Raw genomic sequence first — 143,365 nt, forward strand, 5'->3', positions numbered from 1 at the left:
ACCTTGTTCATTCACTTAACACTGCAAGAAATGTTCCCCCAACGTTCAAAACACTTCAAGGCTTTAATGTGAAAGTGGCCTCTTGTGGTATAAAACTGCAAACTGTATATAAAAAGATGGAGGAGAGGTGACTCTTACCCTAGGCATTATCACTGTTGTCCCAATGTGATTCTCTCTCTCTCTCTCTCTCTCTCTCTCTCTCTCCCCCTCTGTGTGTCTTTTAGATACAGACTGATCAGATTAGTTATCAGATAAGGCCAGCAATCCTAAATATCAAGGAGTATCCAAAAGGTGTATGAGCTAATTAATGCTGAGTGATAAACTAATGCTACAACTGTACTGATCAGAAACAAAAGAATATTTTTTTTCCACTTAATTTAATCAAAACTTGCTCCAAAATGCACCAACAGCACAAATAGAGGTAGAGAGGTCAAATTCAGTGGATATTTTTATTTAATTAATTAATTAATATATATTTTTTTGCAGTGGCCACTCCTGTCTCCCCCCGTCTCCGTGATACGCATGCACGCAGATGAACAGACAGATGGACAAACTTCTGCTGGAGCTCAAGGGCTGAAGGACACCGTAAAGCGCAGGTGATAAGCGGCTTTAATCGGTTAATTTGGCCTCGGTGGCCTTTGTGCTAGCGGGCTGCAGGCAAACACTCGGGAGCTGGAAACATCCACGGCACGACACTTTCTCTGCTGTCTGACCCCAGAGTCCTTCGGCTATCTTCCCAGCGTTAAAGAAAGAAGCAGTTTTCTATTGATATGAAGATTTTAATGAAAGATTTTAAAGAACTGCATCTGTATTCTTCTGGATTTTTTTTCATCACTAAATATTCTTTGTGACAAAAATCTGACTTCATCACCATATTTTTAATATTTAAATAAAAGTTTAACTTTGTAAATACCAACTTGTGTTTTTGTCCATCTGCTTTTACGCAGAGGATTTTTGCGTAAAAGGCGCAACGGTGCGCACTGGAGCTCGTCACTGCAGTCTGCTACAGTCTAAGTGGAGTCTGTGTGACAGCATGATAAGGCTACAGTGTGGCAGTCGGACTCCAACCCGGCCTTCATGAGCCCGTTGGCCGCGCTGCTGTGGCTCGGACGGGATCAGACCGACGCGGCGCAGATGGTGGCAAACCTGAGCGCAGCGCAGGAGGCGGGGACAGCGACCGCGGCACTGCACAACCTGCCTGCCCTGGTTTTCGGGGTGCTGCTGATCGTCGTCATCATCTGCGGCAACTTGATGGTGTGTCTGAGTGTGTTCGTCGAAAAGGCACTGAAAACCACCACCAACTACTTCATCGTGAGTCTGGCAGTGGCGGATCTGATGTTGGCGGTGCTCGTGCTGCCGCTCTTCGTCTATTCGGAGGTGAGATGCGACGGAACATACCGTCTTTGGAGATGTTAATTAACTGAGAAGGACCCATAACTGAGAGACACAGCTTCCAGTTATGTCTTAGGCTGCTAATCTCACAGGAGTATTTAGATTCAGGGACCCTAAAAACTGTTGGATCTCTTTCTGAGTCTTTGGGCACCAGATGGCAGGTCATTGCAGTAGCAGTTCTGGATGGCGTTCAACCAACAAATTATTTGAAAAGGCATTAAAAAGTTCATTAAATGTGCAGAATAAACCCTAATAATAGCAGAATCCATTACCTCTTTAAAACCCATGTCAAACAGAAATTCACAGGAGCTGGTTGACTTGAGATATTTAATTCCAAAGTAAACCAAAAACATTTTGCTGCTACATAAAAGGTCAATTTTCACAAAAGAAATTCCGTGTTTACATTTTCTGATCTTTGAGTTTTATTTCTGTAAAAGATTATATAGATTTTGCATAAAATATTAAACAGCAACAAACCAAAAAAACTAACAAACTAGGCAGTCGATGTTATTAAAATTGGTGAAAAACAGTAAGACCCATGCAGAAACCAGGAGACAGTTTGTGTAATCCACAAATTGATCTTCAGCTATGAAAATCACGATCACCCCAAATCTGCTTTTGTCAGCAAAGATATTCTCTAATGACTACATATCACCACCTTTCATTGTTCCTTATTGATCTTCAGAGTTCAGAGTGATGTTTTTCAATGCTCTGCAGGTTTGAAGCAAAGGTCAGTGGTGGTTTGACAGGGTCATGACCTGGTAAAGAAGCTGGACAGGACAGTTCAGTCCAGGTCAAACTTCCTGTTTACTCAGTAAACTCAGCACGTTACTCTGCACGAACATACAGTGACTTGAAGGTAATAAAACAAAATAAAGAAAAAAGCATTTTTTGAAATATCAAAGGCTGCCAGCAACCTTTAGCTGGTGGAGTGCAGTTCCTTTATAAAAAAATCTCAAATCACCAAAGTTTCAGACCTTTTTATGCTCAACCATCTCTGATTTGCATACAAATTTTATGGTCCAAAGTTTGGACAGGCAGAATAATTGCTGTGAAATTTTAGCTTCATATGTCAAATACTTATTACAGAACAATTACAGCTCCGGATTCATTTTTATGATAAGAAGGGGAAGTGAAATGTTCAGGTTTTTATCTTTAATAGCTTTCAACTTCCTGTTCAACAATTGACTCTGATTTCAATGTGTGGAAAAAATGGTCTGAAAATACAGCCTGAAAAGTATTTGATATATGAAGCTAAAATATCATAGGAATCATTGCATACATTCAAACTTTGTATCATAAAGAAACTGTAGAGTAGAAGGCCCGTTTTGATTTCAGATTGTGTGTCAAGGTAATTTTTGGTACGAGTAAACATTAAACGACAAGCATTTGTCTGCCTCTCAGTTCCAGGATGGTGTATGGACCCTCAACACTACCATCTGTGATGGTCTCATGACGATGGATGTTATGTTGTGTACTGCCTCCATCTTCAATCTCTGTGCTATCAGCATTGACAGGTCAGTACTCACCTGTACAGGTACACACAGCAGGATCTTGTGTTGTTCCCTTACATTGAAGCCGCACGGCAAGAGAACAGCAGACAATCAGCAGTTCGCTTGATGGACGGTATTTAACAAAAATCTCATCCTGGTGGTGATGATACAGGAAGTGCCAGTAGGTCAGTGATCTTGACAATAGGAATATTAGCTGAATTTCTTGGAACAAAATTTTAAGAACAATTACAAATTGTTCTTGAACAGTTGGGTCTCATTGAAAGTTATATTGCTTTCAAGAAGACCATACATCTGCAGCCTCTTCCCTTGAAGTTCACATATTGCTGTTTTGAACAGCAGTTAACACCAGCCTGTTTAAATGCTCTGGACCAGTAGCTGTGTAAAAGATTTTGTTTTGCTATGTTTATGGCTTTCAGCATATACTGAACATAAATAGGTGTCACGTCAGTCATTGGTTAGCACGGGAATTTGAAACCTGCCACAGCTTTCCACTTGGAGCCAGGTCCTTCCAAAAGAGGAAGGTTAGGCTTTTTACACTCTAAAAACTCTTCACTCTTGTTACACTCCCATGACAACACAAAAAAGAATTCAGAAACCACAGGGGTCCTAAAGCCTTTTAAAGTATTACTGATGTCAAAATAATGCAAAAAGTACCTAAGAATACCTGCAGCATTTACTACAATGTAGTAATGTATACTTTTTAGTGGAGTGAATACTGTAATATGTTTTACAGCAGTAGGTTCTGTGAAAGATGCAAGAATGCCGCTCAGATTAGGATTGAACTTTCCACAGAGCACTGTGGCTGTTCTGTGTCTGTTGTCCTATTACAGCTGATGTTCCACACCTTACAAACCATAGACGTCTGACACTTTAAACCCTTTGTATTTCGTTCATTTAGTAACAGTATGGATCTGAATTATTCCCCCTCTTTAAGCTGTTAAAATGCCTAACAGCTTTTCTTCAACATTCTAACTAAAAAGTAGACCTTAGAATAAATGGAGACAGCTGGAACCAGAGATCTTTTTAGTCTGATCTGCATGATTGAACTTTAAGATGGGTTTCAGGGAGCTGCCATGTTGCTCATAACGATGGTGCTGTCAGGCTATTAGAAGATGCTCTCCATATTAGCTTACAGACATTTCGTCTGTTAAAGAAGTGCTAAGTTCAGTTCATTAACTTCGCAGTTATTCAGTTATTAAACGTGACATTAGTAAATGTACAAACCACCAAGGTAAGTGGAAGGTCATCCTGTGGGAAACAAGATGTTAGTTTTTGTAAAGCTTTTCATTTAAATCCACACATTCTAACCTTGTGGTGAAATTAAAAGTTAAAAGATCATCAGATATATTTTAGTACTCTCCATTCTCTCGGAACTCAGGAATGTATCTATACAAACATACATCTTGAGATACATCACAGGAAACACTTTGAAATGCTACTGGCCAGTTTAAATGACTTTCATGTCAAGTTGATCCATCCTCTGTACAAAAAAATTAAAAGATCATGACTGAGAAAATGAGTGAGTATGACTCATCATCTGGGTGTTATGAATGTCCCGACTAGATTTTGTGCAAAACTATAAAGTAGATGTTGAGATAAATATCAAGAAAACAACTAGAAAATTCAAACAGACGTCACAAGACTCCGTATCCCATCAAAATATTTTTGTGTAGATAGTACATCGATAGATACTAATGAATGATACGTGATCTTATATTTATCTTATATATTCTACTCTACTGAAGGGCTCAAAGCATTTTATACAACATTCCTCATTCACACAAACACTATTCTATGTTTAAGTGCTTAAGCGTTAACTGAGAGTCACACACATTCATATAATGAACGCATCAGAGACCAACTTGGGGTTCAGTATCTTGCTGAAGTATGCTTTGGCATGCAGACTGGAATAGCCATCAAACCACCAACCTTCCGATTAGTAGATGATCTGCTTTGTCTCCTGAACTACAGCCACTCCGTTGTAGCTTGGACCACAATACTGGAAAAACAGATACAGGCTTAAACTCCACGTGTTCATTCCCGGAGTGGACTCCTAGAGAAAATATGAGGAAAAACTGTACAGTTGATGAAAAGAATGAGGTAAAGATTCACAACTAATGTAGAGACTCAAGACTCAAGAGTTTTAACTGGCCTCTCATGATTCAGGAACATTCAGGGACACCATCAGATCCAAAGCTTGTCAGGGTCCGATGGTTCTGATATGTCGGCGACCTTTTGTCTGACTCCTGTAAAAGCGCCAAAAGAAAACCCCCCAGAAAAGGCAAAAGAATTTAAATCCCCAAATGAGGGATGAGCCAACTGCTGATGAACTGCCAGGTTCGCTCGGCGCTTGTTAGTATGTCTCATGAGATTATCCGAACTCTCAGCCGATGTTGAGGGAGACAAAAATTCAGGATGCTCTTCAAATCTGATGTCCTGACTCCAGAAAATATGATTACATCAAAGACTGATGGGGAGCAGTGAAGTTAACGTGGACTGATGATGATGATCTGAAGCTTTTTGAAGTAGCCAGCAGCGTTTAGAGGTTTAACTGGATGACAGTCTGAATAATTCAAGAGGCAGGTCAGGAGGCAGAATCTGAAGGTCTGCACAGAGTCCACCTGCTGTTAATGTTCAGGTCTGAAGAAGGAACTCTTCTAGTTTTTAAAAAGCTGCCTGATAAGCAGCCGGTTTGACAGAGTCACTTTAGAGGGCTAGGGGCTTCTTTCAGAGTTTTATTTATTTACACAGTAAAAACAAAACAGAAAAAAAGATTAAGATGAAACTGGAAACATCCTACAGCTACAGCATCTTTCAGTCCCAACTGTAACTAATCACATAGTTACTGGCTGCAGTGTTTGAAGAGTACTTAAATTCTGCACTAGTGTGAAGATTCAGGTTAGTTTGATTTTATTTCCATAAAAAGATAAAATTGCCTTCAGTCTTAAAGAATTGTTAAGATGGCAGTGGAATTGGTACATGCCAATTTTAGGTGTTCTCAGCAGCAGACAGCCTTCCTGTGGTGAGCACTCTGAGTGTGGAGAACTACAATGTACAGTGCATTCTGATACCAGAGGATAAATCCTTCAAGCACACCTTGAGACATTTTAAAAATCGTTTTAGTTCTTCTGCTATAGGGTTTGCAAAACAAATAAATCCTCTGGATGGGTTTTGTTCTTTTGTGGCTGTAAGACCACTGCATGCTTTTGGACATACTGGGACAAGAAATAAGGATAATAACACAAAACACCATCAGTACCAACTTAGAACCATATATCATAAACAAAACCTAAACCTAGTGTAGCAGCTCTAAGCTGGCTGTGATGCCATATTTCTGGCCCCTCTTGCAGGTTCATCGCTGTGTCAATCCCGCTCAACTACAACAGGAAGCATGTGGACCTGCGGCAAGTTGTTTTGCTGTCGGCCACCTGGATCCTGGCCTTGGCTGTAGCCTCGCCAATCATCTTTGGCATCAACAATGTCCCAGGCCGCGATCCGAGGGAATGTAAACTAGAGAATGATGACTATGTTCTGTATTCTTCCGTCTGCTCCTTCTTCATCCCCTGCCCCATCATGCTGCTGCTGTACTGTGGCATGTTCCGCGGCCTGCGACGATGGGAGGAGGCACGTAAAGCCAAGCTGAAGGACAGCATCCAGGCGTGCCGCAAGCTGCAGGAGGCCACAGCCACGTTGCCTCCTCTGGCTTCGCTGCCACCTCTGCTGCCTCCCATTATAGAGCGAGACCCAGCAGATACTCTCGATGAAGCATCCACCTTGCAGTCCCCAGACCTGCCCCCGAACTCAACAGAGAACAAAGACGGCCCTGTGCCAGCGGTCAGTTTTGCAGAGATTAAGTTCAACCACGACCCGCGCAGAAGAAAAAGGGCCAAGATCAACAGCCGCGAGAGGAAGGCTATGAAGGTGCTTCCTGTCGTTGTGGGTGAGTTCACTTCCTTCAGTAGCATTGAGGAGACATTTTAACTGAAAACGTTATAATCTAAAACCAAGCTGCCTTTGTAGTGGAAATTGGTTCGCTGTTGTTATTGGCCCTGTCGCTGCTGTGGCATTGGTTGGACTCTGAATGCTGAGGAGGCAGGCCAACGGAAAACAAGGAATTGAACACTTTAACTTTTCCTTGATGTTCTGCAGATATATATATATTTTTAGAGCAATATTTGATAGAAGTCCTGTTATAGAAATCCACATCATTGGGCTTGTTTTCAGTAACATCCTAACCACATAAGGCTGAATTAGGAACGTGCCCTGGGCTTACAAAAGCCCAAAGTGCAGCAAATCTTGTTGTACTAAGAACAACACTGATGTAACACAAACAAATGGCACAATTTAAGTGTCACACATTAAAGGTGGGCCCTGCGGCTGGTGTAGAGTCTGGATTTCAGGGATAATTTTACCCACTTTGAAGATATAAATGGTGTTGAAAGGTCAAAACACCATAACATAAAATAAATACAATAAAAGAAAACATGAAATCAAACAAATACAATATCATGTGACAAAAACAAACTAAAACACAGGCACCACAACATAAAAAACACGATGGGACTCAAACTGAGCTTGAATTAACAGCAATGGTATAAAAGTGAATTTTAAGACGGGATGTAAAAGACTGGAGGGACCCTGCAGTATGAATATCAAGTGGCAGGATATTCCAGAGTCTAGGAGCCTGATCCTGACATGAAAGCCTGATCCCCTCTAAATGAGGTCATTGAAGAAGGTATGCATACTTACTGATATTCAAAATATATATTGTCATTTGAAAAACAATCAACCATCATTATTTTTCTTCTTGTCCTTCTTGCTAAAACTGTTGCTGTTGATTTGATTGTCGGCGAACCTTTAAAGTGAATGTTGTTATGTCAGACATCTCTGCTCTGCGGCTACCTGAACTCTTCACCGCCACCTCTGATGCCTATCCCGAGGCACTAACAGATCAATTAGAAAGGGGTCAGTCTATTAATAGCAGCCAGCTTTGCTCCCTAATGCGAACAAGTGCTTTCCTTTAGCACACAGCAGCCAATCCTTACAGCTCCTTAAGCTCAAATCCAATTATTGGTTAAGGCCATGTCAGGTGCATGTTTAAGTGTGCAGGTAAGGCTCATGTTTAAGTGACAGTCTGAGCAATATAATCCAAATATATTAGGTGGTTTATACAGTACTAGTCAAGGAAAAAATACTTTTAGAAAGCTCGTTGCGAGCACTGTTTTATCAATAGGTATAAATTGTGTTTGGGTCAGGTGCTCTCCATTATCAATGGGATCAATGAGAGAAAATATGAGAGAAAGAAACTCTAAGTTACAATGTCCTAAGTGGATTTTTACCAAATTAAAAAAATGAATTTTTGGTACAGGTAGCCTGAGAAAGATGTATACTGAGTTAGTTAATCAGAGAGGCTCAGTGGACAAAAGCGAGTGTTGGTATAGTCTTTTTGTGACCAGAGGTTATAGTGATGCACAGTAATTAGTTTTTTCTACTTTGATGCAATGGTTCCATAATGTGGTGGTTTAAACATTTATTTAACAAGACAAAGATCCAAAACATGCAGAACAACACAAATACTGGGAATAAATCCAAAAATCATAACATGAGACTTAGTGTTCAATCCCAGTTGGTAGATATGAAGGGCACTTAGTGGGTTAAAGTAACCAGGTGTCCCACTTTAAACCAGACTGTACAGCATTTTCAGTCTTCAGTATCTCCATCTTCATCTGCTGCTGTGGTGACTCGTCATCAACATTTAGATTCCAGGAGATTCTGTCCTAAATCCTGTCACGACTGAGATCTGTTCTGCTTTGATGGTTAATTGCCATATAGCGGGGGAGATACTCCTCTACTTGAACAAGCTTGATTATCTACATTTTTGTTCAGAAATTGACATACAGACATCATGGGCATGCATGCCATGGTCATTTTGGTCCATCATTTGAGCTATTCTTTTTCCAGGGTGGGATGATTGTACAGCATATATCTTTCATGACTTAAAAACAGATTTGGGTGCACAAATTTGAATGTATTCAGGATTTTCTTTAATTGACACATGGTCAAAATAATATATACAGGCTCAAATATATACACAGATTCTCTTAAATATAATACAAGTGGTCATGAAGATTCTATAATTTGCTAACTTGACAAAATCATGGCCTAATTTCTTGTTAGTGATTGTGATTGAATAAAACCAGTAGTTTCTCTTTGCCAGCATAAAAAGGATTTATTTGAAAGCACTCATTGGACTAACTAATACTCAGAACAGTGTGAAAGTCCATAAAACTTAGTGTAGATCAAACAAGGAGAACTGTAGATTTACATAATTTGGGAAGGTCTCTTGAATGAATCAATTTCCAAACAACTGCAAATTCCAAAATCATCAGTTTAAAAAATTGTATGCAAGTACAAGTTATTCAGATGTGTCACCACTTTGCCAAAGTCTCGAAGGAGACCCAATCTTTCACCCTCAAAAGATAGGGAAAGGATGTTCAGGAACAATCCAGGAATCACCAACACCCAATCCTGTCATGAATTGGAAACTGCTGGAACACTACCATCAGTGTCCACAAGGAAGTGAGTTTTGCTTTGCGATGAATTGAGACCGTGCTGACCAAGAAAGAAGCTGTGCTCCAAAATTGGGACTTTCAAGCTTGACTGAAATTTGCAACTGCCCACATAGACAAGCCAAATGCCTCCTGGAGAAATGTTTTATGGTTAGACAAGACAAATATTGAGCTATTAGCCAGTGAAAGAGGGAGTAATGGTGAGACTTTAAAACCTAAGAACACTATAACGATTGTCAAGAGTGGTAGTGGTAACATCATGCCCCAAGGCTGTTTTGCTGCTAGTGGCACTGGTACATACACAAAGTGGATAGAGTAATGAAGAAGAACTGCCTCCAAATTCTTCAACTTCACCTCAAGTTGGAAACTTGTAGATGGTTAAAACTTGGACACAACTGAGTATTCCAACAGGACAGTGGTCCACATTAAGTCCAAACATTAAGTTTCACTCATCTTCTTGCTTTCTTGAGTGTGCAAAGAATCTATTCTTATCATTACTTCGACTTTCCCATACCACCAAACTCAATGCTGACACCATTGCTGTAATCCAGTCGTCGCCTTTGAATCCTATCACCAGTGAGATCTGTTCTGCTATCATGGGTCAGTGTGGTCAAATAACTGAAGTGAATTCTGTATCTCAAAAAATCCTGTTTAATTCTTCCAAACAATCTCTCTTATTGAAATATCAGTGGGGACGAATGCATATATTTTTATCCCTGGATGTATACTCTTGACTCTGTGTGGATTCAAATTTCTGGACCCTGAATTCTTGTTTTTCCACCCTGGAAGAAGACCAGTCCAATCAAATCACTAGTCCAATTTTACCATGACATTCATGTGCATGACAAATGTATGTAAACCTCTGTCCACAACTAAATATATTAATACTATGTTAATATGCATAATATGTGAATGATATCTGTTTTGCTTAACTTTAAAATGAAATGTATTTTCTCTGTAAACGCTGACTTTTTGCTCTTTAGGATCAGAAGTATTGATTTCACAGAGACGAAGCATTCATCTCCTGATTCCTGTTTCTCTCCCAAAGGTGCCTTCCTATTCTGCTGGACTCCTTTCTTTGTCCTCCACACAATGCGAGCACGCTGTCAAGAGTGCCACATCCCGCCAGCCCTAATGAGCGTGGTGACGTGGCTGGGCTATGTCAACAGCGCCCTGAACCCCGTCATATACACTGTCTTCAACACTGAGTTCAGGAACTTCTTCAAAAAAGTCCTCCAGCGCTGTTGCTCATAGAACTACCGGAGTGGACGCTGCTCCGTGGACCATTCTTAAACGCACAACAGCTGCAAGAGATGCTGCTGACTGTTTATATACTGTCTTTAGTCTGTTTATGTTGCCATGGTTTCCTTCCTCTGTGAGGTTTTTATTTTTCTACATTTGATGACAGCAAAGTGTGTTTGAGCTTCATGTTTCATGTGAAGAAGCTATTCTCTTAGTCTATAAGGTGGATCAATAGCATTTTTGCCATACACAACTTATTTTATATGTTGAAACTCATCTTTTCAGAATAAATGTTTTTGCTGAAAATACACATTAATAAGAATAGTCTCTTTCAGAGTTTGAGGCCCGCTTGAGAAAATGTTGACGAGTGCACAGATGAATCCAAGATGTAGGTGGAAGCAGACGGGTGTTGTGGAAGTTTTCCATTTAAATAAAGCCTGCAGACGAGCGGTGAGCGGTAGCTAACGTTCTTTAATCCAAACACACAAAGAACAGAACACCAAGCTTGTGGAGAGCCCACATGACCGCGGGGCAGGGTCAGCAGAGTCTCACTGAGTCTAACGTGGCTCTCAGTTAAATACCTTCTCCAGGAACAAAAGGCAGTACACACTTGTTTCACACCTTAAGGTTCACACTCCCTTGCTACCTCCCAGAGTCCTCGAAGAGACAAAAGACTCTTCCTGTGGAGCTGTCTGCTTCCCCCCAACTTCCTTACTACACCCCCACCATTTGTCTTACTGTATGAGTGTCAGACATGTTAAAATCCAGCGGCACCAAGGCATTATACAATAAAATAATGTGATTAATACATAAGTAAAAGAAATTCCTATACACGGGCAATCATTACGTCGTCATAAAATCATTTGTAAGCCCTTTTGCCAGGAAAGTAGTTGAAAATGTAGTCATCAAATGCCACTGAAAGGTTTTAATCTGCCATGGTGGAGTGTGATGTAGGACCCAAATGCAGATAGAGTGAGCTGGAGTACGAACAAAAAGCCAGCTGTTTATTTAGGCTGGTAACCCAATAGCAAAACCAAACAGAAATCAGCATGATCAAAACTGGAGCACTAGGGATTCTAGGGAATACATGGGATTTAGGGATTTTTACACACAAAAATAATCTCATTAATAACTGAAAACACCATAAATACAAGAATCTAAAAATAAATCCAAAACTTGAGCAGAAACCCAGGGTCCATGGCAATAATCCTCTTAACCTCCCAAGGCTAAGTTGTTTTTGTTTTTGTGTTGTTCTTGAGTGTTAAACTGTTCACACCACACATTACACATCTATTCCATTAAAGTCATAACAACAGACTTTATGATTCAAGTCATCAGGTAGCAGGTAATTCCCACTAGGCTGAATGAGCTAATCCAGTCAATGCCTTTACATTCAAATGAGTTCCCTCTGCTCGAGACTTGTTCTATTACTGACTAACTTTTTTAAGACTGAAAGCTGGGGGCGTGGCCACTTCGATCAATATGTGGACACTGTGTGTTGCACTTCACTTCTTGTTGGATTCACTTAATTGGACTTCTGCTGTGTTTGTGTTGCTGATGCCTTTTGGAGTTTTTTGTTTGTTTCTTTGTTTTTTTTATGGAATTATCTGATATATAACATGATGATATATAACATTATTCTTCAGATTTTAAGAATGAAATTCATGTTGCAAACACATGTGGTGTTTGTAGATGAAGATCAGATCCCCAGCAGCTAGAACACTAACCCCACGGCTTTAAAATGAGTGCACAATCCAAATGGTGATGCCAGGGTGGCTATGTCTATCTCATATATACAGTCTATGGTTATTGTGAGTGGAAATGGCCACATGTAGGTTAATATTACTGTCATGACCCAAGAAAACAATTTCTAAGCAACCATATTCAGACATGGTAAAAAGTAACAAGTACACTTTCAATTCTTAAGTTTTACACAGTAGGACATGAAAAACAAACAAACAATCATAACCTGAACATGACATATTACTCCACAATGTCATTATGTATTTAAGAATTAATTGAGGTTTGTGGTTTTATGTACAACTCTCACTTTGGGCCAAGCTTTCGCTGTCAGAGAGATGGTCACACATTTGACTCTGTAATACTTTAGGAGTTTATGACTGGATCAAATCATTGCCCTTCCACAACCCTGCTTGACAGTTGGTGTGAGATGTATGTGGTACTGGGCATTATGAGAAAAAATCATTACTTTTGGTCTCATCGCCCAAAAGGACGTTGTTCCAGAAGTCTTGTAGTCTGTTTAGATGCAGCTTTGCAAAAATAAACTGTGCTGCCATGTTCTTTTCTTTTTTTCCTGGCAAACCTTCCAACCTTCCACAAGCCATACTTGTTCAGTCTTTTTCAAACTGTACTGCCATGAACTTGTCTGCTTTTATAGAGGTGGACACACATGTTGGTGATTCGTTAGTCAAGTGCATTTGATTATTAGCAGCACCTGGCTGCTATATAACCTCTTAATTCCTATGGAAGCAGTATGGCTGTACTTAGGTTTTCTCATTGTTTTTGCATTTTTCTTAAATAAATAATGATACTGAGTGTTTCTTTTCCAGCCACCTTTTTCACTCACTATGTGTTTATACACCAAACTGCATTTAATTATTAGTTATTATTAACCTCTGGCTCTCTTCTACAGCACGTCTTTGTCCTGTCCTCCTCCCCCCTGCCCCCAACCGGTCGCAGCAGATGGGCGCCCCTCATTGAGCATGGTTTTGCTGGAGGTTTCTTCCTGTTAAGTGCTTGCTCATAGGGGGTCATATGATTGTCTTGATTTTCTCTGTTTTCTCTGAATTATTGTAGGGTCTTTACCTTACAATATAAAGCGCCTTGAGGCAACTGTTGTTGTGATTTGGTGCTATATAAATTAAACTGAATTGATATGAAATACAGTCTCATGTGTTGTTCATCTGAGATTGCATTTCCTAATGTTAATATCTGATAAGGACCAGATTATCTTTATTATGTGTTATACACTCCTTAGGGTTGAAATAGGGCATTCTTACTTTTTGCTATCGCTCTATCTTGATTTCGCAATTTAGGTGTTTTCAAATCATATTTTTTCATTATGGATAATTAGATCATCCATAATGATTACCAAAAAGAATTTCACTGCGGCACCACCATGTAATTTATAACACTGCTACATCACTGCAGCAAAGGGAGATTGTAAGCCATAATGTCAGCAGAAGTAAGCTTTATAACTAGTGTTTAAGTTGCTCCTAACATCAGTCCTGACTGAATGGGGTCCCTACAGAACCTTGAACACACAAAAGAACATTATCATTATTTGATAGTGAAAAGTCAAGAAGGCCAACAGATTACATCAATCAAAACAGGCCAGGCCAACAGGGAAGGCGATTTTTAAAATCCCTCAACTCTACATTTACAGATGTGAATTTTGGCATTAAGTCAATAAAATTGCCTCGCTGTGGTTAGGCTAAGTAGTAAGTGCCAGAAATGGCTCGTTCCGTCACTATCAGTGATCAGCAGCAGACACCTGAGTGCTGCTGGGCCTGAGACCCAGCAGAATCAAATGTCATGTCCAAAATGATTAATAAGGAGTCACTCTAATATAGCAGGTAGGCTACCAACTTGTTATTAAAAAGCAAAACTCTATTTAGCTGCACATCAGGGAAATTAAAAAAGCTAAATGTGCAAAAAGAAGAGAAATGGCCTTAATGTATAAAATAACAACCAAAAAAAACCAAACAAATAACACTAGTAGTTTGCTGAACTCTTTTTATTAATCAGTGAAACACAAAGAAAAACGATCTTTACCTTTATATTTACAATTGCTTATAATACCTGTACATTCTTTCTGGACTTCAAGGGCTCTGTAGCAACAGAATAACACACATATACAAATGTAAGAAAATAATAATTTACATACATAGTTTTTGCCAGAAAAAAATCAAAACATTCAGGACAGCAGTTTTGTTTGTTTCATGTTCAAGTCACTTCATCATCCTGAATTAAAGATAGATCCTCAACTTTAAATTCTCTAAATCCTCATCAGTGATAACCAACTTTGATTCTTTAATATCAAAATATGTCATTTCTGTCTGCTGAAAAATGTTCTGCAAAGTTTTGGCATGAGGGGACTGAAACTGAAAAATTTTCCCCAAAACACATTGTTATTTAACTCTAAAAATAATTGTCTTGCGTTTCATCATCAAAATGTAGACGTCAAAAGATTGACCAACTTTCTTCTGATTGGCTCTCCCTTTCAAACAGAAGGATTCAATAGCAGGTTGCAGCAGCCAAAGCTGATTTCCTGAGATGACCATATTAGCACTTTGAAGTCTGAACTTTTGACTCACAGGGATTACTTGTACATACACTGAACCCAAAATCTGGCCACTGTGCTCATGCATACATAACAAAAAAGAAGATGTCCTCTTTAATCAGGACTGTTTTTAGAGAATAATGAGGTAAACGAGGTAAAATGGCAACAGCGGAGAGGTAACAGTGGCTGATGGAAGATATAGACCATATGACAACTGATGACACAATGTAATAAAGTCGCTAAAATATGATAGAATTAGGGACAAGATAAATTTATGATGAAAATATTAGTTAGAACCACCACTTCATTGGATACTGCTGCAATAAGACTCCTTAATACTTTTCATAAATGCTAAGTCAGTCTAGTCTAACTTCAGCTCTCACTCCATCAGTGACCTTTTTTTACATGTCAGCCTGAGAAAAAACCTTCACACTAAACTCTCTAAATACTGCTATTTTCAAGCAGGTGTGTTCTCCCAGTTTAGGTCATTCAGTCTGCAGCAGCTGTTAACCTCACTGAAACAATGCACACGCTTTTTCCTAAACTGCTACACCTTCACTTCACTTTGTCCATGTCAATGGCTGTGATTGGCTCTTCCTGCTGGACAGCCATGCCCCCTGCTGACTGAGTGCAGGTGTGTTGATGGTCCTTCCAGTCCTGTGGACAAAAGAGACGGACGTGTGAAGTGACTGATTTTGAAAATCAAGTAGCAACCTTTTGGCATGAAAAATGAAAAGAAAAATGTCAAAAACTGCCTGCAAGGCCTCAAACATGTGTTTACATTGTTAGTGCCTTTATGAACATTTTAACTGAATGATCTGACAAATAGTATGGCTTCCTGTGTGGTACAGATCATCTAGAAGTCTGTGCTTCAGTTTTAGTGGGTAAAGTTCTAGTATTGCAGCATAGTCTGACTCCATCCAATCATTTAAATCATGATTAAAAACGCACTTATTTAATCATTCTTTCCCGGTTAGTTAACGCCTGTATTTTATACTTAATTCCAATTTTATCTTTCTTTATATCTTTTTCTACTTAAAACCTGTGTGTTTTTAGCAACTTTGATTTGATATTCATTTTTATTCTTGTGTAATTAGTGCCATTGACCTGTAAACATATTCAGTACTTTGTTAATGGTCTTATATTATTCATGTTTTAACCTGCTGTTTTATTGTGAAGAACTTTGGTATACCGTTGGTTTTTCAATGTGCTATATAAATAAAGTTGTATTGTATTGTATTGTAGTGTAGTCTATAGTCTGTTACTTTATAAAAATTATAGTGTACCTATGAGGGGATTAGTTTATGAATGCAGCTTGCTGACAATATTTGTTAACTTTAGCTGATAATTTAGGATTACCTCCAAATATGGTCACCTCTGGAAAAAAAACATGGCTGCAGCCAACACACGTATATTAAGGCTTTAAAAACCAAACCAGTAAGTTATAATATTAGCTATTTGCAAATATATCAGTAAGAAGAAACAGCAGAAACACTTTACAGGCATGTTATGAGTTTGATTTTGCACAACTCTTCAACACCCCTGTTGGAAACACGTTTGAAACCCAACAAATCCAACTACCAGCTGATTTGAATGTAACAGAGTAATCAACGACTGCTGTAACAATAAATTATTTTTTAAACTGCACTGTCATGAAAAAAAATTAGTAAAGACTCATAACAAATGTCAGGGAAATCTGTCTATTTTTTGTGTGTCTGACAGAAAAAAGACAGTTGAGTCTTACCTTCCTCTGGCAAAATGTGGAGCAGTAGTTGACTTTGTGACAGCCTGTGCACTCACTCATCGCCACCCGGCCACAGTTTACGCACATCTGCTGCAGAAACAAAGCAGGAGCCTGTGAACATGATAGCTACAGCATTCAGCTCTGCAGATGATTCATCAAGAACTTTGTCACTGAGAACTCTTGTCTTGATAACTCGTTATATCTATATGTTTCTTTACAGTATATGGTATAATCCAAAAGCTTGATTAAAAAAAGAAAAGAAGACTAAAATTCTCTGCTTCCATGTGTTTTTTTTTTTATATTTACACTGGAGTTTTAGATACACGAGGTGTTCAATGCAGTATTTGTGCCTCAAACTTTTGGGGTAATTTGCAAATCAGAATTTTTTAACAATAAGATGTAAATAATCTTAAAAAATGTATTCATTCCATGACCCAGGAGCTAGTTGCTATAATTACTACATTGCACCTGACCCTTTTGGCACCTCCTGCAGATGATGGGCCCACAGAATGACTGGGCCATGTGACTCATTCGGGCTCAGCCCCATGGGTTAAAGACTTTGATTACTAGGACCCTCAAAACCCTCCAACATGACAAGGTGGCAGCTGCAGGCATGAGAAGTCCATTCCATGTCAGAATAGAAGCAACAAATTAAAGTATCTCAGGGTCTTATTCATGAATGAGGGGAAAGTCGCGTGGGAGACTATAAAAACAAACAAACAAACACCTAATTGTGAAATGTAGTGTGCTTGGAACTAAAAGTGTGGATGTCTCAGGTCACAATACTTCTTTAAGACTTGTGCTAAATAAGAAATGTAAGGAATTTCAATAATATTTTGGAGCAAGTGAGTGTGTATGTAAGCATGTCATACATTGATGATGATCTCAGTGATTTCAGTGCCCCTCTTAGCTTCAGAGTCATCTGGCTGCTGAAATGAGATCTGGTTCTGAAACGGCTGGGTAAGACCACACTAAACACGCACACACACACACACACACACACACACACACACACACACACACACACACACACACACACACACACAAAACAAAGATTAAAGTCAAATCCATTTGTTGTTACTGCTGATCTAAATCTCACACCTTTTGTGTATGTGTGTGTGTGTGTGCTCACCTCCTTCCTGCCGCCATTACTTCTGACCCCTACAGGGTCCCCTGCAGAGTTTTTGGCCTGTTCGATCAGAGCCTTGAGCTGCTGGACATTGTTCAGCAGTGTGTTGGCCATCTCCTCCAGGTATATCCAAGTGTTCTTCTGCCCCTCGCTCACTATTGGCTCTGCTCCCCCAATAGGCCCCACATCAAGCCCAGCCACAAGCCCTGCCGATGGAGACGCCGCTGCAGCTGCCACTGCGACTTTGGCCTGAACTGGCTGATGAGCAACAGCTAACGCTGGCAATGCCGTTAGCACTGAGCGAGAGAAGAAAAGACAGCTGTGGATCTTTTTCTGCTACACTGTCTGAAATTTGCTGTTACAGTTTCATGAAAATCTGGTGTATCCTATTATTAGAATATTTCCTAAGATCAACTAAAAAAATGGATTTACAATAAAGAAATGTCCAACGTCTGAAAAGTATCTTTATGTACAAACTCAGTATTTGGCTGAATGTCTTTGCCACTAACTGCTGATTCAGCATGGTGTGGCATTGAGGTGATCAGCTTTTGGGCCTGCTGAAGTGTTTTTGAAGCCTAGGTTGCTTTGGTATCTCTCATTTGCATTTCTGGGTTGGCTGTTTCTCATCTTCCTCTTGATAATACCCAACAGGTGAGGTTCAGGTGAGGGGGATTGGCTGGCCAATCAAGCACGGCAATAAAATGATCAGAAACCAATTTGATAGCAGTTTCAAAATAAATGCGCTTTGAAATCATTTATCTAAGGCGTTTTTTATGTCTCACTTTGTGAATGTAAAAACCCAACAAGGTACATGAGTTGGAAATTACCCGTAGCGATAAATGTGCTAAAGCAGGCAAGACTCCAGCACCTTGAACTGCAGTTTACAACAGTAGTCTTCTGCTCTGCAGCCTCAGAGAGCTCAGCTTAGGTTGAACCAGCTCTCAAACAGGTTCTGGTTAGAGTGATTGACCAGCTCGCAGACAATAATCAGAGCAGAAAAAGGACCATTGTCACCAGCTGTGGTCCCAGACAATGGATTATGGATTGTCTACAGAACTGGGCAATGAGTCTCCACAAGTAGTCACACATGTGAGCTGTCTGAACTGCCTCTGTGTCCTTCACCACAAGGTTAACGAAGCAACCCAGGCCTCAGTGCTTCTGCTTGTAAGCTTTGTCATCATTTTAAGTCCACAGAATCAAATTTAATTAGATTTTTTGTACCTTTTTCTGTCAGGGTAGTAAGAAAGTAAGAGTCTACTAAAGTGTTATAGTGTAAAACACACCACCATTTACCTGTGAGAGCACTCACACACCTTTTTTGTTTCTCAAGGATGTGTTAAAACACAGTGTGTGATAGATGTCTGGTTATTTTTAGACTTGGACCTGTCTGTATCTCAGCTGGTGATGGTTTAAAACGGCCACACATTGGAAGTGTTCGAGTGATTCACTGTACTCCTTGCTTTAAGTGCAAACAGACCAAATTGTATTTTGGATGTTGATTAAAATAACTACATTCTTCTTTAATAGCAGCTTTGCACACTTCATAGGCCTGACACCTGGAGGTTTTTCATTAGTCTTGAGGTTCCACATATTCTGAGCATGTTTTGGCTGCTTTTCCTACATTTTGCAGTCAGACTCCTCCCACAGTATCTGAGCTTTTTTGATTATAAGCTTTTAAAATGTCAATGTTTTTGAGTTTTGCTGAGGTCCTTTTTTATTAAGTTAACACACAGACTACTTCAGTAAAAGAGCCACAACGGTGACATTTACTGCCATCAAGACAGTCTCCAGAAAAACAGTCAAAGCAGGCTGAATTCTGAAGGCTATCAAAAGGAAACTTCTTGTTTTTTGGGGTTTTTTTGAAATCCAAAATCAGACTGACTTGATATTGAATAAGTAAAACTGTGAAGGTGTATATTGTCGATCTAGAGTGAAATGACTTTCCATATAATAGGGTTCAAACACAAAAACAAAAATATATACATATCCTGCATGGATGTTGATTAAAACAACTAAATTCAAAACCAAACGGTTTGGTTTTCCATGCAGGATATGTATATATTTTTGTGTTTGTGGAGGTGAATAATTTCAAGGACCAATGGGCTGATTCCCACACTGAGAATTGTGATTGTTTAAGTGCCTACTCAAACAAATGCACTACAATGTACGACTGAATGAATTCTCAGTCACTCAGGGGATGGTACCTGCGGTGCTGGCAAACACCTCGCTCTGTGCCGAGCCCTCTGAGATGATGGCAGCAGCAGCGTCGCCTGTTGGCGTGCGGTCAAAGGTCAAGGTCCCAGAAGTAGTGAACTGCCCAGATGGGGACACTGTGACTGTAAGAAACAAACAGAAGTGTGATTCATGTTTGGACAACAAATAGTTTAAAGGTTGGGCTTACATTTTTTACTTTACAGATCTGATTTTGAGAACTTGAGAATAAACTTTTAATTAATAAAATTTTTCAGGAACACAAATTTAAGTACAGGAAATGATTTGAGAAGGAAGATGAATTCTAGGTCCAAACAGCTATCCCTGGCTGTAAGTGCACAAAGTTACCAAATCATGAGCTGTGAGCACATGTGACCTACATGTGGTTCCCGGAGTCAACGTAATGTTCTTGGTAGCAGGAAGTTCCTTCTTGGCAGGAATGATCACAGGCTCAGTGTCCTTCTTTCGTCTCTTGTACGGGACAAAGAGGCGTACGGGGCCGGTCTGAGTCAAGCAGAAAGGGAACAGAGATAAAATCAACGCAACATCTAAGAAATCAAATGAAAGCAGAGACAACAAAATGACTGCTGATACCGATAAACCATTACTGTTTTAAAATCATGTCTGTTTTAAGATAGTCATCACTAAGTATTTACAGTTATATTTAGTTACATTTCTATTAATTTAAGTAACAATGTAAAAAAACAAATAAAAAAATATATATATTGTGCAGTAACTAAAATTATTAACTAATAATAATTGCATAAGAAGGTTTTGGTGCAAATGTTGTTGTTACTGGGATGTCTAGTGAAACTAACCTGAACAGAAAACAAAAATTCAAAATGAAGTTATTATTATTATCATACATTACTGTAAAGGGCTAAATGTTAGCGCTCTAATGTGCAGCTGTCATTTCACAAGTAACAGCAGCACAGAGAGTGCACTTGTGCTCCTGCGATGACCAAATCACCAGATTCTGGTGCAGCCTTATTTGATGTCATAGAGCTGTATCAGCTGTTCCTTTGAGTAGCTGGTGCTCAACTGATCCATTTGATTTTGTGGTACAAGATTAGAGCAATGTGTCACATGCTGCCATCTATGTGAGCATGGAGGGAACCCGAGTTAACAAAGAAAACCAATAACCATCGCGCGACACATGTTATATATGTTTAGGTTTTGAGTTTTGTTGAGCCAGTAAGGAAAGCCCAGACTGCTTTAATTTGCTTTGTTGTATATTTTTGATTCGTAGAGACTTAATCAAGAAGCCTCAAAGCTTAAATGATGCCTCAAGAAAAATTACATGTGAAGCCCTTGTGTCGCAGAAGAAGTAGCTCCCTTCTGTGTTTAAACTGGGGACTAGAAGAAGGCCTAAAAAAGAAGCCATCTTGTTTATTAATAGGCACACTGCTCTAATATTCACCCTGAGATGTGATCACAGCACAGACTGAGAGAATCATTATTATTTTGTTTAATGATAATGTATCTCCATATAGATCGCAAGATAAAGCATCTGGAAATGAAGTTATAGTGATGGACATTTACAAAAAACAAAAAAACAAAAAGAAAAAATCATTTACCATGCTGATATTTTCTTCTCCCAGAGAGTCTCCCTCCTTTGGACACTAATGATGCAAAAAATAAGACGAACACAAACAGATATTATTCAGATATTATGTGTAACATCTCAGATTATGATAATTTAAATAATTTCTAATTAACAGGCTAATTTAAAAGCTCATCAGGACTTGTCCACTTCACTCACCGCTATCAGGTCATCACAGCAGGCTGCACAGGTACAGGAGGCAGCATGGGGGTTCAAGATACGCTCCTGCAAACACAGGTTTACTGCATGAGGTTTTGCATGGACTTGGCCCACCTCCTTTTATAAACAAAGGACTAACTAGAAAAAAAGTTTTAGAACAGTAATTGTTTTCTGTGTGACTTTATCAGTCTCTCACATTGTTGTTGAGAAATTTTGGCTCACTCTTCTTTACAACGTTGCTTCAGTTCATTGAGGTTTACAGGGGTTCATTTATGCACATCTCTCTTAATGTCAAAGGCCATTGCAACATCTTGATACTTTTCTTTTTCAGCTATTCTGTTTCATATTTGTTGGTGTTCTTAGGATCATTGTCCAGCTGCATGAGCCAATCAGTCGATTTTTAGCTATCAGACAGATGGTCTCACATTTGACTCTAGAATACTTTGCTAGTTTCGTGGCTCAAGATTAGCTTAGGAAAATCCAAATTCACAAATTGGAAATGCAAATTTCTTTGCATCACACAATACAGTGCAGCACTGCAGTAGTACGATAGTGAGATAGTAGTGAAGCAGTATATTTAATTACCTGTATGAGGCAGAGCAGAGGTCTGCCAGCATATCTGATGCTCCTCTTCCAGTCTTTGCTGCTTGCTCGCCCTGCGAGACCTTCAAACTCAGTGGGAGTGTACCACTGCTGGTTGTGTTTGATGCAGCGACCTTTGCCCCCTGACAAAACACAACACTGTGAGTGTGGGCAGCAATAAAACAAGTAACTCAAAATATACACAGTATAAAAGAGTCTTGACTATAATATTTCACTCTGGATAGAAGTACCTTTGATTTTATCCCAACTACTTCTCAACACATTTTAGTGTTGGGGGCTACACCCTCTTAATGGCACAAAAATTTATTGCTCGTCCCGTCTAGCTCAACTTCATGTTCCAACCTCCCATCAAAACTCTAGCATAAAAAAAAATTGTCCTTTTTTTTTTTTGGCCACCTGTCCTGTTTGGTTCTTTTGCCATCAGAATTATTGTCTGAAGGCAAAGAGAGAAGCCCAACGGAATTACTTTACCAAGTGGACCATCCCTGCCTTGCCGTATTGGTCCATTTGATTGACTTTTGTTATTATTATTTATTTATTTTATTTTATTTTCAGTTGTTGCAGATGGGACAGACATGACCGGGGGGAGGGAGGTCAAGATTTACAGCGCACAGTGTTCTTTGAGGTAGGAGCCAAAAAGGGTGTAGTTTGTGTCTGTGAGCACCCGTGTGTACACCTGTGAGCATGAGCGCGCTTGTATTTAAAAGGTTCCTTCATGTAATGATCTGCTACGGCATGAAGCAGGTATAGAGGAGATCCAGGCTCCAGACATCCAGAGGCCCCTAGAGCACAAGAGACCAAGGAAGACCAACGGAGGGGCAACCGCGCCACTATCCCAGAAAGTGCTGAGGAGAGCCCCAGATGAGGGGTCACTCAGCAGCCGCAGAGCAGAAGCCAGGGGGGGTTGCAATGACGTGCCCGTGAGCTCCGCCGGCAGCCAGCTGTGCTAGAGTGACCGAGCCCCAGGCCGAGAGGCCTAGGGCACCCCACCCCGAAAGTGGCCCGAGCGAGCCCCAGGCTCCAGGCCCCGATAAGCAGCCACCAAGGAGTGAGCCGGTGTGTACCTGGACGCCCATCCCCGGACACAAAGACCCACCAATGCACCGATGTCTAAGGGCGTCTGCAACTGGCAGGGGGAGTGCTGGGGGGAGATAGGCCTCCAAACCTTGGAGGGCCTGAGATGTCCCCAGAGAGGTGGCGTCTGATACCCGACCTGACATATAGACACAAACAAACAGGCACACACAGATACAAACATCCATTCCCACCCTCATGCTCTCATATGCAAATACTCAGCACTCACCCAACGTGGAGACAGACATACAGAGACACTGTACACACAATCACACTCCCCAAACGTAGTCTATACCCCAGGTCTAGGTACCCTTGCCCCTGGAGGGGAAAACTGCATCCAGACCCAGGTAGTGAATAAAAAATTGTTCTGCACCAGAACTTTAACCCGTCTTGCTACTATAACAACAATATGGTAATAAAGGCAAGCTTCTACATCATTTTGTCTATTGTGCCTCTGTATTAGCAGTGAGACAACAGTGCCATCATGAGGTCAAACAGGCAAAAGGAACACTGTCACTTGTATATAGCAAATTATAAAAAGCAAATATAGCTGAAGGAATATAGAGTGTTGTGAAAATTATTGGTAATTTCTTATTTTTCTTATTTTTAATAACATGTGTCACACATGTTTCAGGTCATCGAAACTAATTTTAATATTAGAAAAGATAAAAACAGTAAATATAAAATGCTGTTTGCAATAATGATCTAATTTATTAAGGGGAGGATATCCAAACCAACCAACATGGCCCTATGTGGAAAAAGTAATTGCCCTTTCTTGTTAAATAATGAATTAACTTTTGTTAACCACTTTTTTGGAGAGCTGAGTAAACTTTCACCAGTCACACCCAAGTATTACCAGGCCAGTTGAATTTAAAAAAAAGTCACTTAAGTAGCACCTGTCTGACAAAAATAGGCTACAAGAAAGAAGAAGTCAGAACATTTATGAATTGCCTCACATGTCTCAATCATGGTCAGTGATGATAATTCAAGAAAAAGAAAGAAACTGGAAAACAATGGTGGAAGAATATTCTGTGAACTGACCTTTAAAAATTGGAATTTTTTTGAATTTCTTTTGGTTTGTGTTCTGCTGTAGAACTAACACAGCATTTCATAAAAATACGTCATAGCAACAGTCAAGCAACGTGGTGGTGGTGTGATCATAGGTTTGCTGCTTAAGGATGGGAACAATTTGGCATAACTGATGGACTCATGAATTCTCCTCTCTACTTGAAAATCCTGAAGGAGAATGTCCAGCCATTAGCTTATGCCCTGAAGCTCAAGTGCACTTGGGTTATGCAGTAGGATAATGATCTGAAACACACCAGCAGGTAGAGCTGGGCCATATCATACCGTTCACGGTAATACCAGTATAATGTTGGGCAATGATAAGAAAATGAAATATCGCGATAGAATATGGGTAAAACCCGCATGCGCAGTGCCTTTGTTTTCATACGCACATGGTGAAAAAAGCATGGCGGTGACGGAGAATGAGAAGGGCGAAAGTGGATCATTGAATGAAACGGATGAACCAGAACTGGTTTGTAAAAATGCTGCAACTTCAGTGGTGTGGAACTGGTTTAGCTTTCGTCCATCAGATACACAACATAGCACTATTTTTGGTAGAGCATGCTAGCGGGCCGTCATTATTACCGCGTTTTTTTAAAAATACGGCACACTTAAAATCAATCCTTTGATTTTTCTGACAATCGACAGTGCCCCTTATAATCCCGTGCGCCTTATTTTTGAATTCTGGTTGTGTTTACTGACCTCGAAACAATTTTATGTGGTACACGGTAGTGATGTGCGGATCGATACTGAAATATCGATTCTTCCGATACCAGCAATTTATGTTCTAGAATCGATTCTCATATTATAATATCGATATTTTAGTACTGTGGGGTAAATTTGTAGTTTTCCATTAAAATGAACGCAGTAGAAAGAAACTATATCATTCGGATTGTCTAATTTGGAAGGAACTACTTCCTCTTACGCCTTTCATAGTCATGTGCGAAATACGGCTGTATAAATGTGTCGCAGCCCCTAGGGTGCACACTCACAACAATGGCTGAGCGCAAACAGAGTCATGTGTGGATGTATTTTACCTCCACAAACAGCCAAGACGCGGTTTGTGATATATGTGGCAAGACAGTGAGGTGTTGTGGCAACACCACTGACCTTGTCAAACACCTCAGAGTAAATCATATCACAGAATATGATGAGCTTATGTTGAGGCGAACTGAAGAGGAGAGGGGCAGGTGCTGCTAGGGGGAGACAGACGTCTCTCGCGGAGTTCATAGTGCTGCAGGCAGGCAACATGCTCAAATAGCTCACAACTTCAGGGTTGTTGTTTTTTTATTTCTATATGATTATTCTGCATTATTAAGCAATAAAAACAAGTTGTCCTCTAATCATTATGAAGCAATATGGTTATGTTATTATTACAATTACATAATACAATTATATATTGCATTATGCAATACAATGAAACATTAAGTTTTTGTACAGCGTATCGGTATCGGATCAGTATCACCGATACCACCCTGAATTTTACTTGGTATCGGATCGGAAAGGAAATCAGTGATATCGCACATCACTAGTACACGGCGCTCGAACATCTGTTGAATGTTTTAGTACGACTTTGCTAAGCTACGAAGCCGCACCGCTTGATGGATTGTCGGAGCATTAGGGCTATCGTAGGCAGGAGCCTGGCGGAGTGATACGTACTGTGCTTCAACATAATATTACTGTATTGTGTGTGTATAACCTCTTTTTAAGTTTTGTGGATATTATACATGGTTATGCTGAGGATATGTTGGCCAATTTCCACTGGAAATGCCTTTTGGTTAAACTGTCAGCAAGGAATTTGCATTTGCAATGTTAAATTTTATATAACTTTAATGCACATAAAAAAAACAGCTGCTTGTTTAAGTGAAAATATGTTGATTTTTTTTTGCACTAATAAAGTTGTGGAGTTGTAAAGTATTTTGTCTAGTGTCGATTATATCGTCAGTTATATCGTTATCACAAATTTTCAAATGTATATTGTGATAAATATTTTTGGTCATATCGCCCTGCTCTACCAGCAAGTCCACCTCTGAACTGCTCATGAGACAAAAGCAGAGTGGCCTACTCAAAGTCTGGTCTTAAATTTGACTGAGATTGTTTGGCATGTCCTTAAATTGGCCCTTCACACTCAACAACGCTATAATGTGGCTGAATTAAAATAATTATACTAAAATAAGATGGGTAAAATTCCACCATAGGGATGTGAAAGACTCGTTGCCAGTTTTTGCAAATGTTTGATCACAGTTCTAACCTACTACAACCAGTTAATCAGGAGTTTTACATCTCCACAGTAACCTGAATAACAAGATCAGCTTGACCATGTGATATAGCATGCATAGGTGTGATAATCACCTGATCCCAGTCTGTTTTTGTACAGAAGTCCGCTGGTATTCCTGCAGCGTACTGGCAGCTCATTGTTGTAAACTGAGGGATCCCAGTTGTACTTGGAGCAGGAGTCTTTGTCCTGGGGTGGAGTCAGAGGAGTGGGTGGAGTCTGTGGACCTGGGAGAAGCACAGGAGAACATAAAAAAATGCACAGATCAGACATTTCAGATTACCAGACACCTGTAGACACCACACACACACACACACACACACACACACACACACACACACACACACACACACACACACACACACACACACACACACACACACACACACACACAGGGGTGTACCTGATGTGATGGTGGCAGCGGACTTGAGGCCAGCTGCTTCCACGATGCTGCCGTCAGTGTGAACCACAATCAGAGTAGCCTTCTGGGTACTGAGACCTTCACCCAGCTGGAGAGTGGTCCTGCCGCTCTGTGACAGATGTGGAAGGAGTACATACACTCATAATCATGGAGCAGCATAAGAGGTATGAGAATATGTTGATGTTTTAAAACTACTCGAGTAGTCAGCAGGGAAGCCCATGTGATTTTGTGAATTAGGTTCTAATAATTAACGCTACAGTGCTAACGTGCACAAATGAATCAGTTCTGTGCTGAGGACATTTAACATTAATTGGTTTTTATTCAACGTCACCTCAATTTTCTGTAAATAATGTCATAAGATACTGTTTATCATCATCAAAATGTGATAAATGGCAAAAATAGAAGGGGAATGGATCTAGTCAAGTGTGTGTTAATCTACCAGCACGTGTTCAGGGAGACTCCCAGATGTGGCGACTGTTGTGGTGAAAACATTGTCCTCTGTCGCATGAACGCCACCCACTGTAACTGCCGTCACATCTGATCAACAACAAGAAATTTCATCGACACATAAACCTCCAGATTAGCAGGAATACAGTATGAATAAAAATATAACTACAAAGGAGGATTACAATAATAATGACCTAAAGCAGGTAACATAGAAAACAATAAACACTGGTATTACCAGAATCGGAAGACTCTTCTATTATGTGCTTATGAGAATGAATGATTTTCATCTATATCAGTCATGGTACTGGATGTCTTGTTTTGTTTTTTAGTCTTTGTTGCTCCGTTTGCTTCTTGTTTTTCTTTTGCTGCTTGAACTTTTTCTTCACAGTAATTTAGCATTTTGTTGTGTTAGTTTTGCTATCTAGTTTCTGTTCATTACTACAGTTTGCTAGTACTCTATTTCTCTTTTTTCATTCACCCCCCTCCCCATGTTCCCTGTGGTCTGGTTTAGCTTCCGTCTCTGTGCCCAGTGTTCCCATGTTCAACTTTTTCTGTTTTATTTTGATAGTCTCTTGCGCATTGTGTTCTGCTCTACTTCCTCCTCTGACCCATTGTGTGATTGTCTACACCTGTGTTAGCTTAGCTGTCTCTAATCCCCCCATTACCTTGTGTATATACATAGTTTTAGTCTGACTGTATTCACGTTGTACTGTTTTCCTGCCTGCCTCAATCCCTATATTTTCTTGCCATTTGGATTCCATTCTGAGAACTCTGTTTTGATTTACTCATTCTAGCCCAGTAAATAGCTTGTTTTGTTTTTGAATCCTGCCTCCAGGTCCTCACTTTTCACACTCCACACCATAACATTACTCTCAGGCTTTAAATAATAAAGTTTAAGCAGAAGGAAATGAACAGATGGATGAGGGGAAATATTATACTTGGGACAAATACATGATGAGTCATGTCTGTGGTATATGTTACTGATATGTTACAATTTTCGGATGGAATGTGGCATCGCACACAACGGTGTGTCCGTAATCGGAAAATTGCCGGTTCGAGCCCCGGCTCGGACAGTCTCAGTCGTTGTGTCCTTGGACAAGACACTTCACCCGCTGCCTACTGGTGGTGGTCATAGGGCCCGGTGGCGCCAGTGTCCGGCAGCCTCGCCTCTGTCAGTGCGCCCCAGGACAGCTGTGGCTACAATGTAGCTTGCCATCACCAGTGTGTGAATGTGTGTGTGAATGGGTGGATGACTGGATGTGTAAAGCGCTTTGGGGTCCTTAGGGACTAGTAAAGCGCTATACAAATACAGGCCATTTACCATTTACCATAATGAGCTGCCTGACCCATACACCCTCACCAATTCCACTGGACTAGAGTACTGTTAATCTCCCAAATCTCTCATCATGACAGGGAACAAAAGACTGCATCTAAAGAAGAGATTTTGAGTGTCCTTGAATAACTATTCCTGAAGACTATTTAAAGAAGTTAAAAGAAAGCTTCCTTAAAGATATTCATACCAAATATTGACTTTTAAAATCATCAGAATTATAAAGACTTTAGTTTTGCCTTATGTACACAGTATTTCCATGTTTGTTTGTACGTTTCAATAAACTACTGCACCCATTTCCCAAACAAAATATAAAGAAGGGTTGGCTCAAGATTTTGCACAATCCTGTAGCTAACTGGAACTATTAAAGAAGTAGAAGGTAAAAGGACAACTCTTTACTTTTAATCATTGATAACATGGTGAAAAGATCATGTTACATGTTTGCTCATGTACACTTGGCTGAAAATCAAGTATTTTATTGTAGTATCCATCTGAAGCTTTCACATTTTTACTTTTTAACGTTCCGTGGGTTTCACCAGATCAGGGTAACACAGTATTTTCATACTAAACACTAAATATGCTTTTACAGTATCTACTGCTGAATTTAAATGGAATTTAAAATGTGAAATGTGATTGAGATACTACGTTTTATTTGTTTGTTTTTTTGTCTTTAGCATTTGTATAAATATATGTGTATAAATTTTGTATTTTGAGTTTGCATTGCTGCTACATTGGCTGAGTCTCCCTTGTGCAGACTCAGTATATAATGTGTATAATTCTAAATAAAGAAACTTTATTAGATCAAGCATGTTTTGATGCTACCACTTAGTTTAGCACTTTGCAATGCAATCTTTCCACAACACAAAGACGTTTAATCTCATTAGCAGGGTTAGTTTCAACAATAACAACATTTGTATGAGGGCAAAAGGATGTACGTGAGATTGAAAATCAGTATTTTCTATACCTGTCTTCCCCACTGCATTTATTATTGGTTTTGCATTGGCCCCTATCCCATGTTTGTGGTTTCCTCGGTGTTTGCCACCTGGGCCACCCGAGTTTTTTTTTTTTTTTTTAAACACATCTTCAAGCGTCTCTCTTATGAATCATTAACTTTTCTGAATAATAAATAATGTATTCGGCAGATAACAATGTTCTCCCCGTTTAAAGCAGTGCCCGTACATAAACAGTGTTTGGTTAAGAGGCAGCTGGGGCTAACGTTATTATCTCAGTTTGTGTTTTAGCGCCACCTCGCACAGCAGCGGCCTGCTGCTAACTGTAGCCCGTGTTACCTGCAAAGGCAGCCTCGGCCTCGTCTGGGTTCGGTAGGGACTCGGCTCCTAAGCCGATGTTTCCCGGTTCCGCCATCACAGCCATCGTGGTAACTTCGGCCTCCGACTCGGTATCCGAGCCCACTCCCTCCACCGGCGGCTCGCCGATGGGCGGTTCATCCAGCCCGAGCGCTTTCGTTGCCGAGTCCGCTTCGTCCATTCCTCCCTCGAACGACAAGAGCCGAAAGTCACCGAGAAAGGACGTCGGGCAGAGTGGGTTCGACCTCACCCGAGCCCTGTACGGAGCAGACAGAAATCTCCGCAAACGGAACTGTTTACGGGTAATCTTTAAAATGTTCTCAAAAAATTCAGGTAACCACAAAGGACTCGACTCAGCTAATACGGAGAGAGGAGGGCTTCCCGTTCTTTGTATTTTCATCAAGTCTGAAGAAGGAGATAACACCGGAAATTGCCGAAAGAACACGAACCAACCCGAAAGGACACAGCAACACAGCACTACAGGCACCCCATACAATGTTTATATTAGATGTGTTCATTTTCTTGTTTTGCTCAGAAATTCTTTTAAAAATGTACATTTTTTGTTCTTGATGTAATTGTATTTGGTGTACTGTTGTTCGTAGTGTTTACCTGCTGTGTTTGTGTGCTGCTGACTATTTTATGGTAACAAAAAAACTACTTAAAATATTGTGAAGTTGTCTAATGAATGTTTTATTTCTTTTCATTTGATCATCAATTTTTTTTTTTTTTTTTTACACACTATGGTTCTGAAAATATGCGTATTTAATTAAAATAGTATTATTAATCTGTAGCAGTGCCCACAACTACCAGAACTTAAATAAATTATCCTCAACATTTTCTACAATTTAAATAATTTATTAGATCTGTATTAATGATTTCTTTCACCCATGCTCAACTATAAGAAAATAATATAACTTTCAACTCTTCAAGAATTACAAATATCTGTTTCAGTGACTGAAAGTGGAAGAAAAAAGAAGCAAAGAAAATGATATGAATATTCTTGTAACCCATCAACAGGATAGGATAGGTCCCAACATTTCTTATAATTATAAAAACAGTCTGGATTGCAAACATACTGAAAGGATGGCTAATAACATATGAACATGTCAAAAGTCTTAAGAGCTATCTTTCAAAATGCAGTGACAAGACCAAGACCAGCCAAAAGCAGATGGTACCACTTTTTGTACTAGTGGGGTGGACTGATTAGTTTTAGTGCCCCAAAATAATGAATATATGCATGTTTGACCTTCATATGTTTGCCCTAGCAGTAACAAACAAAATTAATTTTGGACAAATTAAAAATTGCTATATTTTCCACATATAAAACTTTTTGACCTCTGCCTCGTCAGTCATTTCCTTCCTTGCACTTCATTGTGAGACAGTAGGAAACACTAAACATAGATAGAGAGAAATGTCAACATTGCAGAGCATTACACTGACTAAAATCGCAGATTATTTCCCAGTTGTTGACTTTAGTACAGTCCGACTCTTGATTCAGTTTCCCTCTTGTTGTGACTCATTTATGCAGGTGAATGTGGTAATATAGCATAAATATAGACCACAAATCACAGGACACTGAACACAAGTCTTATGTTAATGTATTATGCATGTAATTTTAATGTGGTGGCTTACTGGTGTTTGGACTAAACACAGCACCACCATTTCTATATTTTCTGTATTTTCTCCCTCCTGCATGACAAATATGTGCCTAATACTTACAGTGTTGTATGTTTGTGATGCATTTTGGCTGTTAGATGTTTTTGTATGTGACAAGAACTGAAACAAGATGGACTCGGAGGAAGATAAACAAGCTCTAGGTGTGAAAACTCAAACTGATTTTTTGGAAATTTTCTCCTGATTGACAGGTTCATCAATCAATTAAACTCGGATATGGTGAATGACATTCCCACCTCCCGAGCGTCCGGGCTCTGTTGTCTTCCAACCAAATCAGGACTTGCTGCTGCAGGATGGGACGTACTCATAGCCAACTCAAAGATCCCAAAGTTCAGGCGTCTCATTGATGTGACCACGTCCACTACAGTTTCCTCCGGTGGGCTGACTGACACCTCCAACTGGTCAATCCAATTTTGCCTACGTCGTGCTTTCTTTCTTTGGTGCAAAATAAAAAAAGTCTTTATTTAAATCAGTTTTGACATTATAGTCTAAAGTCTCAGCTCCATATCAGAGCCTGGCTGATCTTGTTTTCCCAGTTATTGGTGGATCCTGGACACCAGGTAGTACAGAACAAGGAAGACCAGGACCATCCCCATGGAGACGTAACACAGGATACGGCGGTTGTCTCGTCCTGATCGGACCATGGTGGAGAAACGTTTCACACTGCCAGTGAGCAGGCCTGTCGCACTCATGAAGTTTGAGTCCTAAAAGAAAGAGGAGATAATTCTTTAATAATTCACAATAAATTGACCTAAGAGAAAAAATAAAACAGCCTATATTTGAGATAGTATTGATTTGTACTTATATAATGTGCACTCTGTTTACCAAATGAATCAATCCACACAGATTCTGACAATCAACACAGTGCTAATTTTTTATACTGGGACTTTATAAAAATGTTTCCTGAATGTTAGGTCCCAGTGAAACCTGTAGATTGAACAATTCACTAAACAGTTCAGAGGAGCCATCGTGAAAATACAACAGGGTGAAACTCAGTGAATATTTAAAACAATATTCTCATTATAGACAAATGGGAGAAATTAAAATGTCAGTTCTTTTTTACTAAAAGCTTAACTATATTTGTGTTTAAGGCAGGAAACGCTCACCATGCCATCCAGGTACTCATTCTGATCGTCCACTTCTCTGTCGATGTCGTAAGCCAACTGCGAGATACAGAGACAAGAAGATGATCAAGTTATTTGTAGAAGTCTGACTGTGGCAGACCAGCAAACTGTCAAAACGTTTACTTTTATGGAGGCCACTTTCACTTTCACCCGGGTGCTACTTACTCTCTTAATTCCTATGACATATGTTCTTGCTCACCTGAGGTTGAATTTAAACCATTTTGAAACCTGTAAGGACTATTACTTTTTATTTTAGATTATTTTTATCATGTCCTAAAATGTGAAATCTCATGCAAAAATGTACTAATAAGCAATCACTTGTAACAAGTGAAGTTTTAAATCATCTCAGGGTTAGACTACAGGCAGAAGAAAGAACATGAGAGCAGATTCTGAAAAGCGAATGGCACAGCAGAGGAAAATGTAGAACAGGAAAGCAAACATCTTCTTGGTTACCCTTTATCCTTTTAGGCTGTTGCTCTGTCACTGAGTACCTAACCAGCTTAGCGCAGATTGGAAGATGTCCAACTAAACAGGACGTTGTAGGGATTTAAAACACAACTTGCTAAAAACAGACACGACTCATTTGTCAAAGTCTGTGAACATGCATAAAATATTTTCTGGATCCCCAAAGAGGTTTGAATCGGGGACAATTTCTACAAGATGTAAACCAATTATGAGTCATTTATTTAAGCATAACAGAAATTTTGAATCAGTCTAAAAAATAACAGTAATCTTTATAGATGTCTTGTCAGTATAGTAGGCAGACTAATTGTCTTGACTCTATGTAAACAAGTTGTTTTCATTAGTGTACAGTAAATGCCCAGAGGATTGTTCTGAACCAGGAAGAGCCTGAAGCTTGGTGTGAGAAAATCTTAATATCATGTAACTATGTAGAAGTGCCTGATGGTGTCCCATCTTACACTGGAGGCACTGGTTGTACAATTTTCAAATTTTCACAATGCTGTACATTTATTAATAAAAGACAACCATTACACCAGTGATGCATTTGGTTACACATTTGCTGTGTAATGCATTTGCTGCAACAACTTCTACTGTTATAACGGCACATCACTTTTTCTCAGCTAATATATACACTAACTTACTGTAAGTTACATATCTACTTTTTAATGCACAGGTACAATACACAATCTGCACTTTTCTAATTTTTCTAAATATTCTTAACTATTTAAACATCTTTCAGTATCCTGCTCTGTTTGCACACTATCTGTATGCTAATTTTAACAACTGTACTGTACTCTGCTCTGGTAACTATTGTCCATGATGTAAATATGTAAATATTGTGTTTTCTGTTCGGCGTCCTGTTCTTTTTGTATATGTATGTTTTTTGCTGCTGATACAACCAAATTTCCCCTTGTGGGACAATTAAAGGATTATTCTATTCTATTCTACACCTGAAATTCTTACAAGCAATAAGCCATGTATCAGTACATTAAATAACAAAACTGGCTGTGTTTGGCATAATTAATAATTCTGATTCTGGGAACTGACAGCTTTACTTATAATTAAAACTAAGTACATTTGACAGCAGTAACCTAGTAACTACAGACCAGCTGATTTATTAATCAGACTGGTCGCTGAAGGGGACGGTTGTTGGTTGTTACCCACAGATTTCAGTCTGGACACTTTGTTGGCCAGGTTCTCTGCCAGCCGTTTGTTTTCAGCATCGAGCACATCATCCACAGAGCCATGGCCTGGACAAGCACAAACACCGTGGATTAGATATGACACACAAGATCTGAATGTTCCTTGAATTGTTATGTTTCTGTTGAAAACCGCAGATAGACCTCATAAGATTTTGCCAAGCACATAGTTCTGAACACATAACTTCTTAAAGAATAGGTAATGTTTCTAATTTTCGGTTTAAATCAACAGGAAACAACACGTTTTCATCAATGATTTTGATATCAGCATGATCTGAGTGTGGAGAAGAGTCTCTGCTGAAGGGATGTTCTTTATAAATCCAACCCTTTAAGCTAAGCACGGAATAACGACGTGAAGTAAACTTACAACACTGCCGAGGAGTATTACTTATCCCATATTTGGGAAACTAATAAGATACTACTACTACTACTATAATAATAATATCACTTTTTATCACCCTTCAGAGAGGCAGATGCTTCTTTAGAGGGCGATAGCAATTGATATGAAACTTACAAGGTAGCCTTGCTTTTTGCTAATATTTAAGTATGTCAGAGCTAGTTAGCTTAGCTCTTGAGATTTGGGTGTTATACGAGCAAATGATACTTAAAAATAACATTTTAAAATGTACCACCCAGCTGTAACATCATCTCTAAGCTGACACAAATAACACACAACTGAATATTTGGAAGTGAATACGTGTCAAAACATTTACCTCTGTTCCACTCCGCCATGTTGCTTGTTGCTGAATGACGTCACAATCAGCTGTTCACGTGGCGGACACGTGACTGCCTTTCTTCTTCGTCGACTACGTTAAGGTTTTTTGTTTTTTTTTCGACAACGTTAAGGTGTCGTTAGTATTACCGCTTCAATGACAGAAGACTCCAAAATAGTTCTCGCCTTCTTTGTGTTCATGCATTACACTAGCTGAGTACTGATGCCTTAACAAAGACTTTATACCACACAAAAAGGGGAATAAATGAAGAGTGGAAAAACAAACAACAACAATAACATCAACAATAATACCTTTATTTGTGTATCACTTTTTAAAGAATACAGTCCTATCATACAGACTCATTAATAGCCATCCGGTCAGACGTCCATTCTAACATACATACTTAACTTACACACAAATAGATGCAAACTAAGGTCGAATAATGGTAAATGGCCTGTATTTGTATAGCGCTTTACTTAGTCCCTAAGGACCCCAAAGCGCTTTACACTACATTCAGTCATCCACCCATTCACACACTGGTGATGGCAAGCTACATTGTAGCCACAGCTGTCCTGGGGCGCACTGACAGAGGAGAGGCTGCCGGACACTGTTGCCACCGGGGCCACCGGGCCCTCTGACCACCACCAGTAGACAACGGGTGAAGTGTCTTGCCCAAGGACACAACGACCGAGACTGTCGGATGGGGAAATCATTATGAGAACACTAAAATATATATAAAAAATGTTTTCGGCAGTTGTTTAAAACAAATTACGGATTCAGCTGATCAGGTAAAATGTGACCATTATGCTGAAGGTTATTACAAAGTTTGGGCACTATTGCCTCAAAAACGTGATCGTCTCTGATTCTGATTTTAAAGTAAAAGCGTGGGACATTTAGCAGACTTTGATCAGGTGATCTGCAACGATAGGGTCTCAGTAGCTCCGATAATATAAGCAGGGCCCTCCTCATGTGGCTGTTTAAAATCTGCAGAAGTGTCTGTTTTATCCACAAGAGGTCGCTCTTTCTGTCCTGCTTAGGGTAGTTACTTTACTACTTGTGTCTCACAGTACCTGTTTTCAATTTAAAAACAAACAAACAAAAAAAAAACCTGTTTTCAATTTACAAAACGTAGATGTTTGTAATATAAACATGATAAAAACTACATCTAAACAAAGAAAATTATTAATGTATTTTAACAGTTTTATGGTGCAATCCATGCAAAATACCCCAAATTACGTGATTGTAGTTTATCTAAATGTGAAAATTTATAAATATTTAATTTATTATTCACAATTATGAGCTGTATACTGTCAGTTTAACAAAATAAAAGCACTGATGGTGTCACTTTGGGAAACTGTAGAGATAGCCATTCTTCAACACAGCCACTCTCTTAGGCAAGCTTTCTTGTAATTTCTTTAAGTAGTCTTCAGGAATAGCTCTCCAGTTTGCTTGAAGGACAGGCAAAGCTTTAAAAATTGTATTGAAGTGTTAAATAGCTGTCAAGTCTTTACTGTACGGCCTGTACGCCCCGTTTCTGTTCAAACATGAATGCACACTAGTGCACAAAGCAAGGTCCACAAAGGCATGGATGACAGAATCTGATTTGGGAGCACTTGCCTGGCCTGAACAGAGTCCTGACCTCAAAGATAGAACATCTTTGGGATGTTGCTTCCAGGTCAATCATGCTAGGCTCATCAATTGTTTAGGGCAAGGTTTCCTCTTTCAGTAGCCTCTTATGACTCATGTTAAGACTACTGGATGCACTGTCATATTTATTTTCAGTAATCAATTTCGATACGAATAGAAAAAATGTGACCCTGCCCCAAAGTAAGGTTTTAAAAGGCTTTTCCCACTCAAAGTTATTGCTCTGATTCCACAGTGCCCCCTCTCCCCCCTCCCTTTTTCATACTGGTGAGTGTTTCAAGTCACCTTCCTGGTTGGATGGGCTGTGGGAATTTCTGAAATGTTATTTTTAGATCTGCTAAAATGAAATATAGGCATTCTTGAACGCCACCCAAAAAGCTCTAAACCACCCAGTGGTCTACATAAATCTTAGTTATAATTGTTTTAGCAATTAGCTTGACTAGCATAACTTTGAAAATATTATTAAAGGAGATTTAATAAAAAAAAAGTATTCAAATGACATTTTGCTTTATGTTTGTAGCAACAAAAACACAAGTGACAAAACAATATTTGGGCTTTATCTAAATTAACTTTCGTTTCAACAGTCACCAGGGCATAAAAACTTTGTGATAGAATTTCAGTCAAATTTTATTAAACAGTGTCCCCAAATTGTCATGTTGATTGTTACAATGATTTTTTGCTTCTGGTTTTGATTTTTAGTGTTGTTTTAGTACCTTTAACTTTTTGTGGTATCATTGCATTTTTGTTTTTCACATTATTGTTCCAGTCTTTTTAGGGTTTCTACTGTCTCTGTATCATGTAGGATTCTTCTTGCCTCATGTTTTGTTCCTGTCTTATAACAGTTGGTTTTTTTGGTGTTTATTCTCTGGGTTTTGCCTTCTTTCAGTCTGATTGTTGTTTATTTCAGATCTTTCAGATGTTTACATACCTCATCATGGGCATTAGAGTCACAGGCCTTTGTGATTTCTCTGACTGCCTCTTTTTCCAGGATGGATTGATTGTACAGCATACATCTTTAATGACATAGCATACATCACACATCAGAAACTGACGGTACAATTTCACATTTATTTGGGATTTTCTATAGTCCACACATGGTATACATACAGGCTCAAATGTATAAATATACTCAAATATTTCAAAAGACGGAGTTCTAGAGAATAGTTTTATGGTCAGACAAGACAATGGTGAGCTATCTGACTAAGGTACAAGAGGTCAGAGGAGTAAAGGAGTAAATTATGCTCTGACTTTTTTTTCCAAGCTTCCTGTGGTAGTGGTACATTTCACAGTGGATGAAATAATGAAGTGGGAAGACTACCTCCAAATTCTTTAGCTTCACCTCATACTTGTACATTCAGTTCTTCCCTTTTAAATCCCTCAAAGATATATGCTTCCTTCCCCCCAAAAAAACTCAAAAAAAGAAGAAAAAAAAGAAGTTCAAAGAAATAATTAAAACCCCCAAATTACCAAAATTTGGGGGTTTGCTCATGATGGGTAAACTTCTGGCCTGTACCTTCTGCACAGCCCTGGTTTTACCTTTGTCAAAGTAGTCTTTGATTTCTTTTCTGTGTGTTGTGTTCTGTTTGTTTTTCCTTTCATGGCTCGTCATGGTTGTATGCAGAGAATATAGAAACATTTTGATCAACTGTGGTTTTTGTTAAGCAGTGAATCCAGAGCTTTGGTCTTAGTAGTCCATCGCTGATCTGTCGAGCCAATCCTTAAACTACTGCTGTGTAGACCTCTTTAGAGTGTGGGGTCAAAGATCATGTTAGATCAAAACAAAAATACTAGAACGTAAATACGAAAGAGTGATATTATCCTGTGTGTGTGTGTGTGTGTGTGTGTGCACACTCAGTTAATCCTTCTATGTCATTGTGTACTGTAATCCGTGTGTGTGCGCGTGTGTCACATGACGTCATCATGCATCATTGCTGCTCAGGGTGATGAAGTGTGTGTAACAAAGTGAAAAGACCACAGTAGAGCAAACAGTTGGACTGTTTCATGGAATTCTCCATGAGAAGTCGTGCTGATGGTTATGTACTGAACTACTTTCCTTTGGGGCTGCAGTTGGTTGTCAGGCTGTAACGTCCGACCACTTGCATTCACCTTCACAGTTTGGTCTGTTTAGATCTAATTGGTTCATCTCAGCAGGAGGAGTCTCAGTGCTATATGTGGACTCAATGCGCACCCTTTCTGGAGTATGAAGCACAGCAGCAGCAGGTTTAGATGGGGTGTGTGTGTTGACCTGGTGAGTGTACGCCTACTGTGTGCCTTTCAGTCAGAGGATGCAGCAGGTGTAGACGTAGTTCGTGTGTGGACTTGGCATGTCGCTCTCAGCAGGAGGAGCTGCAGCAGCGGTCTCTCTGGCACTCAGTGAAGCCACAGATTGTCTAATTAGATTAAGCGAGGCTTTCCTCAGATAATCATTCAGCCAGCTCCTGTTTTTTCCTCTGATAAAGAGAGCTGTTTGAAACTGCGAGCTTGCTGAAGGTCACGCTGAAAAAGGACCAGTTTGGGTAGTAAACTGGGGTCTTGGTGCTGTTCTGCAGACTGCCCGCTGAGGAGCTGTCTCCGGGTTATGGGCTGTTTCTGGAGCTGTGAGTGTGTCGCTGCTCACAGTAATCGGACCACCACTAATACCTGCTGCTGCTAACAGGAGGTGATGGGGGAAGTTTCTGTAAGTAAAGCTTTTCTTCTTCTCAGTGCTACAGTAATGGATTGTTTTTTTTTTTTTTAATTATTAGAAATGGCTTCAAGTTGTGTTTTTGTCATGAAACCTGGATGTGTTTCTGTTTTTTTGTATTTGTGTGGATGACTTCCCGTGGAATTTATTCATTACTTATGCAGTTTTACTTTGTTTTGCTGTTCTGATGGTTAATTAATTAATAATAGATAATTTGAGATTTCCTCCAATATCCAATTCTAGATCATCCTTTTCAGCTTCTAATGTGAACATTTACAGCTGCACTTAGGTTTATATTTTACAGCATGAAACCATTTGTGGTTCTTAATTGTTGGTTAGAATTCGTAGTAAAGCCATACTAAGGTACAGTGAGCAGCAAAACTTCAATGACTATTTTGACTTCTGTCCATCCTGCTCTTCTCTCAGTAGCTCTTTTCTTCCTCTGCCTCAGCCTTAAACAGATAGGCTGTTTCTCCCTCTCTCAGATTAAGCCCAGGCTGACTGATTGACACAGATTACAGCTAAAGGCACAGAGGTCACAACCTGTGAGGCACAAATATAAAGGGTTTCAGTTCACATAGGAGCAGGGACAAATCTCTACTCCCCTGCACTGGAGGCTGCTCATCTGATTGTTGGAAGTTCCACCCTGATTTTGTAGAGTTTCTATCTTTTAAAATACCTTGAGGTAGCTGAAATGAAGTGAAGTAAAACTTGTATTGCATGATGACAATGATGATATTTTGAAATGAACTGCTTGGGATTGCAAAAAGTACTTTTTTTGACATTATTTATTTATAAAAAAACAAATCTGAAGATGTAGAATCATAAGAAGTATACGAATTAAAATTCATCATATGCAATGTGTAGAATGTGCAAACCTTTACTTTCCAAGAAATCATACCAGAGATGTCACCGTCCTGTCCAATCCCATCTTTTTTGTGGTAATAAGTGTATTATTCTTTCTGCAGTACAGCGTATATCCTGATGTTATCAGGACTTATCTTTCTCTCAACAGTCACAGAGTCCCTGTCAGGCTACATCGGTACCTCAGGCCTACCACTGAGTCTATTTGAGAAGGCCTCTGCTGAGTCCCCAAGAAAGGAAAAATGACCAACAACTCTTTTAGTGGGTCCAAATATGTCCGACGTGGCGAGGCCAACCACGATGCAGAGTTCAGCTGCTCAGTCCAGGAGCTGCGCTCCCTCATGGAACTTAGAGGAGAGGAGGCAGTTGCTAGAATCCAGGAATCTTATAGTGAAGTTAATGGACTGTGCGCCCGGCTGAGGACGTCACCTGTCGATGGTAAATATGTTCAGAAATTGTATTTCCTTTGTGTCCCTACAAAACTGACTCCTAGTTGCAGCGTCACAGTATCACAGATGTGAATCTAAGATTAAACTTCAGATTAAATTAAGAGCTCAAACATTTGCACAGGCTACTCAGTTTGCTTCATTTTTAAAAAATCATTTAAGGAAAGTAACAGTGCATTAAATGTGAAGCAAGCACAGGGTGTGCAAACTTCTGCATACACCTCAAAGTTATGATTTTGAATAAATTTAGAACTCTTCACTACTGACTCACTGACCTCCCCTCCCGGCGTGGGCATCATTAAAACAGCAGAGGACATACTAGGTTCATTAGTCTTCAGGGACTGTTGACTGTGTGATGGTCAAAGTCATCTGTGACCTGCAGCTCCTGTTGCTCTGCTCTCTGTCAGTTTCTGGGCAGAGAAAAGCACATTGTGTTCAAAAATATTCAAGTAGAGGATTCGTTGCAGTGGGGATAAAAGTGTTTTTTTCTTCTATTTTTTCTGTAGCTGTAAAGATCAGAATCAGAATCACGTTTATTGGCCATGTATATGCACGGACACATACAAGGAATTTGGTCCTGGTAGATGGTGACTCTCAAGCACGTGTGGATATATACAGCTACACATGCATACACAAACATACACAAGTTGTGTAAACCAACCATAAATGTATGTTGTTGGAGGTGAGGGCAACTCCAGTGTAGCTCGGACAAATGGGGAGAAATGTCTCTGGAAGGGCATCTGGCAATAAATCTCTGCCAAATCAAACATGTGGCTCATCAAGAAGAAGAAGAGGAAATAACAGTGTGTCTTAAACAGGGATTGGTTTACTTGCTCACAGTGAGGGTAGCTCAAATTATTTATTTGTGGATCGGATGTCAACAATCTATTTTACATGTGTGTTTTTTCTTCTTAATGTAATCGTGAAATTTCTTTCTTCTGTGAACAAGTATATTAGACTGTTCACTGGAAAAATCACACTCCTTGCCAGTCCACTTTTACCAGTTAGTTAGTGTTCAGGTGTGTTTAGTAGTTTTATCTTTCACTTTTATTTTCCTTTTCTTAAAGCACCCACAAGTCAAATCTGCTCATTTACTCAAAATATTTGCTGACTTTGTTCTGAAATGAGAAGCTTGTCTCCTCTGGAGCTTTCTCTCAAGTCAGCGTTTCTTGTTTATAATGCCTCTGCTTCTTTTGCTTTTTTGTGCCTAAGTTGGACTTTAACTTAAGGTTTCCTATTAAACTTTATCTGAATACTGACCCACACAGGGTGTCTTATAGTGACCTACAGACAACGCATTAGGTTTGTCTTTGCTGAGCTTGACTCATACGTCTGCCCTTTGACATTTCCCCCCCATTATTAATTCATTCAGTCTGTCCGTCTTCCACGCGCTCGGTAAACACTTTCAGTGCTTCGACTCCTGCTGAGAGTAAAATGTCAGCAGCAGGTTGAATTGACTGGAAAATCCATTCCGCTGCTTTATTTCTCTTTGTATTGACAGCTGGGGACAGATGACATAAACTCTTAGTGTAATCCCACTTACCTAAACATTCGGAGAATGCACAGCACTCTGCTCACTGTGTTTCATTTTCAGACAACATGAAGAGAAATGTTGGGTTAAAAACCAGTTACAACTGACGGAGCCAGCTGCAGCCACGCAGCAGCTGCAGTGTCTCTTAGGGGATCGGAGTGTGTCCTGACATGTTGTTCTACTCCACAGAGGGGAAACCGCTCTGCTCTTTGCTCCCGCACAACACAATATTACTGAAGAGACACAAACACCAAGTGTGATAACCGATGTGTTACATTTAGAACAAGAGCCATCTGAGACTATAGCTTCTCCAAGGAAGAAAATTTCCTTCCACGACATACATTAGCTGAGGCTCTGGATCCAGAGGGAGATGCAAATCTGTATCAGTTTATGATACTTTCTTAAGACATCAAGGCAATACCATCACTGTATATTTCATCGGTTGTTTTTTTATTTTTATTTGATTTTTGAATGCATTCTCATCGAGCACATCATAGGCCACAGTGTTGCCTTATTACATCTTTGGCTACCTAGATCAAATTCATCTTGAGCGTGCATTTAAAAGATCAATCTGAAAATGTGATATTGATGACACATTTGAACAAGTAATACACTGTGAACTAACAGTTGTGTTTCACCCCTCGTAAAACAGACAGCAAACAGATCAATTAGTTCTAAATACATGTCAGGTTGAAGGTGTGATCCATGTTCAGCTGAACGAATATGGAGTCATTTTATCTTTGTGTCTCCTACTGCAGGCTTAGATGGAAAATCGGAAGATATCGACAGAAGGAAAGAGGTGTTTGGACTTAACATCATCCCTCCAAAGAAGCCAAAAACCTTTTTGCAGTTAGTGTGGGAAGCCCTGCAAGATGTCACACTCATCATCCTGGAGGTGGCAGCCATCATTTCACTAGGCCTTTCTTTCTATCATCCACCAGATGCTGAGAGACAGAGTGAGTAGTTTTCGTTACTTGAAAAGCAAACTAGTCTATGAGTATGCCTCAACATTTTTAGTAGTAGAGCTGTGACGGGTCAATATCTGATCATTAGAAAAGTTAGAGTCCATCATGTGATCAGTGTAATGAGCTTGTATGAAGGTGAACTGGTTTCCACACCAACATTTCAGCAAAGTAGTCTTCCTGGTACTGGTGTTAGGCCAGTTCCCATTTTGGCTGTAATTTGTCATGAAGTAGATTCAACAAGGTCCTGGAAACAATTCTCAAAGATTTCAGTCTATATTGACATGATGGCATCACACATTTTCCCCAGAGTTGTGAAATGCTTCTTTACTCTGCTGGAAGCAGCTATCAGATGTTGGCTACACAATGGGCATAAAGGGATGGAGATTATCAGCAGCGAGTCTCAGGAAGGCTGTGGGCTTTAAATGATACTCTGTTTGTGCCAAAGTGTACCAAGAAAATATCCCCCACACCATTACATACCTTTTCTATTATTTATGCAAAGTCTGACCCTACCGTCAGAACGTCTCACCGGGAACTGAGACTCATTAGATCAGGAAATATTTTTTACAGTCTTTATTTGACCACCTTTGATGAGCGTATGCACATATAGTCCCAGCTGTATTATCTTCTGCAGCTGTAGCACATCTGCTTCAGGGTTCAATGTGTTGTGCATTAACAGATGCTCCTCTGCATACCTTTGGTTGTACCTTGGTAGTTATTTGAGTTACTGTTTCCTTTTTATCAGCTTTAAGGAGTCTGGAAATTTTCTCCATTCTATGTGAGCCCTAGAAATGGTTGTGTGGGAAAATCACAGTAGATCCAGCTAAAGTCATTGAGCTGTTGCCAATCTGCTTGGTTAAATATTTGCGTTAATCAGCAGTTCAGTGGATATACCTAATAAAATGTCCTGTATTGTATATGAAAGCTCAGCTTGACTTTATTGTGCAGAGGGACAAACACACATATGCATTTCAAATGATATACCTGGTTCATCTGTCATTGTCACTGTAATTATAATAATAATAATAATGCTGTAATAATTAACATCAACTTCATCTAACAAGCTGCAGCTTCTCCAAACTAGCTCTGAGCTTCAGTTCTAATAAAACCCTGAAAGCTCCTGACAAGTCCATCCTACGATGCATCTCCAGACAATGTTAAGTGCTGGTCCTTCCTGGCATTTCTGTTATGGCTACTTTCACTGTGCACTCTGCGATTTCACCATGGTGCACCCAACAGTTGAGTAAACGTCAACTTGTGTTTGAAACTGGCATGTGAGGCACTGTTAACAGACAGAAGGTCATGTAAGACTGAAACTGAAAAATGTTCATAAAAGTTCTAGCTGATGTGTCTCTGTTTAGACTGTGGCAGTGCAGCTGGCGGCGTGGATGATGAGAGCGAGGCAGAGGCTGGATGGATCGAAGGCGCTGCCATCCTCTTGTCTGTGGTGTGTGTGGTGCTCGTGACGGCCTTCAATGACTGGAGCAAAGAGAAGCAGTTCCGTGGCCTCCAGAACCGCATCGAGCAGGAGCAGAAGTTCACGGTGGTTCGAGGGGGGCAGGTGATCCAGATCAAAGTGTCCGAGATTGTGGTTGGTGACATTGCACAAGTCAAATATGGTGAGGAAGCAAAATCATGTGTGTAATAATTCACTTTACTAACATTTGGTGACATTTAGTTTGGTATTACTAACAAATAAACAGCTGATACTATTAAATCTTGACTTCTGCAGTCAAATATAAAAATGATTGTATCCTTCTACACAATATCCCCATGTTGTCTTTGTGATGGTCGAAGGTTTAAACCCAACAACAGCGTTATTAGTTTTTTTAAATGGTTATTTTCAAATAATAACTAACCATTGTATGACTGCATGTGGCAAGCAGATGACATAACAGTGATGTAACATAATGACCTGAGTGTTTGTGTTCCAGGTGACCTCCTCCCTGCTGACGGTGTCCTGATTCAGGGCAACGATCTGAAGATTGATGAGAGTTCTCTAACCGGAGAGTCAGATCATGTCAAGAAGAACCTTGACAAAGACCCCATGCTGCTGTCAGGTGCATCACTCTACACTATTTCACATTAAATTACAGCCAAGACCATTGTGACCTGTGCTGTCATTGTTGGAGACGATTACGGCTGATGATTTTCCAGATGATTTTAATTCTGACTACCCTCTCTCGTTTTCTCACCTAAATTGGGAACATCAAATCTGTTCTTACAGCCTCAATCCAATACATATAACAAACTATTATTATTATTATTATTATTATTATTATTATTATTATTATTAATATTATTAATATTATTATTATTATTATTTTAGTCCTTATAGTGAATAAAAACTACAATTTGAAAGCAAACGAACTAGACCAGAATTCTCTGTGGTACATACTGGGCTTCATATGCCCACAGAGGCTGATGGATATAACATTTCAAATGCAGTCTAATTGTTGATTACTAGTCAATTGAGCTATATAATGGAGTACCAGTTGGCTAATAAAATCATCTTCTCTCTCCATCTAGACACGTAGGCCATTAAAAAATGCACTTAATTTTAAAGATGTGAAGAGCATTCCTTTTTTTACAAAATACCATGCTCAACCCTGTTAAGCGAGATACAACGTGACTTGTGTTTTTTTTTTTTTTTGGTGAAATATTTCATTTTCACTTTCTCAGGTACCCATGTGATGGAAGGCTCTGGCAAGATGGTGGTCACTGCTGTGGGTGTGAACTCTCAGAGTGGAATAATCTTCACCCTGCTTGGTGCTGGTGATGAAGGTGACAACGAGGACAAGAAAGACAAGAAAAAAGAGGAACACAAAAGGAAAGATTCAAAGGGGAAGAAAAGTAAGTTCAGTAGAATTGAATCCTATTTGACATGCCAGTGTGGTTCTACTTATATCTAAAACATGTTGTCCACATGTGGAGTGTTATTGCTCAAACCCACAGCAAAAGATTCCTCTCCTGCTCAGGTACTACTCCTTTGTTTATGTGTGCAAAACTGCTAACACCAATCAACACCTAACAATGATAACAGTTGACTTTGGAGGTTTTAATAATTTATTAATCATTCTTTATGTATGAGTATGTGGGTTAGTCATGTATGTGTGTAGGCATGGCTTTAATAAGAGCAGCAGAGACGCAGAACAATGCATGGTCTTCTCACAGAAAAAGTGTTAATTTCCTGCATTCCCATGAATTTATTTGCATCAATTTGTGCTGCTTCCTCATATTTACACAAAAATTTATATATGGCCTGCAGATCGAAATTAGCTAGTAGCTAAACGTGGTACAATGCATATTTTCTCTTAGAAGATTCATTTTTTCTGTTCATACATGGTCCCTGAAAAATAAAGTGGAAATGGAAGATGAAAATGAAATTCATGCCAGTGATAAATGAATTATGTGGTTTTTGATTAATTGATTAATCGATTAAGTAATTTATTTAAGAACACCTTGGTCTTTAATAACTACGTGGGTGTATAAATTGGGGATTATGTAGACTACAGCTCACCTGCTGAAAAGAGAATACCGAGCAACAATTCCTTGGGATTAGCAACAAAACCAGCCAACGAAATTTATACACAACCTGCTCATTTTGGAGACTCAATACCTGCATTTGCCACAGCAGACTTAGTGGTTTATAAACTCAAATTTAAGAATATTTTTTGTGAGGAAGGATAGAAAAGATTTATGAATGTAGTGAAGGAGGAGAAAGAGGAGTGCTGCATGACTAACGGCTATTAAATGTTTCTTCTTTACAGGCAAAAAAGAAGACAAAGGCAAGAAAGGTAGGCAAACAAATATGCCATCACTGTCTGTGTGAATGAGTTGATGTGAAGGTTGTATTAAACAGCAGAGCTTCAATTTGTTTTTAAAGCTATCTCTGGTTTGATCATCGACTTCTTGTGGTAGTGAACTCCAGAGCATCCATACCTCTATCTGTCCATGCCGAATGTGTCAGCAATAATGTTAACAGTTAATATGTTTTGGCAGTATGGGTGCTGCTGTGCGCTTCTGGAGAATGGAAACTGAGGAGCCACGTAGAAACCAGCTCGTTCCTCATCCTCTTTGACTGGACCCAGTTCTCTTGGTCAAATGTGTGACATCAATGACATTTATGAGGGTCAAAGACTTGAGGCCTTTCCCAGTCTGTGCTCCTGTGAATCATCATTAGTCATGGTCTGAGTACTGTCCCATATTTAAATTTCACAGGATGATGTGGATAGAAATATTTTAGGGCATGAGTCTTAAATTATATTACAAAAATACAGATATCTGATATTTTCCAATTATCCCGTATTAACTTATCAGTTAAAGAATCCACTTAGTTTTGGTTGCTTAAGGCTGTTTAGGTAAGGCTGAAAATCATGGTTACCTTTCCTACAGTTCTTTGAATGAAATCACATGCAGTCTTTGAATATTAGACTTTGGAAAATTATCATCTATTGTTGATGTGTAGTTTTATGTACATCATGTCCAATTCACAACAGTTGTCTCGAGGTACTTGGTATTGTAAGGTGAAGACTCTGGGAGAGGTAGCCATCTGCTGCAACCAGTTGGGTGTGAGGTGAAAGAGAGGAGAAAAAGCAGTCTTTAAATAGACAGGACAAAACAGTGGAGAAGAAATGTTCACTGTATCAAGTCCACCAGCATCCTGACCCTACAGCGGTATATTTCAGGGTTGGTTCATGGTGACCACATCTAGCCTTAACTAAGTTTTAAGAGAAAGGAAAATTTGAAGCCTAATTTCAAAAGTAGAAAGGTCTCCTGAACGCAAACTGGCTCCACAGAAGAGACATGATTGGGCCTGACCTTAAAAGACTTCGTGTGGGAGGGAACCAATGGGGAAAAGCTAATGTGAGAGAAATATGATCTCTTTCTCATCCCTGTGAGTACTCTCACTGCACAGGCTTTTCAGGGTTTTTTGGAACAACATACAGAATTGTCCAGCCTAAGAGTATCTGTATCTGATATAATTTCAAGATTTCTATGGACCAATACAATAACCTCAGCCCTGAATTCAGAAGTAGAATTCTGATCTTTATTTTTTGCCTCTAGTTTAATTTATTGATTTATGCCATCTTATTTCATAAATAACTATTATGGGGTATCATCTGCATAACAGCACAACACATTTAATTAGCAACTCAGTGTTCAGTATAACATGAAAAGCTTCTATTTTCTGGGCAGGTTACTTCAATCATCCAACCCCTCAAAAAATACTTTATAATAGGTAGTTCAGTTAGACTCTTGGTTCCTTTGGAGTTTCCCATGGTCCTGACAGATCCTCCTGTCTCCCTGTGGTCCCACATGGTGTAGTGTGTTTGGCCCTGTGGTCTGAGCAGTAGCAGCAGGTGCTCCTGACTCTATGATTAGGCCCAAGAAGATTATTGGGCTTAAGCTTGGCAGCTGCTTTCTTCTTCTGCCTACTGCTGGCTGCCTGCCTGTCCACTAATAACCTTGTTACGAGATGGGATCAGCACCCTCACATATATATATACACCTGCAGATATGCTTTCTGAAAGGGGGTTGTTTGATTGTTGGGGTTTCTCTTTATTATTGTGCATTAAAATACACAGCACCTTGAGGTGACTATTGTTGATATTTCGCACAATGTAAATAAAATAAAATTGAATGGAATTTTAAATTTTTATTTAATAGCGTATTAGTGATAAACACTGTTTTCTGAGGGTAGTTTACGAGAGAAAAACTGTTTTGACATTCAAGTGTTTGGATTTCTTTTGTTTGTTCTTTTGATTTCCTGTAGGGGAGAAGAAGGACGGAGCATCCGTGGAGATGCAGCCACTTAATGGTGAGGGAGAACCAGAGAAGAAGAAAAAACACATTGCAAAGAAAGAGAAATCCGTCCTCCAGGGGAAGCTAACTAAGCTGGCTGTGCAGATCGGCAAAGCAGGTACAAACAGAGTCTGATTATTGAGATTTAATTTAGATTTAGAGACCACACATCACTGTGCTCTGAAACACTTAACGTTGATTTTTGACGTGATGTCCATATTTGGCAGACATGGGTTGCTACAGCACGTCGCTCTGGATGTTTGAAATGGGAGAGTTTTGCACCAGATGTCTTTCTGGATGCAACCCAATCGGATCTGTGTCTCCTTACTGGAGATGATCCAGGGATCTTTTACTTGTTAGGCAAATATGTAAAATGACTAGCTGCAAAGCTGCTTTTTTTGTACAAAAATCCTTCAGTGAACGCTCGCATGCAAGGGAAGCTACTAAGATTACGAAGAACAACCACAAACAATAGGAACAAAACAAAGAGTTCTAACAGAACACTAGAATCCATGGCTTTGATGAGAACAACTTATGTGATGATCATGTTGGATGTGATTTATTAAGCATCTCAAAAAAGGAAGTAATTCCTGAAAAATCTCCTTTAATCCAATATTCAAGATCAGAAGTAACAACAAACCTAGATTGCCAAGAGAGTTTCAGAGCAGATGTAAAGTTTTTCTACGTTGCAGCAGACGTCTGACTAATTTTGTAAAGGATGCAAAAACTGCACCTTTGCAGTAGCCCTGGCTCACATCCAAAGATTCCAGCAGAAATTAGTTAATCTTTCCTCATGCGAATCACTGTTTATACATTTCCAATTTACAAGTCTTTTAACTTGCGAGTGTCATTTCCGAGAAAGACATTTGTATTCCTGAAGTGTATTTTCACAGAATTTGAACGTTTTTGTTTAAATCTTCCACTTAAAAAGGTTCAAAGGAGTTGTGAAGCTAAAACAACTTGTTTTAAACAAGGACTATATTTTGTCCATAGTGAGTGTGACCACAGCCTGTGGAGCCCTTGCATTGTACATAAAGGATGTGATTATATAGGAGTGACTGTAGAGGAAGAAATGTTTTGTAGATGCTTAATATTTGTCTGGGGGCTGATAAAGCCTGAACATATGAACGCTGTTGTATGCATTTTTAAGATGGTTCAGTGGAAATGAACGCAGATATATAGATCCAGAACAAATTTGAACTTAACTCACTGTTCACTTAATCTGTTATGGTCACAATTAACTCTACAGATGAACTAAAGTCTGTGCCTCTGTTCTCTTCGCTGCCTGTCTTTGCCTTCAGGTCTGTTCATGTCAACTCTCACTGTCATCATCCTCATCACTCGCTTCCTGATCGATACATTCTGCATTCAGGGGGTTGTGTGGCTCCCTGAGTGTGTGCCCATCTACATACAATTTCTGGTCAAGTTCTTCATAATTGGTGTGACGGTGCTTGTGGTAGCTGTACCTGAAGGCCTCCCTCTGGCCGTCACCATCTCCCTAGCCTATTCAGTCAAGGTCTGTTTATTTTCTAAGGGAAATTAAAAAATGTTTGCTATAATAAAACTAACATATTTAGCCTGATGAAACATGCCAGATAGATATTTGATCTATTCTTTTTTTGCAGCACACAGTATTTGTGCAACTTTTACAGAATTATTTATTGTCCACCTCTTTCATTGTAGTAATGACCCGGACTTCAAAAGTAATAATGGAATATTTCAACCCTCGTCAGACAAACTTGGATCAAGCCGAGCTCTTTTGATTGATTCAAAATAAAACCCACAGACTGGTAACATGGCTCTTGTCTTTTATCAGAAAATGATGAAGGACAACAACCTGGTCCGCCACCTGGATGCCTGTGAGACAATGGGCAATGCCACTGCCATATGCTCTGATAAAACGGGCACACTGACTATGAATCGCATGACAGTGGTGCAGGCCTACATCGGGGAACGCTACTACAAAAAGGTGCCAGAGCCAGACCTTATCCCTCCCAAAATCCTGGACCTGCTTGTCCTGGGCATCGGGGTCAACTGCGCCTACACCACCAAGATTATGGTGAGCTGCAAAAATAGCAGTTCATTCAGGAAGCTGAATGGAGTGCAGTGCAGGTTGACTAACACAGCAGTTCAGGACTCATTGGATTACTGTCTCCTGGATCCACTGTATAGCACACAGACAGGAAACCGATTCAGCTACACTATCTATCTATCTATCTATCTATCTATCTATAATATATAGTATATATATATATATACATATGCGTGTGTGTGTGTATATATATATATATATATATATATATATATATATATATATATATATATATATATATATATATATATAGAGTTGACATGAACATATATATATATACACACACATGTATATATATATATATATATATATGTGTGTGTGTGTGTGTGTGTGCATGTATAATATTCTGAATTGTGATAGAGACCTAGATGTGGTTAGTTATACTTTCAAATAAGACATTATATGTACATTTCTTTTGCTGACATTTTGTTTTCTTTGCTAAAGGTATCACTATAAATTACATCAATTTGTCTGACAATTATTTCAAGCTTAAAAGATCAGCAGCATAGCCTGGGGTTTGGAATCCCCAAGCAGTCGCCTAATGAATGTGAGAGCCTGTGAACTGACAGATAGGTTTAAGTTATCCTTTATTAATCCCTTGGAGAAATTCTTTGACTTTACATTGGGCAGCCAGCTGGTTCTGCCCAGGAAACCAGATATAGCGCTCAGCCTTTGCCATGTTCAGGGCTGTCTTGACAGAAGAACTAAGTACACTAAAAGGCAACAGAAAGCTACCCTTGTGAAAAATTTATAAAATCTTCTATTTACCCTGGAAAACATTATTGCAGGCTCTTTACCTTACTATATAAAGTGCCTTACATAAATAAAACAGAATTAAACTGAAATGAATTAATTTTAATTGAACCTCAGACAGTGATCATTATTTGACTGTCAAGGATGAAATATCTAGTTTACAGCTGCAGCTACAGTTGTATTGATAGTGACAGGCTGTTTTTCTTGTACGTAGAATAGTAAGTTTATTGATATCTAATTGTGCTTAGTTTTCAGACTGAAAACAGTCTAGCATTAAAAATTCATGTGGTTACGTTATAAACATAAAATTTAATTAGAAAGTCCAATAAATGCCAAATTTAACAACAGATAAATACAACTAAATGTGTTTTCTCATACCAGACACTGTATTAAAGACTAGCATGCCACAAGACAACTCTTGAATTTACAGTTTGGCAGGCATGAACTAGTCATTTTTAACCAAAAGTACTAGTTTCAGCACAGTGTGTCCTTAAAAATTTTCAGGAAACTGGATAAGTGGAGGACAAAAGAAAAAGTGTCAACCCTAAAACACCTACAGCAGATGAACAGCATCTGAAAGCCATTACTGCTGTAAATTACAGCAAAGAACACAACATGGCGGGAAATCAGACACAAGTCATACATAAGCACATATACAAGATAAAAAGGCTATACATGAACTGACTTTTATTTTTAAATTAACTTTAAAACCTTGTTGTTGAAAGTTGTGTATTGAAGCTTTTGATTGTTGCTGTATCATTTCATTATGTGTGCTGTTGTCATATTGTGTACATCAGACTTCTCATTAAAGACTTAACTTCCCGATGTTTCTTCTCACAGCCTCCAGAGAGGGATGGTGGACTCCCTCGCCAGGTGGGAAACAAGACTGAATGTGCCTTACTGGGATTCACCCTCGACCTGCGCCGAGACTATCAGGCCATTCGCAACGAAACCCCCGAGGAGAAACTTTTTAAGGTCTATACCTTCAACTCTGTGAGAAAATCCATGAGCACTGTGCTAAAGAACCATGATGGCAGCTACCGAATGTTCAGCAAGGGTGCCTCTGAGATCCTGCTTAAGAAGTAAGTTTACTGCTTGTACTCACACAGCCGTACACAGTAAGATGATGATCACATGACTATCTCTGTGTTTACAGATGTTGTAAGATCTTGACGGCCAGTGGTGATGTCAAAGTCTTCAAACATCGCGACCGAGATGATCTGGTTAAAAAGGTGGTTGAGCCAATGGCGTCTGAGGGACTGAGGACCATCTGCCTCGCCTACAGAGATTTTCCTGTGTCTGATGGAGAGCCTGACTGGGACAATGAGGCCCACATACTAACAGGTCTCACATGCATCGCTGTAGTTGGCATTGAGGACCCAGTACGACCTGAGGTATGCCAACACAGAGACAGCAGGCAAACCAGTCTTTAGAATATTGGCTATTAGCAAAGATCTGTCTATTTTAACATTATTGTGGCATGTTTAATAAGACAAGGATGCCAAAGTAATTTTACATCGTGGGCCAGCTTTGATCTTAAATGGGCCAAACCAGAGAAACTCCTCTTTCTGTCAGTGTAAACATATTTAACTACACAATTAATCCCATTTAATGTGGAATTTCAACAGAACAACTCAGTTTTTCTACATGATAGAGAAATTCTTTTGTAGTAAATGCAGGAAATCTGTCAGCACAAATAAATATGTAAAATTACACTTTCTATACAATGTCTCTTTCCCCCCCGAGGATCCACTGTAAAAAATAGAAATTTCTAAAGTAGAAAGGGACTTCTCTGTGTTATAAATGATGTTGTTTATCTATTAGTTAATTACTTTGGTGTAATATGAATAGCTGTTGTGGATGTCCTTATCAGAACAAAACACTGTAAAACCAATGAAAATATGGTTAAAAGTCCCAAATCTGCCCTCCCTCAAAATTTCCAAAGCCATCCAGTGGTCTGGTTTGGGGCCTTTGCTGGGTAGATTCTGTCCTATTGTTTGACACCTCTGAGCTAAAGTACAGATGTCTGAAAGACTGGATCATTGGCTACAATAATTCAGAAACTCTGTAGACACCATGGGACCGGTATTTTGTCAGCAACATTTCATTGTTTGTAAAACTATGATTATTGCAAAAACTAGCTGTGAGTCAGTCAGTATTTTTCTTTGTTCGAACCTTTTATTTTTTCAGTGTTCCAATCAAGCTCACGTACTAGATGCATGTTTTTTCTTTTCTTTTGCTCCATAGGTTCCAGAAGCCATCAGAAAGTGCCAGCGGGCTGGAATCACTGTTCGCATGGTGACTGGAGACAATATCAATACTGCCCGTGCAATTGCCATTAAATGTGGCATTTTGCATCCTGGAGATGATTTCCTGTGTTTGGAGGGCAAAGAGTTCAACCGACGCATTCACAATGAAATGGGAGAGGTCAGACAAACATAAAGAAAGAGGATTTGACTGATCAGTAGATGACTGTGAAAATAAGAAAAGTGACACAATAAAAACACAAACATTAGAATGCTGTGTGAGATGTGCATTTATGCATTTACTTACCATTATGGCCTGGCTCACTGTTACAAATGTGATAAGGACTAGTCTATTGGTTTGTTCTCCATTTTTATGCTTCGTGAGCCAACCAGTGCTGCCACTAAGCACCAGTCACACACACTTTTCTTCACTGTCCTTCACTTTAAATCAAAGGTACAGCAGAGTATTTTCATAAAGCCTTTAATAACACAGTTTGTCTGCATTAGTTTGTTTTGCTGCACATTTCACAGTATGAGAAAAACATGATGTCACATGTTAAAAACATGAGGACTTATATGTAAGCTTTAAATTTAACAAATTTCCCACGTGTGAGACTAATAAAGGTTATCTTATCTTATCTTAAATCTCCATTTTATGCCACTGAGCAGTCCTTACCTTATGATCTTCCACTTCTGTCCTGTCTTTCTTTTCTTTCTCCATCTCTGAGTGAAGTTAGCTCTCATTCTCTCCCTGTGAAATACAATCAGCTGGACCTTAAGGCAGCAGAAGCACTGTGTGACAAAATGCACAGACAAACAGTTGATAGAAGCTGCATTTATTTATGCTTGCTACTCTTTTGAAGGGGTAGCAGGACAACTGCAGTTGTTCTGGTGTTGTGCCAAAAACAAAAAAACACTGGCCCACTTTAACCCCTGACCATGGCACAAAGTTTTGCCTCGTTCGTCTCTTTTTATGCAACAAAAAATAACTACTCATGTGAAGTACAGATATATGAAAATTCTATTTAATTACAGTAACAAAGTATTTGTACTTTTTTACTTCCTACCTCTGTAACTTTAATTCAATTTGATTTGATCAACATAGCCTCAGTTAATGATAGTTATCTGAACAACAACAGTTATTCTATGGTATGGTAGAGGCCCTCTCAATGATCTGCTCATCCCCTTGAAAATTGTGAGGAAGCATATGCTGCATCTGGTTGGAAGGTCAGCACAATTAGTCGGACAAACAGTGATTTAAATCAATATTCTGCCGTTAAAACATAGATTTTTTTTTGGTCTTCTCTCTCTTTTTGTTTTGCAGATTGAGCAGGAACGTCTTGATAAGATTTGGCCCAAGCTCCGAGTCCTCGCTCGATCATCTCCAACGGACAAACACACTTTGGTCAAAGGTTAGACACATCTGGATCAAAGAGGGGGGGTGGGGCAGGAGACAGTTAGTGACAAGGGGTAGATTGAACCATTGAGAGAAGGACAATTTATGTTTACAGGAAAATTTGTACACAAGAAGGTTCATTTTGAGTTACATAAATATGAATATTAAAAGCAATAGAAATTAAACCTTACAAAGTAAATATAAGAAAATGTGGAAAGAAATTGAAAGGCAGCTTATGTTAAAGTTGATCCTTTGGCACTGTTAAACATTAGTAAGGTATTAGTAATTATTGAATTCATTATTTGTAAAGCATTTCGTTTTGTAACCATGCCTCTAAAAGTCAAAAGAAAAGAAAAGCAAACACCCATTTTTAACATTTCATTTATCAGTTACATCCAGATCCAAAGAAATATTGATTAAGCATTCTAAAAACGTAATTTTGAAAATGGATTCTATCAGGAGTAATGCTTTACAAATAATGAATAAAGTATTTACTCATACCTTATTAATGCTCAAAAATGTGTAGTCATTATAACCAGTGTTGGTCAAGTTACTTGAAAAAAGTAATCAGTAACTAATTACTGATTACTTATTTTCAAAAGTAATTAATTACTTAGTTACTTTATAAAAACACGATTTACAACCTGAATAGGTAATAAAGCGATAGATCTTTCAGCCCAATTCTACTTTTTCTACATAATCGAGCCCGTTCTCACTCCCGAGGCGTAACATGTTGACGTTTTGTCACGTCCCGCGGCGTTCCTGAGGAACGCGAAAGGAGACCTTCGGCGTTCTTATGGTACGCGGCGGGTTATGCCTGGAATCCAGTGCAATGACGCTCCCGCGGTAATAGACGTTCCAGCCCTGTATTCCAGCCCTAAACCTAACCTTATCCCTAGCCCTAACCATAACCTTATTCCTGATCTTAACCAGGACTATAATGATGTTAAATAGCGTGTTTCTAAGCGATTTGAAGAAAAAGAGCGAACATGTGTAGATGGAGTCCAGACGGTTCTCATATTTCCTCTTTTTTCCGAGGTCGTCATTTAGGAACGTGGTGGGTAGCCGAAAACGTAATATGTTGACGATTTGTCACCTAGCGTAAAATGTTACGCTTTGGGAGTGAGAACGGGTTGAATCGATCATACAAAATGTAATCAAATGGAAAGGTCCCTTTTTAAAACTTGTTTTATTAGTTGTAATCTTTTAACTTTATGCATCAAGCAAAAATTTTATTATATGCAACATTCTCTGACTGGAAGAAATTTGTTTAATATTTAAACCTATTTTCTGCACATTCCAGCACATAAAATATATTTTGGTGTGTGTTTACACTCACTCTTTCAAATAGATGCAAGTAAAACACAGCAGAAAATAAATAAAGTCACAGACTAGCGGTCCTGTTGCTCTATTTTCACCTGTAAAGCAGGAGTGGCGTAGGGAGGTTTACCCTGGTGCAGGTGTGCCGCAGCGGTCAGTGGAAGAATCCGCGAGTTTCTCTGTGAATTTCCCATTACGTCGTAGCACACTCTGTGCTTGCTCGGAAGTTTAGGGGGTTTTTTCGCTGTAAAAAGAAGTTTTCTTCTCACGCACAGCAGACGCTAATGTTTTTGTCACTTTTTATGGAATCAAACTTAAAGTAAGGTCAGTGCTTCCACGCTTTAAACACTGCACGCTCATACTCTCTCCCGCACTCGATATATGATCCACTGTTGATCGGCACACAGCTGTTGCCACGAAGTCGCACTTGCTTACGTCACTGTCATGAGACATTCTCGCAAAAAAAATCACGGTTTTAGTAACGCAGTAACGCAGCGTTCCTACGGGAAAGTAACGGTAATCTAATTACCGTTTTTGCAATAGTAATCCCTTACTTTACTCGTTACTTGATAAAAGTAATTCGATTACAGTAACGCGTTACAAGTAATGCGTTACTGCCCATCTCTGATTATAACACATATCACTTGTCTTTTCAGGAATTATTGACAGCACAGTCTTTGAGCAGAGGCAGGTTGTTGCAGTAACTGGAGATGGAACAAATGATGGTCCTGCCCTAAAAAAAGCAGATGTTGGCTTTGCTATGGTAACTTCAGCAGTCATCAAAAGTCAATGTATTTTAACATTTAGTTACATGTTGTTATAGCATTTTTGCAATGGTGTTTAATATTAAATGCTATTAAATATTGAATATTATTTGCACTGATAATAACGATAGGTTCGTAAACTAGCATACATGCTATGATCTGCAGGGCATCGCAGGGACGGATGTGGCTAAGGAGGCGTCTGACATCATCCTGACAGACGATAATTTCAGCAGCATTGTTAAGGCTGTTATGTGGGGCAGGAATGTCTACGACAGCATATCTAAATTCTTGCAGTTCCAGCTCACCGTCAATGTGGTTGCTGTCACTGTGGCCTTTACCGGAGCCTGCATCACCCAGGTCAGAGCCACCTGAAAACCTCCACTGTCTATCTGTGACTGACTTTAACCATATGTACTGTACATTTATTTAGCTAAATTTTAAAATGCAATTTTCTTGGAATTTCTGTAAATACTTTGGAGTAAAATGGCTAAAACCCAACTGGGTCTGCATAAATATAGAGGGTGAACCCCACTGCAAGAAGTGGGACAGTTCTTGGTGCATGAAATATCATTTCTTTGATGAAGAATGACCCAGAGCTTGAGAGTGAGAGATACTAGCTAAATATAATTGTGTTTACCTCAATGTATGCTCAGCACTCGAGTTCTGGAACCAGTCGCTTGGAGAAGCTTTGTACTTTATTCAGCTCTGGACTGGAGGTGGAGACTATGTATATTTGTATATCCCAGTTTAGTGGGCAGTCACTAAACTGGGACAAGTTGCTGTGTGTGAGATAGAAAGAAAGTGGTTGTGTACCATTGGGTTGTTAAATGGTTGTTAAATCATTTCTGCCAATATAGTTAATGAGAGCTCAGAGTATTTTTGAATCCCTGGGTGGGGTCCTGGAAGGTGCCCCTACTGGGGACTCCATTGTCCTGCGGGTGGACCTTGCTTATTTGGGTAATGACTGTGACTCCTGTAAGGGTGTGACAGGGAGGAATGGCCTGCTGGATCTGAACCCAAGTGGTGCTGTTATTGGACTTCTGTGCCTAGCTAATATCATGTCTAACTATGTGGGTGCTTTTAAGTGCACCTTGCACCAGGAATTGCGATCATAAGCCATAGCTCTCATCTGGGGTAAGGGATGGGTGGGGCTCAGGAGGTAGAGCAGGTTATTTACTAATTGGAAGATTGGTGGATTGATACCTGGCTGTTGCAGTTGGCATACCAAAGTATCCTTGGGCAAGATACTTAACACTGTTTTTTCTGATATGTTCATTAAAATGTGAATGTATATGAACATTAGAAAGCACTCAGACATAGAAAAGGTGCTTGTGTGAATAGATTAACAAGAGTATCCAGAGCCAGAAGTATCCCATACGTCCTGTATAACTGGATATATTATATAGGAGATGTAAGCATAAGAAAGAGCCCTTTGTCACTTGTACTCTTTGTAACCTTTATGGAAAGAATTTCTAAGTGCAGCCAAGTATCAGACATGGCCAGTTCCATTTTGCAGATGGTACAATTCTATTACTCTTACTGAACACTACCTGGGTCAATACCTTGCAGTGAGTATAAAGTGACTGGGGTGACAATTAGCACATCAAATTCTGAGACCAATGGTTCTCAGCTGGAGAGCCTCCTCTGGGTAAATGCACTGCACCTCTTATATAGTGCTAGTTCTACTCTATTTGAGCACTCAAAGCACTTTATACAACTTGCCTTATTCACCCATTCACACAAGTACTTTCTTTGTAAGCTCTTTCTATCTAACATTCACACAGCAACTTGGGGTTAGTTTCTTTGGCATGCAGACTGAAGCAGACAGGGATTGGACCACCAGGGATTGGACCCACTCTGTCTCCTGAGCTACAGCCTCCCCAGAGGAGTTCAAGTATCTTGGGCTCTTGTTTACAGGCGAAGAAATAAAAGAGTGGGAAGTGGACTGAAAAACAGGTGTAGCATCTGCAATGTTGTAGATGCCTATTGCCTTTTTTGGTGAAGCATGTGACTGCAGAGTGCAATAACATTCTTACCCTGCCCCATGGACACAAACTATGGACAGTGTCAAAAAGAATGAGATCATAGATTTAAGTGGGAAATTAGCTTTCCCTGAAGGGTGTCTGGGATCTCCCTTAGAGATGTAGTGAAGTGTTCAGTCATTTGTGAGGGACTCAGAGTACAGCTACTACTAATCCACAATAAAAGAAGGATGATGACCTTGGGGCAGACCCCTGACATACTGGTGGTTTGGACTGTGTCTGCCACATATGTGCAGCCACATATAAAATATAACATATAAAATATAGCATATATCGCATTTTACATCATAAATTCAGAATGAGAAGATTTTGAGGTATGGTTTTTACAATTGAGGTTTATGGTTTTGTGTATTTTAGTGCATATTTATTCGTGACTTAGTGACCATTGTGTATAATTTTGGTCAGGTAAGCTTGTTTTAAATGTCCTATAGAAATAAGTACAGAAGTACTTGAGTTGACTTTATTTTGACTTCAACAACCAGACGAGATCACTTGAAAATGATTCAGGCAAACTGGGTGAACATTTTATTTTGGTTGGATGAGTAGAAATTAGTAGACATGATATTACTTCCATGCACCTATCAGAGTTTAGCAACGTTTAAAGCTTAAGTTATTGCAGAGATGGTTATGGGTTTACAACGTGAGTTCTAAACTACTAAAGGCATTGGAACCTCTTGAATGTTGAATGCTTACATGAAGAACATCACAATCAATATCCTTCCCGAGAATTGTCTAAGGAGCTTGGAAAGAAAATTCCTGAGAATTAACAAACTAAATTCTCAATACCAATTCCCATCCTAATATTTTTAATTAATGCTTTGTGTATATAATCAAAACCATAATTTGAAATTCTGTTTGTAAATGTTTATTCATAGGTGCCTTTTCTGTCTGTTTATGCTTTTTGGATTTAACGGATGATTTTCCTCTTCTAAATACCATACAAAAAATGTTTCCAGGACTCTCCTCTGAAAGCTGTGCAGATGTTATGGGTGAACCTCATCATGGACACATTTGCTTCGCTGGCCCTTGCCACGGAGCCACCGACTGAGGCACTGCTGCTCAGGAACCCATACGGCCGCAAGAAGCCGCTCATCTCCCGCACCATGATGAAGAACATTCTGGGACATGGCGTCTACCAGCTGACCATAATCTTCACCCTACTCTTTGCTGGTCAGTGAACACATCACACAAGACCAGTTTTACCCTTCTTTGTTAGGGTCGCCATATTAGGAGATTTTATAGTACATGGCCCCGTCCATAATTCTGGCTGGTTTGTAGGGTATGAAATACTTATTTCACTTAATGACATGCACATTAATTTATAACTTAAGGTGACTGCAGCAATAGTGGTGACACAGCGTAAGTCAAATCAGGACCAATCAAAATGGGAAAGATACAGATACAGGTGTAAATACACCCAAGTTATCCTGAGGAAGCAGTTTGATCCAGATTGTTTGGGTACATATGACCATATTCTTTTAACAATGTATAAAGGTGATCTGGGCACTTTATTACTGCACAAGCAATAATAAAGTGCAGTAAGATGAATGACTTGGTTTAATTTTGGGTCAGGTTGCGGGTCTGGTAATAATAACTGGATTATTAGTTCCATAACCCGACTGTAGTTGGTGGGTTGGTAGGTGCGGAAGGATATAACAGGACAGCTTTTGCTAATGGAAGTAATGCATTAATAATGCATGTTTATTTGCATACAGAACATGAATGTCAGCTTCAGTTCCAAATGTGAAGATACCTTCCAATGCCAGGTGTGAACTGACACACTTAGGGCTCTCCACGTGTGATCAGATCAGCCAAGATGAATGTTGATGCTGAGTGTTTATCACAGCACTCCCTTCAGTCACACATCTTTGTACTGTATTTTACATTACGTCCATATATGTAATAATCTTGTGTCTTTTTGTAGTTTGTTGTCCTTGTAAACAAACTTTACGAAAGCTGATTCTTAAAGGGATTTTAATAGGTTTTGTGTGGCAAATGTCACTAAAGTATTGCTTGAAAATGTCTTAGTATTTACTTTTTTTTTTTTTAAATTAACATTTTTGAAAAATATACAGACTTCATGTTCAGTGACCTTTGATCCTCCTTACAGGTGAGACGCTGTTTGACATCGACAGTGGCAGGAATGCCCCGCTTCACGCCCCGCCCTCTGAGCACTATACCATCGTGTTCAATACTTTTGTCCTCATGCAGATCTTCAATGAGTTTAATGCCCGCAAGATCCATGGAGAGAGAAACGTTTTTGAGGGTGTCTTCAGAAACCCCATCTTCTGCTCCATCATCTTCGGAACCTTCGTCTCACAGGTAACCCTGGAAAAAAGAAGTCGTCAGCCTGTTCAGGCTCGATGGAATTAAAAGAATTTTCATATAATGTTGTTGCTCTGTCCTCTTGTAGTTCATAATTGTACAGTTTGGAGGTAAACCTTTTAGCTGTGTGGACCTAACCCTTGAGCAATGGCTTTGGTGCATCTTCTTGGGCCTCGGCAGTCTGCTGTGGGGACAGGTAAGAAACTGTTTTTGCTAAAATGAAAATTTTTTAAATTGATTGCTGTTACGATTATTTAAAAAGAAAGTACACTTTTTTATTTCTAAGGTTTTTTGTATCAGGACATTGTCATGGTCCTGGGTCATTTGACCCAGCGTTTTGAGTTTTCCTGTGTTTTTGTTATTTTGTATTATGATCTATGTATACTGTAAGTTCTCGTTGCTAGTCTTAAGTTTATTTCCATAGTGCTTGGTTATCCTGTTTTGAGTTTTTTATGGTCCCAGTTAGGGATGGGGATCGTTTAGGTTTTATCCGATACCGGTGCCAAATCGGTACTTTTGAAACGGTGCCGGTGCTTAAACGGTGCTCGAACCGGTGCTTAAAGAATGGAGAACACAAACTTTGTCCAAAAACCTCTCATGTTCAGCTGTTTTTTTTGTAAAAAGATAACAATGTTAGCCTTTTCTGCAGCTATGGGGCATATATGGCATCACTCTTGGCTGGAAGCAGTGCTTAAACAATGGAAAAAACACAAACTTTGTCCAAAAACCTCTCATGTTTAGCTGTTTCCCACTTTTTCTTTGGTCATTTTTGCCTTTTTGGCCGGGGTGAAGGGAGTATCTGCCATCAAACAAGAAGACAGCCGCATGTAACTACGACGGTGTTTGCTAGTTCACCTTACATGCATTAATTTAATAACGTGGTTAGCCTGCTCAACGTAAATTACACACGAACAACATGAAGCTACTCACACAGAGAAGAACGGCTGCTGCTGCATCATCATCCTCATCATTTCTGCTACACTGGCAGGGCTAGGGGCCAGGACTCTATTCTTCGGGTTTTTGGGGGATGTTGCTCCGGGTCCGATAACTGGCAACCCACCCGACGTGCACGGTGTGAGGTCTCGCAGCAAGCTATCAAATACGGCGCATTTCTCGGCTTTTAAAAAAAACGCTATGCGTCGCCAGCTGTTTAATCGGATTCGAGGTGTTGCCTCCTTTGACAGTATCACAGTATCAGCTTAAAGCACTTGTTGCAGGCTGCTGAGTTTGCATATTTTGCTGTGAAGTACAGCCAGACTTTTGACCGCTTCGCCTTGGGCATTTTTAATCTGTAGCTCTGCTCTAACAGAACGTACGTACCTGGCCCCGCCTACTATCCTCGGAAACGTAAAATGATTGGCTAGAATCTAAAGTGTATCACAGCTCAGGAAAAAAAAGCACCGAAATAAAGCACCGAAATGTGCGCTGCTTTTCGGTCTGGTTACTACCGTTTATGTCAGAACCGGTGCCATCATGGCACCGGACACCGGTACCCATCCCTAGTCCCAGTTTAGTTCCTTGATTATTTAATATTTTTCCCTTGTGTCGTTGCCCTCTGTGTCTCCCTCTGTGCATTTGTGTTTATGTGTTTGTATGCGTTCTTGTGCCTTGTTTCCCCTCCTTGTGTTTTATTCCATAATTTTTATCCATCCTCCACTCCTGTGTCATGTTCCCCAGTTTCCTGTTTTATTGTGAAGGTCTCGTGTTCCCATGTTCAGCGTATTTTATTTTGCTTCCCCTGTGGCGTCATGTTCATTTGTAGCAGCTGTGTTCCTTGCGGGTCCTCACTTCCCCCGTTATCCTTCTATGTATTTATCTCAGCATCTCGCTCAGTCCTGTGTTGCGATCTCCCTCATGGTTGTGTGTCTCTCCTTTCTCCCAGTTTAGTTTTTGTATTGCTGGGAATAAAGCTGTGTTGTTTTTGGGTTTTTTTTCCAATTTTCTCCGTGTATCTGCATAATCTGTAATCTGGTCCTCAGTTGGTTTAAAAAATTATTTAAATACAAACTTGACGAAGAACAGCGATACATGACATATTACACTATATCATGATTAAACTAAGCCAAAACACAGAAGCACTGTATGAAGTTTACCCTTATTGCTTTCATAGAAATTGACAAGTAGGAGCCAAGTGCTGCGAATCAATTCCTTCTTCTTCTTTTGGCTGGTCCCAAAGAAGACCAGCCACAGCAGATCGCTTTATGCCTCTCATTTTATTCCTAGTATCCTTTTCTGATACATCAACCCAGTGGATGTCCTCTTTCACTACATCCATGAATCTTCTCAGTGTTGTTAGCTAATAGCTCCATATTCATGGTAAATGGTAAATGGACTGGTTCTTATATAGCGCTTTTCTACTCTTCTGAGCATTCAAAGCACTTTACACAACTTGTGCATTCACCCATTCACACCCATTCGCACCAGCACATTTTCTAACTAACATTCATACTCCGATGGATGCATCGGAGAGCAATCTGGGGTTAGTATCTTGCCCAAGGATATTTGGCATGCAGTCTAGGGGAAGCCAGGAATCAAACCACCAACCTTCCAATCAGTAGATGACCTGCTGTACCGCCTGAGCTACAGCCATTCAGTTTCCTTTGTCCAGTATATCCACTATCCCTCCTCTGCTCAAACAATCTGACTTGCGAGATGGTTTAGAAATGGTTTAAACATTCCAACAGTAACTAAAGCTTCCAACAGACCTTAAAGAAATAACCACTATGACTTCATGCCTATGACATCTGCATAATGTGTCGAAGAACTATCAACTGAAACTAAAGTACGGTGAATCAATCAGGCAAGTCATTAGGAACTCTTTGTCTTTTACAATGGGAGTGGTGTTAAAAATAAATAAAGTTAAAAGAACAACTCACATTCAAAAAGACTCACACTCACTGGTAAACATTGCCCGCCTCAGTGTGATGGGCATAATTTTACCTGAGCCTACATTATGTTAACAGAAATAAAAAAAACAGACTAGTAAATGCATCAATAATAGACCACAAGAGTAGGATGCTCAATACCACAATACTTGAATAAACAAAATAAATAAGAGAATGGATGGATGGATGAATGAAGAAATAATGACCTCTTTGCAGATAATCATCATGAGACAATGGTTGCATTAAATCTTCATATTGAGGTGTCCAGGATGCGCTGCTGCTATCTTTGACAGGTGCAATATTTTTTTTAATTTTGTCAGTTGGTGTCAAGTGTCCCGACAAAGTGGCTGACGTTTCTGAAGACAGCAGGTCATGCCACACTGCAGGAAGAGATCCCTGATGGGTCCGATGAGGGTAATGATGTGGTTGACCACGGAGACCTCGAGCTAAGCAAAGGCCACATCCTGTGGTGCCGCGGCCTGAGCCGCATCCAGACACAGGTACGATTTCAGGCTTAAAGATACATTTGTGTCTCATGTGTTTTGCCAGATATCTTTTGTATAATTATCTGGTTAAAAATTCCTGAGGAGATTTAAATTTCAACTGGTTGTTGAACCACTGTTACCATCAGAAATCGTGATGTCATCAATTTGTGAAGTTTAAACTACAGAGTAAATCTGTCAGACAGGAAATAAAGTGATTGAATGATGTAGGACCTTATGTTTGGGCTTATTTTGATCAACAGTCAGAATCTATGTGGTTGAATGTCCTGTAAATCAGCGGTCCCCAAACCCCGGGCCACGGACCGGAACTGGTACGTGAGTCGTTTGGTACCGGGCCGCGAGAGTTGAGGATTGGGTGTGAAATGTATGGTTTTCAGGGGTTTTATTGGTTATTTTGTTATCGTTTTTATCGTTAACTCAGTTTTCCTGGGTCTTTTCACGTGTGTTATGAATAAATCTTATTTTTTTCGGTACCGGTACTAGTTTTAATTTGTTGTATTTATCCGCGACACCTTAAAGGCCGGTCCATGAAAATATTGTCAGGCATAAACCGGTCCGTGGCACAAAACAGGTTGGGGACTGCTGCTGTAAATGATCTACCTGAGTTGACTCACTGTCTCTGATCTCCCAGATCCGTGTGGTGAAGGCCTTCAGGGACAGTGTGTCTCCCTATGAAGGTCTGGAGACACCTGAATCTCGCAGTTCCATTCACAACTTCATGAATCATCCCGAGTTCCGTATTGAAGACTCAGAACCTCAGATCCCCCTCATCGATGAAAATGAGAGTGAAGATGATCCCCCTACCAAACGAAACTCTATTTTCATCCCACCGCCACTTACTGGATTGTCCAGCCAGCCGCCTCTCCCCTTCACCCCCAACGAGAACAACAACGCCTTGGACCGTGTCATCCCGTTACATAAGGACATCTCCAGGTCTGCACTGGTCCCTCCCAACTCAGCAGGACTACCACCCTGTCCAGGAAGCCCCTTGCACAGTCTGGAAACCTCACTCTGAAGCCCCTCCCTCCTACCTGAACACCTCCTGTTACTAAAGTATGTTCGTACTGTGTTTTTTATGGTCAGAATTCTGGTTCTTCTGGGAGCCATGGACGGGAAAAAATTAAAAAGAGACTCACCAAATTGTTCCAACCAAGAGTTCATCTGCAGAAATGTTTCCAGATGTGCTTTTGTTCTGTGACAGCGACTCACACAGACTGTTTCCTTTTTTAATAGAAATGAACTTCTTGTTACTTAGGAGAATGTTGTTTGTGCAGGGAACAATGAGTAATCAGTTCTGATTGTGTACATATTCTGTTAATGTAGTTTTAAATGTGGGATGTTACAGTTTTTCAGCAGACCAGCTGATGGGAGCCGGTAGTGATGGTTCATGTTAGTTTTTTGTTAAGGATCTGTCACTGAAATGTTTAGTATTTTGTGTTGTAGAGAGAAAGTTTTGAGGGAGGTGTTTAATGTTGAATTTTATTTTAGTGTGGTTTTAGATTGAAAAAGTTACAAAAACAGTTATTAAAAGTTTCAAAAAATAGACATTGAGAGCTGGATAACTTTGGTAAAGCATTACGTCAGACAGGGTGAGAAGTTCGGCCATCCGGGAGGGGCTCAGAGTAGAGCAGCTGCTGCTCCACATCGAAAGGAGCCAGCTGAGGTGGTTCGGGCATCTGACAAGGATCCCCCCTGGGCGCCTCCTGGGTGAGGTGTTCCAGGCATGTCCCACCGGGAGGAGGCCCCGGGGCAGACCCAGGACACGCTGGAGAGATTATATCTCTCGGCTGGCCTGGGAACGCCTTGGTATTCCCCTGGATAAGCTGGAGGAGGTGGCTGGGAGGTCTGGGCCTCTTTGCTTAGGCTGCTGCCCCCGCGACCCGGCCCCGGACAAAGCGGATGAAGATGGATGGATGGATGGATTACGTCAGACAAAAGAAGAGCTGTAGCAGTTATCAAAAGTCTTTTCAAAAATTTTCACAATGAATTCACTGGATTATAGAGCCTTCCAGTCTCAGGCTTTACTTCACACACATTTCCTAAGATATGTCGTTAGACAGTATGTGACAGCACAGCACTGAAATGTTGTCATCATTCTTCATCTATGTGTCAAAAATTTAACAAAGAAAAAGTGGGATTAAAAAAAAGGTAATGCTACTGAAATATGTATGTTTTGTTTTGTTGTTTTGTTTTTTGCAAAAAGACGATTCTTTACAATATTTTAGAAAAAATACAAACATGTAAATAAGGTTACAAAAATGTAATATTTCAAGGATAACATTACAATTGCAAAAAATAAAAATGGGGGAAATTTGACAAACAAAACAAACAAATAAAACATGTTCAGTGTAAAAATAAAGCTCATATTTTCATCTTGCCATATTTCACTCTATCCTATAGCATGTCTGTGAAGGTTCTCAGTCATCCAGGTCATCGGACCACAGTGCACCTTCCCTTATCAGCTGGTAATATAGTGATGTTGTGGTCTTTGCTCAGGGAAGCAACTTACAACATTTCAAAACACCTTTCTACCATCCTGGCACCTCTTGTGGTGAACACCCCACATCACATCAAGAACTCCACGGCTTCAACGACAAGGTCCAGAAACTTACCCTGGATCCAGATGAAACCATGGTGTCCTTTGACGTAGTCTCTCTCTTCACTTGCATACCCACCACGGAGGCAGTGGAGACTGTCAGAAAACGACTACAAGAAGACAGCTCCTTGGAGGGCAGGACCAACTTCACACACGATCAGATTCGCACACTGTTAGACCTCTGCCTTACCACAACATACTTCAAATACAATGAAGGCTTCTACAGACAAAAACGTGTCTGTGCCATGGGCTCCCCCGTGTCACCTATTGTAGCCATCCTTTGACTACGATGACCTGGATGACTGAGAACCTTCACAGACATATTGTAGCCAACCTTTACATGGAAGAAGTGGAGAGAAAGGCTCTTTGCTCTTTTAAAGGAACAGTACCCAGCCACTGGTACAGATATGTAGACGACACCTGGGTCAAAATCAAAACACAAGAAGTGGAATCCTTCACTGCGCACATTAACGCTGTGGATAAAAACATCAAGTTCACCAGGGAAGACACAAAGGACAACTGTCTGCCTTTCCTGGACTGCGCTGTGCACATTGAAGAGAACGGCAAACTCAACATCGAAGTTTACCAGAAGCCCACACACACGGACCAGTACCTCCACTTTTAGTCCCATCACCCTTTGGAACACAAACTTGGAGTAATTAGGACCCTACACCACCGGGCAGAACATGTTCCCTTTAAACCTGAAGGGAAAAAGAAGGAACACACACATGTAAAGGAAGCACTTAAAACATGCGGTTATCCTAATTGGGCGTTTGTAAAGTCAGCAAAGATTCACAGAAAAGAAGATCAGGACACCAGCGAGGGAGGATAAGAAGGACAGACGCAACAACATTGTCATCCCCTATGTAGCCGGTGTATCAGAGAAACTCAGGAGAGTTTTCTCCAAACACGACATTCCAGTGTACTTCAGACCCAGCAACACGCTCAGACAGAAACTGGTTCATCCCAAAGACAAAACCCAAAAACACAAACTTAACAATGTGGTGTATGCTGTACAGGGCAGCGAGGAATGCTCAGACCTCTACATTGGAGAGACCAAACAGCCACTTCACAAGCGCATGGCACAACACAGAAGAGCCACCTCCACAGGACAAGACTCAGCAGTCCATCTGCATCTTAAGGATAAAGGTCACTCTTTCGAGGATGCCAATGTTCACATTTTGGACAGAGAGGACAGATGGTTTGAAAGAGGAGTGAAAGAAGCCATCTATGTCCACTGTGAGCGACCATCTTTGAACAGAGGCGGGGGTTTACGACACCAACTCTCTGCCATCTATAATCCAGTTTTGAGATCCCTTCCCAGACGCCTTAACGCCCACTCACATCCTGGGCCATCTAACCTCAGGAAATCATATGATAAGGTGGGGCCAGGTTTCACAATGAGCTCACCCGAAACCCTCGCTGATTGGGACCCACACCCATTTTCACACCTTGGCTCAGGCGATTAGAGGATCATCAGGGGGTCCTTTTGTCCCTCTGTGGGGGGTTACTCCCACTAGGCTTATATCTGGGACTCTCCACCAGTTGACCTTAGAACTGAAGAAGCTTCTCGGATGAGAAGCTCAAGCAACTTAAACAAGTCCAGACGCTTTTCTTTCCAAGCTCCTTAGACTATCCTATAGCATGTGGTTCCGTTACACTGAGCATGTTCTCCTTCAGTACAACCAGAAATCTTCTCTGTCGCCTCTGTGGTTCAATATATCCATTGTCCCACCTCTGCACATATCCAAACCATCTCAGTCTTGCCTCTGACTCCAAATCACTCAGCCTGAGCTGTCCATCAGATATACTATGACCCCTGACACTTGACTCCACCCACTCCACTCCGGCTGGATTCTCTTTCATCTTTTGCAATGCTCTTTCTTCACTAGGAGGCATAGTCCTGCTCAGAGATTGTCAGTTCTTTCCCATAGCTGTAATGAATGCTTGATCAGCTTGAACCCTCTGCAGCTCTGCAAATCAGCAGTATGCTTCTTCATTCCTCAGGCACCCTCACTCTCTCCCTAACCTTAATTTTGTTGAAAACTTCCACTGCTCTCTGCCCCCAGACATGTCCATACATCCATAGCCTGGATGAATGTGAATGGACCAACCGCTTTTCCACTTCATCCTCTGAGCTGCTCTCTCTTCTGACTTAAAGATTCCCTGCACTTCCTCTCGGTTATCCATTGTTTTCTCTATTCTATTCATCTGCTCCTCAAAGTACTATTTCCATCTTCTCAACACACGCACTTCACTTTATTCATTTCCATCTCTATTCTTAATCACGGGTGCTGCACATCCTCTCCAGTGCAATCTCTCTGCCAAGCCAGTCGATCTTCTGTAACCTTGTCTTCAACTCCCCCAACACTATTAACATTCATATTCAAGATTACTCCAACTCCATTTCACTTCCTATCTACACTATGGTACACCAGTCTGATTCCATGAAATTGTCCTTCTTTACGAGCCCTATATTTGATTTGGCCAACATCTTACATCAGATCCTCTTGCTGGTGCAACCCTTTTCTTTTACCCTGGCTTGGGATGAGCACTAAGAGTCCCCTCATTCAACTTTATTGTATAGAACATAGAACAGGAAATTATAACACATTTCACCAAAGAGTTAAAGAAATCTCTTTGTCATGGACATAGAAAGTTGTCCCAGAGTGATCCCTGTGAGACACCTGGTGGGCAAATATAGACTTGACAAAAAGAAAAAAAAAAGTCAAGAGGTTAACCTGTTAAACTCCAAGAGTCAATTCTGAGGTTCCTGCTCAAAAATAACATGCCCAAAATTAATACAGTATTTCTCTGCATGATGTCATGTCTCATGATGTGGGAGGTCAGTGCCACAGGCCTGTAATCCAGGGGACCTGGCGTCTTTGGTAGAGGGACGAGGCATGATGTTTTCCACAGCACTGCAACCCTCTGCAGACTCGGACTCAACATGAACAGTTTATGAAAGACTCCACAAAGCTGGGGCCACAGGCCTTGAGGAAGCGGGGACTCGCCCCTTCTGGTCCAGCAGACTTGCCTGAGTGGAGTCTCCTCATTTGCATCCGAACCTGGTCGTGAGTGAAAGTGATAAGTGGGGGAAGGGTGTCAGAGGCAACAGTGCTATGTATATGTATATATACATAGCACTGTATATATATATATATATATGTATATATATACGGAACGGAGCAGTTGTCAGCCACCTCCTGTACATGGATGACATCAAGCTGTATGCCAAGAGTGAACGAGACATCGATTCACTGATCCACACTACCAGGCTATACAGCAATGACACTGGAATGTCGTTCGGACTGGAGAAGTGTAGTCGGATGGTAACAAAGAGAGGGAAGGTAGTCAGAACTGAGGGGATTGAACTACCAGAAGGCAACATTGCAGACATAGAGGACAGTTACAAGTACTTGGGGATCCCACAGGCGAATGGGAACCATGAAGAGGCCGCTAGAAAAGCTGCAACCACCAAGTACCTGCAGAGGGTCAGGCAAGTCCTGAGGAGTCAGCTGAATGGTAAGAACAAGATCCGGGCCATCAACACGTACGCCCTGCCCGTGATCAGGTACCCTGCTGGGGTAATAGGCTGGCCAAAGGAGGAGATAGAAGCCACTGACATAAAGACAAGAAAGCTCCTTACCATGCATGGAGGGTTTCACCCCAAGTCCAGCACCCTGAGGCTGTACGCTAAGCGGAAGGAAGGGGGCCGGGGACTGGTGAGTGTCAGCACCACAGTCCAGGATGAGACAACGAACATTCAAGAATACATTGGGAAGATGGCCCCAACTGACCGAGTACTCAGTGAATACCTCAGACAGCAGAAACCCAAGAAAGAGGAGGGAGACGAGGAACCATCATGGAAGGTGTTGAAATCTCCCAATTCTTTGAATCTTTGGGCTGAAGGAAGGACAATACTCGGTGTATAAATGCTCAATCAACAATCATTTATTTCCATACAATTCAACAATAAGAGCATTACAACGTCCGGACGGGAGAGATGCTACCAGAGGGTCAGGCACATGTCTCAAAATGGTGACGGGTTGCTCAGCTTTTTATAGTCTCTAGTGGCCCCCAGCTAGTCGTAAAAGCCAAAACATCACATTTTTTCTCTGTTACAGCGCCTAAGTTATGACCTCGGCAGTTGTTTCTCTGCTTTCTGTAAGGTGGGGGTGTGGAATGTGGTCTATCTATCTCCCCTGTCTTTAGACACAGAGTCTCCTGCTTACAACCTTCTCTTCATGATTCAACAATTAAGCATGTCAAGAAAACAGTGTAACACATTCCCAGCAGATCAAGGATACAGAGTGATGCACATTTATCTAATGAACTAATATGTGAATATGTTCTGTTAACTCAAAAGTATAATGAGAACTAAACTACATACAGCTCACACACTCTATATTAAAGGGTATAATGTGATCTACAGAAGTATTCTAATTCAACTACTTTGATTACATATATAAGGTAACATATAATAACAGAATAATTTAATAATTCCCCCTTTTGATCTCTGAAAGAGATCACTTACAACATGCACTCCAGGGTCGCAAGGTCCAAGTTTTCTTGATCCTGAGGCCCTCTGTCCCCCTTTAACGGGTGGACCATATGTGGGATGACCTCTGTGTTCATGCAGTTCAGATGCAAGCAAAGTTAGATTTACAACCATAACAGCAGTTACAGATGACTCTCCCATCACTCCCCAATTCTCCCACAGCTTTATTTTGGTGCTCCAGTTTTCCACTCCCATTTTAATGCCCCCTTATACCTTTCAAATGTACTTAGACTAGAACCTCTGTCTAAGGAGCTTTTAACCTTTATTTTTATTGCTGCAGCTACCAGTGTCTTCCAGTTGGGTGATTCTCAGCTTCTTTCTTCGACCTCCGGGGTTAGACCACCCTTTAGTCATTGCACAGTTCTGGGGATTATTCTGCCCCGATTTCAAACAAGGATCTGTGTGTTTTGGGTTCACCGGCGTGTCCCCCTTTTTGCCAAGAGCCTCTCGAACCTCGTTGGTCTGGTGTTCCTGGTTTTCGCCAACCCCTTCATGGTTATTGCTGTGTTTGTGGGATCCATCTTCTCCAGGAGCCCAAACGTCATGACACTTGACCCCAGTTGCTGTCTCGGCAGTCCCTACATCTGTCTCTGCTGTGAAGGGTCCTCACATCTCCAGGTCCCCGTCTGGTGTCTGTTCCTTTCTCTGCAAGAGACAGAAAACCAAAACACCTCTCTCCCTAGCCTTGATAATCTAATATTGTTATCCATTGTTGTTCTAACGATTCAAATTTGGTTTAAAATATTATGTTCAGGACCTATTCTAATCATAATCTATGTGTGTGTAAAAGAAATCAAAAATTAGTGAACCCTTTCTAAGTCTAACACATTATAAGCTTAAGTTTTACCATAGCTAAATTATTAAACACAAAAATAAACTCATAGAAATTTTCATATCACCATTGTTTGATGTTCAAACTCAACTCCCCCTTTTTGACACACTCCCATGTGTCAATTCATTGGAGCTAGACAATTAAAAGAGAAGGTTAGTGACATCATATCTCAGAAAGTATCAGAAATTCTTCTCTCGAGTACCGTTGCTCCAGCCTTGTCATCCCTGAGGATCTTCGATCCCGAAAATGTCCCTTCTCCTCATGTAATAAAGTCTGTCATCCTTCCATGCCCTGGTAACTGGTCCATCCAGAGCTGTAACATTTTGAAATGTACATACAACAAGCCAAACCACACCTTGGTCACACCAACCCTTTTCTGCCCCGAAGATGTCCAATGCCATCCTAGTATGGACTGTCAAAAGTGGCTTTAACGCTGACTATCCTGACAATCCATTTTATAACGTTTCCTGGTCAGATTTGCCAATCTCTGCACCAGGGTTTTAAACTTTTCGCCATTTCCATTAGTTGTTATTTTTATTTAGTTTCGACTCCAGATTTTCAATTTTTACCAGTTGTAATTAGTTTTTACCAATTCCTTGCTAGTTTAGTCTAGTTTTTATTTTCTGAAAATCCTTAGTTTCAATTTAGTTTTATTTGTGTTTTGCAAAAATTAAGTGTAACAAAATCCCAGTTCCATCATATCAGTCATGCTCTTCTGGTTATCCTTGGGTGTTGAGACTAATAACTATTAACTCTTGCCGCACCGAGTGGTCCTAATTTTGGTTGAAGTGAATTGATAACCTTTTGAAGGTGATTGTTTCACACCTTTATTTGGATGTCCCAGTCCTGTTGTCTCGGGATACATCACGCTGCCTTATCTGGGGTTAGCTGTTTTCTGGGGATGCGGGTTGAGTGGGTGAGCTCTTCAAGGAGGGGGAGTGTGCTCTCCCTGATGAGGTCTTCTAGGTAAGCTAGGTTAACCTTCTTGTGTGGGCTTTTCAAGTGCACTTTAAGGTTAGTGGGACTTTTAGTTTTATAAATGTCCCTCATGACCCCCTGATGACCCAGTATTTCATTTTTGCACACTGTAGTACACATTTTAGTTTTTGCTTGTAGCTCGCATACTCTACTTGCCACTCCTCTAATTCCTGATGTTTCTTAGAGAGGGCAACAGTACCTTTAAAATTATATCACATGTGTGGGGGTGTGGCCTTGCCAATTGTTTTGCCCACCTTTTCAAAATGGCTGGCGTGCCCACTAGCACATTTCATGGAAAAAGAAAGGTAAGCTTGATATTTACATTTAAAATGTTTTGTTAAACTCAGATTTTTATTCTATTCTTTTTGCAAGTACCCCTCCTCGGTGGCGAGAAACTGTTGGTGTGGTCAAGTGGGTGCTCTGGAAACAAACGCTCAGGACAGAACAGTTATCAGTCATGTACTTCCTACAAATTTTGCATATGTTTTATTCCATATTGATCCTCTGAGTGTAATGGTACATTTTAATTTGAATTTATCCAAACTAAACACAATATTTTCTTTATTTACTTTGCTCTTGTTCTTTTGCAGTACCACATCCTATCAAATGTCCCTGTCGATTATATTCTACATTTAATAACTTACTATTTCAAGTGAGAACCTAAATCATGTGGACCAATGTTTATTATTGCATATCTCTATTCTGAATGTGGCCAGTCATTCATAGGTATTGTTCAATTTTGGCGATTTTCCTCTATAAAATTTAATTGACTTTTTACAGTGGCCTGCTATGGTTAATAATAACATGTTCCAGTCATGAGTGGCATCAAAAGTCTTCTCCACTGTAGCATTTGGCATTCCCAATAATATAACATGATACCTTACTCAAAACACAGCTAATATAGCACAGTTTTCTTGATGCAAACATCAGTAACTCAAAATCAGCAACCACAGTGTTAAGTCTGCAGTTCATACTTATGTGAAGCTAGAGTCTCCTCCTCCAGTCTCTCTTATCCTCCTGCTCCTGAAAAAACAAAACAAAACAAAGCGAAGCATCCACCCTTCTCTTGTCGGCTGGGTGAATTGTTTATTGGCATTTACTAATCCTAAAGTGGGTGCAGTCATTGTCTCAGTATCAAGTCAGTCAAAGCTTTTAGTCGTCAGTCCATCACAGTCCATTCGCATGCATACCTCCATACACATTCATACCAGATGTTGCTGATAATGGAGTCTCACGCGCAACCTATTCGAGCATCCATCACCAGCAAGATGACGTCATCATTTTAAAGGAAAACAATTCCTTGTTGTTTTTTGGGCCGGATTGACTCGGTGCAATCCTTTTAGACTCAGAACTTCTCAGTGTTCCCTATAAGTGAATTTCTCCCAAGCCAATTACAATCATGGAGAAGCACACTTTGCAACTGTTTACAGTAATAATATTTTATAGCGCTTTAAATTTCAATCTTTCAGGCCTGGTTTAAAGAGCTGATTGTTAAATCATAAACTCACAAAATATCAACATATCCCCACCGGTGGATCACACCTCTCAGATGTTTTTTCTCCAGTGCACTGTAACAAAAACGAAAACAGACGTAACCAACAAAACACTAATAACAATAACATAAACTAGGGCCCGTTGCAGACATGTCCAAGCATAAAACTATCCCTCTCTCGCTTACGAGAAAGAACACAAGCCAAAGCTCACTGATAAAATCAAGCTAGCGCTAAACAAAACCAAACAATCAACCAGAAATTCACAGGAACATTTTGCTTCCTGCCGGGACAATATTGTGTGGGAATGAGAACCTCAGGTGCCGTAACACCTTTTGTTCCTCCTTGAATTAAAACTCAATCACAGAAAATGCCGTACTCCGACCTAAAACTTACACTATTAATTCATCAATTTCACTCTGTGCCACTGTTCCTCATCAGGGCTGTGTGAAGCACAGCAAAGAATTCAGTCAAGGCCTTGAGCCATAAACAGACATCACGCACAGACATTGTTTTCATAACCAAACCGTTTTAGAGCTTATTCCTAAAATCTACATAAATGCCTTCTAGGTGACATATAACACATTCTAAGTAATCAATGGCTCCTCATAAAAATTATGCATTGGGATGTTTGTGTGCAGCATTTTGCATATCAGCATAAGCAAAGCATTCTTCATTGCATCAGCGTGTGTGTGTGTGTGTGTGTCATTTCTCACTCACTCAACGAGTGCGCGTGTTCATGTGTGTATTTCACTTCATTCTGAATCTGTGTGTTTGGAGACGTGTGTGTGTGTGTGTGTGTGTGTGTGTGTGTGTGTGTGTTCATCACTTTCCTGTTCTGGTGTTCTGGGTAAACCACGGCCTGAAGCATGCCCTGGGGTCCTGCCCCCCTCCTTTTTCAGTTTGTTTGTGACCATTGCTGCTGCTGCTGCTCAAAATTCAGTCCGTCCTGGTTCTGACCCCAATTGGGGCAGTCCTTTCTCCAGTGTCGATGTTCACCGCAGGTGAAACCTGCATCTTCTTCTGTGTTTTTGTCCATTCTGAGGTGCCTTCTGTCCTCAGTTACTCCTCTTGTCTCGGTCACGCCCTTTTTCGCCACCCGATCATCCCTGTTGGTCCATCACTGTCCTGCACAGTGTGAATGCAAAGTTATCAAGGTCAGCATTCTTTCGCTCGGCCTTACTTTTCATTCGGGCTTGGCGGGCGTCTCGTCACAGCTCTGTCAGCTGACGCAGTCTGGGAATTTTCCCCCGTGTAGTGAAACAGGCCTTAGGTTTAGTGCTCTCCGTCTCGGCTGCCTGAGATCACATTCCTGCAGGTCTGTTGACATTCTCAGGTCGTTGTTGTGGGTCCAGCTGTTGCAGCATTTGGTCAGTGTCACGTATGGGGGAGAGCAGGAGTCCAGTCAGCCTCGGCTTTCAGGGCCGGCAAAGCAGCCTGTAATTAAATATGTATAGAAAAAACAAAAACAAAACAAAACAAAAACAAACAAAAAACAAAAACAAACGAACAGGAAAATGATGTTGTGTTGGCTGTGTTATTCAGAGGGGAGACACACCGGGACCAGGCCCTGTGTCAGCCTTCTCTCCCCCTTTTTTTGTTTTTTCTCTCCCGATATAATCAACTCCTAACCCACCAAGTTGACAGGACAACACCGGTATATGTTAAAATTCTTAAGATCATGTTTAAAAGCCCAAAAATGGAACTTTCTTTCATTCAGTAATCACTTTTATTAATCAATCAACAGAAAACATGTCACAATTTGAATCTTTTAACCACTAAATTTGTTGTGTCTTGCCTGGTTGGTTAGACCAGTGTTCTTTTTTTTTTTTTTTTTTTGTTAAATTGTTGTCCTGCAACCCAGAGGGTTTCTTTGTCAGTAATGTATAGACTTCATCATTTAAGTATGTTAATTTTTCTTTAACCTTGCTGGAAAATCTTCACGTGTTCATGAGTGTAAGCTGTTTCTTCATTGCGTGTATGTGCATTTGTATAAAAGCAGGTTAATTTTATCTTTTCTCAAACTAGGCGTTACCTTAAAAGGAGCCTTTCTCTCAGATTTCTCTGCTTGTGTGTGTTTTTGTTTCACCTTTTTGTTGTGATGCTCCGGACGCCTTCCCAACCTCCACAAGTCCGTTGGCCCCAATTTTATGTGTTAAAACTTCTCTTAATTTCTCCTCTAATTCTCTCCTCGCTGCTGTCTTTTTCACAGCTGCTGATTCGTGCTGGGTGTGGTTCCCATTACCTATAATTTTGCTTCGGCCGCTGTGCTTGTGGGGGCAGTTGGTCCAGGTCCGCAGCTTCCTGTATTAACACACTAAGAGATTTATTTTAATTTCATTTTCATCACCGTTAAACAGATAAGCAGGCAACACGCCTACCTTGACAGCGTAAACTGTACGCCAGTCTCCCAACACATTCCTCTCTCTACTCCTCCATAATTCTCCACTGCACACCTCTTACTATCTCTCCTTTTTATTTTTATTACACCACAGAGTAATACACCCAATTATGCCCGTCTATCTCTATGTGGCTCCAAATTCCCTCTTTATTTTAATTTCACACTCGTCAGGGGACAGGCACACAACAATTTCAACCACTGAAACGAGGAATTCAACCTTTTTATATTTCTTTACTAATCTAAACTCAACGTTTGTTCGCAAAATGTGTCTTGTTCTAGTCCGGAAATAAATGTGAACCCGTGATTACACGGCCGTTCCAGTGTTATTTCCGTAGCTATGCGGGGGCCCTCACCTCCCCAAGTCACCACCTCGGCACCCGGACAACGCCGGTCCTGGCCACGCGTCCACGGACAGGAGGGTCGCCACTCCTAGGGCAAAGTTCCACAGGTACACTAGGCATCAACCTTTGATCCTAAAATGTGTATTTGCTCTAATGTCCTCCTAATCAAACACATCAACCGTCACTGTCACTGTGTTCAGACTTCACACACACAAAAAGCACACTCAGCGCGCGCCTCACCCACAGCCAGAGCACGCCTTACACACACAGCGCGTTTCACCATCAGTGAGACACACAGAGAGCGCTCCTCATCAGCAGAAATTTGCACAGAAACCTCTGAGCTCAACTATTAGATCTTCTGAAGCACACTGCACCATAGACCAAAATACCCCTTTCTCTGCGCTTATGACCGCCACAACGGGGCAAAGTCGCATCATAAAAGTGATGCTTGCATCCCCGAAGTTATACCCGACATCATAAACCAGGTTTTGCTCTATGTACTTCTTGGCAAGTAAAATTTTACTTTGTTTTATGACCGCAGCCCTTAAAAAAAAAACTCGACTGACGCCACAAACCACCGTCAAGCCTCTGTTCAATGTACTAAAATTAGCACCAACCACTACTGCACTTCACGGCCGCACCACCGGAACACGCCGTATCATAAACCAAACCTACGGACGTGTTTCGCTCTCGCGTTGCCAGCGTTCAACCGCACCGTGAAGCCAGCATCTGCTTTTCCTTAAATCAACTTCTATTTCATAGCCGGCAAGAGCCAGGACGTAACCGACACCATAAACAAACTTCAAACCTCGACTTCAATGTACTGAACTAATGGCCGCGTCTTCAGAATAAATTCTAACGTATTATTGCTACAGAAGCCAGTATTAGACAAAATTAAATGTGGAAGGTAAAGTGGCTGCAACTAGTCCAACGTAGTATGTTATTAGTATCTCGGTAGAAGCAGATTACTGCAATCTAGACCAACGTAGTATGTTATTAGTATCTCGGTAGAAGCAGTTTATTTAACACACTGGAATTCAGCCTCAACTTATGTTGTTAGTATCTTGCGCCAAAAACCAGACACCGACAAATTTACTGTGAAAATACATGTGACTCAGCGAACAGATTAATTTGGAAAGCCCAATATGCACATTTGGTATTTATAATACAACAGGCTGTGCTTACCTTTTTATTTTTGGACCGGTCCTCTGTTCACTTTGCCCCACGATCTCACCAAAGGCCAAATCTGCACCTCCTCAGCACACCAAAGATCCGGGTCACACGGCACCAAGTTGTTGAAATCTCCCAATTCTTTGAATCTTTGGGCTGAAGGAAGGACAATACTCGGTGTATAAATGCTCAATCAACAATCATTTATTTCCATACAATTCAACAATAAGAGCATTACAACGTCCGGACGGGAGAGATGCTACCAGAGGGTCAGGCACATGTCTCAAAATGGTGACGGGTTGCTCAGCTTTTTATAGTCTCTAGTGGCCCCCAGCTAGTCGTAAAAGCCAAAACATCACATTTTTTCTCTGTTACAGCGCCTAAGTTATGACCTCGGCAGTTGTTTCTCTGCTTTCTGTAAGGTGGGGGTGTGGAATGTGGTCTATCTATCTCCCCTGTCTTTAGACACAGAGTCTCCTGCTTACAACCTTCTCTTCATGATTCAACAATTAAGCATGTCAAGAAAACAGTGTAACACATTCCCAGCAGATCAAGGATACAGAGTGATGCACATTTATCTAATGAACTAATATGTGAATATGTTCTGTTAACTCAAAAGTATAATGAGAACTAAACTACATACAGCTCACACACTCTATATTAAAGGGTATAATGTGATCTACAGAAGTATTCTAATTCAACTACTTTGATTACATATATAAGGTAACATATAATAACAGAATAATTTAATAAAGGACAGGCCCCTGCACGGTATGTACCACCGGCAGATAGAGGAGGTGGCTGATATCCAGAAATCCTACCAGTGGCTGGACAAAGCTGGACTGAAAGACAGCACAGAGGCACTAATCATGGCAGCACAAGAACAAGCTCTGAGCACAAGATCCATAGAGGCTGGGGTCTATCACACCAGGCAAGACCCCAGGTGCAGGCTGTGTAAAGATGCCCCAGAGACAATCCAGCACATAACAGCAGGGTGCAAGATGCTAGCAGGCAAGGCATACATGGAACGCCATAACCAAGTGGCCGGCATAGTGTACAGGAACATCTGTGCCGAGTATAACCTGGAAGTCCCGAGTTCAAAATGGGAGATGCCCCCAAGGGTGGTGGAGAATGACCGAGCTAAGATCCTGTGGGACTTCCAGATACAGACGGACAAAATGGTGGTGGCTAACCAACCGGACATAGTGGTGGTAGACAAACAGAAGAAGACGGCCGTAGTGATCGATGTAGCGGTTCCGAATGACAGCAATATCAGGAAGAAGGAACACAAGAAGCTGGAGAAATACCAAGGGCTCAGAGAAGAGCTCGAGAGGATGTGGAGGGTGAAGGTAACGGTGGTCCCCGTGGTAATCGGAGCACTAGGTGCGGTGACTCCCAAGCTAGGGGAGTGGCTCCAGCAGATCCCGGGAACAACATCGGAGATCTCTGTCCAGAAGAGCGCAGTCCTGGGAACAGCTAAGATACTGCGCAGGACCCTCAAGCTCCCAGGCCTCTGGTAGAGGACCCGAGCTTGAAGGATAAACCGCCCGCAGGGGCGTGCTGGGTGTTTTTTTTTTTTTTATATAGATAGATAGATAGATAGATAGATAGATAGATAGATAGATAGATAGATAGATATTAAAAAAGGCACGTGATTTTGAAAGGGGTCACCTGGCTAAATACAGCTGTAGGTGGAACTGTCCAAATTAAGATCAGGATATGGTGTCACTCATGGGGCATTGGTATCAGTGACAAAAGAGACAGATAGAAAATAGAAAATCATGGAATTTCATTCCCATTCACTATGGCATTTAACTGCCATTCACACTGCTACTAATAATGAGGATAAAGAAGAAGGCAATAACAACATATGTTGACGTTGTTTCTTTGGAAAAATCTGACCAATTAAAAAATAAATACAAATTGTGTCTTTAAGCAAAGCCAGCTATCAACAATAGTCCATATTACTTTTTAAAAAAATAAAACACAATCTTATTCCTAATCTTTTCTAATAATGCAAGCCCATTCATGCTACAAAAACATGTGGAAGGCAGAAACTCATGGAAGCCTTTTGAAAATGTGTTATCAATAAGGAGAAGAGGAGACAGGGAATGTCAATTCTTTCATGAAAATTGATTGGTTCCTATTTATTCACAGAAGTAAACACAAAGCCTACATGTTTGCCGTATTCACAGAGCTCAAGGAATATAATATCAAGTGACACTATGACACAAATCACACGAAAAATACAACAACTTACAAGGCCAACCGAGAACAGAAAAGATGAGTTGTTGATAGGTTTGAGGAAGCAACAAAAGGATCAGCGATACAGCTGTGAAAGCTGGCCATATTACTGTCAGCAAGATAACATCGGCTCCAAAAGCATACTCCGACACGCAACAGGCACTTGCCAAGATCAACTTGACAAGAAGCTCTGTGACGGATCGCTCGCTGTTCTCACTATTCACAGTCAGTGCTTTTATCTGCCCACCGACATCCAGCTTGAGGTAACGGACATGCAATGTGAATGTGATTTAGAAAATGAAGGATAAATTTGGACGCATTTGGAACTACTTACCTTTGTGAACATTTTTTTCTGTAATGAACCACAAAACTGCCTTCCAGGCTCAAACAAAAGCACCTCAGTGACATTCTGGCAGCTCCACAGTTCATTCATTCATAACATTGATGCGTGTGTAAAGGCAAAGAAGTGCCAAGTTTCAGGGGCAAGTTAAACAGTAAGTACTGTCTTCATGCAGAAATCTGCCTCAGAGGGTTTTCTTCCCTTACTGGAAAACAGTTCTCTAACGTTTCCTTAAATTTTACTTGAGCTGCATACATTTAACACAGGAAATTTATGTATTTCTATATTTTGACAAGTGTTTAGTCCATACGAAAACAAAAACATATCAAATTCCAAAGACATGCTGTTAGACACTGGCTTGCAAAAACATAGCTCACTAAATGCAAGTTAAAAAAAATGTACTTGCACTTCTTTACATTAAAAAAAGGTGAACTATTCGAACGCATTGTTTAAAAAAAAAAAGCCCTTATAGTTTTTGGTTGTCTGGCTCTCTTGATATCAAATTAGGCTCTTTGTGGCCTGCAAGTTAAAATGAGCTGGGTAAAGGTAAGTAGGTTAGGTAAAGGCTGGGTAAAGGTCTCCAGTTTGGTTTGAAGCAACATATTCCACTGATGGATTTTACTGATATCTGTTTAATTATTTAATTGAAGTTCAGAGTCCCTTTCGTGTCTGTCATAATGTTTTACAGTCTCCAGTATCAGTTGGCAGTATTTTTTTTAATCACTAGCGGTAACAGTAGATAATGTGTGTGTTTTTCTCTTGCTGTTTCCCTGTTTCCCTCTGACAACATTTTTTTCTGCTAGCCTGGGCTAAATTACAAGTTAATAATTAACCGTTAAAGAAGTGTTCATTGTTCACTGACACCACTACTGCAAAAAGGGGGCTATAAAACTGACAGGGGCACAAGATGAAGGCACATAGTGAATCAAAAAATCTAATTAAATGAACAGCAGGGCGACCAGAGCTCCCATGATTTTCACTCCATAATTTCTACCACATTGATTTCATGAGTCACAAATGCCTCACTAATGTATATAGTAATGTTTTTAATGAATTTATGACACGTTGATTAACTATGACACATTTACATTAAGAATAGATGCTACAATATGTTGCATTTTGATAAAATCTAAAGGTTCAAACTTTTTAGCTTTTGATTTATCCTTGAAATTTCTTTTTCCATAAGGTGTACGCTGTGCTGGTTCTGTGTGACGGCTCCTTTGTAATAGGCTGATAAGGCTGAATATTATGTGCTTGACTGATAAAAAAATCATTCGATTTTATTATAGGTGCTTTCCACCATGTTCTTGTCTTTTTGCTACGCTTACAGATCAATGTCCAGTTTTTCGTCACCATCTGAGTCGTCGCCCGGTTCCTCTATTTTTACGCCTAGGCCGCTGTCCAAATCAGTATCAGCAAACAAGACCTTGGAGTTTTTTTGTGGTTTTCCATCATGTTTTTTGCTGCTTGAGGGTGGTTCCTCATCTTCCTCCTCGCTGTCCTCCCTGTTGTCTGGGAGAATGACCACCTCCTCCTTGGCACTGGGGTCAATGTCTGCCTTAAACCAGACAGACTTGTACCCCTCCTCCACCCGTCTCTCCTTTGTCAGGATGGGTTTTACTTCCTTCTCGCTGTCAGCCTTATCTGAGCTTACATCACTGGTGTCATCAGGCAAAAGGTCATGCAGTGGTGCAGAAGACCTTTCGATGGCCTCTTTGGTTGGAATATCCCATACTGATTTTGGTGTCTGTTCACTTTTTGTCTCTGGACCACTTGAGCCCGTGCTTCCTCCATCATCATCATCACGCTGAAAGGCTTCATTGGTGTACTGGATGCCCTCTCTTTGGCTTGGGCCTTGACCCAGCTGTGGATAGAACAACAGAAAGGGGAGAACATTTATAAACAAGAGGACTTGAAAGTGTTATTCACAACAAGCTGCTACATCAGTGTATACAATGAATATATATTTTCATGGAAAAGCATCAGAAACCCTTCCCTTCAGACTTGTCTTTGAATCAAGGATTCACAATGGTAAAACTGTGTCCTTACTATGACTTCCAGTAGACATTTTCTACACTTAGCTTGCTGTTTTGAATCTCCTTTAATGCTGTTTCATAAAGTAAACCCTAATGATGAGAAAAAATGACCTCAAATGCTTTAGTCAGGGAATATATTTATTCAGCTAACAGTCTTCATTTTATTCTTACTGAGACTGACTGACACAAAACCCTGTCTATTCATATTATAAATGCTCTTGTCCAATTGTAGATGTTGGACTGTATTGTAACACCGATTCAATATTTGCCCTAAATCTTACTGTGAACTATGCAGTCAACAAGAATTCATATAAAAGAGAAAGGGGAAGGGAAAGGGAAGTTACCAGCCAGAATCAAAGCAAATAACCCAAAAGGGCCACCATGATTCAGGGGGTTGGGAAGCTCATCTTGTAACCAGAAGGTTGCCGGTTTGATCCCCAGATTTGTCTGGCCTGGTTGTTGTGTCCTTGGGCAAGGCACTTCACCCTACTGCCTACTGCTGTTGGACAGAGGGGCCGATGGCGCGATATGGCAGCCTCGCTTCTGTCAGTCTGCCCCAGGGCAGCTGTGGCTACAACAGTAGCTGCCTCCACCAGTGTGTGAATGTGAGAGTGAATGAATAGTGGAATTGTAAAGCGCTTTGAGTGTCTGGAAAAGTGCTATTTAAATGCAATCCATTATTATTATTATTAAAAGCTACAGGTAAAACATCGCACACTGCTAAATCAATGTGGACTTCTTTATAGAGTGCAGAAAAATGAGCTAAAACAAAAGTGAGCAAAGAGAAATAATCAGAAGGAGGAGGACATATTTACAAAAGTTTTTTTTAAATTGTGGGTTATTGTTGAACTAGCTTCAGAAAAATTTTCCTGAAGGACTGTTGACACCATATCTGATGGGAAGTTTCTTTCATCCACTGAAACAGACACTCTGACTTTGCATGGAGCATACCTGGGCCCTTCCTGTAGCTTCCATTAGATATTTGTTTCCCCAGTTTATCGTAGTCTTCCCATTGCTTAAAATGACCTCAAAATATTTTTCATATTTATGTTAATTCATCTGGCTGTTGACTGATATTCTGTGGGATGAATATTGAATACAGAATAGAATAATTAATTGATCCTCTGCTGTTTTTGAAAGTTTGTTTACTTACAAGAAATGAACAGTCTTTAATTGTTATGATAGTTTAACATTAATGGAGACAGAACGTCAACCAAAAATCCAGAAAAAAAACACACCCGGTGTGGGGATTTGGTGTTCTAGTTACCAAGCAGCCAAGATACCTACAGGATTTTGAGTTTCTGTAAAGAGCAGTGGGTCATAATCCCTCCACAGGTGTGACCAAACCTGGTGACCAGCTACAAGAAACATCTTACCACTGTGCTTGAAAAAAAGGGTTCCTAGTGTGAAATTATGCTGCAATTTAGCCTGAATCTCAAAGGTCACAAGGTGTATAAACATTAAACAAGTGAAAATAGTACAAATAAAATATGTCATAAGGAATCTTTTATCTTGTCCTTAAATCTGTTTAACTGAAACCAAGGTGGTCAAAAATGAAAATGTGTGAATAGTAAAGACCAACGTGTTGGAAAGGGATGAGTCTGGATGAATGTGAAAGTTCACCCACACCTAAACCTTAAACTTACGGAGCTTCGAAATATGTTGGCTTCATAGATCTTCTTCCAGTCTGCCTTCCCATTCTGCATGCGATGGGCAAGCACACCAATGACCACCAGACAAATTAACAGGAGAGCACCCAAGGTTGCACCCAGTGCTGCCATCTCCACTGTTCCATATTCACCAGATGGGTTGATGACTGCAGAAACAATAAAAAAAAAAACCCTCATTAAAGAGTCTAAACCCTTTCTGTAAACTGAAGTGTTTTTCATCAAATGCTTTTTATTGGAGTGATAATTCTAACTGTAAATGTCAGATTAATCTTTGTTACTTGGAATGGACATTTTAGGCGAAACGTAGAAGTTTAGCACACTAAAGCTGTGGTTAAGTAACTTTAACACAAAAACTGATAGATTAAGACTGGTTTGATAAGGGTTGACTGCACATAGCTTAAGAAAAATGAAATGACAGATACAATATGTGGATTATAGATCTGCCACTTACTAAAAATGCCATGCTAAAAGTCCATACTGAACAAGTGGCGAGCTCAAAAATCAAGACAAAGCCAAGAACTGCAGTTCCTCAAGTGGCCACTTGAGACTTGCTAGTCGAACCCCATGAACTCCCCTGTTAAAACGCCTAATGCAGAGTTTTCTCCTTTATAACAACTCAGGAGAAAGAGATTTTTTTTAAATATCTCATCCACCTGGATAGTGGATCTGGGTGCTTGGCCACTCGATAAGTGTCCACTGCACCAGACTAGCTTCTCCTAGATGTAATCTTGTCTATTGTAAGTCAGTAAACCAGACCACACCGTTGTGTTTGTGCTGTTGATGCCTTTTGAAGGAATTTAAATGGATTATCTAACTAATAATAACTAATAATATGGCTTTCTCATGTATCCAAATTCTAACACCAAATAAGAACAAAGTTAAACAGCATGGCAGTAGCTGACATGCTAATACTAGTTTCAAAATGCATGGACAGATCAACATCCATCTATTACGCTGAGTATGAACTTGACATATACACATTTTAAGCTTTCAGAACATATTGAAGATTTATTTGAACTGGTCTTTACTGCACTTTTTTTTCTTTCTTTATTATTTATTTATTTAGGAATAACTGCTGTGATGAATGAGAAGTATATGGGCCAATGCTTAATACCAACAATGAGACTTTAAAGACATTTTTATAGCTTTGGAACAATGTGAAAAAAGCCTTTATAGGAAGTTAGAAGTATATTCCTGTCTAAAATAAGGCTGGATGACAAAAACAATTTAGTATTATTATTTTAGGAAGTTTATGATTTTTTTTAATTAAATAGAATATTCTAGCTTTTGGTGTGTGATTTTTTTAAAAACATTTTTAGTCTCAAAGGTTATCCAATTATTTTTTTTGTTTCCTGTGAATTTCATTTATTTTCCATGTACTACCCCTTTCCCCAAGGTCATTTCTAAAAAAACAAAAAACAAAAATAACAAAACAAAAATATGTGTGTGTGTTAAAATATGTGTTGGTAAATCCTTTGTTTGCCTGGCAATGATTCTTCTTAGATTTACTGCTTGTTTGTGTGTGTGTGTTTTTCCCCCCCAAAGGACCACATTTGATCTGATGAAGAGTAATGGGTAAGCACCTGGTGGTGCCTTGCTGGGAGTGGAGAAACTTTCTTCAGGGGTCAAAGTGGGATTAATGGCTGAAGAACTGTCTTCAGTGGATGCAGCAGAGTTAGTGGTGCTCTCACTGGGGCTGGTCGTTGAGACGCTGGTGCTGGTTGTGGATTCACCTGTGGTTGTTGTGGTCATAAAGTCTGTAGTAGTCTGAGGTAAACTGGTGGTGGTGATACCTGGGAGGAGAGCACACTTTGAAGCTTAGTGGTTTTACCTGTGTCTTCATGTTCTGCTTTAGATGTCTATACACGGCCGTTTTAGCGTTCTTGAAAGGTCTTTGCAAGCCACATGGACATGAATCTTGATGCATGTAGCTAATCCTTGTTCAGTCTGGGCCAGGATATAGCTGTTATTCTTCTGCTTTCTGTCTTAATGCCACACTCCGCTGGATTGGCCATGACAACTCAAGGACACATCATATAGCCAGGTTCTGTGGCCTCAAATCAACAAGACTTTCTTCTTTGTTGGAGTTCCAAACATTTTACTGTGCACATATTACTTTCATATATTCCATTTGGGTTGGTTTGTCGAGTGCAATTGCCGTTAAGATCAGCGCCATTTCAAGAAAGATTCCTATTTGGTGGGCAAGTAGACATATATCATCATTGCAGTCGCACTGCAAAATGGTCATCCTAAACTTCTGACACCATCAAAAGTTCATCCAGGACGGTCTTTGGTTGTAAACCAACTTTGAGCATAAGTATGGTGTGATAGTCCATGATGTGGGTCACTGTTTTAGAGTCCCAATTCTTTCACATTGTCCCTCTCTCATCTGGGACATTCAAAACGACACTCTAAATATTAGTATTATAAGTTATTCAGATTGGGTGCAAGTAAATTTTCATCATATTTTTCTTTTGCAAGACCTTGAATCACGTTTAAGGGGTACAACAATGTACAGTAGAAATCAATCCAATAAATAAAAGTGGGACACCCCCCCCCCCCCCCCCCCCACACACACACACACACACACACACAAAGACAAAGAAACCCTCCTTAAAAACCAACCTTAAAAAAGAACAAAGAAACAAAGAAATAAAGTGAAAGAGGGATAAACTTATAGGGACTCCTGTTGCTCAGGAGTTAGAGTACTTCGTTTACCAACTGAAAGGTCAGACTCTTCTAGTCCACATGCTGAAGCATCCTCAGGCAAGATACACTAGTACATCCTCTGGAGAGGGAGTGTGTGTGGATATGAATAGATAGTACTGTATAAATATGTGTGTGGGATTGGGTGAATGGGACTTGTGGTAGAGCTTTGAGCTCTGACTGAGTAGAAAGGTGCTATACAGGTATCAGCCCATTTGTTGCATTGACAGAACAAGTGGAGTCAGCAGCATATTGTGGAAGGTTTCATTTACCTAATTTCACCTCCACTGACAGCTGAGCTGTGGCTGTTTCATCATTGGTTGAATCTAGTGCCAATACCTGAAAGTTCAAAGACAAAGTTAAATGCTTGATAAGAAACTTGCTCACTTCATCAGTCATTTTAACTTTAACTAGACTTGTAGACTCACTTCCAGGGACAGGGTTTCCTCTGGGAGTTCCTTAGTCATGAATAAGAAGCCGTTAATGATGGAGAATTCACTCCTCCCCTTAATGGAATAAGTGATGTGGGGATTCAGACCCTGTTTCAACATATGTAGGAAAAAAAGTTGGTGCTGAGCATGAAGTAGATTGAAAACTCCCAAAAGACTTTGTTAGTAATCAAACAAACTCCCAATGGAGTAGTTTGCCACTAAACTGCATAATGTCATGAAATAATGTATAAGTCTCTCCATCAGTGAAAATAACTACATCATGTCTGGAAACAGTTGACAGAATGGCTGGACATGCACCACTGCTGGCTGTTACCAAAATGAGCTTTCACTTAACAAACTTGTACATAACAAAAGTCAAACAGTCTTGCTGGAACATTCTTTTGTTTTTGAACAAATAATCAATACAAGCATTTGTAAACTACATTTAAATGGCATTTCAGGAAATTTACAAAAGATGCTAAGGAAACATGAGGAAATGGATCATTGAGACATGGAACTGTTAGCTCTAATTTCCCACTTCCATTTCCATAAAAAACTACAGAGAATAAAGAAACACAAGTCAAACCTAGAAGAAGAATAAGTTTGGGAACACAGCCTATGAGCAGGTATCATCCATCCATCCATCCATCCATCCATCCATCCATCCATCCATCCATCCATCCATCCATCCATCCATCCTTTCACCTCTTGAAACACTTGTTTCACCTAGTCACATTGGTGTTTAAGGGTTTGAGTAACTGCATTTTACCGCTGTGGCAGCATAATCTTCATCTGTGGCAATAATCTGCAGTGGCGTGTCCTTGTTTGTCAGATCCATCGCCACGGCACCTACTGAAGAGATGACTCCTTCATAATGATCTTTCTGAAATTTTGGGGGGTGTAAGCTTTTGACTCGGACACTGATTGTGATGGTAGTGGTGGCAAACTGATGAGTGTTCACCTTCTGACTGGCCTGTGAAAGAAAAACACAGCTGAAAACATCAGGATTGTATAATACTGAAAATTTCCTGAGATTAACCTGACAAAGAAATTCATACATTTAAATTATTGATGTAATAATTTAATAAGATTTTCTGCCAATTTTATGTCATGTTTAGGGACCAACAGACTGCCTGTCTGCTCTTTGTAGGCCGATTCTCGCTTCAGTTTGGGAATGAGAATCGGCCTCAGGTGGAGGACATATAGCAGAATGTGGCAGCATTGGAAGTAATGCAGATGTTGGACTGACTGATTTACCAGACTGAATTGGCCAGAATCTGAGTGATCTTGTGAACATCAACAATAGGCCTCTCTGGGATAGTTTAAGTTGGGTTTTCTTTTTTGTTTTTGTTCTTTTTTACTGTTTTGGTTACATCCTGCATCTGTTTACTTACATCTATTGAAAAAATCCAGTTTGATTACAGTTTTTAGCACAAATTACACCATCATTTGATAACAGCAAGAGAATATGTTGTGTTTACTAGCACTGTCAAAGTGATCGTCCCCAACACATCAGCTGGCTCCAGCATGGTAATGTTCCCCGTGTTTGAGTTGATCTTGAACAGACCAGCATCATTTCCTGCAAACACAGACAAACTAGGCTTCTTCTTTCTGCTAATAACCAACAACTCCGCAATTGTTTGTTATAATTCAAGTTATATACCACTTAGGAATGAATATGTTATCTCCTCATTTATTCCAGAGTCTCCATCAATGGCGTACAGAGGTCCTGGTTTCAGCGGTAACACTCCAGGCTGCGAAAGCAAAATCACAGTTATGGCCTCAAAGTGTTTATCAGGTCGTCCAACGGCATTTAAAACCTTCTCATTCATTAACAATATTAAAAGCTAAAATGATAAAATACCCCTCTATATAATACTTTATATATGTATATAATACATATAATTACTACAATGGGAGTAACTCACCTCCTGTTCACCAAGGACAACAAATCCAGTATAGCCGGTACTCTGGCAAATTACATTCTCGCTCATGTTATGTGGGGTGCATGGCTGGAACCATGGCGGTCTGTTGTCCCCATCTAAGATAGTGACTGCAATAGTTGTGGTGGCACTATATCTTTCTGGTTCTTGTGTGTCCTAAAAAATGTCGGAAGAAGAAACATCCAAATGCCAGAATGAAAAACCATAGGTATCCTCCAGAGTTAGGAGGAAACTATTATTGTGTATAATCAGAAATGTTGACTACTCACCAGAACTTCCAATACCAGCTGCACATTTTTGACTTTTTCATAATCAAGGCGCGCATTAACAAGAATAACTGCACTAGTCGGTGACTGCAGTCTAAAGTAATCCTGCAGATATGAAAAAGGAAATAAAAATGTTTAGATCACTGTGCATCTTTGACCTTACTCTGGTCAAAGATGCTGGAACTAATATCTGCTGTCTCATGTGAGACAAAAGAAAAAAGTCTTACAGATTCAGGTGTGAGTGTATAGTAGAGTGTGGGGTTGTCCAAGTCTTTGGCAGCGAACTGACCCACAGTGGTCCCTATAAGTGCTATCTATATAAAAAAAAAAGTACCACTAAATAAGGTACATTTAAAAAGAAGATATGAGGGCTATCTACTCGTGCCACAACACAAAAATTAATAAATAGATTAAAGAATTACAAAGACAAATAATAACTTCTCTAGTATTTCAACCCTTACCTCACTGACTTGAACATCGTACGGATTTTTATCAAAGCTGGGAGGGTTATCATTCAAATTGCCAATGACTACAATGATGACGATGTTTATCTGGAAACAGATTAAATTGACATTAGTGTATCAGATAACACATGACCATTAAGTACAAGCAAAGTCTGAGTCTGTGAAAAACACACAGCTGAGTGAAAAACTGAAGACGTTTATTGTTAACCCTGCTCAGCGTGTTTAAAGGCAGTTTTACCGTCAGTCCTGTGGTTTTTTTACACGTGATGCGGACCGGAAAACTTTTTTCAGTCTGCAAAGAAAACAAATTTTATACGATTTTACTCTTAAGCAGTGCAGAAATTACACAGAGACGAGTTTCAATCTTATTGGTATTATTAGTCATGACTGACAGTACCTCATAGTCAAACACCTTTGCAGCTGTCAGCTTATTTCCATTAATTGAAAATGGGTTTGAGTCTGCAGCTGGAGGAGTAAATTCAAGGGTCACATCTGGCTCGACAGTTATTGTCTCAACAACGTCACCTATTCCGTTGTTTTCTGGAAACTGCACACTTGAAGGAGCCGAACAGACTTGTGGGAGAAGAAAAAAGATGTTCTAATTAAAGAGACAGACCATTAACACATTTATTAATTACGGTAACATTTTATTAAGTTATTAACACAAGTTAATAGATGTCTACCAGTTTTACTTGTTTTTATGTATACAGAGAAAGTACTAAAGTAATCTGTAAGCAACTTGACAGTTATGTGCATATCTCAAAGGCAGACTTAGAATTCCACTATTTTTCACTGGCTATAGAACTATTGAAAAATAGTTTAGAAATTGTTGCAATTGCTCAGAGTGTCTTCCATTTGGTTTCCATTTGGTTGCCTAAAGGCTTTATATACTGGTGCTTCAGCTAGGATGTTAGAAACTCTTTTAGAGTGATTTTTGAATATGTCTGTTAGATTATTCCCCTTATTCCACAATAATTGAGGCCTATGTGTACCAAGAAACATTCATTTCTGGGAGCACAGTGGAAACTGCTCTGAGTGAAAGTGATTTTATCACCTCGCCTTCATCTTTGTCTCAACAGACAGTTTACAAAGCAGTAGAATTTGGAAAAAACTGTGTAGTTTCCTGAAATGTTGACAGATGTGGAGGAGCACAAGGAATAAACAATCACAATAAAACTAGTACAGTTTAAAATATTGAATAAGTCAAGTTAGTTTAATAAATACTTAAAGAGCTGTTAAAATACTTAAAGAGTTGCAAGCTATAAAAAACAAAAAAGAAATGTAAAAATGTAAAAAAAATGCATCAAACAGCGTGTCTGTTGGCTTCTAGACTTTTGACCCCCTCCCCTTTCTTTTCTTTCACTCATTTCTTAGCTCACAGGCTTTCACTAGCTGTCCAATACACACTGATAACAACAACAACAACAACAACAACAACAAATGGTAAATGGCCTGCAAATACCACTGAACACACTGTTATGCAGCCCATTATTTTTTTTATAGGAACAGAGATCAACAGTCAGGTAAACAACAAGTGAAACAACAGAGATGGATACTCACTGGTCTGAGCCAATGTCTGAAACGGAATCAGAAGGATGAAGCAGAGGAGTGTTGTCGCAGTGAAGTGTGGATAAATATTCTCCATGTCGTTGTCCGACTGTGTCTTCGTCAGTCCCGACTGATCTGCCTCTCGTCTGTGTCGATCTGCTTGCGTTTATGGCTGCACTGGACTTTTACCCATCATAAAACCCATTACATGTATTCCTGTTTGCTGTGAAGTCATATAAGGTCTTTTTCTGTGACTAATTGTCTTTTATTTGACAAGATTGACATGACGATGCATGTTAATATTGTTTGCACATCTGCAGAAGTGATGATAGTATTTGAGATCATTAAATTATGTATTCCCTCATCTGCTATTCCTTAACTTTAGGACACTCAATGTGTCCTATCGCAAGGTCATGTGTCTTGATTTGCATTTATGGTTGACAACAGTGGGATAAACATAACACATACAACACGCCTAGTACAGAGGCCAGTACAGTGGTATTAAGACTTTTCAGTTGTTAAACACTTTATACTGAATTTGACTAATATTATATAAATAAAAGCCTTTTTAGGGCGACCATGGCTCAGGGGGTTGGGAATCGCATCTGTAACCGGAAGGTTGCCGGTTCGATCCCTGGGCTCTCTGTCATGGTCGTTGTGTCCTTGGGCAAGACACTTTACCCTACTTGCCTACTGGTGTTGGCCAGAGGGGCCGATGGCACGATATGGCAGCCTCGCTTCTGTCAGTCTGCCCCAGGGCAGCTGTGGCTACAACCGTAGCTGCCTCCACCAGTGTGTGAATGAATAGTGGTATTGTAAAGCGCTTTGGGTGCCTTGAAAAGCGCTATATAAATCCAATCCATTATTATTATTGTCCCTATTAATCCATACACAACCCATAATTAGACATGTTTGTACTTTATAGGAGCCCCCCTTTGCGAACAGATGACTTTGTCCACTTTTATGTGTTAGATACCTAAAAGACTGTAAGTACAAGAACGAATGAAGCAGAATAAAAATAAAAACAGTTCCTTGAATGTTCACTTGATGCTGCAAAAATACGTCAGCCCTCATAGACTCACATGATGAAATGTCCAACTTTACAGCAGCAATAACCACATTTATACCCTGGTCTTTATGGCTGACTATCCCCTTTATGGCAGCTGGACAGTGTTTATTTTTTAATAACCCAACAGTTTCAATTGCATTTAAGCTTGAAGTTAGGGTGTCCTGAAGGGTGGCGTTTGAAGGGATGTCATTTAGGCTACTATTTCTTATAAGGGCTTTGCCTTGGTTCATTTCAGTCACACAGCTGGACCTCTTGCCTGTGTTTGCTATATGCAATTTGGAATATTTAATATAGTCATCTAAAATAAATAATAATAGTAATAACAATAATAAAAAGGAGAGGAAGGAGAAAAAAGATAATAAACTCCAAGATACACTATTTTAAATTAAAAACAAAAAATATTTTCAACTGACTAGGTTTTTTGTGTGTTAATATGATCATTAATATATTATTTTAAATGCTATTAAAAAGAGAGTGCCTTGGAGTAATTTGCTTTTTGGCTCATCCAGATAACAAACAGATCAGTTTCTGCATTGATGACGCATCTATCTATCAGTTCATCCATCTGTTCATGCCTCTGCAATTCACAAGAACTTCTACTCCTCCTAGAGCAGAGGTCAGCAATGACATGCGGCTCTTTAGTGGGTAAAGAGCCACATGCAGACCCACTGGTTAGGGTTAACCTGACCCTATTAATAATACATATACTATATGTGTGTATGTAATATCCTCTCCCAGTTACACCCATCATCCACCCGTTGGTCTCCCATTGCATCGTTCCTGACACCTGTGTGTGTCTGTTGTTTTGTAGAAGGAGCTATAAATTTAAGAAAGGAATATATAATTGTGCTTTATGTTTTTCATAGCGCTTCTCGAAAAAGACTCCTGCCATTAGAACTGGTCCTGTTACATTTCAGATGCATTATTTATCGATGTGTTCCAAGCATTTTTTCATATCCATACCTTTTTTAATATGAATATTATTTACGCTTTAAAGATGACAGCTGTTCTTACTGAAGAAAATTGAAGTTGGAGGTTGAAAACAAGCTGCATTTTTAAATTAGAAGTGAAATTTAAATTCAAGTTGCTTGAGTTGAGCTATGTGTAAATACAACATGCACACCATGACTTGGATGGTTGGAGGAATTTTTTTCTATGGCTTTGCGTTCAGGAACTGATCCTCCTGAGAACGGAGGTAGAAAAATATCTTTCAATAAAAATATCTTTCTTTAATTTTTTGTGATATGTGCGTCCACCACAGAGGACATACATGAACAGGCTGGGTCTCAGCACGATATCAAACAGACTTCAAAACCCTGACATGAGCCTTTAAGTTTTCATTTAGCACCACCTTCAGGACAAGTTATTGCAGCACAATGCATTCTTGTATGCACAAATATCAAATCCTGCACATAATTATGAAACACACTAGTCACTGAAAAGTACTTCATAAAACATATTTAATAACAAAGTGATGTGTTCCCACACTAAATAAGATAACAGCTGCATTTACACACATTTATTCAGATCATCAGTTTCCAACATTTTCCAACTAACATCACATTGGACCTCCTCATCTCACTGAGTCTTCTACAGGTCGGTGGGCCAGTTGTTGTAGACAGATGGACACATGTACTGTTTCAGCAGCAGATTCACTTTCTCCGTGTCTGCTCCCACCGCACTGTGAACAAACACGGCATAAAAAACATGCTGACACGTGCGGATAAAAACACAAAGAGCCATTAATGAAGAAAATATAAACTCTCTAATGATGTCTGCTGAACTAAAACCTTTATTACTTTATAGTAGCGGCACACCGTAACTATCTCCAGTTTTATATATTAGTATGTATCTAATTTTACATCTCAATGTTTTATTAAGAACAACGCTTCCAATTCATTCAAACCATGTCATACACTTTACTCTGCTACGCCATAGTGCTTTTAATATGAAAATACTACAGGAAGTGTGAAATTTCACTCAAAACGTTCAACTTGCCACTAAGTTGAAAATCCAACCAGGTAGATTGTGAAAAACAAAAACCCAAACACTTTATTTCATAGTTTTTTGCGAATTCTACTCAGCTGTTTTCTTCCATTGCTGATTAACTGTAGTCAATGAAACTCAGCACTTCACAATAAAAGCCAGTCAGGGAAAGACTGTGTCAGTAAAAGATCCGAAAGTTAATTAAATTGGAAGTGAGGTGACACTAATACCTGAATGAAAACAGTGTTACAGAAGAACGACAGCAGAGCACTGAGTGCAACACAAACCTGTTGTTGGAATTTGTGCTGTGGAGAATTATTCAGTGCTCATATTACTTCAAACTGTTCCTGTTTCTGCCTTTATTTGTTCGTCTCTTATATGCTTACTACTTTTATTTGAGACCTATCTTTAAAAGTTGGAGATAACTTTTGTCTGATTTTGATGCATAAAAAGCGAAAAGTCAGCTTAGAGGGACTGCTGTGTATGGAGTCACAAGTTTTTCCATCGTTAGTGTTAGAATATGTTTCACTGTTCTTATAATGTGCCTGTCACATGTCGCACCTCTTCTTTATGCCTTGCATGCGGCGCAGAAAAGCACAGATTGAGGTGTGTTTGGCTTTAGAGCGCAGAAACTCTGAGTATCTGTTTGAGAACTCGATGTCTCCCAGCTGCCTCCTGCGGTCTAGACCTGAAGACATCAGCTGCCTGAAACACAATCACATTATCATTCATCTCAGTTTTATGTTTACCTGTATATGATTTTGAATGTGCACAATTTTATCTACAATAAAAAGGAAATGCATCACTTATTACACAAATACTGTTGACGCTTTTTGTACAGTGGAAAAAAAGATGTTAGAGCTGACACTGATGCTCCTCGTCCACTTAAAGTAGCCCAATGCTAATGGAAGACAGTTGTGAGAGTCATGTCAGTGAGCTATACAATAAGCTGAAACTCATTGCAAAAATGGCTCCAAAAAGTAGAGTAACAGCAGCAACGGTTAGGTCTTATTGCAAAATCTCACTCTGTGTATATGAGATCCAATCCCACATTTAAGTGAAGAATCACTTTTAATGTAAACTCACCTGAGTCTGGCCTCAACCAGAGCATCTGCAGAATTTGCTGACAGAGACCATGGTGCGTTCAGGGGTCTGATTTGAGTCAGGAATTCTTCCACTTCATCCTGGTCCCTGAGGTTACATGAAAGGAAGATGAACATTTCAAGAACATTTCTGAACTCTGTTGAGGAATCATAAATCTTTGTATAATAATTATAATTATTATCTTATAATTTCAGATTATTGAATTTTAGCAAAATCTGAAAAATTTGTTTGGGGATGGAACGTTACCTGACAGGAAGTGATGTGATGAGGTGGAGGAAGGAAAACAGCAGGAAAACCTGAGTGACGCTGATGGATGGCATCATGAAGATGGTAAAGATGATAATCTCCTTAGAAGGCAAGCAAATGATTCAGACTTTCTTCAGTAAACTTAGGTTTGTTTAACAAAGTTCTCCTTGTGACCTGCGTCTCATCCAACACATCTGGAACAAACTACAATATCACTGGACCAAAATAATCCTGATTCAGAGCAAATTAACTGTTTATTTTTCTTCATACCATCCTCTCGTTCTTTCTTTCTGAAATCTAACTTCTTTTAAAATATTCTTTCAGTGTATGTCTCAGACAGCAACAATGTTTAAAACATGCCTGTTGATTACTGCTTTTATTTACATGCGCAGTGGAAATAACTGGATGGATAAAACAGGAATATAAATGCAAGTCTTATTGAAAAGTGGGTACTTACAGGATAGGTACTATGGACAAAACTGAAATTTAGGAAAAACTGACAATCCTCTCCAGTAACACCTTCAATTAACCAACACATCTTTGCGTGCAAGAATATCATATGTCAAAATGTTCAAATTGAGAAAAAACAAAACTGCTTTAAAATGCTGCTTTATCAAAAACAATGATGTCTCTTTGAGCTTTGTGGTGAGCGAGAAGCTAAACAGGCATCGCTGTTTCAAACAAAACAGGAAAGCTAAGAAATCATTTGTGGCTAAGATGGTCCGCATGATCAAAACAAGGCAAGACAATGAAATTACAAAGGAAACAAATCAAATGCAGTGACTGTTACTTCTGTAAAGAAAATCCAACTTAAACTGCATTAGATCTATATTTAGGTCTGGCTCAGCATTAATAGATCTCTTTCTTTGCACTTCCAAAAGGAAAGCTTAAATGAACACACTCAGTACAGTCAATGCCCTTTGAGACTCACCTGCACTGATCCTGCTGAAATCAACCCCGCAGACTGATGTCGAGCTCCGCACCACATCCTTTTGTACCTCCTCAGGTATCGACCTCTGCCAGACTTCACTCTGATTTTACAGTTCTGATTATTTATTCTGTCAACAGATTAAGTTTGCAGTCGGATTTTCCAGCTGCGGGTTGGCTTGTTGACATCCTGAAATGTTAATGATATGGGATCGACCATCCTTAATGAGCTTTAATCACCTGTGAGAGCTGCATCCTGTTTGCTCACATGAAATTAGCAACACGTCACTGCTGAGTATTGATCGGCAAACACACACATTTCAATCTTTTTTATTATTGGGATTTGTGCTTCTGTTTGCTTCAGAGACAACTAGTAATTAAGACTTACTCCAATAACAATGTCCAAACATTCTTGTTGTTGCCCATCTTGAAGAGCAGTGACATCATGCCCGGGCCTCTGGTCGATTAATGCTTCTGTAAATCTGAGCTTTTGGAGTTTTTTTTATTCATAGTTAAATGCAATAAATTTGAGATGGGAAGTAGAGGCCTCTCTCTTCTGGAACCCTTTACGTTTAGGCTTAAAACATTTCTTTTTGATAAAGCTTTTATTCAGGAGTGAATCATGTTCTGCATACTAATGTACTCCTATCATCATTATGCTGAGCCTTAGCTACTGGAAATCATTTACTAGTGTCAATCTTAGGTCACCAGCTGGAAGTGGCCGGCAAACAATCAGACCCACTCCTCGTAACTGTGAGAATTACAGATTTATTTGAAAATAAATTGCAATGACTCTTTTCCTTATCTGTCCATAGGGTGTTACAAATACATAATAAGAATAGCAGAAACATCGAAAAGCTAGAAAGTCAAGTATGTTGCTGTTCATGGAAACCTCTTAAAAATCAATAAGGAGAAAAGTGGACCGAGTGTGGATTTTATTCCATGAAAATGGATAATATCCTATTTGTTCACAGAGGTAAATGGGAGGCCTCTGTGCTTGGTGTGGTCACAGAACATTTCAGTGCTCAAGGAATATAATATTAAGTGACACTATGAGACAAATCATGGCAGAATGCTTTTCGCCATGATTTGTCTTATTGTTTTCTTATTTATGGGGCAAAATGCATATAGGTACTTTACACTCCATTGTTAAAGTCCTGTGATGCTTAGCTACTGTTCACATGAATTAATAGCATGCTGTCTTCATGTCAGTCTGTACATTTGGTCTGGATCTGACACTACAGACAAGATACAGGCACATCTTAAAACTTCCTTTCATTGCTGAAATAATAGAAAAGGCTGTTTGGACACAAGCAAAGAAGGCACTGGAGAAGCACAATATTCTTGCCAACTTTCAGTCGGCTTTTAGAAAGTTACACTCTGTCCTTAAAGTTTCACCATTTCAATCATATGGTAGGGATATCTGGATCTGTCCTAAAATGGTTCACCTCAGAACACTTTTGATTTCAGTGAGAAAATTTTGGTGAGATGTAATTGGATTTTCATGTGGTCGGATCGGTTTTAAGCCCCTTGTTATTCTCAGTATATATTCTGCCATTAGGCCTTATCATTAGTCATTTTAAAATTATTTCCTATCATCTGCATGCAGATTATATCTAACTGTACATTTCTTTTAAAATTTGTGAATTGGAAAAACGATCTGTTCTAATGGACTGGGCAATCAATGGTTGGATGCCAAACAATTGTCTGCAGCTGAACACATACAAGACTGAGTATTTAATTCTTGCTTGAGAGAGTATTAAGCCCCAAATTATACAACATCTAGGTCCCTTCTCCAGCTACTGTTTGGAATCTTGGGTTAATTTTTGATGAGTCTGTGTTTTTTGATGCTCATACCAAGTCTTTGACCCGCTCCTGCTTTTTTTCATTTAAGAAAGATCACTAAACTCAGGACTGTTGTCTCCAAAGTTAAATTGGAAATGCTTGTTCATCCTTCATCTCCTCTAGATTAGATTCTTGTAATGCTCTTTACTTGTCTGTCAAAGGCTCCTTTATCCTCCTAGGACCTGACGTCCACATACATGTGGACATCACATTTTGGGCTGTCTAGACCAAAATACTAATTTTACTCTACAGGGGCCTGATATCCACTTACGAGGACATTATACTGCCACAGTTCTATTGAAATGTAAAACGAACGTCCTCTTATGTGGCTCTCATTTATCTCAGAAACAAAAATCAGGCAAAAAAAAGAAAATCAGGTAATTCTTTGTTTTTATATTCATCGGAGCCCAAATAGCAAGGAGAAATTGAGGAGATTAAATCACCTTCAACCACCAATGTACCTGTGGCTTCTTTTAAAATACACCTGAAAACTCATATTTAGACAGGCATTTGAGTAATGTTCTTTTGTAATATGATGTTTTTGTCTATATATTAATTCCCTGTAAATCACTTTGCAACAGATTCCTGGCTTAAAAAGTGCCACACAAATAAATTTTACGTACCATTATGAACAAAACAGTTTCATAATATTTCACATAGAATAGCCATACTTTTTTTTTTTATTATTTGGTTGCAATATTAGAGTAATGCGTTGCTCAAAAACACAGGGATGCTTTTTTTCAGGTTAACTATGGGTGACTGGCTCTACACACACAGGTTGTGCTGACCCTGACAGCACACTCTCCTCTACACGTCTATATGATCAGCCATGTTAATTCTGATTTGTTTCCTAGAGGCCGAGACAAACTGCATAACTCTGAACATGAAGTGTTGAAAATATTTTATTTGTTGATAATGCAACAGCTACAGCAGAAGGTATAAATTACAGCTCAGATTACAGCTAGAGGTCGACTGATTCACCAGATCAAACTAGTGTTCAGTGTCAGATTGAACTACAGTGTTGGAGATTATATTAATAATAATTAGTAAGCAGGAGAGCCTTTAAATGAAACAGTGCTTCACATAACTGGAACAGGGCTGGTTAAAAGAATGCTCAAAATAGACTCAGTGATATGAAAAGAATGGACACTTAGTTTTTATACACTATTAATCAGAAAAGTAAATACGATTAATAAGTGCTAAAAATACTGCTTGCAGTTCATTCTACATGTTTAACAACACTATGACATGGTTACATCTGCCTCTATAGATTCAAATATAATCACTTTCTCTGGAACTCCCAGTTACATCACCATTTTATTTTTCTTTGCAACATGTTGATCATCATGCAACTATTACATGACATGTAAATGAATTTTAAGCTTTTAATAGTATTCAATGACAGACACAAAGCAAAACATGCACTGATGACCTGATGTCTTCATCAAAGGCATCAACAAAAAAGAAAGAAATGCAACACATGTATTCCAGATAGATACTTGTGAAATCTATCTGCACCAACAATGCATCCTCCACTACTGGTTTGTTGATGAGTCAGAGGTTTCACACACAGCTTCTTGACCCCATTCAGGTATTTTTTTTTTTAAATGCACTGATTGTATTCACAACTGTCTTTGTGCATACCCCACTAAGCCCAAATTAGCAAGTGTGAGTACTACTAAGTCGACAGATAAAGTCCTATGATTACAGATTCAGTGCTCACTACCTAACAAAGCCTTTCCGGGGTGATTTCTCTCACTGTGTTTGCAGTGTAATCCAGCATTGTGCTAGGTTGGACAGTTTTGCTACATTGCTCGTTAAAAACTATGCTTGCAAGACTAGCTACTATGGCTGGCTAACTATGTGTTAGCAGTAAGCTCAGCGGCTATAGTATCAATCCAGTACTTTCAATTAATGAAAACAAGCAAATTAATTTACCAATTTCTACTTTGACTAATAAATAAAGCTATAATTATGGAACACATTTTAATAGTTGGCTAAATGCAAATATATATTTGTTTCGGTCATCAGTCGACCTCTGTGGATAAGTTTTAATGTATTTGGTTGGTGGCTTTTTTAAGGGGGTGTTACAGCAGAGTGACTATTGATTTATACAACTTTAAAAGCTAAATCAGGATGTGAAAGGCAGCTCAGCTGAAGGTCTTCAGAGGTCTATTTAATTCCAGTTAACACAGGCCTGTCCTTAGAACCCAGTTTACCAGCTTTCCTAAATCATGGATGTTATCCCATGTATTTTGGTTGGTTTCAAAGGTTGTGGAGCTCTGAAGACCTGTGGCCTGAGTTACATCTATCACAGACACAGACAAACTGCTACATCAGTGAACCCCTGCTGGTATTCGGTCCGATTAACAAGAATAAATCTGAAAGCTGATTGGTAGGTGTTGCAGTTTATCATCAGCTGCTACTGGGTCCCTTCTCCATCAGTTTGAGTCCAGCTCAACATGGGTGGAAAGGAAACAGGTGCACTGGTAAACATACAAACACCATCTACAGTCTGAGATTCCAGTGCTGATGCTCATCTTCCTTTCTCTGTTAAATTTCCACGTTACTGATTCAAACAGTTATTCTCTGGGACGATCATGATGATTCAATACAATAATAACAGAAATATGTCTATATAAGAATTAGGCAGACCTCTCTTGAAACCTCACAAAGAATTTCACCATGAAGATGGCTAACATAACAGTTAAGGCTGCTACATTTCTTCATTTTCTACATCGATAAATCTTGTGCACACAGTGAGCAGTGGCTACAGAGGCCTTTGGGCTACGACATGCTCAGCGATGTTTGCTGAAGGTTTCTAGAAATGAAAGAGACTGGTGTGTGAATGTTCTCTCTTTGTGGCCAAATTGAACTTTACAAAGAAGTTTTCTTCAACACAGCCACAGTTTAGAAAAACAAAACCATTTCTCACAGTAAGTAGAGCATTTAACCACAATTTTATTTACCAAGAAAACTCAAGTATGTGTGGATTAAACACTTACAGCCTTCCCTTTCTTTAGGGAAAGTTTTTGTTGCAGTGTTTCCCTAACCTTTTCACCTGTGATGCTGTGAAAGAAGACACTCTTAACGAAATACCCCTTTGCCAGTATTCCAAAGATTGTGCGTTTCTATTAGGCAGTGTCTAACAGCAATTCAGATTTTTCTTAGGCATAAATTCTGTCTGGAATTATTTCATGTTCCTGCACTTCAGGAACAGAAGTTTTTACAGAGCAGATTTCATCTGTGACATTGACTAGTAATGCTGACATCAGAGCTTTAGCATATCATCTAAAGCAGGGTTGCAACGGCTCATACACACTTTAAACTAACTGAACCCATAGAGTTGAGCACAGGGTGCTTAGGTAGTATAGAAATGGGAGTTTGGCCTTCATAGAGCCTCTCACAGGTTAAACGCAGCACCTAAGATGAGTCCGACCTTCATACAATATCAATACGGGACTCCAGTAATGCTGTTGTGACTTTCAATGGGAACATACTACAGAGAGTATTGCAGGAGATTAATCCCTGTAGCTTTGGACTATGTGTTTCATCCACATGACATTGTTTTTTAGCTGTCTGCATTCTTTTGGCCATTTAATGTCTCACTGTGAGGAACAGCTTTGAAAAAAACAAAACAAAAAAACCCAACATAAAATAAAAACAAAAAACTGCAATGGCTATAAAATGTTTTTTTGACTTTTGGAAGGTTCAGATGACCATCTTGAGATTTTGATGAAGCAATATTAACTTGACAAAAGAATTCAAAATGATGCTTTACTACAGAAAAACTGATTTTACAGCTACAGCTTGAGCTCACATATCACAGACATTACAGATTATTGTACAGTTAGTGTGTAAAACTGCTGTTAAAGCATCATGTTTTTTTCTTTCTTTGTGTCTGTACTCAGACTGAGTTGCATATTCAGCAGAAATGGAAGATAAAAAGGATTTATTTGTGCGCTGCTCAGTTTACCCAGCCATGACCAGCTTGACTGAAATGAGACTGAAAAGTATCTTTGAGAATTTTTTTTCTTATTTTCTGATAATTAAAAAGAGTGAAAAAATGATTGCAAAGCTACGACTGAGCTCGAGTCTCACAGAAAAAAGTAAGGAACCAAAGAGACAACTCTGATGGACTTGTTTGAGAAGCTGAATGCGTCCCATTGCAGTGAACGCTGTGATTGATAGATGAAAAGTTGGAGCTGTGGAAACAAGTCTCATCAGAATTATTTTCTGTAAATACTCACCCAATCTCCTTCAACCTTTAATGAATGAGCTAAAACCCCTATTGATCAGATGACTCTGGGAATGATTGTAGGGTGTCTGGCATGTAACAGTTAATTCCGAACATCTGAAACTGAGAAAGAAGACCATAACAAGAGCAAGATATTGAAACACTTGTGACAGATCAAAATCAAAGCCCAAATGTTTGAACAGTTTAACTAGCTTAAGAGTTGGAGCTTTGACTGAAAACGATTAGGAACAGTACCCATGACTGGTCAAAACAGATAGAAGATGGAAACGAGACTGGACAACGATTTGTCACAAAACAAACACCAATAATGATAAAACAAGTTAGCATTACTTGTGATTAACACATGTTTCAGCATCAAAGGTGAAGCTGAACACATATCAATCATAACAAGTCCAGATTAAAAAAAAACAAGTCAGTGAGAGAGTCAAATCTGAGTTGATAAGTAAAACAATGAGACAAACAACAAAGAAAGAATGAAATCAAATCAAAACAAGTCTGAGTTAAGAGAAAATAAGACTGGCATAGTGGGTCAGGACCTCACTATTACAGGACTCAAGAACTACAGGACAATTTAGGCTGTGCAGACATGGACACGTTCATTGTTTGAGTCTTGGTTTCTTTGGTTTTGAGTTCACTCTAAAACTGTGCAAGTCTCAGCTTCAAGCCTGAGTTCAATATTAAATAAATTTGGTACCAAACACCCAACAACCATTCCAACCAAATACCAACAGTCATCTAGCAAAAAATCCAAAATCTGAGGTTGATGTTTTACTTTCTGCATCTAGAGTTTCATCAGTTTTAGCATCACTTCCCACCTGTGAGGAAATCACCTTAAATCCTCAGACCTGGAAAGTAAAATTTCATTTCTGACTACGCTGATGACATTTGTTGAGTAACAATGTAACTTAGCCAGTTGAGTTTTCAAGTGAAAGATGTGATGAGCATCACATGATGGAGGTGGTAGCAGTGCTTTAGGCGGCGGCCATAATCAGATGGCTCCAATGCCTGGGGACAGACTGGTGGAGATCTATATTGCACAGGGGTTGGAGAGATCCTCAAACACTGGCAGTTCTTCAATCCCTCGAGCAAACAGCTTGATCAACTGGCCGTGCACTCTGAGAAAACAGCAGAAGTTGTTTTTAAAGAGAAAACTTAAACCAAGTTTTGATATTTGTAAGGAAGAAGATCCCACAGGGTCGTCATACCTGACGTCAATGCCTGTGTGGGTCAGGATCTCGCCATCGCAGTTCCAGCTGCTGTAGGCGGGTGCACAGCCACAAGCTGGGTGGTCTTTGCAGATCTGGCTGAAGATCTGCCGCTTGCTATTCTCATGCAAGTCCAACTCCAGGTCCGAGTCGCTTTGGCAGTGACGTGGCATGAAACGAAAACGCCTCACTCGATGGACCTCAATGAAGGTAAGGTCAAACTGATTGAGAGAAATAAGTATTTAGTTGTGGACCAAAATGTCCAAAGAATATCAATAAAAACATGTTTTTTTGTTTTTGTTTTAATTTAGACTGGAAATATACCTGGTCATCTTTGCTGGTGTGTCGTAGGAGGTGTCTAAGGAAGTTGAAACGGGAACATTTTCGGACGAGGATGAGGTCTGTGGTGCCGTCAGCCAGGTGGGCAGCAGGCGAGAGGCCTTTAGGGCTGCGAGGACAAGCACAGCTCATGCTGGCAGCGTTTATAGCGAGGAACTTTCCTCGAATCGTCCTCCACTCGCCACTACTCTCTGGATGAAAAACAAAAGAAAACAGACAGATTTGACTTTACTTGTTACTGCTGCCAAAACAGTTTTCACTCTGTGCCAAAAGTTTGCACATTATTCATTATAAACATACAAAACAAAACAAAAAGTTCCATTCACTACATTCAGTCCAATGTTTCTCACATAATGAATTTACTGCAGGTTGCATCACTACAGTTGTGCTCAGGAGTTTACACACACTTTGGGATTAATGGTTTCTTTGAACTGTTCTTTTTCCAACCTTAAATAACTAAAAAAAAAAAAAAAAAGGATTAAATGCACAAGGTTAAATTTATTTGGAATTTTCTTTTGTCTACACAGGCTCAAATATATACATACACTTACTTAAATCTTTGCATCTATTATCTAAATCTATTAACTTCTTATTAGTGATTATGATTGACTACAACTGGTAGTTTCTGTCACAGCTCTCAGAACAATGGGCACTCGGTGAAGATCGAGAGGTTCAGGTTTAAAGTTTAGGCTCAGTGAATTTGCTGTGAACAAGAGCCAAAATAAACTTGGAGAACCTTGAAGTCAACTTGGACAATAACTTCTCAAAGTGTTCAGAAATAATATGTTGGTATTAGGTTTGGTATGGAATTCAATAAAAACTAGAAAAACAAAGCCAGCTGATGTCTACCAAGACTACAGAACAGCCATGGGTGGATGGACACGGTTTTATCATTTTTCAGGAAGTGTTACATATTTGTCTTTATTTCACAAATATAAATATTTTCTGAGATTTAACAAGAAAGAAACATGACAAAGCCAGACGAGGAGATTTAGGAATGGAGTAATGTTCAGTGAGTAAGACCATTAGAAACTGTTTTTGGACTGACCAGAGTCTGATGCTTCATCCATCTCATACTTCTCGCTTCTCTCTGAATTTAGCTGTCCATTGTGCTGACAAATTACACACCTGGAGATTTACAGAGAAACCAGCGTTACTTAAATGATGCAATGAACAAGGACTTTAATGAGAAGCCATTTTACATTTAACCTCAGAAGGTTATCACTTTAATTTATATGACTGCGTTTGGTTGCAACATAAACCAAACGCTTCAGCTGCAAAACTGAAAGTCAGATAGCCAAAGAGTTAATAAACTAGAATAGGATTTATAAAATGTTTTGGTTGTAACTGAGGTCACAGGTTTATGATCAGCTCTAAAATTCCAATAAATTCAAAAGAGTATTTATATATTTAAAGAAAAAAGGGAAACAAGTTGATACATGTTTGGATCTCTCACCCAGATCGACACCTGGTCGCGTCTCGTGGCGTTCCTATGATACCTTTGGCTGGCAGGTAGGACACTGTTCCTTCGTAGTAATGATGAGTCAGGAACATCTTCAGACCTGCAGACCATTACCAAAAAAAGAAATTCTGATGAATAATGCACACGTGCAAGCAAATGAAAATGACTGGAAGGACTGTGGTAGGCTGATGTGACTGAGCGGTGACATAAAAACAACCTCTCTTTGCTAATATTTTGAGTACCGGGCCTCTCTGACAAATCAGACATCAATAAATTTCTCTGCTTTATCTGTAAAACATTATAGATAAAATTAAAGGATATTATATATTTTCCCACCTGAGAAGTCATATCTTGCAGGCCCCATCCATCTCTTCCTCTCGCTGTCTGATAGCACATCGCCATAAAAACCATATCCAAGCAGCGACACAGAGTATCGCAGGAACATGTTGTTGTGATGAACTGAGCACACATCCAGCGGCTGAGAGTCTCCTGCACACAGATATTAAAAAAAATGGTATGTTTGCCATTTTTGAAGAAAGACAAGCAGACACGTACACTGAGAATTTAAAACAAACCAAGCTGTGGTTTGTTTTACATTTTAAAATAAGTTCAGTTAAATGTATCAAATATTCTATTAAACTGTATCAAATTCTCACTTCTAATACCAATGTTTGACATTGAAGTCTACATTAACGCTTGCTTTCTCAGCAAAATAGTTAGATATTACCCCAGGAGTGTTTGTCCTTTTTTTTTTTTTTTTTTTTTAAATAGTTTCCATGTTAACATTAACTTTAGACTTCAGAAAGGTTATGTTGCTGGAATGGATATTATGACCGCTGATGTCATAGAGATGATGTGACTGACCCACAATGATGTGTAGTGCAGAGGTCACGGGGTCATTTGTGCCCACAGAAGCAAAGCAGATGCAGTCTGTGGAACCTGAAACAGACAGAAGAAACAATGAGCTGAAAGAACACAAACACCATCTGCTAACAGTTTACTAGTGTAGAACATTCCAGTGAAAAGAGGACGGTCATCACCGATTCTGATTATTTTCTTAAACCTTTACAATGTGATTTTACATTGTAAAAGCACTGCTGCTCCTGTTGTGCACACACAAACACCTGCAACCATTAATTGCCCAGGTGTGCGGTTTCACTTTTGTATCTGCACAGAGGAATAATGTCCCCCAGGTGACTCTGTGTGTATTTATAAGCACAGCAGCAGAAAACACCAAGGACACAAACCAGCACAACTGAGAAATGAGGTCACAGTGACTGCCTGTATTTATACTTACATACTTATTGGCTCTCACCTGTCATTAAAAGCTAGATTACCTCTATCACTGTCCAGGTCAGCAGCTAAAACTGTCTTTCTAAATCAGGAAGAAGTCTGGCTATTTTTCACTCGGGATGTTTTATATATAGCAACAATGCTATTTATGTCTTAAAGAGGGAAGAGCTGAGAAAATCAGTTGAAGCATTGATGTGAGGCTTTCATACAAATAATAGAAGGAAATATTATTTACAGACAAAGATAGAAAACCTTCCAAACAATTTGGTCTTTCTTTTCACGCTCTGTCTTTGTAGGTGTCTATTCTACAAGTATTGTATGTACTTTTTATTTATAGCAGTTGTTTGTGATGAAGTACCAGAGTTTGTGCTGATAAGAAGATGCTCTTCATATAGGTTAAGGACAGTTTAAAAACTAGACAAGGAGAGACCAAAGTGATTTGTTAGCTGGCAAAACAGCAGACTCCAGAGAGCTGGAGGTTTCTGGAACAATACAGCAGGCGCTAGAGTCTGTTAGTTCAATAAATAATCCCTTGAGGCTTGGAAAACCTTTACATAAGTCTTTGGCGCCAAAGAAACCATGTAATGGTTCCAACCTGCTGAAGTACACCTGTGACACAGTGCTACACCTTTAGGATGAAGTCAGAGTTACCTACATTTTTGCTGTAATCCAACACAAAAAGAAAAGCAGTGATATTTCTCTGAGTTTCAGACCTGCAGGAATGATTCCGATGCGTAGGGAGCATGGAGACAGTGCCTCCTCTGGACTGTTTGGATCTACGCCGCAGTCGATCTGTGTTCTCCAGATCAGTCCGTGGATGATCTCACTAAACATGCCGTCCCCTCCAACGCACACCACACTAAGCAAGGGTCACAGTGGAATATTAGCATCGACAATCTCTCCGTGACCTTTTCTAAAAGATCACATGTATAAATGTTGTGTGAAAAACACACAGATATTTTCTGTGGTGATTTATTTCGGGAAGCTCAGGGATTTTTTACTGTCCTACATGTACAATCAGATCTATGAGCATTTGCATAACACCACCAACAGTTGATGCAGTACTTTTAGTAAACCTGCTGAATTAAAGCTGAAAGTCTGGTTGAAAATCATCATCATGTGTAATTGTCCAAAAAGTTTATGAATCTGAATTATGTTGTGCTCGGCTTCTTTTTTATAGCATTTAAGTAATTAATCTTCACTGTACAGGGTGAATCACAAAGAATCTTCCTTTTTCAAAGTGGTTGCATTCTAACGCGTAATGTTACAAGGTGCGGGTTTGTGAGTTTCAGGTGGTTGCTGGTAGGCAGAATAACAACAGCAATGGCTGCAGTGACTCCAGGTATGCTCACAAAACTGTGGGACGAGTTTGACAATTGCTTGGACATATGCCAAGTATCTGGAGGACTACAATCTTGTTTTGTATGTAAACTATTAAAAACCCTTACTTCAAGCTTCTTTGTCCAGTCTTTTGAAATCTGATGATTGTTTTTGACACACTCTGTAGCTTATGGGTGAACTTCTATTATGGACAAACAAAACTCACCCATCAAATTTCTTCAACTCTGCCTCCATCTTCAAGTGATCTCTGGCGTGATTGGCGTACTCTGTCACTATGACAACAAACACACAGATTCTCAGTGTGTTACATGTATAATTCTGACACAGGAAGTTGGAGACTGGGTGGTGAGTGACTTGGACGTACCAATAACACTGGTGGAGATTCCAGCCTGTGTGAACAGGGGGGCAACTTTCTGCTCGTAGATCCGTTTTCCCTGACGCTTCCCACCATATGGATTTATGTAAACCAGCAGATGTTTTGGTCTGCTGGCTGTTGACACAAATAACAACAACAACAACAACAACAACAACAGAAACTATGTCACAAATAGTTTGTGGAAGCGGCATGAGTTATTCAGACAGAGTGGGTTTTTGTAAAATCATACTGTTACTGGCGAGCTGCTCTCTGATGCTGCTGACCCAGTGCTGACACACCGCCTCATCCGAACAAGTGAAGGTGACTTCAGCACACCGCCAGCGGTGCTGCCGACACCTCTCCACGTACAACACTAAAACAGATACAAGTTAAAAAAAAATACTTATTTAATAATCAGCCATCTTTGATTGCCAAGGTGCTAGAGTGCAGATCATGCAGTGTTTGGATTACCTGTGAAGGCCTGCCTGCAGTCCTTTCCCTCTCTTTCTCTGATCTTTTTCCAGCTGCCATCGTCTCTTTGTCTGCTGCCATTCTCCTCCTCTTCCTCTCTGACAGAGATGATCTCTGACACTGGGACACTGTGACAGACACCTGAACAACACACAGATGCACACAAAGCAGTTAGTGTCGCCAACCAGCAGCCAGCTCTCAAATTTCAGAGCCTTCTGGCAGCATGTGAAGGCACCACCAGGGGTATTGTTGCTTTTGGCCTTATTTTCTAGAATGAGGTCATGATGATGTGAAACAAGTCCACATATTTAGAGTGATGCAGCAAGTTTAGCAATACTCCAGTGTGACATGACCCACATATTGGCATTGTCATCTTTCGGATTCACTTCTGACTCACTTATCTGTATCTGCAGCTCACATCACAATCACTCTTCTGCTATTCTGTCTCCACATGAAGGAACCTACGGCACATTTTCATCTTCAAATGGTTTTAATCTTAATTCTGACTTCATGAATAACAAATAAGACTGAGTGAGACCTTGGCTCCATTTCAAACACTACTGTATCACTGGGCTGTGATCATTTCCACAAACGTTCAATTCATTTTCAATAATAATCATCATGAACTCCAACACAAAGCTTTGTAAAAATCCCTGTTTACTATATTTATATTTTATTTACAAAACACAAAAAAAACAACCCCAAAATCAGCTTTTCACCATTTCAAAACAGCATTATAGCCAGAAGTAGCATATTTTTAAAAATACATTCATAAACTTTAAATATCAGGGGTGTCATCAAGATCTGTGACTTTGCCAATAACAAAAAAAAAAAAAATTTGACCTGATTTAAATTCCCCCCTCAGGGTCAGCTCCTTGTGCATCTCAGGACTGATTCCATTGTTACTGACTTTTTTTATATTCACTCCGTGGAAGTCCTATTGTGACAATTTTCTATGTTTGATGAAGTTATAGGGAGCCACATCTTCATGTTGAGTGAAGACTGTGTTGGTGAATAACAATTCTGAAACCAGAGCTGGAGCTGTTAATTGGAAATACTTTATCAGGAGAAGAACCACACTCCATGCACTTCTCTGGTCATATTTCTCCTTCTGTTGGTCAACCTCTGCCAAAGCAATGAGGAGCCATTGATAATTCTTAATGAGGCTTTCCTCTAATCTAGTTTGTTGCTTTATTATTAACAAAAATCGACCTACATCACATTTAGGATTAGGGTCCTTGCCATAGAATGTCTGGTTAAGGCATGATAATTTAGAGAAAGCTGAATATTTAAAAAGAAAAAAAATTCTCCTTTTTTGCCATTCATGCCATTTAAAGAAATACCCAGGTGTTAACCAAAAGTGTGTTTTAAATATCAAGGGATGATTGGTGTTTGGAAGAACTGTTACACTGCTGCTACTGTGATCACTAAATGTTTTCCCTCAAATGCCTCGGGACTTTAAAACTGAACCCCGCATCGAGAGGGGAGCAGCCATGGTGAATGGTGGTTCTCCTTCTGGTCTCATTTCTCACCCGATCCACGATCTGCTGACTTTGAGAGTGTGTGTATTATTCCACTGAAAACTAACTTTTGGAGGGTGGGCTGCAGTCACCCTCCAAAACTTTGCTCATCGGTGATGACCCATGATGAGAAAAACACGGTCAGTTTGACACAGAAGTTGATGTTAGCTTGGTAATAAATGAGAAATACGTACACACACTCCAGCAATTCAGAACAGGACTTCCATGAAGCACTGGAAGCAATCCAGAAAAGGACAAGGAGATGATGTTTAATGAGACAGTGGCTAAATTTAGTTCAGTTAAGGTTTTCCTTGTTATGAGCAGAATCACAATACTTTTTGTTTTCACCATGTACTTTTGATCTATACTATACTGCCAAAAGTATTCGATCTTCTGCCTTCACACACAATAGGATTTGAGTGACTACCCACACTTAATCCATAAGGTTTAATATATTGTTGAGCCACCCTTTGCAGCTATCACAGCTTCAACTCTTCTCATAAAAGCTTTCTGCAAATTTTATGAGTGGGTTCGTGTGAATTTTTGACCATTCTTCCAGAAACAACTTTGTTATGTCAGACACTGATATCGGACGAGAAGGCCTGGCTCAGTCTCCATTCTAATTCCTCCCAAAAGACACTGCAAAAAGATCTCTGCACACTATGCACCCCAGCATCAGCTAACCCCGCTCTGTGAGTTCGTGTTGCCAGTACTTTGTAGCTGAGGTGCTGTCATTCCCAATCACTTCCAATTTGTTATAACACCACTAAAAATTGATTGTTGAATATTTAGTAGAGATGAAATTTCACGACTGGACTTATTGCATAGTTGGTATCCTATCACAGTACTATGTTGGAATTCACTGAGCTCCTGTGAGCGACCCATTCTTTCAGATGTTTCTAGAAGCACTCTGCATGCCTAGGAGCTTGATTTTATACACCTGTGGTTATGGAAGTGATTGGAACACTTGAATTTGATGAGTTGGATGGGTGATGAATACTTTTGGAAATATAGTGTATGTCTTCATCTTACTCTAAGAAAGAAAAAGAGGAATATCAGACTATTCCTCTACATAACACTTGACCAAAGAGTGTTTTCTTGAAGCCAGGAGCATGTTTATCTCCCATATAAAGAAACTTAAGCAAACTACAGTAGGTCAGCTAAATTAGTGGAACTACAAAGCCAAACTACACATCGAACACTGACACAAGAGCTACAGGGAGGGCAACATGTTTCTGTTGGATCTGTTATTGATGAACAGACTGAACACAGCATTAAACTGACACGTTTTACTCCTAAACATGTGGTTTATTCCAAAACATGACTTCTGACGGTAAAGGTTATTTCATGAAACTGAGATTATTTAATTACTCTAATGTTAGGTTAGGAGGTTGCTTTGTTTTTATTTTTCATCATTTTGGAATAAAACCACTTATTTAAATTGGAACAACACAAACAGACCTCACACTTCAGCCATCAAACCCAGAAACATGTACTAACAGCAGAACCACTAAACCTCCACACAATGGGGTGGAGGTGGCCCACTGCATTGTGGGAACTAAATCTCCTACCTGGATCAGGTCGACGAGGAAACAAAGGAACACAAAATCCTGCAGGAAAACCATACAGGTAACACTGTAATTAGCAGATAGAGAGTAAGTTAACCTGAAAAATGTAACTTTGGTTTCAGATCAACAAGTGCCTAAATGAATGAGGATACTAAGTCACCTTTTAACTTTATAGTCTACATGTTTTTAAATCAGCCTTCCTTTCTGGCTACTACAGGTGGGGGTGAAGAAAATTTTTTTTTAATTAAGTATTTCAGTATTTTCCACGGCAACATCGCATCAATATAGGGACAATACAGAGATCAAGTTTGCATGGACTGCAAATAAAAACTGAACTTTTTAGTTACAATAAAAAACTCAGCTGCTTCTTCAGTCCACCAGATTGTGCTGTCGGCTTTTTCTTGTGAGGTAAACTGAAATGTGGGGCAAAGCTGGTATTGAAAGAAATCAGAAAATGCCATCTGTGTCTAAATCAAAAATGGACTTGAATTGAGAATTGACAGCTCCTTTCGCACCTTACCATGATGGAAGACTGATAGCCAAAGACGACAAAGCTAACATCACATGCACTTAAAGGAAAACACATCAGACACTGAAGACAATTTGTTACCTCCCAGTTCTTTCCACAGACACAGTCTGGATCAGAGAAGTGATGCATAAAGCTGAGGAACGTTTGAGTACAGCTGAAAGGATAGCAGCTCATCATCTCAGAGGACAACTGCTGACTGCTGTCTTACATACACAATACCTGTACACTATGTGCACGCTAGTCTACACATTTGCATTAAAAATGAATTGGAATAGACTGTAATACAAACAGTTTAGTCTGTCAGGTGCATGCAACATGACAGGTTTTAATGACACTGTCGATCAGTCTGTATGCTTCACAATGCAATACTCAGCATATTGCAAACACACAATAATCTCACAAATCATAATCAATTTTTCAGTATGTGAAGAACCCACACAAGCACTGGGAAAGAATGCAAACTCAGTGTGGAGTTTACAACTTCCTCCCGCAGTGCGAAGACATGCGTGTTAATGGCGATTCTAAAATGGCTATAGGTGTGAATGGCAAACTGTCCAGGGTGGACCCCTCCTATGGGTATAAGCTGAAGTTGGATGGATGGATGGATGGATGGCATTGTATTATGGGCTCTCTGGTGAGTCAGATCTCTACATAGAGTTCCTTCAGCCTAATTTACTCAGAGCACTTAATCTATAGGTCACACATCGTCAGGTATAAAGATGCATTTACACCATATTTCATGCCTACTCATAGTTACTCATAGATTTCTTTTTCTTTTAAAATGCTGTTCTGCTGGTATGTCTTCATGTCTATGATTAGTCATATGCTGCAAACTACCTCTTTTATGGCCACGTGCTTTTAGCTACACTGGAAAAAACCCTGGGTTGACTTACTGAGTTGATAAGAAGCTACATGTGACTGCTTAGCAGGACTGCTGATTCTAAGATGAGCGAAGCCAGATAAGGAAAAAGATATCCTGGGCATGGTGAACTTGCTTTATAATACAGGCGTTAGGGGGATATTACAAGCTACAGTTATATTCTTAATATTCACTATACTGTTCACCCATTCAGTTCTTAAATTCAAATATCTCATTGTGCACACTTTGTAAATAATGCTGCACTGTATTCAGTGTTGGGGAGTAACGGAATACATGTACCGCCGTTACATATTTAAAATACAAAATATGAGTAACTGTATTCCGTTACAGTTACCGTTTAAAAAGGTGGTATTCAGAATACAGTTACTTTGTTGAAATAAATGGATTACACGGCACGGTCTTTTCCTGTTTCATATATTAGGCTATGCTCTCTCTATTTTTGGTAATTCCACACCAGAGGAAAAACAAACAAAACGCGGCTCTAATGCCTGTGTGTCAATCTCACGGCCCATGTCACCTCTATTTGTGGCCCGCAGAATGATGCGAAGAAATATTTTTTAAAAATTATTGACAAAAATTATTTAATAAGAAGGCAATAGGCAGAGTGTTACAGGCATAGCCCTAAAGAATGTAGCCTCATGGGCAGTGTAGTCCGTGCTGCAGGGAGAATGGACTGCCGTTATGCGTCTGTGAGCGCGAGGGAGGGAGAAAAAGGAGAGTGGAAAAGTACGAGTTGTCACCAACCAGAAACGGGAGCTGGAAGCATGTAAATATATAATAATAACCACTGCAGCCAAAAAGAGTGCCTGACGAGCCCAGTTGTAAGTAAGCTATTAAGACTCGACTGTACACTGTGTTCGTGTTTTCCTCTGAAACAATAAGTTCCGTTGGAGCAGTCTTTCAACACCTCTCTCTGTCTCTCGCTAGCAAAGTTGACCCAGACAACAAAGTTTAGCGTTTCAACACCCCCAGCAGCAGACAGACAGAAACTAGGACACATAAAAAATTCACAACTGAAATACAAAACACATGCTGGTGTGTGTTTCAGTTTTACACACACAGCTGTTGTCACCATGACACTGGAAACAACTGAACCCTGACCAACTCGGATGAAACAGAAGAGAAGTAACCTGCTGACAAACAAACACTGTCACGCACCTCCTGCAGTAACAGTTGGGATCATTTTAACAGGCAGTGTGAGGTGAGTCATTGATGATCCACCAGAGATGTCCAACTCTTTAGTTAAAATTTTAAAGATTCAAGTTCTTTGGTGTAAAAAGCAAAGCTTGCCTCCATGCCTCAATGTGCATTTCAACCTGTTGAAAAGTTGCATTAAAACAGGAAAAAGAAACCTTTCATCACAAAGAGGTAGAAGAAGAAGAAAAAAGGATAAATAAACCTCACATGAGAAGCGCAAACAATGGCTCCCGTGGAGAAAGTTCATCGTTTTAACGCTTGATTTTACTCCTCTATAAAGCCGTAAGCATAGACTGTCTATAAAACATGAAAATAGCCACTGTAACTGACTTAATGTTCTGTTAACCATGATATAAAAATAGTGAATGAGCTTCATAAAGTGAAGGAGCTGAGAGATATTCATCCACAGACTTCTGTACAAGTATGTTATACTTCTTCCTACTCCATTTCAGACCTAATAATTGTCATTTCATGTCATTTAGACTTTGTTTTATTTTATTTTATTTTTTGTTCTATCTGAGCACATACGTGTGTGTATTTACATATATATTCGTATTTGTAAATGCAAGTATGTGTACTGGTGTATATATTGTTTTTTTCTGTATATGTCTGAAATAAAGATACAATACAATACAACACAACAAGAGTCTCCCCCTGCTGGCTATTAGAAAGTATTACGCTCACTTTTGAGATGTTGAAGCTATAGACATCTACACTCTGGAGATGAGTAAAAAAAACAAAAAAAGTGTATAAACAAACAATAGTTATGAACATTACAGTAGTTTACTGCCCCCAAGTGGCAGTAAATGGCAAAAACATGTAGACTATCAAACTGAAACCTTAACACAGAGTACACAGGGAGGTTAACAACAAATGCAAACCACAAATTTGGCTTATTTTGATATTTTAACTCCCAAAACAAAATAAAACTCAGGATTAGATTAAGATATATTGAGGTGAATGACTGTGGTAGTCTCTACTGAGGTTTTAACTGGATTCTAACAGAGACTAAAACACTTCTGTTCACCATGATCATCTCAAATGATTCATCATTAATGTGTTCATGTATTAGACAATGTGACTGTCCACGAATAGTACATATTATCAATCTTTGTTATGTTCAATGATACAGGTTTACACTACAAAAGGTTTGTGTTAGCAGACAAATACTGTAAAACAGTCTGTCCTGACTCCATGGTATTTACATAAAGCAATGATTACATCCCTGACCGGGGCAGTGATGCATATCAGACGATTAGCAAGAGCCACCCAGCTTTACAGTTATACTGATCTGAATATGTCACTGATAATGTTAAATTAGAATTAAAGTATTAAGAAATATAAAACTATAAAACCTTTGTTTATGAAACGTTATTTTTTTTTTTTTTTTATTTATTTGTTGTGCTCACACTGAAGGGTACATCTACATTTCAAATGACAACACAATGATCGGGTGATCGATTCGTAATATGTTACAGTCACAAATCAACAACAGAGAAGTAATTAAGTACATGAGGTTAGCCAGTAACCTTTAACACAAACTCAGTGTGACCATGTTATTCAACACACACTGGTTCATATGTAAACCAGTTAATTTGGGACTGATGGTGTGAGAGAAATGTGAGTAGGGGGCTCGCTTTCACATCTGGAGATTTTGTACTTACTTTGAGTACTCTTTTTGATACTGCTGTGGCATTTAAGTGCAGTATCCTTCTTTAAAATCTCGTAGTGGAAACTGTTAACAAGTCTCTGTATTCGATAAACTTCCTATGTAACAATCCCATAACTTTCAGATGAAAACTTATAAAAATGTTACAGATTTTACAGCAAAACATCAAGTAGCCAGTTCCATTCAAACATAGCATATGTTTTTAAGGAAGTGGACGTGTCCAAAACGGATTTAAAATAAAGTGAATGGTGCAATTGCCTTCGTCAGCTGGACACAATGGCTCACAAACAAAAGCACGTCTACTGAATAAATAAATCACTCAACCCTCTGCTACTTGAAAAACTGTGATTTTTCATTATGTTGTTTGTGGTTAAAATATTCTAAAATTATGTATGAGGTTTGGTGTGTTTGTTCGTCCCTGCAGCTTGCAGCCTCAGTGACCTCCACTGTCAGACTGGATGATGAGTGTTATATAACCGGATGTATCATATCTCATATGGTCCTACAGTCCGGATACATTGTGCTCAGAGCGGAAAGTTAACGGCATGATATCCACAGGTCCAAACACTGCTGTGTGTCCCCTTTCACGTTTTCTCTGAGTTCTTTGTTTATCACACAGGATGTCGCGGTGCGCTTAAAGGCCAACAGAGAGATATATTAAGACACATAGACAAAGGCAGACACATTAATCACGGATCTTACTGGGTCTGAACGGGTGGTACACGGGACTAGAGGTCCGTCTCTTCCAGATGAGCAGTGACCGGCTCAGGCTTACATCGTACGCGGCATTTCTGACGCGGAGCTCCGACTGCAGCAGCAGCCTACCCGGCCTCTCCATTGGCGTTTAGCCGTCTTGCTCCGTCCTTTAGCCGGATGAGGAGGCAGCAGCACTCCGAGTACGGTTACCTTTCCCCGGGCATGTTGTCTGTGAGTTTCCCTTAGAGGCCCCGAACCTCGAAAATAAGTACTTTTTTTTAAACGACGGGGATTTCTGTTACTGTATACCCATGTAACGGACTCCAAGTCGGTACAATTTTCTGGCTGATAGCGGTTTCTCACCGGATATAGGAGGGGCTTTGTGGTGCATTCAGGTGCCTTCAGAAAACCCGATCTACGTGTTTCGTAATTCAAATATTTTGGCAATGAACCGCATTGAACTGTCCAAATTGAATATACAGTTTAGATGCTCAAAGTTAAACCGTCCTGGAAACCTTGTCTCTGTTTTGATTGTTTTTCAGGACGAAGTGCGAAACAATTAATGAAGCTGATATAAACAACTTTTCCCCCAGAATTTTGGAAAAGACGCCCACCCAAGTGTCCCTAATCCTCTTCAGTACAAAGTCCCCATTTAGAGCACTTGATGTTTTGGCCCCTCAAACCAGAAATACAAAAATTCCTCCCTGTGGTCCTCACACTTGAACTTTAAAATCCCACATACCCTTCAGACTGCGATCCCTCCCTATAACTGAATTCCCTTTGAAAGTTCAATGATAATGTGTCATTTATAGCTTTGTAGATTATCTGAATTGTTTAAAAGTAATCCAGGTTGTACTTTCCTCCTCAGGTCCAAGAAAATACACACAGTCACAGCAAGACTTCAGACACAAAACCCCGAGGCTTTCATTATTATATCTGGAGACTTTAACCATGCCACACTGGATTCTACTCTGGCTGCTTTTCACCAGTTTGTGAATTGTCCCACAAGGAGCAACAGGACAATTGACCTACTGTATGCTAATGTGAGAGATGCATACAGAGCCACCCCCCTCCCCCCACTAGGGAAGTCAGACCACAACCTGGTTTACCTACAGCCACAATACACACCCCTCGTCCAAAGGCAGCCTGTCACAACGCGCTCCATCCGGAGATGGACCCCAGAAAAGGAGGATGCTCTGAGAGACTGCTATGACACCACAGACTGGGATGTGCTCCTGAGCCCACATGGTGAGGACATAGAGGGGGCGACACACTGTCTTACAGACTACCTCAACTTTTGTGTGGACACAGTCGCCCCTGCTAAGACGGTACGGTGTTATCCTAATAACAAACCGTGGGTAACACAGGAAGTCAAAGCTGTCCTCAACATGAAGAAGAAGGCTTTCAGGAGCAAAGTGAAGGAGGAGATGAAGGCAGCACAGCGGGAGGTGAAACGCTGCCTGAGGGAAGCAAAGGACACCTACAGGAGGAAGGTGGAGCAGAAGTTGGAGAGGAACAATATGAGGGAGGTCTGGAATGGTGTGAAAACCATCACAGGCCACAACACCAAGAAAAGCACAGCGGGGGGGACTGTGGAGAAGGCAAACGAACTCAACAACTTCTTCAACAGGTTTGACCAGCCCACAACCCCCCCACCCTCACCCTCACCTTCACTACAGAGTCCTCTCCCCACTCTCCTGCCTCCCTCGCTTCCCCCCCTTCCTGACACCATGACACCCCCCTCCTCCAATCCCTCTCTCAACAGCAAGACATCTCCCCCCCTCCCCTCCTCCCAAACATCTCCCAGTGTCACAGTGGATCAGGTCAGGAGGCAACTGAGGAAGCTTCGCCCCAGAAAGGCAGCAGGCCCAGACAAGGTGTGTCCTAGGATGCTAAAGGCGTGTGCTGCTGAACTTGGGGAGCCGCTACAACGAGTCTTCAACCTCAGTCTGCGACTGGGGAGAGTGCCCGCCCTATGGAAGACATCCTGCATCGTCCCGGTCCCCAAAAAGAACCGGCCCAATGAGCTGAATGACTTCCGACCGGTGGCACTGACGTCACATCTTATGAAGACCCTAGAGCGGCTCTTCCTCAACCTCCTCCGACCACAGGTACAACATGCCCAGGACCCACTACAGTTTGCATACAAGGCGGGTGTCGGAGTGGAGGATGCCATCCTGTACCTCCTACACAGAGCCCACTCACACCTGGATGGGGGAAAAGGCACGGTCAGGATACTGTTTCTTGACTTTTCCAGTGCCTTTAATACCATCCGGCCCTGTATGCTTCAGGAAAAACTGAACAGGATGGAGGTGGACCCCTGCCTGGTGGCTTGGATCTCCGACTACCTCACCGACAGACCACAGTACGTCAGGCTGAAGGACATCACGTCTGACACAGTGGTCAGCAGCACAGGAGCGCCACAGGGAACTGTGCTGTCCCCTCTTCTCTTCACCCTGTACACCTCTGACTTCTGCTACAACTCTGAATTATGCCATATTCAGAAGTTTGCAGATGACACGGCCATCATGGGGTGTATCTGGGATGATCAGGAAGAGGAGTACAGAAGTCTGGTGAGGAACTTTGTCGCATGGAGTCACACAAACCACCTGCAACTCAACACCTCAAAGACTAAGGAACTGGTTGTGGACTTCGGGAGGTCCAGAGAAGGTCCACTGCCAGTTCAGATAGAGGGGGAGGAGGTGGAGGTGGTCAACAAGTACAAGTACCTCGGGCTGTGGGTGGACAATAAACTGGACTGGTCATGCAACACAGAGCACCTGTATAAAAAAGCCCAAAGCCGACTGTACTTCCTCAGGAGGCTGAGGTCTTTTAACATCTGCAGGAAGCTCCTGAGGATGTTTTACCAGTCGGTGGTTGCTGGAGTACTTTTCTATGCTGTGGTGTGCTGGGGGAGCAGCACAGCAAAGAGGGACTCATCCAGGCTGGAGAAACTGATCAGGAAGGTTAGCTCTGTGGTCGGCATGAAGCTGGACACTCTGGTGACAGTGGCAGAGAAAAGGACATTAAAGAAACTGCTGGACATTATGAACAATGCTGGGCATCCTCTGCACACGGCCATAAACAACCAGAAGAGTCTGTTCAGTGACAGGTTGCTTCTCCCAAAGACAAGAACTAACAGACTTAAAAACTCCTTTGTCCCACACGCCATCAAACTGTTTAACTCCTCTCTGGAGGGGAGAGGGAGGGGAAACAGGAGGACAAAGGAGGGGGGAACAACTAAGCTGTAGTGCCTCTGCACCTCACTGTACAATACCTTGTGCAATACTTTTTGTAAATAGTCAACAGTGCAATAGACTCAATACTTGAAATGTGCAATTCACTTGTATTTTTATTTATTCCTATTTATTCTATTTATCCCCTTTGTATATTTTATTTATATTTGTCTCTGTATTTATATGTGTGTGTGTGTGTGTGTGTGTGTGTGTGTGTGTGTGTGTATATATATATATAACAGTTCTGTAACTGTAACTTCGGTCGTTGCTGTGCTTTTTTTGGAAGTCGAATTTCCCAGAGGAACCCACCCGAGGGATTAATAAAGTTCTATCTTATCTTAACTGAAATCAGCTGACTGTTATTCTAGGGCAACCAGAGCCAATAAGCTCTGACATGGCTTTGACCAGAGCCATTTCAAAACTCTGACCAGCTGTACCTTACCGATATTTTTGACAGACACATTGCAACTTACTCAGATCTTCATAACAACCCCAAATGTCAGGAAAAAATGCTGAATAAAAATTACTGCTAAATTACTCCCAAATGAGTAAAAGTGTAAAAGTACAGTCACAAATGTAACCTAAAGGATCAAAGTACTGTAGCAGTACTGTAAATGTCCCTGAAATACAGTGGAGTGAAATACTGAAAAGTTTAAAACAACAACAACAACAACAAAAAAGGTGGAAATCCATTAATTCTCTTCTGCTTATCATTGTTAGGGTCGCAAGGGGGCTGGAGCCTACCCAGCGACAGGTGGCCAGTCTGTGGTGGGGCATAGAGACAGACAACCATTGGCACTCACATTCACACCTATGGCCAATTTGGAATTACCATTTTAACTTAACCCCATTAACTGCATATCTTTGGATTGTGGGCGGAAGGCAGAGTACCCACAAAGAACCCATGCAAACATGAGAGAACGAACTCCAGGCCTCTGGAGAACTTCAAGACATGTTGAGGAGGTAGTTTAGCCATTTAAAATCAGCTGTGTTGGATCAAGGACACATCTAAAACCTGCAGGACACCGCCCCATGAGGACTGGAGTTCCCCTGCCCCTGCTTTAACTCCACCTCTTTAGATGGCATAATTTATCCCACTTTAAACCTGTGTATAACAAACAAATAACAAAACAAAACGAGAATCAAAAATCAAACGTGAACAAAACAATGCGCCACCCCTTAGTATATTCGGACTTTGTTTTTTCCAAAACATAACGTTGCCAAAATTAGAGTCAGTTCTTCCATTTTTAAAGCAAACCAGACAACCTCACTCAGCAACAGCAGGGGGAGCTGCTGTCACGGTCTAAGGTTACTTACCATCTCCATCTTCACAAACACTACATTTCTTTTTTTTTGGTTCAAACAAACAAACAAACAAAACACCACAAAATAAGTAATGCCAGCACAGCTAAAGCTACGAGGAAAACAAAATACAAGAGGAAGTAACAATCATTCTTAATTGCATATTTGATCCTTTTTCAAAACCCGTTTTGGTATGAGCTTTAAACAAGGGTTTCAACTCAAACGGAGGTTGTCTGTCATATGCAACCTGATTTGATCTTGTTACAAAAAAGGCAAAAAAAAAAAAGTTCCCTTTTTCTTTAAAAGAAAAAAAAAGGTTAAGTATGATGTAGTATGTGAAAGAAAATCATTAACATGGGCCCTTCAGCTCACCCTATAAGAAATCGTAAATGTAACCCCCCCCCCAAAAAAAAACAAAAACAAAAAAACAACCTAGCAGCCCATATAGACCTTGTCCCATAAATGAAAATAAATAAAGATATATAATAAAATCAGAAAATGGATAAATAAGAATAACATTAATTTATTTATTTTAGGTGCTTGGACCAAATGTTTAAAAAAAAAAAAATCCACAAAACACAAAGTTAAAGAAAAGGGGAATAGGAATACTATTCATTAAAAGGTGAAAGTGGTGCAAATTTAAGCATATAATTCATCCACTGTCCATCTCCTTCAATGCCATGTGCCAACACAGCACAGAGCAGCTACCTGAAAGCTACTCCCACAGAGGCCGATTGTCTTAATAATTTCACATCTTCACTCCATATGACTGTAGTGTAGCTCCTGAAAAAGCAAAACTCCGATCAGAGTAACTCGACTCCTGGTATAATGTGAACCTTAAAACAGACAACTCATAAGCTGGAGAAGAAAGTGGTGTCTCACTCATTTAGAATATTATCATTTAGCCTGAAAAAAAAAAAAGTTTGCTTCTTTATTTAAAACAAGACACACACACACACACACACACACACACACACACACACACACACACACACACACACACACACACACGCCTTACTGTTCATCACTGATTGAACCCTAGGTTTCTCTTCAGCACTGTAGCCATTTTGACAAAAAGTCAGAGCACTGTTGAGACAACCATTTCTTTAGCGTTAACCAGTAAAAACTTCATGAATTTTTCACAAATAAAAATTTAAACATTACAGAAAAAAATACTCATAATCATCTCACAGATATAACATGTACAGCTACTTCCAGTATCATTAATATTATTTTACACTCATTTTATTCAATTGATCTTTCTGAGTGAACTTCAGTAATTATTTTCAAAATTATTTTTTGACCAGGATTTGTTCTGCAATGCAACTATTACACAAGCATGTAGGACTGCTTATAATGATAAAAATAATTTCCCCTAGGGATCAATAAAGTATTCTGATTCCATTTGTGCAATATCTCTAAAATGAGAATTATCCTGTCTTAGAGTGATTCATGCATTTATTACTTCTAGGCTGGACTACTGCAATTTATGATTATTAGGATGTCCTATAATAGAAAAAAAAAAAAAAGTCCCTGAAAAGTCTTTAGCTGATCTATAATGCTGCACCAAGAGTACTGACGGGGACTGCACAGTGAAAGCATGCTTTTCCAATGTTGGCTTCTCTTCTTTGGCTCCCTGTTAAATCCAGAATCTAATTAAATATTCTTCTCCTCACAAAGTCTTGAATAATCAGGCCCCATCTCATCTTAATGATCTTCTAGTACCATATCACCCCATCAGAGCACTTCGCTCACAGACTGCTGGTTTACTGGTTTAATTCTGAGGGTATTCAAAAGTAGAATGGGAGGCAGAGCCTTCAGCATCTAGGTTTGTCTTTGTGGAACCAGCTCCCAGTTTGGATTTGGGAAACAGACACCCTATCTACAAACTAGGATTAAAACTATTTGAAAAAGTATATAGTTAGGGCTGGATCAGTGACCCTAAATCATCCCTTAGTTACACTGTAAAAGGTCTATGCTGCTGGGGGCTTCCCATAATCACTGGGTGTTTCTTCTTCACTTTTTTCTTTTTAAACTCACTGTGTTTATATGCCACTCTGCATTTAATCATTAGTTATTAATCTCTGGCCCTCTTCCACAGCATGTCTTTTGGCTCAGATGATTCATAATATAATTCATTTTTAAGGACAAAACACAGGGAAAAGTCCAAAATTAAGGTCCCCCTTTGGTCCATTGGACAGCTTTGCAAGATCTGAAAATGGCAGAGTGTAGCTTTCAGCATTTATTCATGTAAGGATTTACACATCACTGAGCCTAGTTAGGGAGGATATTTATCGATAAATTTAAGATGAGCAAATTTAGTAGCTCGACTGTAGCTTACTATTATTGTAAATACTAACTAGCTTATTAGGTGAAGTTGCCACAAATTCAAATAGCAAAGATATGAGAATTCATCGGGCTGTATCAGTTAAACATTTTTTAAAGTAAACTAAATTTTCTACAAAGTTCACCAATATTTCTTTAGATCAAGTTATTTGGTCAATTCAGTGAAATTTAAATTTCAAGACTTTTGAGCCTGACCTTTGTTTAAGGTCAGTCAGCAGCCATCCTCTCCTCCCCTGAGAAACTGAAAGCAGAGACTGATGACTCAGACAGGTAGCTCCCCCCTGGCCCATGATGGATGCTGATGTCCCCACAGCTCAAGCAGTGATGAGGAAAGGTGGCTTGAGGGTGAAGTTGATGGTGTAGGTCAGGAGAACAACCCTCTCTGATACATGGCGACAAGGCTTTCCCAGCTGTGTCTACTCAGGTGATGTCATTCAAAATGGATAATGGTGGAAGAGCAGAGTAGCTGGCCCTATGCAGCACCAGTAACTGCTGAATGATTTGAAATACACCGCATTGCCAAAAATATTTGCTCATCCATCTCACATGCACATGAACTAGGGTGACATTAGATTATTAATCTAGTATTTACCATGATGTAGGCCCACTCTTTGCTGTTACAATAGCTTTAACTCTTCTACGGTAGGAAGTCTTCCCACAGGGTTTAGGACTGTACAGGCCAACTAATTCTTTCACACTAAAACTGCCAGATTTCATATTCATAAACAGATTAATCCTGAAACAGCATTTCCTCTTAGAACAAAACTAAGAATTCACACCTAAATTAAACAAACAAAAAGCTAAACCTCAAAATCGGCTCCGTAGTAGAAATTACATTTCAAAAAGAAAAACAAGTTTCCTACAAGTTTTCCATTTTTTTGATTTAACTCCGATCTTCAAACAAACCAAGGACACAAACTTGGGCCTAATTAGTGTAAAAGACCTTTATTATTGAATAAAGTCATTTTTCATCTTAGAGGTTTCTCCTTTACTGTGATTGGTCCAACAGCCATTTCCTGTTCCCACTTTGTACCTTCAACAGATAAACAGTGTGACATCAACCTTAATATTTGTATAGATTTTCATATTTGAACTGAGAAAAATATTTATTCGTGTAAATTTTATGTGAGTGAGTGTGTTGCTGCTTACCCTTTACAGTCAGGCTGCTCTTTGTGCCTGCCCTGCAGTCTGTGTCACAGCAGGAGCAGGCATGATGGATACCACTGGCCTCCCTCCACCTGTCATTCAAAAAGGTTTCTCTTACTTACTCCTCGTACTTGTTAGTTAGCTGAGTGCACCAAATACAATGAGTATACTATTATTATTTATATCTTTCTAATCAAGAAATTGGTACTAGTCCTAAAATACTACAGAGTTAAAATTAAAATCCTTTTAAGCAACTGAAGATGAAATTTGAGGATGGGAGTTTTGTAGTAACACTGCTAGTGTCTTACCCACTGGAGAATGAACAGGCTTTGTTGGTGGCATTGACATTTGCAGCAGCAGCTTCCGTGGCCCTCAGGCTGCAGGTAATGTATATCTAACGAGACACATACAAAGAAGCAAAATCTACATTTCTGAGCAATGATGTGAAACCAGCATCTGCCTGGCAGGAAAGCTGTTGCATATCTTACCACACCACTGTTTCCGTGCTGGAACCTGAAGGCCTCCAACTCAAATTGTAGTTTGTCTTTGTGAGACTGAGGCAGGAAGTGAGAGCTGGATCCTGTCAGCTGACTGTCAAACATACACCTGTACACAACACAGAACTCTCATATTAAACTCACATTTAGAAGAGCAAGGCTAAAACATACAAGTAACAACATAAACATATTTTTGGGTTACAGAGTACAGTAAACTGACCCATTATTTCCCAAGAATGCGTATCGAGGGACAGTGTCCACGTTTGGGACCACAGTTGCCACACAGCTGTCTACAGTTACTCTGAGAGGGATGTGGTGAAACTGTTCAACTGAAGCTTCAAACTTCATCATGTCTCCCAGAAAAAACTGAGTACTTGAACGAGGGAACTGCCAGTTATCTGAAAGATACAGCACAAAAAGAAGAGAACGTACGCAATCAGAGGACCTGAAAAGTTACTGTAATATGTGAACAACAAAGAGACCCACCAGTCATTAATCTGAGGGAGAAGTAGAGACTTTCCTCTGATGCTTTGGTCTCACTGAAAGGAGCCCAATTTGGCTTCAGCACATCACTGCTCACATCATTCTTCCTAAAACACAAAACAAAACCCAACTGCAAACACCTGAAAAAGAAAAACTTTGACAGAGTCTGACTTCAGGGTCCAGCTTTATCAAAAAGACATCCTTTTGGTTGAGTTAGAAAAATAAAAAAGCCTGACCTCCGGTAGTGACACTCGATGCTGACGGAGACATCTATAGTTCGGACGATGGGACTGCCCCCCAGAGGGCTGGGCGTGTAGAGCAGTGTGAACACATAAATGAATGACTCCTCAGACATCTGAAGTATAGTTGTAAGAACATTTCAAGTTCCATTAATGTGAACTTTCACACAAACACTAGTATGAACACATATTCCTACTGATTGGTCTGCAGTTCGTCTTGACTAGTTCCTAAGTCAAACACAATTAAAACCCAAACACCACTATTGATTTATGCCAACATAATTATTTTATCGACTGAATACCAGAGATGGTGAAGAATCTAACAAAGAAACAGGAAAAGGAAATGTCAGACCTTGGTGAAAGTGCATATTAATTTGAACATTTAAGCCTCACCAGTAACTGACTGCCACAGCCATGAAGCTCTGACTCAAAGATTAGAATCTGAGCCTTAGGATCTTCCTCTGTAGCAGCACATCCTCCCAGTGTGACATCTGTAGTCTGAACCAGAACACCAGACCCCAACAGGTCTCTCTTGGCTTCCACTCTGATCGAGTTTTCCCCACAGATGACTTTGATGCTTTCAGGTGCCATTGGAGTTCTCAACTCAAAGTTTGGAGGGAAATGAGGTTCATCTTTAGTTGGTTCCGCTGGAAATCTCCAAGACAATGGTTCAAGGAAAGGTGGTTCCTTCTGTTGGACAGCTTACAAAGAAATATGGCTTCTCTCAGTTTGTTTTGTTCTTTTAGTGCTGAACAGTTGTGCAGTTCAACAACAGCCAGCCCAGTCTCAAAAAGGTTTTTTGTCTGCAAAACCCAAAGATATCTTTAATAAACAAAACTTGCAAATATTTTAGTAGAGACTGTCCAAGGATTGTTTCCTTACCAGTGTAGCACCAATGAAAGTCATTTGGTATTAAGCCACAGTGAGCAGTAGTGAGAAAATTACAGCTTCTCACTACTAAACTGAGAAATTGTGTACGACACCATACACCATAACACCTATACTGTACTATGCATACAACACAATGAAATTCATAAGATTCATCAGAATTAGAAATGATGCAGTAAGCATAAATGTTATTGCTCTGATGATTGATTTGACATCATTTTAGATAAAATTAAGATTATATTTATTTGTAATATACAAAAATACATATTTAACTTCTAGAGAAATGAAAAATCATCACTTCGTGTGTTGTGTACCTGCTGGTCTCTGGACTTGCTGGTTTGCTCTGTGGTTTCCAAACCTGTTGGCTGCAGGATGGAGGATCTGGTTGGACTCCCGAGCTGCTGCTAAAGCACCACAAACGAGACAAAAAAAGATTCGGATCATTTTGTCAGGCATGTGTTTGCTGTGTTTCATCTGTTTGAAACAGGTTCACCTGTGCAAAAGGTGGCTTTGTAGAGCTGACTCTTGGCCCTGCCCACTATGTGATTGACCTGATGATTCTGCAGCTGAGTCATGTTTACCTGTTTGGAGACCAGATAAATAAGATCCCCAACTACACTGACTGAAATGCAGCCCCATAGAGTCCACACTGTTGATCCTCCTGACCTTCTTTATTTGTTTTGTCATCAATTTTCTTTTTAAACACATCAGCTTTTCATCGGCACTGCTCACAACTGTAACGAAATGCTCCCAGGCAGGAAGGAGGCAGATCAAAGCCATGGCACCGGCACCACCTCCAGACTTGGATTAGCTTGGCTCAGTGCAGATCAACACCCCCAAACCCAGAAAGTATTATTTCTGAGACCTGTACTTATTGCCAGTCCAAATCCAAGTCCAAATCTGATGTTGTTCCCCTTTTCCTTTGGGTTCTGTGTGTATGTTTACTCAGTCATGTATTATTGCTGCTGGTTGGTATTTGAGTGAAATTAAGGTTGTCTTTTACAACGTTTTGTTCACCTGTGGTTGAACCAGCTTTACAACAATGAAGTCAGTATCATATACCGCAAATTCTGTTTACCTCTTTCAAAGGTAACCCTGGTTGCGCGGGTTTCTCCGCCTTCCTGTCAAAGTTTCACCTACCATTTCTGGTCATCAAGATGGTTTCTTAAGACTGAAGCAGCCATTGCACTTTTGGAAATAACCTCTGTTTCTGTGCAGACCTCTAAGCATTTTGGATACCCTCAAGTATGTGTGATAGCGAGTGTCTGCCCACTCTGGGAACCAGCAGCATTACAGACAGTGTTTTTTTTTTCTTGCCTTTTTGCCACATCCTGTCAATAAACCTGTGCTAACCCCTTTCAGAGTCCATCATTCTGAATGTTCATGCATATCTATCTACCAACACAAAAATAACACATTTAAAATATTTAGCAGTAATTTAAAATCATTTAATGCAATATTTTATAAACAATAAGGCTTTTTGGAAGCCCACAGATATACAGAACATTATAAAAATCCTATTTGAATCTATATGAATCAATGCTTATGAATGAATACTGCTTACAAAAATGTGTATGTCACAGATATTGACATACACATAATTAAATATTATGTGTATTTAATTATACTGATCATCCATGCTAATGTTTAGGCTGGCTCATCTTAAAATAAAGTCTAACAAGACAGACAGTTTGGTCTTAATTTGAATAATTTGCTATAGGACTCCATTCTACTACATCTACAGGACATGCTGGCCACCTGGTCTTGTTGACAGGGCATCAAAAAAGAAAAAAGAGGAACAGAACAGTCTGATTAAACACTAAGTTGTCCAACTATTTGAATTATTAAAGAGTTTCCAGTTTAGGGAGCAAAAAAAAATCTTTACAGGTAAAGAAACATTTTTGCATTGTCTTCATAGTGTATTATACAATCACTCAGCTTTTTTATATGCTAAATAAAACTGCTGCATCACAGAGGTTCAGTTGTTACTTTGAGAAAAGAGAGAAATCACAGAGAGAAAGCACACTCTCTTGCTCTACTTTTAGTAAAGGGCAAAAAAGACATGTTTCAGCAATAAGCTGTCATCAGTTGCTTCTCGTTACAGTTGTTATTTCATCATTGAGAAATAGAATAGAATAGAATAGAATTCAACTTTATTGTTATTGCACATGTCACAGGTACAAGGCAACGAAATGCAGTTTGCATCCATCCAGAAGTGCTTTAGCCATGATATAGATATATTACAAATGAGTTCAGACCCAGCTCTGTGCGCACGTAGTATAAATATATTTAACGTAAGAAACAACATCTGTTCTATTTTTGCCATATCAAAATGAATAATACACATTTATATATATATATATATATATGTAATTTATTTAATATATTAAAAATTAGACAGAAAATGTTCGATATGACTCTGTTTGTGTGTCAAAGACGAATTAATTGCTAGAGTCCATCCTCGTAAAACTGTTTATGAGTCGCTGCTGTACCTCTGTGTTCTGCATAGAAATAATTAGTCCAGCCAAGGTCACAGTAACACCCAGGCCAAAACAAATGCTGAAACACATTCATGCACAAGGACAAAAACACAATGAGCTCTGTTCTTTTTGTAACTGAGAACCTTGAGAGACAGAGGGGAGACTACAGTGAGAGGACCAGAAACCAGAACCAGATCTCAGCTATCGAGTATAAACCTGTGGCAGCTCGTCAGGGGTATCACAGCTGATCACACTCCCATTCAGAATTATCCAAAGTCAAACCCAGGACCTCCAGGCTATGACGTGAAAGTGCTGCACATAGTGATGTAATGGAAATATCTCAGGAATGGAAAAAAGGAAATATTTGGAACTCTCTTCATACACAGTGGAGCAATGTCAATGCGGTGCCTATGTGCTAATAATGCATGTGTGTGTAAAAGAAGAGAAACTGACAGGCTTTGTGGTGCCGGCCTCGAATGACCATTCAAGGAGTGGCATTGTTGTTTTATTTTTTAGCTCTGGAGAACACCCTCACCACCCACCACCACCCCTCTCTCCCTCTCCCTCTCATGTATAAACAGTAGCAGTCTCCTGGGGCTGTTAGCAGCTCACCTTCACTGATATTAATGAGCTCTTTCTGCTCATTTCCCTTATTTATTAACTGCTGATAGCCAGAGGAAAGGTAGGTGTGTGTGTCTCTGTCTCTGTGTGTTTGTGTGTGTAGTGTTGTTTGAGTTTAATGTTAAATGTTATTTTTTTGCACATGTGGCTGTTTTTTTAATGTTTTTCAAAAAGGAGCAGTTTGTTAATGATGATGTCAGTGAGTGTTAGGAATGACCTTAATGGAGGAGAATGTTTTTTTTTTTCTTTTTTTTTTCTTTTAGAAAATAAAAAAGCTTTAATGGGGCACAGTCACTCACAGCCAAAGGGACAAACAGGGACCACATCCTCATTTTAGTTTTGACACCACTTCTAGTAGATAATGGCTTGAGCATGAATCAAGGCTGCAGTTTGGGAACGGCTTCAGGCAGATCCCCAAAGAAGTCATGCACTGGAACCAGTGATGACTGTATGTTACAAAGGTCAAAGATTGTTGCAAATATGTAACTGGTAGGCAAGCTTGGGACTGGGAGTTAAGGGAAGGTGCCAGCAAAAAGGAATGCCAGGAGAAGAAATCAGAAGAAATTCTGGATAATGAGAGAGCTTGATAGAAGAGTGAGGGGAACCTGAATCAGGTAGCGACGTGGCTGGACACTGAACAGAGGCTCTGATAGTGAAGCTTGCTGGGATCTTTGAGGCCGGAATGGCCCAGCAGCTCATAAAGGCTTAAGGGTGAGTTGTTGTTTGGCTGGTTAGTTTACATTATTTGAGTAAAGTAGCGATGAATACTGTACAGATTTTGTAAATGAACAAAGGTGACGGTAAGCAGTTTTGGACACACAATGTGATTTTGGCCATGAAAGCCTGACGGTTCCGTCCATCCCGCAAACTCTCAGCTTTAGTTCTTTCCATATATTTTCAATTGGATTCAGGTCAGGTGATTGGCTGAGCCATCTTTTTTTTTTTCTTTTTCGAAAGCCAATTGAGAGTTTCCTTGTGTGTTTGCGATCATTGTCTTGGTGAAAACATCCACCTCCGTTTCATCTTCATCATCCTGGAAGATGGCAGGATGTCTCGGTACATGTTCACATTTATCCTTCCCTCAGTCATATGAAGCGTGTCAGCGCCATTGGTTGAAAAACAGCCCCACACCATGATGTTCCCACCTCCAAACTTCACTGTTGGTGTGGTGTTGTTGGGGTAATATGCATATGTTTAGCACCAATAAGGCTGTGACCATCTTGAAAGGGCCTACTGGTTTTTACCAATCATGAGCTGGTTCTTGTGTGACACGTTGGGAATTACACACCTTTTTACAGGCCTTCAGTTGGACTGAACCGGCTGATATTAATTTGCACTAAGTGGCAGGCTTGCTCTCTAATTACTGATAGATTTCAGCTGTTGTCATGACTTTTTGCACCTCTCTATCCCTGTGTCATTTCTCATTATTACACAATTTGTTGGTTTGATTTTGCTGGTTTGATTGCAAAGAAATGATTTGATTTCTTTGCATTTGTGGATTGGATGGGCTGTTAGCAATATCTGGGGTTAGTTAGATTTGGAGACGGGGTTATTTAAATAATGCTGTAGATAGATTTCATGCCAGTAGCACCTTTAGAAATATATTTACCTAGAAAGTTGATGACGTGTTCAACACTGTTTTTACACGGTGTGTGTGTGTGTGTGTGTGTGTGCGCGTACACACTTTCTGCTGTGTGTTTGTGCTTTGTCAGTGTATGTCCACCACGTTTTAGGGAGGTGGCGGACACACTTGCTTGGACAGATTGGGTTTGAGGTCATCAGAAGACAAGCGAGTGCTGTTGTAGAATCTGCTGAGCAGCACATTTCTTGTTTGACCTTTGACCTTGGGTGTCCGTTCCAGTCACCTTGCTGCACTCTGTCTTCTGTCTCTGTTGTGTGACTCCTGCAGTTACAAAGAATCAGAAATAAACCAGTCGCCACTTGTTTTATGGGGAGAAAAACAAAATTAAAACAGACCAACAGATGTTTCCACTATTAATCTGTATCATCCAAAATAAACTGCAGCACATTTTTGTATATGAAATCTAGAAAGGTCACAATATACGGAGAAGCTGATGAAAAGTAAACACTTGATTCTTTCTGAAATTTTAACTATCAATAAAATGATCTGCTTATTTCATGGAAATACTTGGCACAAAGAATTTGTCACATCCTCAGTTCAGTACAATTAGAATTATATTGACTGAGGTTGATTTGGTGCCAACAACTAAATCTTTGCTCAGGAACTCATCTTTCCTACACCTTTTACCAGAGGTGTGGACTCGAGTCACATGACTTGGACTCGAGTCAGACTCGAGTCATTAATTTTATGACTTTAGACTTGACTTGAAAAAATGTTCTAAGACTTGTGACTTGACTTGGACTTTTACACCAATGACTTGGGACTTGAATTGGACTTGAACCGGTTTACTTGAAAAGACTTGATATTTTACCCCAAATATAAAATTTAACATGCATATTATATAGAGATTGAAAATGTGACGTCATTCACGGGTAGAACCGCAAAGGATTCTGGGAACTCGTGGCAAGCGGTACTAGCGCACACAGACTTTCAATTGAAATCAGTCACACAGCGATAAAAAGAAACACAAAAATGTCAAGAAGCTGTTGTATTATTAACTGCAATAGCCGGTCGCATGACAGCCACGGGAAGCCGACGAGTAAAGAGATCGGTTGTTATCGGATTATGTCGTTGAAGAGAAATTGTTCGAGCCATGTTTCCAAAGTAACAAAGATGGCCTGGATTGCAGCCATTCAAAGACCAAATATAACGTCCCAGAACACTCCAGCTCACAGGTTAATGCTCCAAGCATTTACACGAAGGTCAGTGTTTTTTAGTACTTAATACGTCATTTTCATAACATAATTAGTGATATAGGTTACAAGCAAGTCTGGCGCTGAACAGAAATTGTCGCGCTATGCTCCTGTGTTTATTGTGCATAAATAGTGAATTGTCCTGACACAATATTGCGTTTCGCTTCTGTTATTATGGTACATTGACAAAAACATATACTTTTATTCACAGGATAAAACAGGTTTTTTGTATCACTAATTGTCCAGTACGATTACACCATACAGTATTATTGTCACTGCTACATTTCTGTGATGCGTACCAGAAATTATTTCCACTACTAATTAATTACCCTTGAGCTCAAAGGTCCTATTAATAAACGGTTAAGGAATGTGTATTTATGACGACGATTTGTGAGACTGGTAAACTTATGATACGTACGATGGTCTTTCGTTCTACACGGTGCATTTCAAGGTCCTGCACCCATCCGTCGGTAAACTGTACCTGGGCTTGTTGCAGTGACCGGAAGTTACTAAACTTCATGAGTGTATGCACTCACTCCAAGAACCGTATGATTATAAATATGCATATAAATATGCTAAGATGAGATAGCTGACTTCATCTAACTAGCAAATGTTGTCCAGGCTACGTTGGTGATACAGTTCTTTTTAATGTGTATGATATTTTTGTCATGCGATTTTAAAGCTGGTCCTACAACCGCATCCAAGAATAACATGCAGCTTATCTCAGAACTGTCGGTGAAAATTATTCTTGGAGCTAGGTTTAATTGAGCTGCATTTTAAAGAGGTGCAATTTCACAATTTGTGTATATTTTCTAAGTTCACTATTTTGTCATGTGTTGAGAAAAACACAGATTTTAAAATTACATGGTCTAATATTTACATTTAGCATAACTGCAACATTATTTTTTCGTTTTTTTTTTTTAAAGACTCGAAAGGACTTGAAATTCAAAGTTTCAGACTTGTGACTTGACTCGGACTTTTACACCAGTGACTTGAGACTCGACTCTGACTTGCCTGACATTACTTGAGACTTGACTTGAGACTTGAGGATAAAGACTTGAGACTTACTTGAGACTTGCAAAACAATGACTTGGTCCCACCTCTGCCTTTTACTATAACCTGGTTTCAGTTTGCCTCTGAAGTGTGTGTTTTATTTCCCGTCCTACCCTCATCCCACATGGCTTAGACAATGTCCCACACTTTGATTGGTTCTTGTTTGCAAAACTAAGGACAGTCTCACAAGAAACTTGGCTAAAAATGTGCTGGTCTGTGCATCCATATTGAAACCTAAAGATGATGCAGAGAGCATCTGAGATAACAGCTGGGTTTATTTATGGAATTAAAATTTTGCAATGTATCAAAGTGTGCTTTGAGGTAATTTGGGAAAATCTGACCGCAAGTTGTTGAACCAAAAGTGGACTTTTTAAAAAAATGACAAGATAATCACACTACCAACCAAGAACTGCTTAAGACAAATGAGTTTAATGAAAGTCTAGAATTTAATGCCAATGAAATGTTGTGCAGGAATTAGATCAAAGAAAACTTTTGAACATCATACAACTAAAGGAATTTTACATTGAAGACTGGCAAAACATTTAAGCAAATTGAGGTCAGATACTATTGAGCAGTAACAAACTGTACAGAACTTCTGAGTTCAGGGTTATACTGTAATAAAACAGTACATCTATTGACATGTTTAACAAATGATTGAAGAAGTGGTTTCAAGTGTATCACCTTTAACTGTAGGCACTGTGGGAAGATGATAAAACTAAAGCAATCAATATTTTTCTTACTTATTGAGATAACTGAATTTTAAAATGAAACTTAATTTGTTGTGTAAGAAAGAGGGCTTCCTTACTAGTATGATGGTAACTTGTACAGCACCTCAGGAACACCTTTAACCAGCTGCACACAAGAAGTTTACTATTTGAGTATTTTAATAATTAGCAGGTAGCTTTTTGTTCCAGGTCCTGCACATGGAATTGCTTTTGTTTTTGCTTTTGTGTTTCACTGTTCTTTGAAAACTTCAAGTAAACTTTGAACGTGATAGAGTTTGAGTGAGATCAGTGGGTAGATAAAAATGTATTCTAAAATCGGATCCTATGCTGGTCTGTAGGTGAATCTGTTAACTGCAATGAGATCATTTTACCAGCAGTGATGCATGCACCTACTGTTTGTCTATCCCGACAACACACACAGTGAGCTTCAGATCAGTGTGATGTTCAAAAGAAAGCCTTGTTACATGTTGCCTGGTGAGTCGTTCACTGAGCATCTACGGTATATAACTCCCTTCAAAATGAAACCAGAAACCCCACGAGTTCCTTTGCCAAAACTTTTGCTGTCAGAGAGAAAGACGTACATGTAACTAAAAGCTTTCTAACATCATAATCTCGCTGTCAGATCCTTTCTCCACCAGCACTGCAGAGGGTGGAGCAGAGCGCATACAGGTCTAACATCAGTGGCACAAACTGGAGAGCAGCTCAGGGCAAGCAGATGGACATAGGAAGTCCAGGAGGTGCCCAAGAAGAATAAGAGTGTGATGTTTATCTTCTCATAGCCCTCGGCTCAGCATTATTATTTTCTAGAACAGATGATAACGTCGAGGGGAGAAAGTAAAGCAATTCAATGTTTAAAGGACAGAAAATGTTTAACCATAAAATAAATAATTGAATAAAATATAATTTTAGAGGTAATTTATGTTATAATATTAAATGTGTTAATTAACAAGACGATATTAATCCTGTTTATTATTGCAGAAACAACAGTATAAAAAAATGTAATAAAGGTATCTGTACTTATCTGTGCTTGAGTATTTATTTTTCTGACAACTTTTCCCTTTTTCCTCCCTACATTTTAACACAAATATCTATACTTTCTACTCCTTTTATACATTTTCAAAAGAGTCTTGTTGCTTTATGTTCAGCTGTATCATTTATAGCATTTATCCTCAGGGGTTAAAGTGGGTGAGTGCAGGTGTCCTTATGTTGTAGTCAGCATCTAGCTAGTGCTACAGAAGAAGAAGGTTTCAACATTTCTAGCTCAAAAACCATCAGCAAACACATAGACTGTCTGTGAGCAGTGTTATTGGCTAAAATAAGAGAGGTTAGGTTTAATGGTAAGGACTGCTTAGTGACACTAAGCTAAACTGCAGACTTAAAGATATATAATAATAAATAATGTCCTTTTTAATCACATAATGGACTTGTATATTATATATTGTGAATCTATACTAACTATATACTAACTTTGTGTTATTCAAATGTTCCATGAAAATACTGGGTAGTTTTGTGCAGGATAAAGAGGTTAGCTTGCATTAATGTGGTGAATTCACAGTAAAGCACTGTGCTGGACTGGAACACAGTGGCTGTGGTGGCCATTGTTGGGTTACATTGTGCAGTAGTGTAGCAGAGATTAATTTACATTTAAGATGATGGCGCTTAGATTCATTCACTGAACTCAGTTCACAATCCACAAAGTGCAACAGGTCAGCTGATCACAGCCTGTACACTAAGAAAACTTGGTGTGGAGGCTGTAGCTCATTAGAAATGATTGTGAACCGTTAGTATTTTCCCCATGCTGAGCCACAGCAGATCATACTGCTGTATCTCACTTTCACCCCTGACAGACAATATTTTTCTTTATTCTCTTACTGCTTGTGTCTGAAAAAACGGATTCTGGCTGAGTACATTCATTAGAATTAGATTTTAGTTTGGAATACCATTTATATTCTTGTGTACTAGGTTCAAGGTTCAAGGTTCTTTATTATTTGTCACATGCATAGTTATACAAGTATAACACACAGTGAAATGTAGCCTGACACGCTCCTCGACATGTGCAAAAATTGGGGGGGGTGTAGAGGAAGAACATTTTATATATATAGTATATACACTGGGTGAATGTGCAGTAGTAGCAGCAAGCAGGTGAATTCTGTACATTAATATGAATAGACATCTGACTATTTTACAGGATAGACAATATAAACATATTTAAAATTAAAGGAATTGAAATGTACATTGTGCCTTGGTTTAGTGTCTGGAAGAGTCCTGTCTCAGTCAATTATAGATGATGTGAGAGGGCGGGTGTGTGTGTTTAGGGCACGGATGGCTTGGGGATAGAAGCTCCTCTTGAGTCTCTCTGTCCTTGCCCGGAAGATGCGGAACCTTCTACCAGATTGCAGAAGTTGGAACAGTTTGTTGCCAGGATGGGACGGGTCCTTCAGTATCTGCGCTGCTCTAGTCTGGCATCTCCTGGTGTAGGTGTCCTGAAGCGGGGGGAGAGCAATCCTGCAGCAGCGTTCTGCTGTACGGATCACTCTCTGGAGAGCTTTCTGGTCCTTCACACAGCTGTTCCCAAACCACGATGTCATGTTCTGTGTGAGGATGCTCTCCACAGCGCCTGTGTAGAAAATCCTGAGGATCTTTTAGGATGTTAGGATACTAACATTATTTTTGAATTATATTAATATGGCAGAAATTCCAGTCACCTGTGCATAAAATAGATGGTAGAATTGTCCTTGAAGAAGCTACTTTTTAGTTTGAGTACATTGCAGCATGTACTTTTTCACTTTTACTTGAATAAAGAAGTTGAATCAGTACTCCAACTTTCAATTGAGTGTTTTTTAATACAAGTGTCTGTACTTCTTAAATACAGAATGTATGGAGTGGAGCGGACAGCAGACACGCTCGCTCTGCTCTATCATAAAACCAGCTTGAGACAAGGAAGAGCCTGCAGACAGAACGCAGCTCTTCCCCTGTCTCTACCTTTTCTGTATAAAACAGGTTAGTAGCGTGCTAACTAATTGCAATGCACATAAAAGGCCTAAAACCTTTTCTTGTGTGTTAGTCTGATGGACTGAACAAGAACTTTCCTGCCAGTTGTAGTGAGAGTTGTTTTCCACTTGCAGTACTGCGTATGTTTTATTTTGTGGCAAATGTAGCTCCTGGACACACCTTTAATCCTGAAGTCACTAAAAGTTTTATAAGTGCGTGACTGCGTCCCGGTTAGCTCGCCGTGATCGTATAGTGGTTAGTACTCTGCGTTGTGGCCGCAGCAACCCCGGTTCGAATCCGGGTCACGGCAGAGAGGTGCACCGTCATTGGGACATTTCATTTTACTGAATTTCTCGGAGAAACAAACCCAAGGGATTAATATAGTTCTATTTATCTATCTATCTGATTAACATGAGTTCTACGTAACCTAGATCTCACTCAGTATGCTTCTACATGTAAACAGAGTCTCGTATATTTGGAATTTTGGGAGATTGTGGAATATATTTCTTTATTATTTCCTGTTGTGATGTATTGTTGCACGTGTTACGATATAAAGAAAGGTTACAACGGTAATGCTTAGCAGGTTAATCGCAGTGTTAACGCTACTGCACAGACATATTTTTGAAGCTAGACAGCAGCAGAATTTAGTTACAGATTTGTTATAAATAAGAGGACCTATAAGGGATTTTTATTTTGTAGACTTATACATAAAAAACACAAGGCAACCAAGGGGATTTAAAATGTGAACCTTACTGAATGTGATCCTTTTGTTAGAAGAGGAATGTGTGGAGAAAAGATGAACGCATGTGTAAATGAACAGAAACCAAAGATGTAAACTTCTGTGTAGTAAACAGGCGAGGGAGAGCCTGCAGTCGAGCGCAACTCACGTCCTCTGTCTCTGCTTTTTATTGGAGCAAAATAGTCATTAGAGCCACTACTGAATCCCAGCTGCAATATTTAATGCAGCCACAGATGTTAGGCAGCGTTCTGCTGACTAACATGCAGCAGAACACTGCAGTATGTGTTCTGCGCCCGTTCCACCTGTCGGTCTGCAGGCACATCGCTATATATTTAGTTAATTCATGTTTTTCATTTAATTTTGCTGGGTTTTTTTTTTTTTTTTTTTTGGGGGGGGGGGGGGGGTTAACAATCACTCTCCATTTATACCATTTTAATCATGATGCGTATCTTTAAATAGCACGGCAAAGTGTAAATAGGGGAAATTACACAAAATACACTCAAATGAAGCATTCGTTCACTTTTGAAAATTTTAATATACTGTATCATTAGTGACACAGTGCGCACGGTTTTTCCTATTTTTTTTAAAAAAAGTAATTGACTGTACATACACCACATATTTTACTAGGTTTCAGTGATACACTCATGATTTTTGCATGGTCATATCAACATTAGATCTTTTATTGTGAGTCATCAGAACTTCTGAGTGAAACATGGAGTATCCCTCTGTAACCATGGTTATTCACTGTCAGGCTTGACATTACTCTGAGCAGCATACTTGATTTTATGAATCAACATTTGTGGGTTTGTGGTTATACTCACTCTCTCCCTTGTAGAATAACTTTGTTACAAGTAATACATTTGTTTTGCGATTAGGCTGACATGAGAAAACCGATGTGATGGAGTGTGAGAAGTGTGTCAGAGAAAGCAGCCCTAACTTCTAACAACTTAAAGTCAGTGTGGAAAAATAAAACAGTTACTTGTGTGGGACTGTAGCCTATAGGTTTATATTATTAACTGATAATTATAAGACAGGTAATGCAACAAGTATTATAGTGAATTAGTTTCTCCTGGGAGTAATTCATTAACATACTGCATTATTTTAAGAAAAGTATTCTGTGTAATATGTGCAATACATTATTTTTTGAGTAATCACCCAACACTGATCACAACAAAGAGGGGAAATACCTCCAACAGGCACAAACATTCCTAACACAGAGAGCTTGACCCTCTGCTCGGCCTCACCACCTCTAACAAGGTCTTTCTTTCACAAACACCACTCAAGATGGGTAGTTTTGTTTCCCCTGCGTCTAAATACCCAATGTTTTTTCTAAAAAGTTCACCATGGCAACTTGAAAGTATGTGAAATTATGTGTACAAGGCTGGTGTCTGCTCCTCTAAAGTGACAAAAAGCAAAAAAAAAGCAAAAAAAAAAGAAGCTTTTTCTGAACCAAAGTCTTCATTTGAGGCTCTTAATAAATTTCAGTTTTGTTTTCTGTGAATCTTCTGGACCTGAACTCAGACCTGTATCTCTGATCTTCTTGGCGTCTTCACTATCAGCTACGACAATGTGGAAGAGCTGATCCTGTTCTGCTAAGTTTAGCCCAGGTGGAAATGCTGCTGTGGGTGGAGTAGGCCAGCTCGTCAGTGAAGAGCTATATGTTCACTGGAGCCTGTATCTCTTCCTGCATTTATAGTTAGCTCTGTCTGTACAAACGTTTGTATCTGAATAAATCTTGCTCCTTCTTCCTAAATCAGACTGCTATAACCTCTATTACTGTACAGAGTGTGCTACTTGACTGCAAACATTTAGTTCTGTTTTAAGCTGGCATTTTGATGAAGTGGTCCAAAGATAAAATTGTTAGTTATTCACATACAGAACTGTATATGAATGACCTAGAGTAACTAGAGTTTGAATTTCTGTGTTTGTATTGCCGTGAAACTTTGACTTATGCTAGTAATTCTTAAACTTCCAGTGATTTAT

The 143,365-nt window shown here is 39.8% G+C and overlaps 8 protein-coding genes and 1 non-coding gene across 13 annotated transcripts; 3 read left to right on the forward strand and 6 right to left on the reverse strand.

Annotated features, from left to right (window-relative positions):
• The first annotated feature begins 260 nt into the window (after positions 1-260).
• Positions 261-13,275, forward strand: LOC146570188 (D(4) dopamine receptor-like). 2 transcript variants are annotated; one of them, XM_085283074.1, is made up of 5 exons: positions 261-596; positions 948-1,377; positions 2,797-2,909; positions 6,257-6,846; positions 10,524-13,275. In XM_085283074.1, exons 2-5 carry the CDS (start codon positions 1,078-1,080, stop codon positions 10,727-10,729), a joined length of 1,209 nt encoding a protein of 402 aa, XP_085139200.1. In that variant the 5' UTR covers positions 261-596; positions 948-1,077; the 3' UTR covers positions 10,730-13,275. The 2 variants fall into 2 exon arrangements, with proteins under 2 accessions (XP_085139200.1, XP_085139199.1); XM_085283073.1 differs by lacking the exon at positions 261-596 and having other exon boundaries at positions 605-1,377.
• Positions 13,276-14,458: 1,183 nt separating this feature from the next.
• Positions 14,459-31,078, reverse strand: deaf1 (DEAF1 transcription factor). 2 transcript variants are annotated; one of them, XM_085283076.1, is made up of 13 exons: positions 30,371-31,078; positions 27,744-27,841; positions 27,287-27,413; positions 26,961-27,110; positions 22,452-22,591; positions 21,867-21,932; positions 21,682-21,726; positions 20,485-20,608; positions 20,098-20,229; positions 17,897-18,189; positions 17,637-17,735; positions 16,765-16,851; positions 14,459-15,677 (listed from the first exon to the last, which is right to left on the reverse strand). In XM_085283076.1, exons 1-13 carry the CDS (start codon positions 30,786-30,788, stop codon positions 15,576-15,578), a joined length of 1,881 nt encoding a protein of 626 aa, XP_085139202.1. In that variant the 5' UTR covers positions 30,789-31,078; the 3' UTR covers positions 14,459-15,575. The 2 variants fall into 2 exon arrangements, with proteins under 2 accessions (XP_085139202.1, XP_085139201.1); XM_085283075.1 differs by having other exon boundaries at positions 16,765-16,854.
• A 144-nt stretch (positions 31,079-31,222) lies between these two features.
• On the reverse strand, positions 31,223-35,630 carry bet1l (Bet1 golgi vesicular membrane trafficking protein-like). The gene is made up of 4 exons (XM_085283077.1): positions 35,561-35,630; positions 34,813-34,898; positions 33,169-33,225; positions 31,223-32,766 (listed from the first exon to the last, which is right to left on the reverse strand). Exons 1-4 carry the CDS (start codon positions 35,577-35,579, stop codon positions 32,599-32,601), a joined length of 330 nt encoding a protein of 109 aa, XP_085139203.1. The 5' UTR covers positions 35,580-35,630; the 3' UTR covers positions 31,223-32,598.
• Positions 35,631-39,447: 3,817 nt separating this feature from the next.
• Positions 39,448-68,183, forward strand: LOC146570191 (plasma membrane calcium-transporting ATPase 1-like). The gene is made up of 21 exons (XM_085283078.1): positions 39,448-39,881; positions 40,903-41,189; positions 43,487-43,684; positions 45,055-45,312; positions 45,628-45,753; positions 46,376-46,546; positions 47,464-47,490; positions 49,470-49,616; positions 50,800-51,014; positions 51,315-51,557; positions 53,184-53,425; positions 53,500-53,737; positions 54,591-54,770; positions 55,914-56,001; positions 57,962-58,068; positions 58,235-58,426; positions 61,068-61,281; positions 62,222-62,433; positions 62,525-62,632; positions 65,642-65,821; positions 66,456-68,183. Exons 2-21 carry the CDS (start codon positions 40,994-40,996, stop codon positions 66,837-66,839), a joined length of 3,726 nt encoding a protein of 1,241 aa, XP_085139204.1. The 5' UTR covers positions 39,448-39,881; positions 40,903-40,993; the 3' UTR covers positions 66,840-68,183.
• Positions 68,184-72,352: 4,169 nt separating this feature from the next.
• On the reverse strand, positions 72,353-94,012 carry cdhr5b (cadherin-related family member 5b). Of its 2 annotated transcripts, XM_085283079.1 has the most exons (15): positions 93,854-94,012; positions 92,691-92,866; positions 92,532-92,585; positions 92,291-92,380; positions 92,057-92,143; positions 91,833-91,934; positions 91,549-91,719; positions 91,284-91,374; positions 91,102-91,199; positions 90,390-90,593; positions 89,618-89,728; positions 89,462-89,528; positions 88,067-88,276; positions 86,460-86,629; positions 72,353-84,641 (listed from the first exon to the last, which is right to left on the reverse strand). In XM_085283079.1, exons 1-15 carry the CDS (start codon positions 93,936-93,938, stop codon positions 84,102-84,104), a joined length of 2,256 nt encoding a protein of 751 aa, XP_085139205.1. In that variant the 5' UTR covers positions 93,939-94,012; the 3' UTR covers positions 72,353-84,101. The 2 variants fall into 2 exon arrangements, with proteins under 2 accessions (XP_085139205.1, XP_085139207.1); XM_085283081.1 differs by lacking the exon at positions 88,067-88,276.
• A 2,375-nt stretch (positions 94,013-96,387) lies between these two features.
• LOC146570193 (uncharacterized) lies at positions 96,388-99,234 on the reverse strand. Its single transcript, XM_085281148.1, has 5 exons — positions 99,178-99,234; positions 98,247-98,347; positions 97,983-98,087; positions 97,458-97,601; positions 96,388-96,591 (listed from the first exon to the last, which is right to left on the reverse strand). The coding sequence occupies exons 1-5, from the start codon at positions 99,232-99,234 to the stop codon at positions 96,501-96,503; spliced, it is 498 nt and encodes a 165-aa protein (XP_085137274.1). The 3' UTR covers positions 96,388-96,500.
• A 2,668-nt stretch (positions 99,235-101,902) lies between these two features.
• On the reverse strand, positions 101,903-120,155 carry LOC146570194 (ceramide kinase-like). Of its 2 annotated transcripts, XM_085283082.1 has the most exons (14): positions 119,808-120,155; positions 114,834-114,872; positions 111,743-111,883; positions 111,522-111,644; positions 111,281-111,406; positions 111,122-111,188; positions 110,289-110,434; positions 109,147-109,221; positions 108,619-108,771; positions 108,277-108,382; positions 107,869-107,948; positions 106,806-107,011; positions 106,482-106,702; positions 101,903-106,391 (listed from the first exon to the last, which is right to left on the reverse strand). In XM_085283082.1, the coding sequence occupies exons 1-14, from the start codon at positions 119,941-119,943 to the stop codon at positions 106,304-106,306; spliced, it is 1,707 nt and encodes a 568-aa protein (XP_085139208.1). In that variant the 5' UTR covers positions 119,944-120,155; the 3' UTR covers positions 101,903-106,303. The 2 variants fall into 2 exon arrangements, with proteins under 2 accessions (XP_085139208.1, XP_085139209.1); XM_085283083.1 differs by lacking the exon at positions 114,834-114,872.
• A 7,451-nt stretch (positions 120,156-127,606) lies between these two features.
• On the reverse strand, positions 127,607-130,412 carry LOC146570195 (zona pellucida sperm-binding protein 3-like). The gene is made up of 9 exons (XM_085281149.1): positions 130,253-130,412; positions 129,444-129,751; positions 129,048-129,166; positions 128,815-128,918; positions 128,549-128,726; positions 128,320-128,437; positions 128,140-128,225; positions 127,835-127,923; positions 127,607-127,718 (listed from the first exon to the last, which is right to left on the reverse strand). The coding sequence occupies exons 1-9, from the start codon at positions 130,410-130,412 to the stop codon at positions 127,654-127,656; spliced, it is 1,227 nt and encodes a 408-aa protein (XP_085137275.1). The 3' UTR covers positions 127,607-127,653.
• Positions 130,413-140,881: 10,469 nt separating this feature from the next.
• On the forward strand, positions 140,882-140,953 carry trnah-gug (transfer RNA histidin (anticodon GUG)). The gene has a single exon. It is a non-coding gene; the product is annotated as a tRNA-His (tRNA).
• The last annotated feature ends 2,412 nt before the right edge of the window (positions 140,954-143,365 follow it).

Source organism: Mchenga conophoros, linkage group LG7 (genome assembly GCF_057382185.1).
Source record: "Mchenga conophoros isolate Kocher_MC1m ecotype Shallow Benthic linkage group LG7, M_conophoros_male_GT1.1, whole genome shotgun sequence".
NCBI lineage: Eukaryota > Metazoa > Chordata > Actinopteri > Cichliformes > Cichlidae > Mchenga > Mchenga conophoros.

What these genes read in the sequence shown, in the direction of transcription:
- LOC146570188 (XM_085283074.1), top strand. Translation starts at nt 1,078, where the DNA reads ATGAGCCCGTTGGCCGCGCTGCTGTGGCTCGGACGGGATCAGACCGAC. An exon ending in TGTGCTATCAGCATTGACAG is followed by an intron (nt 2,910 to 6,256) that starts GTCAGTACTCAC and finishes CCCCTCTTGCAG; the next exon opens with GTTCATCGCTGTGTCAATCC. An exon ending in GGTGCTTCCTGTCGTTGTGG is followed by an intron (nt 6,847 to 10,523) that starts GTGAGTTCACTT and finishes TCTCTCCCAAAG; the next exon opens with GTGCCTTCCTATTCTGCTGG.
- deaf1 (XM_085283075.1), bottom strand. Translation starts at nt 30,788, where the DNA reads ATGAAAATACAAAGAACGGGAAGCCCTCCTCTCTCCGTATTAGCTGAG. An exon ending in GAGAAGAAAATATCAGCATG is followed by an intron (nt 20,609 to 21,681) that starts GTAAATGATTTT and finishes TGCTTGACTCAG; the next exon opens with ACCGGCCCCGTACGCCTCTT. An exon ending in TCACTGAGATCATCATCAAT is followed by an intron (nt 16,855 to 17,636) that starts GTATGACATGCT and finishes TTGTTTCTGCAG; the next exon opens with CAGATGTGCGTAAACTGTGG.
- bet1l (XM_085283077.1), bottom strand. An exon ending in AAGTGTCCAGACTGAAATCT is followed by an intron (nt 33,226 to 34,812) that starts GTGGGTAACAAC and finishes TGTATCTCGCAG; the next exon opens with TTGGCTTACGACATCGACAG. An exon ending in ATGAGTACCTGGATGGCATG is followed by an intron (nt 32,767 to 33,168) that starts GTGAGCGTTTCC and finishes TCTTTCTTTTAG; the next exon opens with GACTCAAACTTCATGAGTGC.
- LOC146570191 (XM_085283078.1), top strand. Translation starts at nt 40,994, where the DNA reads ATGACCAACAACTCTTTTAGTGGGTCCAAATATGTCCGACGTGGCGAG. An exon ending in CCCTAGCCTATTCAGTCAAG is followed by an intron (nt 51,015 to 51,314) that starts GTCTGTTTATTT and finishes GTCTTTTATCAG; the next exon opens with AAAATGATGAAGGACAACAA. An exon ending in TCTGAGATCCTGCTTAAGAA is followed by an intron (nt 53,426 to 53,499) that starts GTAAGTTTACTG and finishes CTGTGTTTACAG; the next exon opens with ATGTTGTAAGATCTTGACGG.
- cdhr5b (XM_085283079.1), bottom strand. Translation starts at nt 93,938, where the DNA reads ATGGAGAATATTTATCCACACTTCACTGCGACAACACTCCTCTGCTTC. An exon ending in ATACACTCACACCTGAATCT is followed by an intron (nt 91,935 to 92,056) that starts GTAAGACTTTTT and finishes TCATATCTGCAG; the next exon opens with GATTACTTTAGACTGCAGTC. An exon ending in CCAACATATTTCGAAGCTCC is followed by an intron (nt 84,642 to 86,459) that starts GTAAGTTTAAGG and finishes TTCTATCCACAG; the next exon opens with CTGGGTCAAGGCCCAAGCCA.
- LOC146570193 (XM_085281148.1), bottom strand. Translation starts at nt 99,234, where the DNA reads ATGTGGTGCGGAGCTCGACATCAGTCTGCGGGGTTGATTTCAGCAGGA. An exon ending in TTTCAGCAGGATCAGTGCAG is followed by an intron (nt 98,348 to 99,177) that starts GTGAGTCTCAAA and finishes TTGCCTTCTAAG; the next exon opens with GAGATTATCATCTTTACCAT. An exon ending in ATGCAAGGCATAAAGAAGAG is followed by an intron (nt 96,592 to 97,457) that starts GTGCGACATGTG and finishes GTTTGTTCACAG; the next exon opens with TGCGGTGGGAGCAGACACGG.
- LOC146570194 (XM_085283082.1), bottom strand. Translation starts at nt 119,943, where the DNA reads ATGGAGAGGCCGGGTAGGCTGCTGCTGCAGTCGGAGCTCCGCGTCAGA. An exon ending in GTACCACCCGTTCAGACCCA is followed by an intron (nt 114,873 to 119,807) that starts GTAAGATCCGTG and finishes GTTTTCCTGCAG; the next exon opens with GATTTTGTGTTCCTTTGTTT. An exon ending in GGATGAAGCATCAGACTCTG is followed by an intron (nt 107,012 to 107,868) that starts GTCAGTCCAAAA and finishes TTTTTCATCCAG; the next exon opens with AGAGTAGTGGCGAGTGGAGG.
- LOC146570195 (XM_085281149.1), bottom strand. Translation starts at nt 130,412, where the DNA reads ATGAAACACAGCAAACACATGCCTGACAAAATGATCCGAATCTTTTTT. An exon ending in ATCGAGTGTCACTACCGGAG is followed by an intron (nt 128,919 to 129,047) that starts GTCAGGCTTTTT and finishes TTTGTGTTTTAG; the next exon opens with GAAGAATGATGTGAGCAGTG. An exon ending in CTCCCTCAGATTAATGACTG is followed by an intron (nt 128,727 to 128,814) that starts GTGGGTCTCTTT and finishes TGTATCTTTCAG; the next exon opens with ATAACTGGCAGTTCCCTCGT.